General features: G+C 48.2%; 2 protein-coding genes and 1 pseudogene across 6 annotated transcripts; all 3 read left to right on the top strand.

Moving 5' to 3' along the window:
* Positions 1-83,853: 83,853 nt before the first annotated feature.
* GOT2 (glutamic-oxaloacetic transaminase 2) lies at positions 83,854-106,176 on the top strand. Its single transcript, XM_062176517.1, has 10 exons — positions 83,854-84,072; positions 91,969-92,125; positions 93,635-93,763; positions 95,072-95,131; positions 95,422-95,583; positions 95,803-95,907; positions 102,201-102,351; positions 102,713-102,878; positions 104,346-104,496; positions 105,015-106,176. Exons 1-10 carry the CDS (start codon positions 83,984-83,986, stop codon positions 105,135-105,137), a joined length of 1,293 nt encoding a protein of 430 aa, XP_062032501.1. The 5' UTR covers positions 83,854-83,983; the 3' UTR covers positions 105,138-106,176.
* Positions 106,177-112,984: 6,808 nt separating this feature from the next.
* SLC38A7 (solute carrier family 38 member 7) lies at positions 112,985-128,065 on the top strand. Of its 5 annotated transcripts, none has more exons than XM_062176596.1 (12): positions 113,012-113,042; positions 113,699-113,731; positions 117,298-117,673; positions 118,339-118,537; positions 118,755-118,899; positions 119,732-119,830; positions 120,405-120,462; positions 121,001-121,115; positions 122,214-122,361; positions 122,834-123,033; positions 123,690-123,744; positions 127,870-128,065. In XM_062176596.1, the coding sequence occupies exons 3-12, from the start codon at positions 117,404-117,406 to the stop codon at positions 127,970-127,972; spliced, it is 1,392 nt and encodes a 463-aa protein (XP_062032580.1). In that variant the 5' UTR covers positions 113,012-113,042; positions 113,699-113,731; positions 117,298-117,403; the 3' UTR covers positions 127,973-128,065. The 5 variants fall into 5 exon arrangements, with proteins under 5 accessions (XP_062032579.1, XP_062032580.1, XP_062032578.1 ...); XM_062176597.1 differs by lacking the exon at positions 113,012-113,042 and adding an exon at positions 113,609-113,626; XM_062176595.1 differs by lacking the exon at positions 113,699-113,731 and having other exon boundaries at positions 112,985-113,042.
* Positions 124,968-126,056, top strand: LOC133748600 (ATP synthase F(0) complex subunit C2, mitochondrial-like; annotated as a pseudogene).
* Positions 128,066-142,437: the final 14,372 nt, after the last annotated feature.

Raw genomic sequence — 142,437 nt, 5'->3', positions numbered from 1 at the left:
CCGCCTTGCGGCGCTGGCACACCAGGTTCTAGTCCCGGTTGGGGCGCCGGATTCTATCCCGGTTGCCCCTCTTCCAGGCCAGCTCTCTGCTATGGCCCGGGAAGGCAGTGGAGGATGGCCCAAGTGCTTGGGCCCTGCACCCGCATGGGAGACCAGGAGAAGCACCTGGCTCCTGGCTTCGGATCAGCGCGATGCGCTGGCCACAGTGGCCATTGAAGGGTGAACCAACGGCAAAGGAAGACCTTTCTCTCTGTCTATCTCTCTCACTATCCACTCCGCCTGTTGGAAAAAAAAAAAAAGGAAGAAAGAGTGTTTGCTGCTTTAAATAAGTTCTTTTTTTAAAATTCTGGATGCTGTTGATACTAAATGATGTCATTGTCTAGTCTTCTCATTGAATGTTTCCATTCAATGCCTGTCTGTCTAGATAAAGTCATCTATTAATGAGTTTAAAAACTTACGTTTTAGTTCTCTTTTGTGGTTCATTCAAAAATTGCCAGAAATTGGTATCTTGCCAATTTTTTAATGATGAGAGATTGGCACGAATATCAACTTTAAACAAGATACCACTTGACATGGTTGTAATCTCTCAAAACATACAAAGATATCGAAACATATAAAAGAATTACTAGAGTTCAACAAAGTACTTCATTATTTTATCATTATTCCCAAGAAATCCTTTTTGTTATCAGTAGCAGACATTTGTGATGGACTAACTATGCCAGTCCCCCTAATTTCGGCACTGGTATGATGGACAGTTTTGGGCCAGTGCCCCACAGTTCCTCTCTGCACTGCTTTCTGAAAAGCCAGAGAAAGCAGCTTAGCCATAAGCAGGTGCAAATCAGAAATGTGTAGGAGTCTATGCCCCCCAAGGTGGTCCTCATTCCAGGGGGGATAAAAGTCTATGGATAAAGGTCCAGCTTCCTTGTCTTCCAGTAGGACAATTCTAACTTGTAACCAACTCCTTAACAAATACTTTGCATTGTTTATCTTCCTTTCTTGTCTATCTCTTTATTTTCATGCTTCTGTTTTCTGTTGTCATCTCCAAAATAAACTCCCTGTGTCTTAGTCAGCTTGGGCTGCTTTAACAGAATATCTTAGCCTCAATGGCTTAAATAACACTTACCTATGGTAGTTCTGAAGGCTCCAAGTTTGAGATCAAGGTACCACTTTGGCAGGTGCTTCTTGAGAGTCTTATTCCTGGTTCCTAGTTTACAGCCTTCTTGCTGAGTCCTCATGTGGGGCAGAGATAGATGATCGATAAATAGATAGATTATATCACTTCTTCTTTTATAAGAGCTTTAATCTCATCATGAGGGCCCAACTCTCAGGACCTAATCTTTTTTTATTTAAAATAGATTTATTTATTTGAAAGGCAGAGTTACAGAGAGGCAGAGGCAGAGAGAGACAGAGACAGAGAGAAGTGTTCCATCCACATGTTCACTCCCCAAATGGCCGCAATGGCTAGAGTTGGGCCCATCCAAAGCCAGGAGCCAGGGGCTTCTTCCAGGTCTCCCACACAGGCACAGGGTCCCAAGGACTTGGGCCATTTTTTCCTGCTTTCCCAGGCCTTAGCAGAGAGTTGGATCAGAAGTAGAGCAGCTGGGACTTGAACCAGCACCCATATGGGATGCCAGTACTGCAGGCAGTGGCTTAACCCACTATGCCACAGTGACAGCCCCAGGACCTAATTATTTCACAAAGACTCCATGTCCAAATGCTATCATATTGCAGATTAGAGTTTCAACATATGAATTTTTGTGTTAAGTACACATTCAAGAAATAGCACTGGGGCTGGCGCCATGGCTCACTTGGTTAATCCTCCGCCTGCAGCACCAGCATCCCATATGGGTGCTGGGTTCTAGTCCCGGTTGCTCCTCTTCCAGTCTGACTCTCTTCTGTGGTCCGGGAAGGCAGTGGAGGATGGTCCAATTGCTTGGGTGCCTGCACGCGCGTGAGAGACCAGGAAGAAGCACCTGGCTCCTGGCTTCGGATCGGCATAGCTCCAGCCGTGGTGACCATTTGGGAGGTGAACCAACAGAAGAAAGACATTTCTGTCTCTTTCTCTCTGTGTCTAATCCTGTCAAATAAATTTAAAAAAAAAAAAAAAGAATCTGGTGCCCAAATTAGACTGACCATGTAAGCAACCTCCAAATAGCATGAGACCGGAACAAAATCCCCTCCTGTTTGTGCTGTTCGGACACAGACCTGTGACGGACACTGAGACAAAGCAAGTGCTTTCACCAGTCCCTGGGCAAAACTGACTCTTCTCCTAATTCTTGGCCTTGAAGAACCAAGATTCCAGGAATATAATGAGCATGGAAGATTTAATTCACTTAACAATAACTATCTCCTTTCAGCCTAACAACAGGACAGGAATTACGCCAGCTTTCCTGCAGAGCCTGAGCTCTGCCATAGGACCAATGACACAGAATACGTACGTTCCCTTTACTGGCCACAGAGCTGGGACGCATATCAAAGCTTCACAGAGTCACTCTATCTTAGGACAACCCCAGGCAACTTGTTTCCATCTTATTTCTGGGACAAGGATATTCACTGTGTCCTGCTTTCATTGGCTTCTCTGAATATTGTATTAAATGTTAACATTGGTTAGATGCTTTTCCGTTCTCCAAATTATTGTAACATAATAATATAATGAGTGAATCTCAGATTCATAATTAAATATGTGAACTTGCTTAGTCAAACCTCAAAATTTTGTCCTGTAAAAATATAGGTTAACAACAAAACTCACATTGTAGGTTGCTTTGAAAGCTGCAGAAATCCCTGAAATGTGTTTGGTAAAGCTCAAAAGCACTTCTAAATGCTAAATATAATTGTTAAAATCAGATATAATAAAAATAACTTCACAATGCAAAAATACCAAGTCAGCATTGCACTTAGAATCTGATGACATCCTAACTAAAAGATACATAAAGTCGGCCGGCGCCGTGGCTTAACAGGCTAATCCTCCGCCTTGCAGCGCCGGCACACCGGGTTCTAGTTCCGGTTGGGGCATCGGATTCTATCCCGGTTGCCCCTCTTCCAGGCCAGCTCTCTGCTGTAGCCCGGGAGGCAGTGGAGGATGGCCCAAGTGCTTGGGCCCTGCACCCCATGGGAGACCAGGAGAAGCACCTGGCTCCTAGCTTCGGATCAGCGCGGTGCGCCGGCTGCAGCATGCTGGCCGCGGCGGCCATTGGAGGGTGAACCAACGGCAAAGGAAGACCTTTCTCTCCGTCTCTCTCTCTCTCACTATCCACTCTGCCTGTCAAAAAAACAAACAAAAAAGAAAACAAAACAAACAAAAAAAAATACATAAAGTCTTGACAATCTAACCCGTTCGTTTTTTATACAATTTTACCTTCACTAAAATTCAACTATATGTAGAGATGAATTTCTCAAGCAAAAATTATCACGATATCTGTCTAAAAACTCACAATATTGAAGGGAAAGTAAATACATATATAGGTTTAATTATGCACAAAACATGACTGAGCCCCAGTTTTGTGGTGGAACTGAATTAGATGATAGGAATACAATGGTCAAGACTACCTCCTGTGAGGGAAATAACTTTCAAAGGAATCAATAAAAGCCCTATATTAATATGATAATTATCATGCTCAAGAAAATACAAGAAGACCTTAAAATGAATAATGATCTCTAATAAGAGAGGAAGGAGGTGGAGCTGGCTAGGCAAGGCTTCTCAGTTATGACTGACTGTTAAACTGGTATCTAAAGGATGAATAAGGTTTAGCAAGCCAATGGGAGAAGAGGGTTCCAAGACACAGCATATACACAAACAAGGAAGTACAGAAGAGTGCCTTGTCTTCAGCAAACTTCAAATAGATAAGATTGGAACCAGGGCAATGGGAAAGTGAGAGACAGAAATGAAAGGAAACGATTCTTCTAAATGGTAGGGTGTAGATATTTTAAAATGATCATAAGGGAGTCATACACAAACTTGCATGAAATATTGTTGTCACATAATATTAGATCACTTACACATTTTTACGTAACTAGCTTATAGAAAAACTCAAACTATAAGCTGAGTCTCCCAGATCCAAATGTGGTGCTCTATCCTGGAGATCATGAAAGGTCATCCCAGGACCAACAACTTAAACATTACCTGGGAAATTATTAGAAATACACTATCAGGGCTGGCGCCGTGGCTTAACAGGCTAATCCTCCGCCTAGGGGCGCCAGCACACCGGGTTCTAGTCCCGGTTGGGGCGCCGGATTCTATCCCGGTTGCCCCTCTTCCAGGCCAGCTCTCTGCTATGGCCCGGGAAGGCAGTGGAGGATGGCCCAAGGGCCCTGCACCTCATGGGAGACCAGGAGAAGCACCTGGCTCCTGCCCTCGGATCAGCGAGATGCGCCGGCCACAGTGGCCATTGGAGGGTGAACCAGCGGCAAAAAGGAAGACCTTTCTCTCTGTCTCTCTCTCTCTCACTATCCACTCTGCCTGTCCAAAAAAAAAAAGAAATACACTATCAGGCTTCATCCTAAACCTACTAATGTCAGAAACTCTGTGGATGCATCCCAGAAATGTGTGTTTTTAAAAACACTCCAGCTTATTCTAAATCACACTAAAACTTGAGAATCACTGCTCTTGACCATGGTGTGATTTGCACATTTCCAAAGAGTTTTTGTGGAGGAAACTAAAGAAAAATCTAAGAGCATTTATTTTTAGTCACATTCATAAAACTGCCCTATGTTCAAAACAAAGCTTTATCAATCAAGTACTTTGTGAAAATTGCATGACATTTGGTGAAGTATTAAGCCTTTTTACTATAATATAATTTTAAAATGTTATCTGAAAAACTAAAAAAAAAAAGGTGGGGGGGAGAAGGGAACAGGGTGAGAGTGAAAGAGGGAAGGAAGAGAAAGAGGGACAAAAGGAATATCAGTATGTTCTTAGAATTGCATCACACATCACACTGAATCTGCTAAAAACTAATTCAAATTACAACTTAAAATTATAAATAAGAAAAGAGAATTGTATGGAAATGTTTTGTTTTGGCAAGTACTTAGACAACAAATGTCTTAGCAACCACAAAAGGTACAAATGGTTGGAAAAAGTACTTACCTTCATATCTCATTGAGGCACTTTCTACATGGAGATCCAAGAACAGGTGACCACCAGTGTACCTACTGGAAGGAGTAAGGAGGGAAAAAAAACAAATTACAAAGAGTGTAAGAAGATGATCACACTCCTTTCCCTAGAGTTTAGTAAATTTATACTTATCAAACTCAAGTAAGCCCAATCCCAGTATCACAACATTTTAGAATTTAGGGGAATGTAAATAAAAAGTCTGTAGAGCCATTTTTAGTATCATTCATCTGTGTGTTCTCAATGACCAGCTCAGTCTTTTGCATAGAGAGTGCATTCAATAGAAGATAACTGAATGGGCAACCTAATTAATACAAAGAATAAACTAGTGTTTTGAGTGTATATCTGTAGAAGACTAATGTTAAAAATAGGCTGAAAACAAAATTAGAGCCTATCTTATGTGACTAAACATATAATATTTGAAGAAATGCAATCTGAACACTATGGGTATAGCATTGATTTTTCTGAAATTAGAGCCATTCTGCATCCAATCAACCTGCCTCTGTATTGCTGACATCAACCATTGATGAGACAGAAAAAAAAAATCTCATTTATGCCAGTATCTGGCAAACTAACACAAGTTAATTTGTCAATTAAACTATCAGTGTAATAGGGAATGTTACAAACTAACATTAGCAGGTTAAGAGAGGCAAACTGTATAATTCATAAAGAGAAACACAAGTCCACAACAGGAATTCAGATGTAGTTTAAATGAACAATGGCAAAACAAAATTAAAGATAGAATCTGAGTGACCTCTAGTGTTATGAAAGGGAATATGAAGTAAATCAGAGAAATAGAAAATAGTACATGATGCAGAATCCTAGATGGATGGCTGGATAGATAGATAGATAGATAGATAGATAGATAGATAGATAATTTCATTACTATATGATTTTCGTTTCCATATGTTTAGAAGTCACCTAAAAACAGCATGTAGGATTTTATATTTCAGTCTTCAACACTGGAAACTGTTCTGACTTACTGAGTTAGTGTTAAAACATCTTCTTTTATATAATACCCATTTATGCAAAAGTCTGAGATCTTAGCCTAACTATTCAAATGCCTTGAGGAAAAAGAATGCCTTGCATTGAATGTTAAACAACATTAGGTTTCCCAACTGATATTGGGAAAAGGTCAAGGGAATGCAGCGAGGCGATAAAGTCATTCCAATTTTAGTAGTGTTGAGAGAGGGAGTGCTTACATTCAGATGCTTCACCTTCTAATGTATGCATTGATTTTTCTAAAAGCACAAGCTCTGATCACCTTCAATCAAGGTTCTTCAAAACCCTCTGATTGCCTACCAAATTAAGAACAGATTCTTAGCTGGGTCATTCAAGGGCTTCCATGAAATGACCCCTCTGACCTTCATTTCTTCCTTTTGTCACAGTACTTGTTTTACTGCTGCACATGCAGACTTCCAGTCCACCAATGTCTTTTTTAACTGATGAAATTTTGCAAAATCTTGTGAAAAGATGGCCCCAAATCAGAGAACTTTCAGCTTATTTCTAATAATCTCCTGATTTCAAGTCCTATTTCTACCACTTGCTAATTGTGCAATTTTGCAAAAACTACTCAGCCTAACTTAACTCAGTTTGATCACCCCCAGCATAAGGATAGTGCATGACATGAATATATTACCACAGCTCCCTCTGCAAGACAGTTTTTTAAAAGTAGAAAGAAACCAAGGTCAAATACCATCTCTGTCATTGATTAACTTTGGGATCCTGGTTCAGGATGTCAACTGAGATTCAGTTTCCTCATTTGGTACAATAATAACCAACTTCATAATATTAATATGAGAATTAAAATTAGATACCTTTTATGAAAAAGCACCCAGTGTATTATAGGCACCCAATAAATGCTTAACTCTGCATGCTGTCAAAACCACTGCCTCTACCTACCTCTTCCACTTGGGGCAGGGGCATGGATATCAGGTGATGCAATTAAACTCTTGATTTGATTATCCTGTTCCTCCTTTTCCTATTGCCAGGTAGTTGGACAAAGATTCTAAGATGGTAATAGCACATCTAAGGGCTGGCGCTGTGACGTAGTGGGTAAAGCCACTGCCTGAAGTGCCGCATCCCATATAGGTGCCAGTTAGAGCCCCAGCTGCTCCACTTCCAATCCAGCTCTCTGCTATGGCCTGGGAAAGCAGTGAAAGATGTCCCAAGTCCTTGGGCCCTTGCACCCATATGGGAGATCCGGAAGAAGCTCCTGGCTCCTGGCTTCGAATCCGCCCAGCTCTAGCCACTGCAGGCATTTGGGGAGTGAATCAGCGGATAGAACACCTAACACCTCTCTCTCTCTCTCTCTCTCTCTCTCTCTCTGCATCTCTCTGCATCTCTGTTACTCTGCCTTTCAAATAAAAAATAAATAAATCTTTTTTTTAAAAAAGCACATCTAAAGCAAGGTTATTATGGGCCATATGATAATCACATTTAGTTGTACCTATGGTCTTCACTGTTTTTGCTATCTTTATTATTTTTTAAGAGTCAAAAGGAGAGAGCTCCCATTTGCTAGTTCACCCCAGAATGACCACAATGGCCCATAACTGGATCAATACAAGACAGCAGGAAGTCAATCCAAGTCTCCCACATGGATGGCAGGAACCCAATTACTTGATCTGTCAGTGCTACCTCACAGGATCTGCGTTAGCAGAAATCTGAGGTCAGGAGTCAAAGATAAATATCAAACACAAGCACTCTGGCATGGGACACAGGGGTCTTTTTTGTTTTCTTTTGTTTTGTTTTGTTGACAGGCAGAGTTAGTGAGAGAGAGAGACAGAGAGAAAGGTCCTCCCTCCGTTGGTTCACCCCCCAAATGGCCGCTACAGCCTGTGCTGCGCCGATCTGAAGCCAGGAGCCAGGTGCTTCCTCCTGGTCTCCCATGCGGGTGCAGGGCCCAAGCACTTGGGCCATCCTCCACTGCCTTCCCGGGCCACAGCAGAGAGCTGGCCTGGAAGAGGGGCAACCGGGACAGAATCCGGTGCCCGCTGGGATACAGGGATCTTAACTAGTAAGTCAGTCACTCACCCCACCTCTTGTGCTTTCTGCTGTAACTGACAGGATGGCCCAGTCAGCCTTCTAAACTCAACATTATGTGATCAATGAAATTAATTATTTGGGCCATAATCTTGGTCTAAGCCAGGGTCAGAGTAAAAAGTTAAAACAAAGCTTTCTTGTATGATTCCACTTATATATTCACAGAAACAGAAAGTAAAAATGGAGGCTTCCAGAGTTTGCAGGGAGGGAAAATGGAGAGTTGTTTCACGAGTATAGAGTCGCCGTTTTTGCAAAATGAAAAAAGTTCTGGAAGTTCGTTGCACAACAATGTGAATACACTGAACATCAGTGAATTATGCCCTTGTATGTTTTACCACTGTTTTTAAAATTTTAATTAAAAAAGGAAAGCTTTTATGAGATGAAATTCATTGTCTCTTTAAATGCAGCTTCTGGCATCTCCATAGCAGGCCACATAACACAGAGACAAGTGAGCTGGCACATGAGCACACGCATACACACACACACAAGCAGAGTGGAAGGGAGATTTTTGTCTAACAATTGACCTCATACGAATATCACAAATCTTTTATTATTGTTGAGTCTATGTTAAGGATGAGAAAAAGTACATTTTTCATTCCTTTGACTGCTACCTGACATATAAGAAGAGAGGCTGAGTCTAATACATTTTGCTAGAAATAAAAGGATAAACATTCATCTTCTACCTGGAGGAACTTGGGCACAACTTGGAAAAAGGCCCCAATCTAAATAATTTTGAATTTCTTCCAACTATTATCAAGCTTTTATGTGACTACCCAAATTATAAATGATCTCTCAACAACAGCTCACAATTCTTGATATTCCCAGACACTAAGGAAGGAAGGAGTTCCCTGGCCAACTCCAGACGTATGTCCCTTCCTGCTGAATATGCCAGAAGAATGAGCGAAAATTAAGAGTCTGCACAGCCGCTTTCTTGGGTCGGAAATTCCAAATTACTTTTAAAGCCTCCTCATTAATGTGTTCCTGCAACAGCCTAGCCCTTATTATTGGCCTGATATCCAAAATCCTTAGCACTTGATGAAAGAGGATAAAACTCGAGAGTCTCAGGTATAAGTGAGCTAAAATAACCCCAGCCCATTTAGCCTCAGATCCTTGTCCTTCACCAAGTCGGCCGGTCTCCCCTGTGATGCTGTCTCTGCATAGCTCAATGAATTCTGGCAGTCCTGAGTGTTCTCCAACTCAGATCACAATTTATTGTAGATGGCTGTTTTAATTTTTTATTGACGTATGACACACATACAGCAAAGTGCGTACATAGTAACTATACAAATTAATGAATTTTCACAACATGACTGTTACTACACGGCAGTACTCAATCAAAGAAATATGCAGAGACTTCAAAAATGTTTTAGAAAAGTGAATTGAAATATAAGTTTATTTTGGTGCAAAAATTTTTGAAACCCTTTTTTTTCATATAGGTATTTTCTATAAACTCTTTGAAGACCTCTCATGCTGCATTGCCACAGCTCCCAAAGCCCTCTTGTGCCTCTTCCAAAATACCTTACCAAGCGTATCATACCAATGATGCTGACTTCTGACAGTGTATACTAGTTTTGTCTTCTTTTTTTTTAATTTTCATTTAGTTTATTTTCATTTTATTTGAAAGGTAGAGAGACAAAAAGAGAGAGAAGATCTTCCATTCCCTGCTTCCCTCCCAAAATACCCACAATACCAGGGATGGGCCAGGCCAAACCCAGGAGCCTGGAACACCAACCATGTCTCCCACATGGGTGGCAGAGACTGAAGTACTGGAGCCAGCATCTGCTACCTCCCAGGATGCACATTAGCAGGAAGCTGTATCAAATTCAGAGCAGCTGGGACTCAACCAGGCATCCTGGTATGGGATGTGGGCATCCCAAGCACAGACTTAAGCCACTGTGCCAAAGGTTCACCCCTGTGAACCTTGTTCTTTGTGCTTTTTTTTTTTTTGGAACTTCATATAAGTAGAATCACAGAGAAATCTCTGAATTGGTAAGATTGATCTATAGGTTTCTTTGTAACTGTAGTTTGTTTACTCTCATTTCTGTGTGATGTGAAGATACCATGAATTATTTGTCCCTATTTATTTGCAATTAGCCATCCAATTTGGGTCCATGCAAGCACATCAGATCACTACCTTCAGTTTCTAGCAATGCTCTAATGGTGCTCTGGCAGCAACTACGATGCCTTGTCACCCCTTGTCTCTGCCAGTGATTCCCAGATTCCATGCCTTAAGTCCAGCCATCCACTTCCCCATATGAGACTCAGAAAACTCATTCTTTTTTCTGAGAACAGCACAACCTTTCTACATTTGTAGACATTCTGTTATTGCCTTACAAATTGTTTCTGAAAATTCTGTCATGGATCTGGTGCAATCCCAGTGAATTAAGTTTTACTGGACTTTTATCTCTGTGCCAAGTTCTGTGCTGCTTGCAGGGCTACAAAATAAAGGAAGATACAGTCTTTAGGTTAGGGAAGCTTGGAGTCTATTACAGATGAAAACATTACCTCTCTGGCCCCAGAAGTATATGGGTTGCTCAAACATCTCATCAATGCAGCTCTGACTGCAGGGAAAAGCAAATTCATACCCTGAGGACAGGGTGGGTGTCAGAAGTTTTAAGTGCTCACCCCAGTATGAAATGTCCTGCAGGTGTTATGTGCCAGTACAGACACTTGTACTAATGTGACCATGCCTGTTTTAATATTTTTAAAATTTCCCTTCATAATTGTCCGTTAAAATAGGCATTCCAGGACAATGTGCCCTGTTTAACATCTGAATTTTAGCACCCTTATAAACCACTAATATATTAAACTACTGTAGATATCACCACTGAAGTTAGAGCAGGGCAAATATAAACAAGCCATAAAATTTTACCACATAATAAAAGGACACAAGGCCCCTCTATCAATCTCTTGGAGGATCTACCAAACCTGGCCTTTTGTGTTTTGATACACACTGATTGATTTGATCTACTTTTCCCAGGAGATAAATAATTCTCCAAACATTTTATCCATTTTAAACAACCTTGCATTATCATAATCAGTATCTGAGGCTTTAAATCACAAACCTCAGTAAAAACCGGAAATTCCAGTGTCACTCACACATTTAAAAACCAAAAAAGTACTACCCGTGATTTTCCTAGCTGTTTGAAAGTAGAAATTGACTCCTGGGAAGGCAGAGAAGCCAATTTGCAATGAGCAGCTTTCATTTCCTACTCTTAATTCAAATCTTTAGAAAATTGTTTGAAGTCTTGGCACTGGTCGTGGCATTCCGATGTAACCCCTAAGAGGCCTTTGTGGGAGGGACATTTATATGTAAAATGCACTCTGCCTATCAACCAAAACAGTCTGTGGATTTGAGTCCTAAAAAAGGGTATGTTTCTGACCACAAAGAAGAAAAGTGATGCAAGTGGCACAGGCAGTCAGAAACAAAGGTGAAATCCTTCTGCACTCTCACCTGAGCTGGCTGTGTCTTTTCTCTTCACCCAGCACCCTTTCATCTTAGAACTCCAGAGAGATCCAGAGGTTCTCTCAATTGGGAGACCTCCAAATACAGGTGGGAATTAAAGCCTTAGAATCGAATGACAACATCTAAGCTAAAGAAGACGAAAAGATGCATGAGGACTGGGCCTACACTGAGCCAGGAAAGAGGATGAAGGGCTAGAGGAACTCTCTGAGAAACAGTCTGTCGAGTGGAAGGAAGACTGAGAGTGTGCAGTATCTTTAAATTAGGGGTGGGGGGAAATGTTCCAACAAGGAAGGAAGAATCAACCATTCCAAGGCCAAATAAGGTTGGAAAAGCAACCAGCAGAATCAGTTAGATCAAGGCTCAGGAAATCAAAACGAGAGTGATTTCCTTGATGTGAATGGAATGGAAGAGGGAGCAGGAGATGGGAGGGGTGCAAGTGGGAGGGAAGTTATGGGGGGGGGGGAGCCATTGTAATCCATAAACTGTACTTTGGAAATTTATATTTATTAAATAAAAGTTTAAAAAAAGAGAGTGATTTCAGGAAGTAAGGAGGGCAGAAATGGATTAAGGAGAGAGTAAAGATGCAAATACAGAACACAGGTAACACTTTTGAGGAGTTTGCTACACTGAAAAATGCACAAAGTTGATAGTATGAGAAACAGGACTTTTTTTTTTTTTTTTTTTTTTTGGCCAGGCAGAGTTAGTGAGAGAGAGAGACATAGAGAGAGTTATAGACAGTGAGAGAGAGATAGAGAGAAAGGTCTTCCTTCCGTTAGTTCACTCCCCTAATGGCCGCTATCGCCGGCATTGCTCCAATCCAAAACCAGAAGCCCGGTACTTCCGGTCTCCCATGCGGACCCAAGCACTCGGGCCATCCTCAGCTGCCCTCCCGGGCCACAGCAGAGAGCTGGACTAGTACCCGGTGTCCCAACTGGGACTAGAACCCAGGGTGCCAGCGCCACAGGCGGAGGATTAGCCAAGTGAGCCAGCCAAGAAACAAGACTTTTTAAAGAGGAGAGAGCCCAGAGCTGTGGCATAGCAGGTAAAGCCGCCACCTGCAGTGTCGGCATCCCATATGGACGCCTGTTAGAGCCCTGGCTGCTCCACTTCCAATCCAGCTTTCTGCTATGGCCTGGGAAAGCAGTAGAAGATGGCCCAAATCCTTGGGCCCCTGCACCCAGGTGGGAGACCTGGAAGAAGCTCCTGGCTCCTGCCTTCGGATTGGCCCAGCTCCGGCCGTTGCAGCCATCTGGGGAGTGAACCAACAGATGGAAGACCTCTCTCTCTCTCTCTCTCTCTCTCTCTCTCTGTCTCTCTCTCTCTCCCTCTCTGCCTCTGCCTCTCTGTAACTCTGCCTTTCAAATAAATAAATAAATCTTTAAATAAATAAATAGGAAATAGAATAATGTAGCAAGAGGCAAATGAACGTTTTAGAACAGAAAGGGTGCATGGTGGCTTGAGGTTCTTAGCAGCCTACAGGTCCTATGAGATGTCACAGACAAGGTGTTTGGGGAGAGGAAGTTAGATAAGAGCTCAACATTTCCTCTTTGAAAGAGGGATCAGATTCGGCAGATTTGTCGTGGGGAAGCTGGAACAATTTTCTTCTGATTGTTTCAGTTTGTTTCCATGAAACAAAGAGGTAGGTCATAAGCTAAGAAAGTAAGAGGGAGGGTATTGAACATTTGAGGAGAAAAAGGTATAGAATGTATAATTTGGATAACCTGGTTTTCTATCAAAACTCTACTACTCCAAGGTATATCGCCTTCAACAATTAAATTAACCTCTCTGACCCCCAGTTTCTTCGTCCGTAAGTCAGCCATAATGACACTTTCATCACAAGGTTAATCCAGCACCTCAGGGTGATTTTTATTTGGCTTCAGTTTCTTTTCTATAGAAGTAATCGTCCTGGACCTTTCTCAGTGGTATTCTGGAACCAACTATCACATGAGTTTATATTCAATAAGTATACACACGCCAGAAGAGATGATAGGAAAAAGGCTCAAGGGCACACCTTCCAATAGCTGTTCCAGGATTTAGGCTGACGCAAAAGATTCTACAACCAGAAAAAAAGTCAATTATAGTAAAGAGAGCACGCATACTGCAAAGATGCTGGATCTGCTCCTGGGTAAACCACTGGCTTGCTGCCTGCACATGCATAGCATTCAACCTTTCTATGCAGGTATTTCCAATCTGTAAAATGAAATCCTGGGACTTCATCATCAGGTTCTTTCCAGTTCCAAATTTTTGGGTGCATGCAAATTATTCCTTTTATACATAGCTACACCTTGCCTACATAAAGTATGGCTTTAGAATGTTTGTATACATGAAGGTACTCCACAAAGTTATGGGAAAATAGAATTAAAAATAATTTTAGTGTAAAAAATAATTTTAGTGTGAAAAATTTTGAAATCTCTTTTTTATGCATAGTTTTTTTTAATTTATTTATTTAACAGATAGAGTTATAGACAGTGAGAGAGAGAGAGAGAGGGAAAGGTCTTCCTTTGTTGGTTCACTACCCAAATGGCCACTACGGCCAGCGCTGCACTGATCTGAAGCCAGGAGCCAGGTGCTTCTCCTGGTCTCCCATGCAGGTGCAGGGCCCAGGCATTTGGGCCATCCTCCACTGCACTCCCAGGCCACAGCAGAGAGCTGGACTGGAAGAGGAGCAACCGGGACTAGAACCGACGCCTATATGGGATGGCAGTGCCACAGGCAGAGGATTAACCAAGTGAGCCATGGCACCGGCCCAGTTCTTTCTTTAAAAAAAAAAAAATTATTTATTTGAAAGTCAGAGCCACCAGAGAGAGGAGAGGCAGAGAGAGAGACAGAGATAGAGAGAGAGATACAGATACAGATACAGATACAGATACAGATACAGATACAGATACAGATACAGATACAGATAGAGAGAAGTGTTCTATCCGCTGGTTCACTCCCCAATCGACAGCAATGGCTTGAGACACGCCAATCCAAAGCCAAGAGCCAGGAGCTTCTTCCGCATCTTCCCGGGGCCCAAGGACTTGGGCCATCTTCCACTGCTTTCCCAGGCCACAGCAGAGAGCTGGATCAGAAGCAGAGCAGCCAGGGTTCTAACCGGCACCCACATGGGATGCCGGCACCGCAGGCGGCAGCCTCACCCGCTACACCACAGCACCAGTCCCTGCATAGTTTTTTCATAATATATATTTCCCATGAACTTTTTTGAGATATATTTATTTATTTGAAAGAGTTATAGAGTGAGAGCAAGAGAGAGAGAGAGAGAGACCTTCCATCCACTGGTTCACTCTCCAAAGAGCCGCAACAGCAGGGGTTATTCCAGGCTGTAGCCATGAGCCAGAGCTCCATATGGGTCTCCCACATAGGTGACAGCTGCTGCCTCCCAAGGCTCATTAACAGGCAGCTGAATCAGAAGGCAAGTGCCGGGGATTCAAACCAGAGCTCTGATATGGAATGCCAACATTGCAGCTGGCAGCTTAGCTCACAGCACCACCATGCTGGCCTCTCCATTAACTTTTCGAAGATTCCTTTATGCGTGGATTTTTTTGTTGTTGTTGCACCAAAATAAACTTAGCTTTTAATTCTATTTTCCACAAGCTTTTTGAAGTACCCTAACCCAACCCTCTCTTTCTTTAAATACTGATATCACAGTCTCTGCCTGAGTATATTTAATCTTTATGGTAAGTGTTAAACATGCTAATAAGTTAAATTTTTAGTGGGTGTACTCTTTGTATTACTATACATAGAAAATTATATCAAGCTATTATATTCTAAATAAACATTATAAGGTTTTAGCAGAATATTCAAACATACTTTTGGGTGAAAGTCTTAAAATAAATGTATAACCTTTAAGACTCAGTATTCGGGAACCAACGTTGTGGTGTAGCAGGTAAAGCCTCCACTTGTGATGCTGGCATCCCATATGGGTGCCAGTTCATGTCCTGGCTGCTCTACTTCCATCTCCCTGCTAATGGTCTGGGAAAAGCAGCAGAATATGTCCCAAGCATTTGGGCCCCTGCCACCCACAAGGGAGGCCTGGATGAAGCTCCTGGCTCCTGGCTCCTGGGTTTGGCCTAGCCCAGCCCCAGTCTTTGCGGCCATTTGGGGAGTGAACCAGTGGATGGAATCTCTCTCTCTCTCTCTCTCTCTCTTTCTGTATCTCCTTCTCTCTCTCTCTCTGTAACTCTGCCTTTCAAACAAATAAATAAATATTTAAGAAAAAAAAAGAATCAGCATTCAATTTGACTTAATGAAGACAGGTGAAAAATATGACTTTTACCATGTAGGTTAATTTTGTGAAAAATAATCTTCCAATAATAAGTCACAGATCAGGAAACATGAATACTTACACACTTTAATGGAATAGCAATGTTTAGAATCACACATTTTTAGTTATTTGAAATGAGTCTCGGTTCCAGTAAGCCCAGTGGTAAGATGAACATGACTGTGTCACTTAGCAGAGGTTCCAGTGTGGAGACTTGGATGAGCTATTTCCCATTCCCCTTCAATTGCTCCTGTAACCATCAACACAACATTGCTTTCATTTAAGCCATCATCCTAAATCTCTCAGACAATAGATGAGTTAAAAACTGGGTTGACATTATACTTAGTGAAGTAAGCCAGTCCCAAAAAGACAGATACCATATGTTTTCCCTGATCTGTGGTAACTAATAGAGTGCCTACAATGTAATGTACTGAAGTAAAATTGACATTTTGAGATTCGATGACTGCTTTCAGCCCTTGTCCCTACTGGTGAGGAACCGTGGTTTTTCTCTCATACTATTTGTTGCACTCTGTACTTAGTGTAGGGTGAATGTTATGAATGTAAAGTAAACTGAAAATAGATCTTTGTAAAAATTAAGGGTGGGGGCTGGCGCCGTGGCTTAACAGGCTAATCCTCTGCCTTGCGGCACTGGCACACCAGGTTCTAGCCCCGGTTGGGGCGCCGGATTCTATCCCAGTTGCTCCTCTTCCAGGCCAGCTCTCTGCTATGGCCCAGGAAGGCAGTGGAGGATGGCCCAAGTGCTTGGGCCCTGCACCCGCATGGGAGACCAGGAGAAGCACCTGGCTCCTGGCTTCGGATCAGCGAGATGCGCCGACGCAGTGGCCATTGGAGGGTGAACCAGCGGCAAAAAGGAAGACCTTTCTCTCTGTCTCTCTCTCTCTCACTATCCACTCTGCCTGTCAAAAAAAAAAAAAATTTAAGGGTGTGAATAGGAGAGGGAGGAGGAAGAAGGAGAGGAGTGTGGGCAGGAGGGAGGGTAGGGTGGGAAGTATCACTATGTTCCTAAATCTGTATATATTAAATACATGAAACTAGTATACCTTGAATAAATTCTTTAAAAATTAATTAATTTAAAACTGGGTTGATATTCCCATTACAGAGACTTCCCAGGCTCTGTTATCTCCTATCCATCACCCTTTGGTGTGTCTGAAAATTCAACTGGCACTCTTCTTTTTTTATTTTTTTTTAAATTGTTTTGAGACCATTTTCTTTTTTTTTTTTTTAAGATTGATTTGAAAGTTATAGTTATGGGTCGGCACTGTGGCATAGCAGATAAAGCAGCCACCTTCAGTGCCGGCATCCCATATGGGCGCCGGTTTGAGTCCCGGATGCTCCACTTCCGATCCAGCTCTCTGCTATGGCCTGGGAAAGCAGTAGAAGATGGCCCAAGTCCTTAAGCCCCTGCACCTGCATGGGAGACCTGGAAGAAGCTCCTAGCTCCTGGCTTCAGATCGGCGCAGCTCCGGCCATTGCAGCATCTGGGGAGTGAACCAGTGGATGGAAGACCTCTCTCTCTCTGTCTCTCTGTCTCTCCTTCTCTCTGTGTGTAACTCTGACTTTCAAAATAAATAAATCTTAAAAAGAAAAAAAAAAGAGTTACACAGAGAGAGAAGAAGAAGCAGAGAGAGAGAGAGAGAGAGAGAGAGAGAGAGGTCTTCCATCTGCTGGTTCACTCCCCAAATGGCTGCAGTGGTTGGAGCTGTGCCAATCTGAAGCCAGGAACCAGGATCCAGAAGCTTCTTCCGGGTCTCCCATGTAGATGCAGGGGCCCAAGAACTTGGGTCATCTTCCACTGCTTTCCCAGGCTATAGCAGAAAGCTGGATCACAAGTGGAGCATCTGGGACTTGAACCAGCACCTATATGGGATGCCGGCACTGTAGGCAGCAGCTTTACCTCCTTCACCACAGCAACGGCCCCAACTGGCACTCTTCTTATAGTCAAGTTACTAGATGCAGTAAGTAAAAATGCAGGATGCTTATTTAACTTTTAATTTAAAATACATTGCAAAATAGTTATTTCGTCTAAGTATGTTCCCGATTGTGCATGGGACGTAGTTACATTCAAAAATTCCTTATTATTTATCTGAGAATCATCCTGCTTTGTATCGGACAACCCACAATCACAGCCCACCCTACCATTTGCTAGAATCCAGGAAGTGCCCTGAGATTCTAGGGGAGGGGGGATGATGATAGTTTCTGATTTTTAGAAACTGTTTATTAGGGGCCCAAAATAGCAAGGTTTTTTGATCGCTTAATTCAGTATGATTTTTAATTAATCAAAATGAAACGATGAACTATTTTGTGTTTGTTTGACAATTCCTGCATCCATTACGACTTAAGGTCCTTTATTTTGCCAAGCTCTTGCCAAAGCAATGTGGAAATGGTAGTGAACAAAATGGGATGTTTTCCTCGTGGAGGCTCCACTAACACAGAAAAGGCATGCAATATCAGTGTCAGAAATGTACAACAAGGACCAAGAGGTGCAGGAAAGAGAATTAACAGGTTTCGGAAGAGAGTAAACAAAGGGAACCGACTTCAACTAGGAGTGCGGTTGGAGTATAGAGAAGTTAGAGAAGGTCTCTCAGAGTCTGAGCCCTAAAGTTTGAGTAGATGTGTGCCAGAAAAGCACTGAGGGAAGAGTAGAGGAATCTGGCAAGTTAAAAGGGCTGGGAGAAGGCCAGTGCAGGTAGACTATGGGGAAGTCACTGCACAAATGAATCACTAGAAACAAGTGGCGGCTCACACCTTGAATATGTGTATCAAATTATCACACTGTACCCCGTAAATATAACCGATTAAAAAACAACTTAAAGCTTCTTGATAAACAGAAATAGGTGAGGGCCAAACCAAGGAGGGTCTTCTGAGTCATGTTACGGATTTGGGGTTTTAGTGTTAATGGTGTGAAGAAGCCCTTGGAGGCTTTTTAGCAGTGTGGCGACATGATCAAAACTGCCTGCTTACAACAGTGCATCTGCCTGCAGTGTGGAAATGAAAGAGTAACTGCAGAGAGCAGGCTGCTGGAGAAGAGGAAGCACAAAATGAGCGTGTCTGAAACTAAGGGAGTGACAGTGAGATACGGACGGGATCTGTCACTGAATAGAGGCAGGGAGTGAAGACGCGAGATGTCAAAGGTGAGTTGGTAACAGTGTGGTACTGTGGGCAGGGAGAAATGTCACTTCCAAAGAAGGACATTGTTAGAGTAGGTCAGGCTGACCAAGGAGCAGTCTAATTTTGACTTTGTTGAGTTTGAAACCTGTATATCACATTTACCCTTCTACCTGGCCCCTTGTATCGCATCCATGTGAACCTGCAAATGAAAAGACTGGAGTCATTAGCATTAAATTGTGGGACCACAGTGTTCTATATTCAGAGATGTCTTCTTTCACAGCCCAAATACAAATGAAGAGGAAATGTTAATTATCCAGGCCAGAGCCTAAAGAGTTCTGGTCAAGTAATGACCCATAACTGGAACCAATTAAACCCCGAGATTTGGGAGATGGGCTGGTAGTATTGCTCACTAGGTACAAACAGATCCTAGCGCTGATGAAATCTGTCTCCACTAAGTAAAAAAAAAAAAAAAAAAAAAAAATTCAGATAAGAAAAATCTTTTTTTTCTTCATATACCATTTATTGATTTCCTTCTTGACAATTTGACAGACAAGATACAAACAAAAAGATGTTTTTGGAACTGACTTCATTTTAAGAACAGAAAATGACAATCTGGCTGACTGGCTGAAACTACTCGTTAAGAAAGGAAATGAATTTTCCACCCCGTTCTTAGCATTTTCCATTAAGCTAACGTATGAACATTTACATATATTGTTCAATATTATGGAGCTAATTTTATTCTACATAGGAAAGTTTTATTCTACATAGGAAAGTTTTACTGAAAAAGAAAAGGTAGCAAAATTATCTTACATTTCTCCCTTCACATATATCCTGAGATAGAATGATAACCCCATCTAGAGTTTATCATAGGAAAGTGTTCAACAGAAGGGAACTATATGAAAATGATTCCACTGGATAAAAATGCTTGAAAAATGTTCCAAGGATACATTTACATGATTTCTAGACTTGTTTTGATCCAGTGTAGTATGGTATAAATGCATCTTATTAATAAATTAAATATTTATGTATGTGGATATAGTTATAGATATTTGGGCAGAGCCTTGTGAAAAGATGAAATTCACAGTACGTTTCTCACTTCTTAACATACTTACACAGCACATTAATGCATTTTTTAAAGATTTATTTATTTGTTTATATTGAAAGAGTCCCAGAGAGAGAGAGAGAGACAGAGACAGAGACAGAGATCTTCCATCTGCTGTTTCACTCCCCAGATAGCTGCAATGACCAGCACTGCGCCAGGCCAAAGCCAAGAGGCAGCAGCTTCATCCATGTCTCCCATGTGGGTGGGAGGGACCCAAACACTTGGGCCATCTTCTGCTGATATTCCCAGGCCATTGGCAGGGAGCTGGATTGGAAATGGAGCAGCTGGGACACAAACCATTGCTCATATGGGATGTAGCTTTATCCACTACACCACAACACCAGCTCCCATGCACATTTTTTTTTAAAAGATTTTATTTGTATTTATCTGGAAGTCAGTGTGACAAAAAAGAGAGACAGAGAGAGTTTCCATATACTGGCTCACTCTCCCAAATAGCCACAATGGTCAGGGTTGGGCCAGGAGCCAGGACCTCCATACAGGTCTCCCACATAGAGGTCCAAGTGTTTGGGCCATCATCCACTGCTTTCTCAAAGCTCGTTAGCAGGGAAGTAGATTGGAAGTGGATCAGCCAGGTCACAAACTGGCACTCTAATATGGAATGCTGGTGTAGCAAGTGGTGGCTTAACCTGCTACATCACAATGCCACCCCCACCTTAATGACATTAATGTATATTGTGCCATTTTCACATCAACACCTCACACAGAAACATTTAAAATCATTAAAAGGGGGCAGATGTTAGCCTAGCAGTTAAGTTGCCTGCATCCCAAATCAGAATGCCTGGTTCAATACCCAGCTCCACTCTTGACTTCAGTTTCCTGCTAATGCACACTCTGGGATACAGTGCCGATGGCTCGAGTGATTGAGTTCCTGCCACCCACACAGGAAACCTGGATTGAGTTCGTGGCAACTAACTGCCCTCAGCTGGGGTCTACTGGGGGCATTTAAGGGGAGTGAACCAGTGGATGGAGTGCTCCGTCTTCCTCTCTCTTTTTTCCAATCTCTGCCTATAAAATAAGTTTAAAAAAGAAAAAACACATTAAAAGTAAATTTTCTAATATCTTCATTGGGAGTATGTGTTCAACCTGTTCTTTGCAGTAAAGTGTCAACCATCACTACAATTCCGAGAACTAAGCTGTTAAGAGTCTGTGGTGACGAGAATGGGCTCATTGTGGGTTGCTGACAGTATAGACTGCTACAAATGGCTCATTGTACTTCTGAGCCATGCTAATGATCCATGCCTAATGGATCATGAAGAGCATTTTGAAGCCTCCTTTTCCCTGAACATCGTCAACTCCCAAGACCTTGTCAAACAGCACCAGTGGTTGCCATGATGAGATCCCCCAAGCATCCCTCCCCCAAAGCAACCTTTCAAAAACAGGCAGCAAAATTCAAGGAGGATTCAACAGTGCACATCTGAGCTTTAAAAAAAATTAAACTTGAAATTGTTCTTGAGAAATTGGCATTTTGCAGTGGAAAGAGTAGGCTACTACTCTGTGGGAGTTCCATTTTTAGCCAACTAAAATAAAATGGTAGGTAATGGTGACAGAACACTTAGTGACATGCAGCAAAAAGTGCTTTACATGTGTTGCCTCTTTTAAATTTTGTGACTTTCCTATAAGTTGCATTATCATTCTAATTTTATAGATGAAGTCCTTAGAAAAGCCAACAAACCTCCTAAGGAGACACTATTCGTTTAGGAAGGGGCAAACAAGGATTCAAACCTAGGTCTCTCGGGTTGTATACTATGAGCTACAAGTACCCTTAAGGTCACCTTGTGCCATCATACAGAAATCTGTGAACTCCGAAATTTTTCCAGACATCCAGTGGAAATCATTAATCGTTAAGAAATTCCCAAAAGAGAAAACTTAGAGTTGAAAGAATTGGGTGTAGGGATCGGCGCTGTGGCTCACTTGGTTAATCCTCCGCCTGTGATGCCTGCATCCCATATGGGCGCCAGTTCTAGTCCCGGTAGCTCTTCTTACAGTCCAGCTCTTTGCTGTGGCCCAGGAAGGCAGTGGAGGATGGCCCAAGTGCTTGGGCGCCTGCACCCACATGGGAGACCAGGAAGAGGCACCTGGCTCCTGGCTTCGGATCTGTGCAGTTCCCACTGTAGTGGTCATTTGGGGGGTGAACCAACGGAAGGAAGACCTTTCTGTCTGTCTCTCACTGTCTATAACTCTGCCTGTCAAATAAATTTTTTAAAAAGTCACTATAAAAAATGAAAGGAAGGAAGGAAGGAAGAGAGAGAGAGAGAGAGAGAGAGAGAGAGAGAGAGAAAGAAAGAAAGAAAGAAAGAAAGAAAGAAAGAAAGAAAGAAAGAAAGAAAGAAAGAAAGAAAGAAAGAATTGGGTTTACATCCCTGCTCTGTCATCTGTGTGCTGTGTGACTTTGGGAAAATTATGTAGCACTTCAATGTGGCTATGATAAATTCATTGAGATAACTGACATCATCCACACACACACACACACACACACTTTTTTCAGATAAACATACTGGTTAAGAACAACCCTAGGGGCAGGTGTTTGGCCTAGCAGTTAGGCTGCTCCTTAGTATGGCTGCATCCCATATAGAAATACCTGGGTTTAATGTCCACCTCCAGCTCTTATATCCAGCTTCCTGCTAATTCAGACCCTGGGAGGTAGTGGTGGTATCTCAGGTAATTGGGCTCCAATCCAACTGGAGACCTGGATCAAGTTCCAAACTGCAAACTTCAACCTGGTCTAGCTTGCTCTCATTCTTGCTCACTCATTCTCTCTCTCTCTCTCTCTCCCATGAATAAATTTTAAAAGTGGTTTTTAATCATAAAAATCCAACTCTGGGTGTGACTATATCCAAACATCATTAACTCCTTTGTTCAGAGAGTTAAAAAACAAAAAACAAACAAACAAACAAAAAAAACTGCAGTGCTAAATCTCATTCAATCCACTCTAGGTTACAAGATTATATAAGCCAGGTTTTGGGAACTATACTGATAGGAGTTTATTGTGTGGTTGTCTTAGAGGGGTCCTGGGTCCAGACGATGCCCCCACGTATGAAAGCAAACTCTTTCAAGTGAAGTGATCTGTTACCACCAGCCGTCCTGGGAAGAGATATTTCTAGGGCAACAGAAAAGGACTCGGAAGATTCCCCTTTTGACAAGGGAGACCATAGCCCTTTCCTTAGTCTAAGGGTCCAGAGCACTTCATCTAGTGTTGGGTACTCTTAGCCACCTTGACACAGCTCCAAAAAGAAGAAAGGAATCAGTCTAGGGGGAAGATCTATGGTGATACCATATCTGTGAAGTACTGCATGTTTCACTTCTTTTCCTGGTATCAACTTTCAGTAAAATCTCTTCTATGACCTAGAACAAAGTTCAGCAAACATTCTGTGTAAAGGGTCAAATAGTAACTATTTCAGACTTTGTGAACCTTGCTATCTCTGTTGCAACATTGTAGTATTTGTTGGCTGTGCCCCAATAAAACTTTATATACACTAAAATTTTAATTTAATTTTCATACATGATGAAATTTTATTTCAAACATTTAAAAATGTAACATGCATTCTTTACTTATGCTATAAATCACACTGGGCAGTAGGAAGGAAAGGAGCTGGTGTTGTGGCACAGTGGATTTGGCCACCATGTGCAATGCTGGCATCCCCTAGGAGCACCTCTCCCTCTCTCTGAATCTGTAACACTCTGCCTTTCAAACAAATTTTTAAAAATTTTGGGAGCGGATGCTGTGGTATAACAGGTTAAGCCACCACCTACAGTGCCGGCATCCCTTATGGGCACCGATTCAAGTCCCAGCTGTAGCTCCCTGCTATTATACCCAGGAAAGCAATGGACTATGGCCCCAAGAGCTTGTGTACCCATTGTGGGAAACCTGGATGAAGCTCCTGGCTCCTGGCTTTGTCCTGGCCCCGCCCCAGCTGTTTGCAGCCATTTAGGGAGTAAACCAGCTGAAGGAAGATATTTCTTTCTCTTTCTCTCTCTCTCTCTCTCATTCTCTCTCTGTAGAAATAAAATAAATATTTAAAAATAAATAAATAAATATTTTTTAAAAAATCTGGGTGGTAAGGGTGAATGGCCTAGCAAGTAAGATACCCCCATTCCTTATCAAAGTACCTGCTTTGATTCTCAGCTCCAGCTCCTGACTCCAGCTTCCTGCGGTCTGCATTAGCAGTGATGGCCCAAGTCGTTGAGTCCCTGTCACCCATAAGGGAGTTCCAGGCTGCTGGTTTCTGTCTCTCTCCTTCCCTCCCTCCATCCATCCATGCTTCAAATAAACAAATAAAAAAATTAAAACAAGTAACAGACAATACGTGAACCATGAGTTGGATTTTCTCAACTCCTGTTCTAGGAAATTGAAAATAAAATCATGTCCTTCTAGGAAATATGTCCTCCTCTGGGGATGTGAAGATGGAAACTCACTGCAACGGTCACCATCGGAAGACAGCTACATCCCACTGAATTTCAGAATGTCAACAGAATGCAATAATATCCTTCAAATTTCTGGAAATTGATTATTATAGATGTGAAGCACCAGTCATGTGCCTGGTACACAGAACACACTCTGATGACACCTGATTCCTCCCGCCTTCCCTTCCTGCCTACTGTCTACCAGCCTACTTGCCTGCCTGCCTTCATTATTCTTTTCTTCCTTCTGTCTTCCTCCCTTTCTTTCTTCCTTTTTTTCTTTTACTGATTTTAGCTTCATAAACTCATTGTGACTGTATTCAATTCATATCTGAAATTTTGGGATTTTTCCTATGTCTGACTAATAGAAAAATAGAAAAGTCAAATCTTACATTATTTAAAATAAAATACACAGCTATTACAAGTTCAGTAATTGTTACTTTTGAGGGAACAAATTTTTCAAGTTTTATAGTCAAGGGGCAAAAACAAAATAAGAGAATATACAAAAGATTCTCTGATGGTGGTGTTTACCACACCCCCCACCCATGTAAAAATTTTCCCGTGTGTCTTTGCCTCCACATTCTGCACATGTCCATGTGTGCCTTTCTCCAACCTTTACTTTTACACACACTTTGAAATAAAAACTTTCATTAAATTCATTCATCTTTTGGATTAGCCAAAGGAGAGCTTTGTAGACATTAATGTAGCATAAAAAATCAATACATCACAATTAGGAAAAAAGGCTATTGGAAAGCCTCCTGGCTTTTATTTTATTTTATTTTCCCTCAGACACATTCAGTGTGTTTGAACAGAGAATAATGTTGCTGTTCATTCCATCAGCCAGAATTCTTGAACCAACGAAGCCAATGGACACAAATGAAAAGGCATTTTTCATGTCCGTTACATTTGACTCAACACCAAGTTGCTTAATGAATTACATTTGGGTTTCACCTTAGAGTTGATTAAATATTTAACATTTGGAACAAAAATACAGCTGCATTTGGTAGGTTAAGGGTGAGCCACAAAATGGTTTCTTGAAACCAATTCTAAAAGTACAATATAGGTAACGCTTTTTAAAATGATCTAACCCAGTAAACCAGTATTTCAGGTGAGAAAACTGAAGTCCAGGCACTCAGGTGGCATGTTCTGGGTCATCCAGGTAGATTTTGATCTGCCACTGATTTTAGCCACAAACTCCTTTCAGTTGTCACTCCTTTTGAAAAGCAGAAAATGTTGTTTATTTTAGGATGGTGAAATCCTAGTTTTCATAGATTGCCCCTCTTTTTGAACAGGTATAGGCTTTGTACCTGACTTCAGGGTGCACATATTTCTGTCAACTCCATATCAGGTTTCTGCTTTAAAAGAAAGATGTGGATTTTAGTGCCTGCCCATGGGTAGCACAGGAGTAAGTCTCAACATGTCTGAGTGCAGGATTTATTCTTGAAGTTGCCAGCTCCAGTTAGTTGCAAATGTAAAAGACACCAGTTTCAAAAATAACAGCATATTGCAATGAAACCATAAAATATGTTTATTATACTCCTTCTCTGAGGACAATTGACCACACTAGAAAAAGCAGATTGATAAGATGTAATAGCTTTTTTTAACTTAAATGTGATTTGGGAAAATTAATATTTGGTTCTGATTTAGAAGCTGTTTAGGATAATGAAATTGTAAAGCTATTTCCATTATTTTGACCCAATTAATTAACTTTATAGCATTATTGAGGTATAATTGATATGATAACTGCACATATTTAAGGGGCATGGTCTGACTAGTGTTGATACTTGCATATGCTCATAAAACCATCACCACGGTGAAGACAATAAACATTTCCATGCAAATCAGGTAGACAGCAGGGATAGCTTCTGTTGGATAGCACAGTAGGGTGACTAGTTTACAACATTATATAATCTATTTCAAAATTATTAGAAAAGAGGAATACGAAGGTTCCTAACACAAAGAAGTGATAAATGTTTGAGGAGCTAAGAATGCTAATTTCCCTGACTTGATCATAAACATGTAAAATGCATGATTGAATTATCACACTAGTTTCCATAACTATGTATAAATATTATGTGTATTTAAAAATTTTTAAGACAGTAAACATTTTCATGATGTCCAAAAGTTTCCTATTACCTCTTAGTAACCCACCCCCTCTCCAACTCTGTCCCCTGCCAACCACTAATCTGCTTTTTTGTTTGCTCTTAATTTGCTCTGTTCTACTGGTTGCCAAATGAACTTTTATTGAAATATTTTCCTTTGCAGTTCTCACCTAGGTGGGCATTCAATTATACCACAGCTGATTTCATCTGTGAAGCCATGAGGGTGGTAGCCATCAACATTGCAGCCCCAGAATAGGCAGTCCCCAGGCTTTCTTTAACGGTTCCAGAGAGTACTCCCACTAAAGGACAGTGCTACATCTGTCAGACAATGTTGACAACCTCATCAGAAGTGACTACTTCATGAACGACATTTGGCATGGTGATTAAGATGCTACTTTAAATGCCTGCATCCCGTATCAGTGGCCTAGAGTCCTGGTTCTGCCTCCAATTCCAGCTTCTTGCTGATGTGCATCCTCGGAGTCAGCAGATAGTAGCTCAAGTACTTGGGTCCCTGTCATATGCAAGGTCCAGACTGAATGCCGGTTTTCTGATTTCAACCCGGCCAAACCCTGGCTGTGTGGTCATTTGGGGGGTGAGCTAGTAAATAGATATCTCTAGCTCACTCATTCTCTCCCCCTCTCTCTATCTCTATCTCTCTTACTACCTTTAAATAAAAATAAATACTGTTTTTAAAAGATTTTATTTATTTATTTGAAAGGCAGAGTTACAGAGAGGAAGTGGCAGTGAGAGAGCGATCGAGTGAGAGAAGTCTTCCGTCAGCTGGTTCACTCCCCACACCCATATGGGATGCTGGCGTTCCGGGTGGCATCTTTACCTGCTATGCCACAGCACCAACCCCTAAATACATTTTTAAAAGTAGCTCCCTGGAGGCCAGCGCCACAGCTCAATAGGCTAATCCTCCACCTAGCGGCGCCGGCACACCAGGTTCTAGTCCCTGTCAGAGCACCAGATTCTGTCCCGGTTGCCCCTCTTCCAGGCCAGCTCTCTGCTATGGCCCAGGAGTGCAGTGGAGGATGGCCCAAGTGCTTGGGCCCTGCACCCACATGGGAGACCAGGAGAAGCACCTGGTTCCTGCCTTCGGATCAGCGCAGTGCACAAGCCGCAGCGCACTGGCCGCGGCGGCCATTGGAGGGTGAACCAATGGCAAAGGAAGACCTTTCTCTCTGTCTCTCTCTCTCACTGTCCACTCTGCCTGTCAAAAAAAAAAAAAAAAAAAAAAAAAAAAAGTAGTTCCCTGGGAGGCACTATGGTGCAGTAGGTTAATCCTCGACCTGACGTGCCTGCATCCCAGATGGACACCAGTTCTAGTCCCAGCTGTTCCACTTCTGATCCAGCTCTCTGCTATGGCCTGGGGAAGCAGTAGAAGATGTCCCAAGCTCTTTGGGCACCTGCACTCACATGGCAGACCTGGAAGAAGCTCCTGGCTCCTGGCTTCAGATCAGCTCAGCTCCAGCCATTGCAGCCATTTGGGTAGAGAACCAGTGGATGGAAGACCTTTCTCTCTGTCTCTCCCTCTCACTGTCTGTAATTCTACCTCTCAAATAAATAAATAAATAAATAAAATCTTTTAAAATAAAAAAAGCAGTTCCCAAATTACCAACACTGATTTTTCCTTAAGGACTCTAATGACCAGGGCAGCGGTAGAGGGCACCACCTCAGCCTGGGCCTATTCTAAATGGTCAGTTCCATGGTAATCCTTACATATCTTACATACAATCCTTACAATCAATACCTTCGTGATGTCCTCATGAACCTTTCTTTGGAGATAGACCCAAGAGACTCATCTTAGCAACCAGAGCAGGCGTAGTAATACCTCCCCTATCAGCACACCTAAGGTACCCAACTTCGCTGTTGTTGGTATTGAACTAGGGCAACAAGGTGGAGGCAGGTGGTGTCAGACGATCCCAGCTACAAGATGACTGAGGAAAGTTTCACCATGGCTTCCTCTGAGCCACAAACTGAAACCTGCTTTTCATTTGTATTTTCTAGAAATGTATAAAAATGAAGTCATGTAGTATGTACTCTTTTGTGTCCAACTTCTGTCACTCAACATAAATGATTTTTAGATTCAGCCATGCTATTGAACACGTCAATAGTCTATTCTCTTTTTTTTTTTTAATTTGCTGTAAGAATATAGGAAAATTAATTTAAAGTGGACCACAGACCTAAATGCTAACCTATAAAACTTCTGAAAGAAACACAGAAAAGCCAGCAGCTCACTAAGCTACCAATTGTGGCGCTGGCATCCCATGTCAGAAACCTGGTTCAAGTCTCTGCTGCTCTGCCTCCAATCCAGCTTCCTGCTAACATACCTGGGAAAGCAGCAGATGATGGTCCAAGTGCTTGGTTACCTGACACCCTGGCTTCAGTTCAGCCTTGGTTGTTGCAGGCATTTGGGCAGTGAGCCAGTGAACAGAATTTCTCTCTCTCTCTCTCTCTCTCTCTCTCTCTCTCTCTCTCTCTCTCTCCCTCTCTCTCCTTCCCTCCCTCTCTCCTTCCTTCCCTCCCCCTCTCTCCATGTTACTCTGCCTTTCAAACAATAAATATCCTAAAATATATTTATATTTGAAACAGGATAAAATCATAGTGGCCTTAGATTAGGATAAAATATCTCATACAGGACAACAAAACCACAAAGTATTTAAAAAGTCAATAAATTGAATTTCCTCAAACATAAAAACTTTTGCTCTTCGAAAAGCACTGTGAAGAAAATGAGAAGGCAAGCTACTGGCTGTGATAAAATATTCACATATTTCTGACAAAGGATTTATAGCCAGGATGGAAAACGAACTCAACAAGAAATAAGGGACTGACACTAACCAGATGATCCCATGCTGACAGCCTTCCCAGATACCCCTTCCTTATTTCCACCCCCTTCTCCCACTTGTCTGCTCTTAGACTGCCTGCCTGGATCGTACCTAGAACCTGCTCCCGATCTCTTCTGCTACAGGATTTTACTTACTCCTGATATCTGTGAACTGAGCCCATTTATCTCAGGGCTGACATTATCCTAACAGATTTCTCTGGTGTGACTACAGACTACTGTGGACACATGATCTTGGCCCACATAAGATTCCGTAGCAGTGTCCGTGGGCAATTCCCTGTGGGCTCAAGCTAAGCTCCTAGAAAGCATACTGCTTCAAGACGTACTAGGTTCCCTGTCTGCCCTTAGGGTTCTCTGCTCTTGGGTTGCTTCTTGACCTACATAACCATGCAGCCCAGAAGTACAGATGCATTTATGCTCCCATGCCTCAAGACAACCCGCAACCAATGAGAGATGAGATCTGAGATGAAGGCTCCAGCATCCTTCCTTTCAGATAAAAATTCTGGGAGGCCTTCTGTAACATTCTCGGGGATCCCAAGAAGATTCAAACCTCCATCACCTTGTTAACACTTGCATTGGATTTTTCTCCTCACTTTCATTCTAGCTTCCTGATGTCACTTCCCAAAGAAACTACCTGCCCAAGTTCATGTCTGAGCCTCCTTCAGGGGACTCCAAACTACATGGCCCCTGACAAATGTCAGACTCAGTTCTAAGAACCAGTATGTATTTCCAAAAACAAACACAAGGTCATATGTGTCACTCACCTTAATGCAGTTTAACTTCTGGGGAGGACAAAAAGGAGTTTGTGGATCCAGATGATGGCTCTGGAGAAAAAGTTAAAGAGGAGCATGAAAGAGGGGATAAGGATTTTATTTCTTTGTTTTTAATCAACTCTAATAAACACCATTCCATCCCCTTGAAAATCTGGTCCTTGCCAGTTGGTTCAGTGCAGATAAAAAGCTTTGGTTCTTGTCCTAGAAAATGAGACTATTTTGATCCAGTTGTAATCATAATAATGTAAACCATGGGTTTAAACTTGGGCATTCCCTGGGAAAACAGTCTGCCTCCTTGCAAACACTGTAAATCCAATATTACCAGTCTGCTGCTTCATCCAGTATCCAAAATTGGAATGAGCTTTTCACAGATTTTCTTGATTTTTCTGTTTTATGATTTATTTTATTTATTTGAAAGGCAGAGATACGAGGAACAGAGAGAGACAGAGAGAGATCTTCCATCCACTGGTTCACTCACCAAATGGTCACAACTGGCTAGGCCAAGTTGAAGCCAGGAGCCAGGAGTTTCATCCAGTTCTCCCACATGAGTGGAAGGGCCCAAACACTTGGCCATCCTCCCGCTGCTTTCCCCAGGTGCATTAGTAGGGAGATGGATCAAAAGTGGAGCAGCTGGTACTCAAACCAGCACCCATATGGGATGCCGGTGGCAGTTCAACCCACTGCACTAACAGAGCCATCCCCCGTTTTGTTTCATTTTTAGCACATTTATGGCTTTTTTTTTTTTTCAGAATTTGTAGAAGGTAAAGTGCACCATTTCTTGACTCTGCAGCAAGAACTCAAAAGAACATTTCATGAGAGTCTTAAAACTATGGTTTCCAGAAGATGTTTTGTTCTGTTTTCATTCTCTTTTGCAAGAGAAGAGTAGGCCTTTAATGGGCTAGGAAACACAAATCTAGGACAAATCTAATACACTTTCCTGAGCTCCATTCAGACATCACCATCACTGTAAAACCTTCTAGAACCCACCCACCCAGAACTCTTTTCTCACTTTTTTTTTTAGAATTTATTTATTTATTTTTTATTCTTTAATTTATTTGACAGTAGAGTTATAGACAGTGAGAGAGAGAGAGAGACAGAGAGAAAGGTCTTCCTTCCATTGGTTCTCTCCCCAAATGACCACTATGGATGGTGCTGTGCTGATCTGAAGCCAGGAGCCAGGAGTTTCTTCCTGGTCTCCCATGCGGGTGCAGGGGCCCAAGCACTTGGGCCATCCTCCACTGCCTTCCTGGGCCACAGAAGAGAGCTGAACTGGAAGAGGAGCAACTGGGACTAGAATCCAGCGCCCATATGGGATGCCAGCGCCGCAGGCGGAGGATTAACCAAGTGAGCCATGGCACCGGCCCCTCTTTTCTCACTTTTATAACCAATTCTTTTGCTATCCCAACAAAAAAGCAAGGCCATTCCTCGTGGAAGAGAGATTTTATTTCACTGCTTCTTGCAATTCCAGTTTATAAAAACTTTTCCAGGAGATATTTTTAAGCAAAACTCATATTTTCCAAGACTCAATATCTCTGACATTAGGTGTGACTTTGATCAAATTCTTCTTCCTCTTGGTATGGGAAATGAGTTCCCCTCCAGATCTGTCTTCATGGTTCTAGGCATACAAGGGGCTTTCACTGTGCTAATAGACCATAGGTCATATATTCAAATACACGAGTATATTTTCAGATTCATAATCAGTATATTTTAATGACATATTTGCTAAGTGGCACCCTATGCATTCCCTCTGCTACAATGTCTCCCCTTTATAAGACAGGCATAAGAGAACATGATGAGGATGAAATATGCTTAGCTGCTCCCTAAATAAACCAGCTACCCAGTGATATCAAATTATCTTCACTGAGGCACTCATGGCACAGAGGGTTAAGCTGCTGCCTGAAACGCCAGCACCCCGTATCAGAGCACTGGTTCCAGTCCCAGCTCCTCCACTTCAATTCAGCTTCCTGCTGAACACAACAAGTACATAGGCCCCTGCCATCCCCATGGAAACAGTTGGAGGTCCTGGTTCCTAGCTTTTGCCTGGCCCAGCTGAGCCGTTGTAAGCATTTGGGGAGTAAACCAGTGGATGGAAGGTTTCTCTCTGTGTGTTTCTCCATCTGTCTGTGTCGCTCATCTTTGCAAATAAATAAATAAATCTTTAACCAAAAAAAAAAAAAACACCAACAAACATATAGAAGAAATTTCTAAAGAGTCACTTAGAGCAACACTCAGAAACAAATTATAAAAAGGTGGCATTTTCCAAGAAAGGATATCTTTAAACAAAAATGGGGAATGCTTTTGGCACCTGTGAGAGCTGGTGTATATTTTGCACTATTGAATACTTAGGAATTACAGGAATTATTTTCTAGGGCTACTGTGATCCTACACTATTAAAAGAAGTGCAAGTGTGGGGCCGGCGCTGTGGTGTAGTAGGTTAATCCTCTGCCTGTGGCGCCAGCATCCCATATGGGCGCCAGTTCTAGTCCCGGCTGCTCTTCTTCCAATCCAGCTCTCTGCTGTGGCCTGGGAGAGCAGTGGAGGATGGCCCAGGTCCTTGGGCCCCTGCACCCAAGTGGGAGACCAGGAGGAGGCACCTGGCTCCTGGCTTCAGATCAGCGCAGTTCTGGCCATTGTGGCTAATTGGGGAGTGAACCATCAGATGGAGGACCTCTCTTCCCTCTCTCTCTCTCTCTCTGCCTCTCCTCTCTCTAATTCTGACTTTCAAATAAATAAATAAATCTTATTTAAAAAAAAAAAGGTGCAAATGTTAAGCAAGGGTCAACATGACATCAGCACTGTATTTTATGACTCTTGAGGGTTATAATAGCACAGGAGACCTTGAAATGAAACAAGGAAGAGTCATTCATGACTGTCCTCAGACTTATCCTACAGTCCTTCCATTGGCCCTGGACAGAAGATGCTCTCTCAACCGCTACAATAGAAGGAGTCATAGCAAGTACTCGAGAGTCAAAATTCGCATCCCACACGTTCATCACTAAGCAAATGTCTCATCACTCAATTCTGTCTGTTAAATATTGCACCTCTAATTATATTCTGAAGTGTCACAGTTCACTAGGTTTTAAGGGGCAGTGAAAACTGGTATTTGAAGAGAGAATCTGCGCAGGGATGTGGGAGAGGGCTTATATGTGGGTCTTTGGTCTGAATTTTATTCCACTTTGTATTCTCGATGCCTGGAAGCACCAGAGGATATCTGAAATGTTATTATGGCTCCAGGAGAATGCATGATGCCCTGGGGAGTAAAGCAGTTCACATTCCAACACACACTCAGGCACATGCATGCACACACTACCCCCTCAATGGCCCTAAATCAGGGAGGTAAATGGGCAAGAGGAAGGAGCACAGGCCTCCACATGATGCGGATCTGGCTGGGACTCTGGTCTGATATCCGCTTGGTGTGGTTGAGTGTCTTGTTTCCAGCATCCTGCTGCCCAGGTTTAAATCCTGACCTTACCACTTTTTTTGTTTTGTTTTGTTTTTTGTTTTTTGTTTTTTTATTTTTATTTTTTGCCAGGCAGAGTTAGACAGTGAGAGAAAGACAGAGTGAGAGATATAGACAGTGAGAGAGAGACAGAGAGAAAGGTCTTCCTTCCGTTGGTTCACTCCCCTAATGGCCACCACGGCTGGCACTGTGCCGATCCAAAGCCAGGAGCCAGGTACTTCCTCCCAGTCTCCCATGCGGGTGCAGGGACCCAAGCAATGTGCCATCCTCCACTGCCTTCCCGGGCCACAGTAGAAAGCTGGACTGGAAGAGGAGCAACCAGGACAGAATCCAGCGCCCCAACTGGGACTAGAACCTGGGGTGCCGGCGCCGCAGGCGGAGGATTAGCCAAGTGAACCACAGCACCAGCCTGACCTTACCATTTGTAAGCTGTGTGACTTTGAACAAATTACTCCACCTGTCTGACTCCAGTACCTCATTGTAAAGTGGCTTGGGGAGCAGTGGAGGCATTTGACCTAGTGGTTAAGCTGTCACTCGGGACATTCCCATCCCATATTAGTGTGTCTAGGCTCGAGTTTGGCTCCACCAGCTTCCTGCTAATGTGCACCCTGGGAGGCCGTAGGTAAAGGCTCCCGTACTTGGGTCCTTGCCACATACTGGAGACCCAGACTGAGTTCCTAGGTCCTGGCTTTGACATTTGGGGAGTGAATCAGTGGATGAGAATTCTTGACTCTCTGCTTTTAAGACAAGTAAAGTAGGGACCTGTGCTGTGGCACAGCGGGTTAAAGCCCAGGCCTGAAGTACCGGCATCCCATATGGGCACTGGTTCTAGTCCCGGCTGTTCCTCTTCCGAGATGGCTCTCTCCTGTGGCCTGGGAAAGCAATGGAAGATGGCCCAAGTCCTTGGGCCCCTGCACCCATGTTGGAAGACCCAGAGTGGGGCTCCTGGCTCCTAGCTTTGGATCAGCGCAACTCTGGCCATTGTGGCCATCTGGGAAGTGAACCAGCAGAAGGAAGACCTCTCTCTCTGTCTCTACCTCTCTCTGTAACTCTTTCAAATAAATAAAAATAATAAAATAAAAATAAATAAATAAATATTTTTAAAAGACAAGTCAAGTAAATAAATTTAATATTTAAAATATAATATGGAAAAATAGTGCCTATCTCACAAAGCCATTCTGGTATTAAATGAGACAACATATGTGACACCCCCACCTGCCAGCAAAATTTTAAAGGATCTCTTCCTGAACACGTGGCTGTCTTTCTCTCCATCTACTGATCTCTCTTCCTCTGTCTCTGTCTCTGTCTCTCTCTCTCTCGTTCTCTCTCTTGATCTCTCTTATGCTCTCCATCTCCCTCTTTTCCTTCTTTGCTCCTTCCCTCCAGTCTGTCGGGTTTCCCCCAATAAACCCTTTCCCTTAAAAAAAAAAAAAGAACATGGTACAGTGCCTAACGTATAATTAGAAGTCAACCTAACATTGGCTATTACCATCATTATTATTAACTAGTCACATGTCCTTATGCAAGGTACTATTTGCAATATGCCTCACTTTTCCCTTCTATAAAATAGGTATAATGAGATTATTATAAGAATAAAGTGAGAGTGCACGAGGCGTCATCTCCAGGATGGTGCCAGGGTGAGGAGGCCCTCTTACTGGTGTCTTACGGTGGAGTTTCAGGGAGTGTACCAAGTTTAACCATCGATAGTCAACAAACACCACGTACTTTGAAGCAAGAAAGGTGGTAAGGTCTGGAGTGGTAGCCAGCTTTATTTATTGTCAAGGCGAACACATTCATCAACTCTCCTCATTAAAATTTGCCAATTAATGAGCAGTGACATACCCCTTAGCAAAGGTCAGCAGCCACCCAAGCAAACTGATCAAAAATTCAAAGAGGTGCAGAGTTTGGGAAAAGTTCACTCTTCCCTTAATTAACGGATCTAATTACAATCCTGACATAACAAAATGCAAAATGCACTCTTCAAAAGACACCGAGTCAAAGGTTTAACAGCCCAGATAACCTCCTCCTTTGGTGCAGGCTGACCCAAATGTAGGGGAGGGCGAGGAGGGAATCTTAGCCTACAGTCAACAGGGTTGATGAAAGGGCTTTTCAAGAAATTAAAGCTTCCTAGCACTTTAGAATCCCAGAGCAACAAAGGAATTGAGAAGGAATAAAATCGCGCCCACACCCTGGGATCCGGGTGAACACAGAGCCAAGGCTTTCGCTAATCTCCCATCTTAGCAGACGTCAAAGTATTTATTTGGTGACCTTTCCCGGCTGGTTGTGAACAGCACTTTAACATCCTAGAGCGTCGGGCTCTGTAATTGTTGCCTCATTTAGCTGAGACCTAAAAGAACAAGAGGAGAGCGCAGATAGGCACGGCTTCCATTGTTTCTGAAACTGCAGGTCCAGACTGTGGAACCAGGCGCCACCAACCTAAGGCTCGGAGAGACAAAGGCCCGGCCGACTTCCGCCTGCGCCCTCGCGCCAGGGGAGCCGCCATCTTGGGAGGCCGAACTCACGCGAGACTTCAAAAACGCCTGAGGAAGGCAGGGTTTGGACGCGTCGTCGCCTGAAAGCCAGCCAAGACGGCGGTAGGAACCACTGCACCTGCTGCTCCGCAACCGGTTCGCGGGTGTTCAGCAAGAGGCTTCCCCACCCACAAGGCCCCTCCAGGGGCGCGGCCTACTCACGATGCGAATGCCCAGAGAGAACCCGGCAGGCCGCCCTCAGCGGCAGGCCGGGCATCTGCACGCGCTGAAGCCCTGATCTGGTCACTTGTAAAGACTTCTGCCGTCAGGGCTTGCAGAGACTTGAACTGCAGGAGCGTGCTAGGCCCTGGGTGACCACTGCCCTGGGGATGACCCGGGACGCGCCAAAGCTGGGGGGCGAGGTGCAGGGCGGAGGGCAGATCCTGCAGGTCAGCGAGGGGCCGGCTGGCGGGGAGCCGCAGGGCGCCGGTGGCCGGCACGGGACCTGGCAATCTGCGGTGGGGTGTTGGCGTGTTGTTGCAGGTGGAGGAGAAGCCGCCTGGAGCCGGATTCAAGAAGGCCCGAGGGGAAGCGTTGTAGCCCAGCGGCAGGTGGCCCAGGTGAGAGATGGGGGTGGAGGCGTCGGTGACCACAGAGAACGGGACCCACGGGGCTGGCGCAAGAATTCACTAACTGGGGAAGGAGCGAGAGAACGAAGGAAACACCACTGCTGGGCTTTTTTTGGCTTGAGCAGTGGGGCTGGGTGGGCAGAGAAAAATAGGCCTTGGGGGAAAAAAGCAAAGGTGAGGGTTAGGAGGAGTTCTTCTTGGCCAATGGATAGCCGGTTGGATGGCCGCACGAGATGCGGACTGAGCGCTCGTGTACAGAGATGCTTCAATCTGGGATTCTGCGGGGATGTGGGAGGTGAAGGCTGCTAGCAGGCCGGGAGTCACCGCCTCGGAGCTGTTAAAGGGGCCGGGCTTGGGGGAGGTCGCCAGGGGAAAGGGAGGATGTTCCCAGGAGGAGCCGTGGGCGTTTTGCTCTCACGCACGGCAGTGCTTTGACAGCGCTTGACAATCACGGCAGAAGCGAGGCGACTCCCCGCGTCCCTGGACGCCGCGTGTTTGCAGTCGGTGCCTCTTCCCTGTAATCAAAAGGCCCTCAGAGGTGAGGCGCGAGGACTCGCCCTTCCTGTGATGTGCCGCAGAGTGAACCCCGGCCCCTCACTCAAGTCCTTCAGGTAGAAAAAGAAAAACATCAGTCAGCTTCCACGAACTGCGGAGCTCTGCTTACTGGGCGCGCAAGGAAGAAAAAAGAATTCTCGGTGATCAGAGGCGCTCTTCCCTCCGAGCCCGCGACGAGGCTGCCCCCTGGTGTCCACGAACGCTCATGACCTACCCCGCAACCCAAAATCCATTTTTTCAAGTTGCAACCCACAGAGCTGCCTTTATTTCCTTTAAACTTTTTTTCCTGAAATAAGCACCATTTCCCAGAAATCAATCCCACGGGTCCCCATTAAAGGAACATAAAAAAAAACGAGGAAATGAGCTTTTCAGATGACTTTAATCACTACCACATCAAAAGGCAAGCTTTTTTTTTTTCATTTATTTATTTATTTTCATTTTATTTGAAAGGCAGAGAGACCTTTTCAAGTGAAAAGGCTAGCTTTTAAAAAACACATCCTGGGGCGGGCATTTGGTGCACAGTTAAACTGCCACTTGAGATGCCCCACCACATACCAGAATGCCTGGGTTCAGGTCCCCCTGTTCCAACTCCCCATTCCTGCTTCCTGCTAATGTGCACCCTAGGAGGTAGCAGGTGACAGCTCAGGTACTTAGGTTCCTGCCACCTCCGTGGGAGACGCAAGCTGAGTTTCTGACTCCTGGTGGCCTGGGGAGTGAAGCAAGGAACGGGAGAGCTCTGCTTATCTCTTGTCTCTCTGCCTCTCAAGTAAAATAAAGAACTTTTTAATAAATGAAATTTAAAACCCATCTTTCTCCATCACACAAGGACAATTTTAAAGCAGTACTGATGGCTTCACAGAATCAGAAAACTGGTGCTCCTTTAAGATACCCCAGACCAGGTTAGTGTTGTAATGGGAGTTTCCCAAAAACAGAACCCGAGGCAAGGAATGAATTACAGATGACATCAGAAGCAGGAGGAAAGGAGGAAAAGAGGGGGCTGGGCCAGTGAGGTGGAACTCAGTCCCACAGGCGAGCACCTATGTGTTGGTCAGCTGACGGGCAGCAGTCTGGCCCTCGTGTTGGCCAACACTCCTTGCCTGCTGGGGAGGGACCAGTCTCTGACTCATCTGATCAGAGCTTGTCAGCAACTGACTGTCCTTCCATGGCTTTAGAAAAATATCCTAGGCTGGCGCCGCGGCTCAGTAGGCTAATCCTCCGCCTTGCGGCACCGGCACACCAGGTTCTAGTCCCAGTCGGGGCACCGATCCTGTCCCAGTTGCCCCTCTTCCAAGCCAGCTCTCTGCTGTGGCCAGGGAGTGCAGTGGAGGATGGCCCAAGTGGTTGGGCCCTGCACCCCATGGGAGACCAGGAGAAGCACCTGGCTCCTGCCATCGGATCAGCGCGGTGCGCCGGCTGCAGCGCACCTACCGCGGCGGCCATTGGAGGGTGAACCAGCGACAAAAGGAAGACCTTTCTCTCTGTCTCTCTCTCACTGTCCACTCTGCCTGTCAAGAAAAAAAAAGAAAGAAAAGAAAAATATCCTGAGACAGAAAACCAGACAGAAACTATGGACACCTGCTGCAGGTAGGATGGGAGCAGAAGCAGGAACTATCCCCCTCCACATGACTGAAAAAGATGGGTGGAAGGGACACGGCCTGGGTGTGGCGCACCTCTAAGTCTCCCAGGAAGCATCCTATTGCATAATTTAGGGGAGGCTGGCTCTCTACAGTACAGGCACCACATTTGCCATTTGCTGGCTGTGTAACTGTGGCAAACTTCTCTTCCCTCTGAACCTTAATTTCTTCACACATAAAGTAATTATAATGGTTGCTATAATTAAGTGCTCTTCTAAATAATAAATGTGTTAATATATGTGAGGTGCCTGGTGCAAGGAGAGAAACCCATTAAGTTGTTATAGTATTGTTAATAAAATAATAATTATAAGAGTAATATCTCAATTGCCTCACTGGTCTCCAATTTTGGTTCACATCTATTGACTCCATTCTGATCTTGTGCTTCCGTAATAGCTTCTATTTCTTCTTCCATCTTTCTTCCTAACAAATATTTAAATTCACTTGTGTAAAGACTGCCCTCAGGGCTTGTGCTGTGGCACAGTAGGTTAATCCTCTGCCTGCTGCACCAGCATCCCATATGAGCGCGGGTTCAAATCCCAGCTTCTCCTCTTCTGATCCAGCTCTGTGCTTGTGGCCTGAGAAAGCAGCAGAAGATGGCCCAAGCCCGTGGGCCTCTGCACCCTCATGGGAGACCCAAAAGAAGCTCCTGGTTCCTGGCCTCTGATCAGCACAGTACTGGCTATTGTGGCCATCTGAGGAGTAAACCAGTGGATGGAAGACCTCATTCTCTCTGCCTTTGCCTCTCTGTAGCTCTGCCTTTCAAAGAAATAAATAAATCTTTAAAAAAAAAAAAGTCTTGCATTGCCACACTGGAAGTGCAATAAGGTGGACCAGAACTTACATGCAAATCATGTTGTTCTTTCTTACAATAATCCCCTTGCAAAATTTCACACACTCCATCTCTCCACAACCCCATTCTCACCCATGCATGCATTTAGAGAACAATGTAGAGTTGGAATATAATTTTTAACATATATAAATTGTTTTGCTTGCAGATATATGCAACCACACAAATAGACAGCCTGCATAATACTACAGACTGCGTCTCATCTTGCTTTTGCCACTGCCCACGCCATACCTAACCTGGTAACCTTCACTGGGTAAGCATTAGCTACTGTATTCATCCATTTATCAAACATTTTAAGCACCTACCATAAGATAATTGATGTGTTAAGTGCTGAGGAAGGACACAAAGGTGATTAAAAGATGATTTATGATCTCAAGGTCACCGTGGCCTAACAGAGAAGATAACGTTAAATGACTATAGGGATGTGTGTGATGTGTCTGTCTGCCACATGGCACAGAGTAGACTAATAAATATTGGTAGAAGAAGGAAGCAAAGAGAAAACTCGGTTGTTTCAGCAGAAACAGAATCCAAAATACTGTAAGATCTTGAAAGAGTTTTGCTAATCTTTGACTTTAACCTCACCGGTATGCATGTTGAAACTTAGTTGCCACGGGAACAGTGCAGGGAGGTGGGACCTTTAGGAGGTGTTGACTGGAGCCTGCTGGGGGCTTGCAGTAGCTCGGCTCTTTTGCCACATGAGGAATGGTGTCCGTGCCCTCTGGAGGATGCAAGGTTCAGGGCACCGTGGTGGGAGGAGCAGTCGGGCCCTTACCTGACACCAACCCGGCCAGCTCCCGGTCTTGTACTTCCCAGCCTCCGTAACTGAGAAATCGAAACATGAAAGACAGAACAAGCAAAAGTCCAGTTGGAAACATTTACCCACACTCTATGATAAAAATGTATAATATGGGGCCAGCACTGTGGCATGGTGGATAAAGCCACCACCTGCGGTGCCACCATCCCATATTGGCACTGGTTTGAGTCCTGGCTGCTCCACTTCTGATCCAGTTCTCTGCTGTGGCCTGGGAAAGCAGTGGAAGACAGCCCAAGTCCTTAGGACCCTGCACCTGCATGGGAGACCCAGAAGAAGCTCCTGGCTCCTGGCTTCGAATCAGCCCAGCTCTGGCCATTGCAGCATCTGGGGAGTGAACCAGCAGACGGAAAACCTCTCTCTCTCTCTGTCTCTCCCTCTCTCTGAAACTCTACCTTTCAAATAAATCTTTTTAAAAATGTATAGTATGACGAGAAATTGGGGTGTTTCTCAAGGAACAAAAGAAGAATAAATTAGAAAGAAAGTGTCAGGCCAATTACATAATTTAATCTGGTGCATAGATGTCCATTTATCATTACGTGCACTTACCATGGCGCTTTTGGGGGAAAATTTATGCTTTCATACTTGCCCAAGAAAAGGCTGTGTTTTCCTTTTCTTTTCTTTTCTTTTCTTTTCTTTTTTTTTTTTTTTTTTTGACAGGCAGAGTGGACAGTGAGAGAGAGAGAGAGAGACAGAGAGAAAGGTCTTCCTTTACCATTGGTTCACCCTCCAATGGCTGTCGCGGCCAGTGCGCTGTGGCCGGCGCACTGCGCTGATCCGAAGCCAGGAGCCAGTTGCTTCTCCTGGTCTCCCATGGGGTACAGGGCCCAAGCACTTGGGCCATCCTCCACTGCACTCCCGGCCACAGCAGAGAGCTGGCCCAGAAGAGGGGCAACTGGGACAGAATCCCGTGCCCTGTCCGGATCTAGAACCTGGTGTGCCGGCGCCACAAGGCGGAGGATTAGCCTATTGAGCCACGGCACCAGCCTGTGTTTTCCTTTTCATGAAGGGTACATTGTCCAAAACAATGATTTCTGTAATTTAGGTGGCAAGTTCATGAACAGAGCCCTCTATATATTACACACTGTATATGAATCTCTATCCACAAGACATAGTCTATAGATCGAATGAATGTTTCCATATACTTATATATAAGGGTTTTTTAAGTTCATTTTTTTAAGACTTATTTATTTGAAAGGCAGAGTTACAGAGAGGCAGAGGCAGGAAAGAGAGAGATCTTCCATCCACTGGTTCACTCCTCAAATGGGCGCAATGGCCAGAGCTGGGCTGATCCGAAGCCAGGAGCCAAGAACTTCTTCTGGGTCTCCCATGAGGGTGCAGGGGAACAAGGACTTGGTCCATCTTCTACTGCTTTCCCAGGCCGTAGCAGAGAGCTGAATCCAAAGTGGAGCAGCCAGGATTTGAACCAGCAACCTTATGAGATGCTGGTACTGCAGGTGGCAGCTTTACCTGCTATGCCACCGCACCAGCCCCTTTAAGTTCATTTTTAATAAACAAAATAATTCACTTAAAAGTGCCCAACTGGGGCAGGCATTTAACTGCCATGAGTTGGGATGCCTGCATCCCACGTCAGGATGTCTGGGTTCAATCTTCAGCTCTGGCTCCTGACTCCATCTTCTTGCTAATGTTGGACCTCTCAGTTGCAGAGATGCCCACTTGCTCGGGAGGACGCCCAAAGATCCAGACTCCAGACCAGTTGATGCAAAAAGCACGAGGTTTTTATTGAACGTTTGCGCAAACGGGCCCCCACCTCAGGCAGTGAGGAGCCCTGAGCGGCAGTTTCACACAGATTATATAGGCAACGAATTAGCATATTCCTAATGCGCATGCATAGGATTGGTCAGTTCAGAGGGACCATTAGCATATGGAATGCAGTGGCAACACGGGATTGGCTGGTTCGGAGGGACAATTAGCATATGGAATGCAGTGGCAACACGGGATTGGCTGGTTCGGAGGGACAATTAGCATGCTGAGGAGAGTGCTGAGGGAACCAGCTGAGGAGAATGCTGAGGAGAGTGCTGAGGAGAGTGCTGAGGGAACCAGCTGAGGAGAGTGCTGAGGAGAGTGCTGAGGAGAGTGCTGAGGGAACCAGCTGAGGAGAATGCTGAGGAGAGTGCTGAGGAGAGTGCTGAGGGAACCAGCTGAGGAGAATGCTGAGGAGAGTGCTGAGGGAACCAGCTGAGGAGAATGCTGAGGAGAGTGCTGAGGGAACCAGCTGAGGAGAATGCTGAGGAGAGTGCTGAGGGAACCAGCTGAGGAGAGTGCTGAGGAGAGTGCTGAGGGAACCAGCTGAGGAGAGTGCTGAGGAGAGTGCTGAGGAGAGTGCTGAGGGAACCAGCTGAGGAGAATGCTGAGGAGAGTGCTGAGGAGAGTGCTGAGGGAACCAGCTGAGGAGAATGCTGAGGAGAGTGCTGAGGGAACCAGCTGAGGAGAATGCTGAGGAGAGTGCTGAGGGAACCAGCTGAGGAGAATGCTGAGGAGAGTGCTGAGGGAACCAGCTGAGGAGAGTGCTGAGGGGAGTGCTGAGGAGAGTGCTGAGGGGAGTGCTGAGGAGAGTGGCAGCTCTGCTCTGGGCATGCCTAGAGGTCCTCTGAAGGGGATTGACTTTTCCTTCCCAGAGAACGTCCTGCCCGCTGGACTCTGGGGAACATCTAACCTCTTAAGAAGCCCCTGATATCTGCCCAGGCCTAGTTTCTTGTCCCTCTCCCCCATAAGGGTCCTTCACTAATGCAGACCCCGGAAGGAAGTATTGATGGCTCAAGTACTTGGGTCCCTGCCACCTGCATCAGAGACCTGGACTGAGTTCCTAGTTCCCAGTTTGGGCCTGACTCAGAGCCAGCCATTGCAGGAATTCAGGGAGTGAATCTCTCTCCGTCCCTCCTTCCTAAATTTAAAAAACTAAAATAAAATAAAGACCTCATTTGCCTTCATGCAGAGGAGGAAAAAAAAGTTTTTTTAAGCTTCAACAATTTTTTCTGATCAATGAAGAATATCAACACTACCACCATTTTACCATTAAAAAAAAAAAATCTGGAAATGGCCAAATGGAAAATGAACCAGAGTCTGAGTCTTCTGGAAATCAAAATCAAGGTAATTTGAGAGACCAGCATTTGGCACAGCAGTTAAGTTGCCTCTTGGGATGCCTGTATCCCATATCAGAGTGCCCGAGTCTGAGTCCTGGCTCAGCTTCTGATTCAGGCTTCCTGCTAATGCAGACCCTCGGAAGCAGTAGCTGATGGCTTCAGTACTTGGGTCCCTGCCATCCATGTGGGAGACCCAGATGGAGTACTGGGCTCCTGGCTTCAGTCTGGCCTTGCCCTGACTGTTGTAGGCATTTGGAGAGTGAACCAGTAAATGGAAGATTTTTCTCTCACTTCCTCGCTCTCTCTTTGCCTTTCAAGTAGATAAAAATAATAAATAAACAGATGTTTAAAAATAGTAGGTGATAGCTCCTACACATGTTCCATGCCCACTTCGTTTCCCATATATAATCTTAAACAGGAGATTAGCACATGTTTTGAGGAGAGATAAGGGGAAGAAAGGAAAAAGGGAAGGAAGGGGGAAAAAAAGAATAGAGAAGTTGCCATGGCTCCCATTGGCTTTCCACGTGCTGGCTCCAGGCACTGGGGAAGCCAGGTTCTGTACTGATGCTCTTCCGTGCTTCTCTGTGGTAGAGTCACCAAGCTTGGAGTCGAGTCACTCCTTGAAACCAAATGTATTTTTATTATTATTATTATTATTATTTTTTGACAGGCAGAGTGGACAGTGAGAGAGAGAGACAGAGAGAAAGGTCTTCCTTTGCCGTTGGTTCACCCTCCAATGGCCGCCACGGTTGGCGTGCTGCAGCCAGCGCACCGCGCTGATCCGATGGCAGGAGCCAGGTGGCTATCCTGGTCTCCCATGGGGTGCAGGGCCCAAGCACTTGAGCCATCCTCCACTGCACTCCCTGGCCACAGCAGAGAGCTGGCCTGGAAGAGAGGCAACCGGGACAGGATCGGTGCCCCAACCGGGACTAGAACCCGGTGTGCCGGCGCCGCAAGGCGGAGGATTAGCCTAGTGAGCCACAGCGCCGGCCAAAACCAAATGTATTAAACTTAGCACACAGTGGATCAGACTGGCTTTCATCTATGGGACTTTTTTTTTTTTTTTTTTTTTTTACAGGCAGAGTGGATAGTGAGAGAGAGAGACAGAGAGAAAGGTCTTCCTTTTTGCCGTTGGTTCACCCTCCAATGGCCGCTGCGGCTAGCATATCTCACTGATCCGAAGCCAGGAGCCAGGTGCCTCTCCCGGTCTCCCGTGCGGGTGCAGGGCCCAAGCACTTGGGCCATCCTCCACTGCCTTCGCGGGCCACAGCAAAGAGCTGGCCTGGAAGAGGGGCAACCAGGACAGAATCCGGCGCCCCGACCGGGACTAGAACCCGGTGTACTGGCGCCGCAAGGCGGAGGATTAGCCTGTTAAGCCACGGCGCCGGCCCATCTATGGGACTTCTTAAGCCCACTGAATATCAGTTTTTTTTCCAAACACGCAAATGTTCCATAGAGAAGGTCACTTATTTCCAATCCTGAAGACCACCACCAACATTTGGAAAACTAGAGAAGGTCCAAATGTGGGGTCAGTAACACATCTCTTCCCAAACTGTGACCCAGCCAACTAGAGGTTAAATCTGATATGGAAAAAGGTGAAGCACCTGGGCTGGCTAGTCCATCCTTGACTGAGGGCTATAATGTTTGAGGGAAATATAAAGACAGTACAGTAGAGGGGGGAAATGAATGCTGAGATAGGCCAAGAAGAAATTGAAATGGGCCTGAAGAATGAGAAAATTCATAGAATCCTTGGAATAGGTCATGTGGGCTATCTAAGATATTGGTATAACCACAGAGGTAGCTAAATGTTGGTGTTGGGATTTACTTACCTTTTTTAGAAACAGGGCAGCTGGAAATTTTGAAAAATATTCATCCCTAAAGAATTCTCTGGAGAAGCTAGAGAATCACCTGCTCCAGCTGGAGCCCTGCTCTGTTAATGATTTGTATCCATGTGAACAAAAGGTTCAGTGCTCCGCTCCTATCAATCACCTAAAAATCATTAATCTCCTTTTCCAGGAGGGAATTAGGGAATCAAGTGGTAGATCACCAAATAATTCTCTGTATCACAGGGATGAAAAGTAAGTGCCCTCTCGTATACATACTGTACTCTTCCCAGGTTTTCTTTCTGCCCCCATTCTGTAGATGAAGAATTAAAATCCAGGTTTGTCTTCGTTTTTGCTCAAATTCTGGAGGTAGAAATGCAGTAGCACATGGTGGCCAACCACTCCTTCACTTTGCCATCCAAATGTCCTATTCCCCCTACATTTCCCCATCTCACCCTGCATATGCATTTCACCTCCATTTAGTGTCCACAACCATTACCTTTCTATGTTGCTTATGGTTGGAGACTCATATCCAATAACCTCCAGGCTTGTGAATGACTTGCCCACTTATGACCTCTACTCTAAACTGCAGTTTGGATTTTCTCCCTCTCCATTGCCCTATGCAAGAAAATCCCACCAAATAGAACCTTGGTCTTGGGGTCCTCTACCTTATTCCAATTACCAACACGAAGAACTTTCCAGAAAGCTCACCCCAAATTATGTCATGTTGAATAGAACTTAAGCCAAATAGGATATTCAATAAGGTCATTTTTGTTTTCTTAAAATTGTTTATGAGTGTGATTATATTCAGGACTTATCACAATTAGCACAAATTATGATTTAATTAGAGACACAAAAGGTGGGAGCTCAGCTTTTCTTCTTTTTTTTTTTTAACTTTTATTTAATGAATATAAATTTCCAAAGTACAGCTTATGGATTACAATGGCTCCCCCCCCCCATAACTTCCCTCCCACCCGCAACCCTCCCCTTTCCCGCTCCCTCTCCCCTTCCATTCACATCAAGATTCATTTTCAATTCTTTTTATATACAGAAGATCAGTTTAGCATATATTAAGTAAAGATTTCAACAGTTTGCACCCACACAGAAACACAAAGTGAAACATACTGTTTGAGTACTAGTTATAGCATTAAATCACAATGTATAGCACATTAAGGATAGAGATCCCACATGAGGAGCAAGTGCACAGTGACTCCTGTTGTTGACCCAACAAATTGACACTCTATTTTATGGCGCCAGTAACCACCCTAGGCTCCCGTCCTTAGTTGCCAAGGCTATGGAAGCCTTCTGAGTTCACCAACTCTGATCATATTTAGACAAGGTCATAGTCAAAGTGGAAGTTCTCTCCTCCCTTCAGAGAAAGGCACCTCCCTCTTTTTTTTTTTTCTTTTTTTTTTTCTTTTTTTTTTTTTTTCTTTAAGGGAAAGGGAACACCCAACAGACCAGAAAGCTGATTCCAGCCAAGACTGGGAGAAAAGTCACTCATCTTTTGTAGGTAGAGGGGTTTGTCTGTAGAGAAATTTTGAACAATTATACAGCATTAAGTGGGGAAGAGGACCATCAGTACACACAGGTTGGGAGTAGAGCCATTGGTGGTAGAGTAGAGGTTATGATTACAAAGAAATGAGGCCCAAGTGCACTAGACAGGGTCTAGAACAAAGGAGGGAGCTCAGCTTTTCAAATGACCTGAAAATCTGGAGAAAAAAGAAAACAATTGGCTAAAGAGCAATAAACATCTGCCGTGGCTTGAATGGGATATGGCTCCCAAACTCATACAGACATTTAATTAAAGCTTAAACCCAAATTCCTATATTAATGGTAAAAAGGGGAGAAACTTAACCCAAGTATGGTATTTTGGAGGTGGGCCTTGGACCACTAACAGCGTGCCCTTGGAAGACAGTTCTTATGAGAGGGTTGGTTATAAACGCCAAGCTGAGCCTCGCCACTTGCCCTGCTTCCTGGCTCACCCTATGATTCTTCCTTCACACAAGCTCTACCATTGCCACCCACCACCCTCGCCAGGCAGCTGAGCCCATGGGGCATGCTCTAGCTTGGGCTGTGAATCTCCAAAACCATACGTTAAAAGAAACTCCTTCTTTCATAACTAGTTTATCCAAGGTACTTTACTGTAGTAACAAAAACCTGACTAGTTCAGCAGCGGCGTACTAATTATTGATAAGGTGTTTTATATTTCATTATACCATCTTACCATGAAACATCCCTGTAGAACTGCTATTAGTACTACATCTATCTCACAGAAAAGTACAGGTAAAAATCTACTGCAGCTGAGGAAAGGGAACCAGAAAAACTCTGACTCCTGCGGAAAGGGAGGACGCACACTGGGCACAGGCTATTGGAGATCGCCCCTAGCTGAAGGGAAGGGGAGCAGGACCCTAGAAGTCACCATCCTTAAGAGTCAGGACAAAGAGCCGTCTAAGGGAGAGGCTCAGTCTGAACAGGGGAAATGGGACCCTGTTCGGATGGGATCCCATTTGCAATGCCCTGCTCCCACCACCAGGCTAACCATCACAAAGTAATAAATCACGGCTGTCATTTCTGCAGCGTGGCCACCAAGAACCCTCAAGGTGATGGCAGGGCACTCAGTGACAAAAACTCTCCAGAAACCAGCCCCCAACCCAACCTTAAGTCTATGGCAGATTGGCCGTGTGACAGGTTGAATTGTGCCTCCCCCGCCCAAAAAAAAAAAAAAAAAAAATCAGGTATCTTGGGGTCCTGACTCCCAGCACCTCAGAATATGACCTTCTTTGGTGGAGTCTTCACACAGTCAAGTGAAAAAGAGGTCCATAGAGGGAGCCCTAACTCAGCATGACTGGTGTCCTTACAAAGAGAGAAAATCTGGGCCCAGAGGTGGCTATGTAGAGAGAGAAGGTGATGTGAAGAGAATCAGGAAGTCAAGAAAGGAAATCTAGAAGAGATCCTTCCCTCGAGTCCTCAGAAGAAACCAGACCCTGCTGACGCCATTACATGGGACTTCTGGCCTCCAAAACTGTGAGACCGCTGGTTCATGTTGGTTAAGCCACTCTGTTTAGGGTACTTTGTTACAGCAACCTTAGAAAAGAGACCTGGCTGGCGCTGTGGCATTGCAGGCAAAGCAGCCGCCTGCAGTGCTGGCATCCCATATGGGCACCAGTTTGAGTCCTGGCTGCTCCACTTCTGAACCAGCTCTCTGCTATGTCCTGGGAAAGCAGTAGAAGATGGCCCAAGTGCTTGGGCTCCTGCACCCATGTGGGAGACCTGGAAGAAGCTTCTGGCTCCTGGCTTCAGATCAACACAGCTCCCACCATTGTGGCCATCTGAGGAGTGAACCAGTGGATGGAAGACCACTCTCTTTCTGCCTCTGCCTCTCTGTAACTCTGCCATTCAAATAAATAGATAAATCTTAAGAAAGAGAGAGAGTGAGAGAGAGAGAAAAAGAAAGACTGAGGATAACCACCAAAAGTGAAATCCCAAGTCCAATTCAGCTTCTGGTTGGATTGACTTACCACTGTAGTAAAGGCCCTGCAGAAAGAAAGGTGTGTCCATTCCTATATATAAAAGCTCCTTAGGGGCAGGTATTTGGTGCAGTGGTTAATATGCCATTTGAAACATCTGCATCCCATTTTGCAATGCCTGAGTTACAGTCCCTGCTCTGTAGCCTCCTGCTAATGCACACTCTGGGAGGCAGCACATGATGGCTCAAGTGCTTAAGTCCCTGCCACCCATACGGTAGACCCAGATGGCGTTCCAGGCTCTTGGCTTTGACCTGGTCCAGCCCTGGCTACTACAAAAGTGAGAAGTCTTCCATCCGATGGTTCACTCCCCAATTGGCCAAAATGGCTGGAGCTGCACCGATCCAAAGCCAAGAGCCAGGAGCTTCTTCCCAGTCTCCCATGTGGGTGCAGGGGCCCAAGGACTTGGGCCATCTTCTACTGCTTTCCCAGGCCATAACAGAGAGCTGGATTGGAAGTGAAGCAGCTGGGTCTCAAACCAGCGCCCATATGGGATACTGGTGCTTCAGGCCAGGGCTTTAACCCACTGCACCACAGTGCCGGCCTCTCTCTCTCTCTCTCTCTCTCTCTCTCTCTCATAAATAAAAATCGTGTTAAAATACTATTTACTGCAGTCTCCACGGTTTAAAGCTGTCTGGCTTTCAATAAAAAACTACTAGACAAAATACACAATAAAAATCATGATCAAGAGACAAAGTAATCAATAGAATCAGACTTACATAATACAGACACTGGAATTGATAGGGAATTCTAAATAATGTAAAAGGATACAGTGGGAAAGGTGCACAGTGTGCAAGATCAGATGAGTGATGTCAGCAGAAAGATGAAATTTGATTTAAATGGAGATGCTGGACAGGAAAAACACAGTAACAGATGAAGAAGGACTTCAACACACCTGGGGAGAAAAATCAGTGAACTTGAATATAGGTCAACAAGAACTACCCAAACTGAAATATGAAGGGAAGAAAATGATAGGGAAGCATCCAAGGGCTGCAGCCCAATATTAAAAGACCTAATATGCATGTAGCTGGAATCCCAGGAAAAGAGATCATTTCTTTTCCAAGAGAAGAGAGAATGAAGCAGAGAAATAGTCAAAGAAATAATTGTGAGGATCGGGATTGTGGCATAGCAGGTAGACCTGCCGCCTGCAACACCAGCATCCCATATGGGCTCATATTTGAGATCTAGCTGCTCCACTTCCAATCCAGCTTCCTGCTAATGTGTCTGAAAAAGCAATAGAAGATAGCCCAAGTGCTTGGACCCCTGCACCCATATGGAAGACCTAGAAGAAGCTCTGGGCTCCTGGTTCCGGTCTGGTCCAGCTCTGACTGTTGCAGCTCTTTGGGGAGTGAACCAGCAGATGGAAGATCTGTGTGTGTGTCTGTGTGTGTGTGTGTCTTCCACTCTCCCTGTAACACTTTCATTTTTTATAAAGATTTATTTATTTATTTGAAAGTCAGAGTTACACAGAGAGAGAAGAGGGAGGAGAGAGAGAGGTCTTCCGTCCATTGGTTCACTCCCCAAATGGCCACAACGGCCGGAGCTGCGCCAATCTGCAGCCAGGAGTCAAGAGCTTCTTCCGGGTCTCCCACACGGGTGCAGGAGCCCAAGGACTTGGGCCATCTTCTGCTTTCCCAGGCCATAGCAGAGAGCTGCATAGGAAGTGGAGCAGCTGGGTCTCAAAATGGCGCCCATATGGGATGCCGGCACTTCAGGCCAGGGTGTTAATCCACTGTGCCACAGCACCAGCCCCTGTAACACTTTCAAATAAATAAATCTTTAAGAAAGAAAAATTGTGAAGAATATTCCAAAATTAATGACGACATCTGTAGTTTGGCATGATAGCCAAAGCACCCCATGCACATCATATTCAAACTGCTGAAAAGGAAAGACAAAGAAAATATCTAAGAAAGTAGCTAGAGAGGCTGATGTTGAGGTGCAGTGGGTTAAGTCTTTACTTGAGAAGCCTATATCCCATATCAGAGTGCTAATTTGAAACCTGATTACTCCATTTCCTGTCCAGCTTCCTGCTAATGCATGCTGAGCGACAGCAGATCATGGCCCAGTAATTAGGTTCCTGCCACCACACAGGAGACCCTGATGGAGACCCTAGCTCCTCGCTTCAGCCTGGCCCAGCCTTGGCTGCTGTGCACATTTGGGGAGTGAGCACAGTGGACGAAAGAGTCTCTCTCTCTCTCTTTCTCTCTCTCTCTCCTTCTCTCCCTCTCTCCCTTTCTCCTCTCTCTCTCCCCTCCATCCCCATAGATGAAAATAAACTTTTTTAAGAAAATAAAGCAGATATAGGAAAAAGCCACATTACATAGAAAGGGAAAAGAAATGCAAGCTATAGCAAACTTCCTATAAGAAACAACACCGGCCGGCGCCGCGGCTCACTTGGCTAATCCTCCGCCTGCGGCGCCAGCACCCCGGGGTTCTAGTCCCGGTTGGGGCATCAGATTCTGTCCCGGTTGCTCCTCTTCCAGGCCAGCTCTCTGCTGTGGCCCAGGAGGGCAGTGGAGGATGGCCCAAGTGCTTGGGCCCTGCACCCGCATGGGAGACCAGGAGGAAGCACCTGGCTCCTGGCTTCGCATCGGCACCGCGCCAGCTGCAGCAGCCATTTGGGGGGGTGAACCAATGGAAGGAAGACCTTTCTCTCTGTCTCTCTCTCTCTCACTGTCTAACTCTGCCTGTCCAAAAAGAAAAGAAACAATGCCAACAAGAAGACATGGAGTAGTATTTTTAAAGGGTTAGTGGAGAAATGCTCAGTCCAGACTTCTATATCCAGTTAAAACATCTATCAAAGATAGTGGGGCTGGTGCTGTGGTACAGTGGGTTAAGCCACTACTTACAGTGCTGGCTTCCTGTATGGGCGCTGATTCAAGTCCCAGCTGCCCTACTTCCTATCCAGCTCCCTGCTGATGCACCTGGGTAAGTAGCAGATGACCCAAGTATTTGGACCCCGCACCCATATGAGAGACCTAGATGACCCAGCTGCTCCACTTCCTATCCAGCTCTCTGCTATGGCCTGTGAAAGCAGTAGAAGATGGCCCAAGTCCTCGGGCCCCTGCACTCACATGGGAGACCTGGAAGAAACTCCTGACTTCTGCTTCTGGCTTTTGGATCGGCACAGCTCCAGCCATTGCAGCCAATTGGGGAGTGAACCAGAGGATGGAAGACCTATCTCTCTCTGCCTCTCCTTCTCTCTGTGTAACTCTGACTTTCAAATAAATAAATATTTTTTTAAAAAAATACTCAAGTAGTTCCAAAGAAGCCAGAAAAAGATAAAAAGAAAAATAAATAGAAAACTACCAAAAGATTTTAATTCAGTCATATTAATAAGTCTACTAAAGCAAACGCTTAACAATCCTAAAACAGAGATGACAATATAGATTAAAGGGCAGGAACCAATTATATGCTGCCCATAAGAAATTCACTTCACATATAAAGACATAGATTAAACATAAAAGAAGGGACATGGACCAGCATTCTGGCACAGTGGGTTGGTCAAACCACCACTTGGTGACACCAGCATCCCATATTAGAGCATTGATTCTGCTTCCAATCCAACTCCCTGCTGAGGCACCTGGGAAAGCAGCAGAAGATGCCCTAAGGGCTTGGGCCCCTGCACCCACATGGGAAAACTAGATGAAGCTCCTGGCTGCTAGCTTCAGCCTAGCCCAACCCCAGATGTTGTGGCCATTTTGGGAGTGAACCAGTAGATAGAAGATTCCCTCTCTCCCTCTCCTCTCCTCCTCCCTCTCTCTTCTGTCCTTCTGTCACAATGCCTATCAAGTAAATAAAATCTGTTTTTTAAAAAATGGACAAAAGATATATAATAAAAATAACAGACAAAAGAAAGCTTGAGTTGCTATATACATATTACATAAGATAGATTCAGAACAGGGATATTTCCAAGATAAAGAGGTCACAGTGTAGAGTGTTGTGGCACAGACCGAACTGGATTGTCATTCTGAGTCTCAGCTACTCCTCTTCTGATCCACCTTCCTGTTAATGCACCTGGAAGGTAAGAAATATAAGATGATGCCCCAGGTACATTGGTTCCTGTCACTCCTGTGGAAGACTTAGATGAAGTTCCAGTTCTAGGCTTTTGGTTTCTGTCTCAGGTATGCTGGGGAGTGAACCAGCAGATGGAAGAGATAGCTCTTTCTCTCTCTTTTTAATATGTATTTTATTTATTTGAAAGGCAGAGTTAGAGACAGAGAGAGAGAGAGAGAGAGAGGAAAAGAGAGATCTTCCATCTACTGGTTCACTCATCAGCCAGGGCTGGGTCAGGCTGAAGCCAAGACCCAAGAGCTTCATCCAGGTCTCCCATATAGGTTCAGGGGCCCAAGCACTTAAGCTGTCTTCCATTGCTTTCCCAGGCACATGAACAGAGAGCTGGATTGGAAGTGGAGCAGCCAGGACTTGAATCAGCACCAATATGAGATGCGAGCTCTGCAGGCAGTGGTTTAACCAACTGCACCACAATGCCAGCCCCTCTCTCTTCATTTTCATTTCAAAAATCAGCTCAGGTTAACTACAATTAAGACGTAGGAGTTTTAGCTGACTACAGATCACCTTGAGTCAATCCTGTACTCTCCTGGACTCATACAATAAATTGAATAGCAGGCTAGATTAATGGAGACGATCAGACTTTTCAGACATCTGGAATATGATATCCACATCTGGGCTAGTGAAGCCCATCCAAGAATGCTATGTACTATGGGAAAGGGTTGAAGGAGGATTTAGGTTGTTGAAAAGAAGTCTGCCACAGATGGTGGTGTCTTGAGTCTTAGTATTGTTTATGTCGTTTCACAAACCATAATAAGGACAGATGGGTGGTGGTTTCATGGAAGCATATTTTGTTCTCACATTGCACTTGCAGTGTTTTCTCACAAGCATTCAATATAGAATGGAAGCAAATGTTTGGCATAGCTGTCAAGATGCTGCTTAGAGGGCCGGCACTGTGGCATAGTGGCCTAAGCCTCTACCTGCAGTGCCAGCATCCCATATGGGCGCTGGTTTGAATACCGGCTGCTCCACTTCCGATCAAGCTCTCTGCTATGGCCTGGGAAAGCAGTAGAAGATGGCCCAACTTCTTGGGCCCCTGCACCCATGTGGGAGACCCAGAAGAAGATTCTACCTCCTGGCTTCAGATCAGCTCAGCTTCAGCCATTGCAGCCATTTGGGGGGGTGAACCAGCAGTTGGAAGACTTTCTCTCTCTCTCTCTCTGTCTCTCTCTCTCTCTCTCTCTCTCTATCTGCCTCTCTGTAACTCTACCTTTCAAATAAATAAAAATAAATAAATATCTTTTTTTAAAAAATGATGCTGCTCAGGATGCCCACATCCCATATTGATTTGCCTTGGGTTTGAGTCCTGGCTTTGCTCCCAACATCCTGCTAATGCACACTCTGGGAGACAGCAGATGAGGCTCAAGTAGTTGAACTGCTGTCCCCCACACAAGAGAATTGGATTAAGTTCCCGGCTCCTGGCTTCACCAGCCCTGGCTGCTGTGAGCATTTGGATGTGAATCAGCAGATGGAAGATCTCTGTCTCTCTTTCCCTCTCCCTCTGTGTGTGTGTGTGTATGTGTCTTTTTCACTCTCTCTCTTTCCTCCTCTCTCTGCCATTCAAATAAAATAGGGACATAAAACCCATTTTAAAAGATGAACTGTCTGAGAACATGGTGATCCCCGTCTTTCACGGACTCAAGAAGAGATGGAATGGCCACAAAGCAGGAGTGCCGCAGAGAAGCTGGGTGGCTGTGCTTACAGCAGATGAAGCCATGGCCTCCGATTTGTCTTTCGGTTCTGATCTCGCTGTTTGTTTAGTGAGCTTTCTGTCACGAGAACAAACACCTGAGAGAAGTGCTCAGGAAGGAAGAAGGTTTATTTCAGCTCAAGGTTTTGGAGCTTCACAAGCCGACACCGAGCAGCCCATTGGTGCAGCATCTGACAAGGGCAGGGGATGGCAAAACATGTGCAGAGGGAAAATCACACGGCAAGCCAGGAAGCAAAGTAGCTGGGCCAACTCAGGCTTTATAACCAACCTCTCTGTGCTGGACCCACCCCCTTAAACACCCTGACTGGATCAAGACTCCACCCTCTCCCCCGTAACATCAAGCTGGAGCCAAGCCTTTAACACACAGGCCTCTGTGAGATACCAAAACTGACATCCAGGCTGGCGCCGTGGCTTAACAGGCTAATCCTCCGCCTTGCGGCGCTGGCACACCGGATTCTAGTCCCAGTCGGGGCGCCGGAATCTATCCCGGTTGCCCCTCTTCCAGGCCAGCTCTCTGCTATGGCCTGGGAAGGCAGTGGAGAGTGGCCCAAGTCTTTCGGCCCTGCACCCGCATGGGAGACCAGGAGAAGCACCTGGCTCCTGGCTTCGGATCAGCATGATGCGCCGGCCGCAACGGCCATTGGAGGGTGAACCAATGGCAAAAAGGAAGACCTTTCCCTCTGTCTCTCTCTCTCACTATCCACTCTGCCTGTGGGGGGGGGGGGGAAACTGACATCCAAACAATAGCCTTGTGCGAGTCCCTGTACCAGGTTCTAACATAATTGACTCTGTGATGAAATGCATTACATGTTAGAATTCACTCTTAGACATACAGTGGAGAGGACACCAGCCACAATGAAGAATTGTCCAGCACAAGGGGAAGGCAGTTGGCACAGCAGTTAAGATGCCACTTGGAATGTCGGCGTCCCTATCGGAGTGCCTGGGTTCAAGTCCAGGTTTCACTTCTGATTCCAACTTCCTGCTAATGCATATCCTGAGAGGCAGCAAGTGATGGCTCAAGTTCTTGGGTCCCTGCCACCCATGTGGGAGACCTGAATGGAGTTCTGGGCCTCTGGTTTCAAACCACCCAGCCCCAGGCATCTGAGAAGTGAACCATCTGAAGATGATCTGTCTATTTTTCTTTCCTTCTCTTTCTCAAAATGAAAATAAATAAATAAATAAATTTTTTTAAAAAGTAACTGTTCACTATGCCATGCATGGGAGGTATGGAAGAAAAGCTTCTAGCTTAGGGTCTATTTAGCCTCAATGTGCCCTCCTCCCATAGTCCATCATCTAGGTCACGGTGGCATGTCTTTCTCAGTATTAAAGACATAAGCCTGGAATCACTGTGTCTGACTTCTGCCCTCTAGGAATGGGGTGTCTGGGGTGACACCAGATAACTTTTTAAGATACACCACAGGATGATTGCATTGAATCAAAAAGAGATTTTGCAATGGCTGACCCCCAGCTCAAAAAGACAAAGCTCCTGTAACTCAGGCAGCAGGCAGCAGGAGGCACTGAGCCCCGGGGCAGGGCAGGTTTGAGGATGGGAATTATGTCCCCATTATCCACAAAGTGAACATTTTCCTAACAATAACACGGTGATTTCAGAAGCAATTTTAAAAACAAGACTCTTTTCTCCTAAACTCTAGAGCTTTTCTGATTTTTGTCAGCAACAAAAGAATTCTGCTTCCAAAGCAGGCTGCATCTCTGAATATTAAAACTCCCACCTTGGGAAATTTTTTAAGCCTTCAGACAACCTCTTTTAAAGTTATAAATGAAAGTCACTCAACAGACTACAGTGCTCCTGGGCCCCTTTTATCTCCTGAAGAAAGACAACAGAGTGATAACTTAGGAGTAGGGGACCAAATTACTGACCTTGAGTCACCTTCCACACCATGTCTGGCCCAACCAAGATAGGGAGTCAAAGCTTTAACTAGTAGCAACAGCAAATGATATAATTTGATGATATAAAGAAACCCATCAAGGGGGAATAAAAAAGCTAGGTCGTAGTATTCATAGAGTTTAAAAAGAGCCTAAATGTGCCTTCAGCGAGGCCTTTTCATGCTAAAATCAACCATTCCACACTCCCCTCCTGTCCAAAGAACAAACAGTTCCAGAACCAATTGGACTGTCCGAATGGGTTTATTTTTTCATCTGTATGTAAAACTGAGTGGGTTTTATTAGATGCCAGGCTTTGAAAGCAAAGTTTACCAAGATGGAGAGCTGTCAGATGAGAACTAATTGAGGGAATTTAAGATATTCATGAAAAAGACTCAGAGGGATATGGAAGTTTACTTTTGATTTCTGAATTTCTTTAAAGAGATATTGTCGGGGAGAGATGAGGAACATGTTCTGTGTGGCTCCGGGAGGAAAATCGGGTCCGATGGCTGGAATTCCAAGAAGACAAGTGCCGGTGGTCCAGCTAACCACAGTGGAATGCTGTGTGTACATCCGCAGGTGTGTGTGTGCACGTGTACCTGTAGACAGTTATTTGGGCAATAACATACCAGCTATGTTGAAGAAAACGGACAGGCACAGGGGGATAATATCAAACAAATACAGCTTCTAAAGCTCCTTAAGGCAACACCACCCTTGTATATTCTTTGAGGAATAAAGTGAGAGGTGAGAGTGACCAGGTTGACAAGTGAGCTGAACACTCATGATCAAAAAAGATTTTTGTACATAAAAAATTTTTTAAATGAAGGGAGGAGTAATTGGGCATTTGGCCTAGCAGTTAAGACATCGCTTGGGATGCCCACATTCCACGTCAGAATCCCTGGGTTTAAGTACCAGCTCTACTCCCAATTCCAGCTTCTTGCTACTGCAGACTCTGGGGGCAATAAGTGATGGCTCGAAGAGGTGGGTTCCTACTGCCCACATGGGAGACATGGATTGAGTTTCAGGCTCCTGCCTTCAGTCTGGCCCAGCCCTGGCTGTTGCAAGCATTTGGAAAGTGAACCGGCAGATAGGAGCTTTTCCTCTGTCTTTGTGCCTATGAAATCAATTAAATAAACAATATTTTGAGAAATATTTTACTGGAAGAGTGTGCTTCCTGTCCCTCTGCTTCCAGATTCGCCCTGAGATCGACCCTCTGCTGTCCCCCAGCCTCAGCAGGTGCCTGAACCAATGGACCACTCGACCTTGAATCATGAACCTCCACACAGCCACCTGCTTTTCAAGAGCTTATCTCTTGGTCTTTGGATTTCATGACCAGTGGCCTGTCAGTAGGACAAGAGGAGGTACTGACATATGCACGCTCTGAGACCAAGCCAGGAGATTCCGGGTTATTCAAGGTCACTGAAACCAGGAACAAGCAAGAAGCAAAAGCTAGAACGTCATGCCTGAAGGACGGAACATACCTGGTGAGAGTGCACTGAGGTGGATGGGGACAGCACTTCCTGTGTCATTTGCCTGGAGCTCCAACTTTTATTGGACTTCAAATGAGATCAAAAGTTATGTAACGATCCAGGGGTGATCAATTAGAATCTCTGCTATTAGAGCGAGTAGATTTGGAGTGACTGTCTAATTTGCTATTGTATAAACTGAGCGAATACTCATACCCATAAGACTGGCACCTAGTCTTTAAAAACACACTTTCTAGCCACTGTTGGCAAGGGTGGGCTATTCCGTTTAAATTTACATTATATATTTTGGAGAATAATCAATCAATATATATATATATCTTCCACAGCTAAAATAAATGTAAATAAAACTTTAAAAAGAAAGAAATATTTTACCTCATTTACTAATTAATTTACCCATGAAATGGCAAATTTGTGAAGAACATATGAGAATTAACCATATAATGTCTTTGAACCTTGGGAAAGTAACATCTTCTAAATCTCAGGTTCATCAAGGGTAAAGAGGAAACTCTTAACAGATTTCTCCGCTCTTCAGACTCATATATTCAGCTATGAGGGGGTCTTCAAAAAGTTTATAGAAGATGCATATTAAAAAAAACTATGCAAGGGCTGGCCTGAAGTGCCAGCATCCCGTATGGGTGCCAGTTCAAGACCCGGCTGCTCCACTTCCAATCCAGCTCTCTGCTATGGCCTGGGAAAGCAGTAGAAGATGGCCCAAGTCCTTGGGCCCCTGCACTCACATGGGAGACCCGGAGGAGGCTCCTGGCTCCTGGCTTCGGATTGGTGCAGCTCCGGCCATTGCGGCCAATTGGGGAGTGAACCATCGGACGGAAGACCTCTCTCTCTCTCTCTCTCTCTCTCTCTCTCCCTCTCCCTCTCTCTCTCTCTGCTTCTTCTCTCTCTGTGTAACTCTTAAATCTTTAAAAAAAAAAAAAAAAAAAAACTATGCAACAGGGCTAGCGTTGTGGCATAGCCAGTTAAGCTGCCACCTGAAATGCTAGCATCCCATATGGGTGCCAGTTGGAGTCCTAGCTGCTCCACTTCTGAACCAGCTTCCTGCTAATGGGCCTGGGAAGACAGCAGAAGAAGGCCCAAGTGCTTGGGCCCTTGCATCCCTGTGGGAGACCCAGAAGAAGCTCCTGGCTCCTGGCTTCAGCCCAGCCCAGCTCCAGCTGTTGTGGCCATTTGGGGCGTGAACCAATAGATGGAAGATGTGTGTGTATGTGTGTGTGCCTTTCTCTGTAACTCTGCCTTTCAAATTAAATAAAAAAATAAATCTGTAACAAAAATAACATTGAATTGCCATTCCTTACAATTATACCTTAAAATGAAAAAAATAATAATTACACCTGAATCCATCAGGCCTTGCTCTGTCTCTTTAAGCCTGCTGTCCCATCCCCACGTCATGAAACCAGAACAGATGGTATCACTAGCATCTGTTTCTCATCCACAATCTTCGTCCTTGCTACAATTTCCCAACTCCCTCCTGCGTTGTTTGCATCTCCTTTCTGTTTGGAACCTTATATGCATCCTCAGATTCTTAAAATGATTCTGTACCCAAACTCCCAAACTCTCTTCACCAACCATAATGTCTCCTTTTTTTTTCCATGAATATTTCTACTTTTGATTTCTGTAGACAAAATGAAAGCCTTATTCATAATAACCTGAACACAATACCCAGTGCAGGCTCTTGTAATCTCTGCAATCCCGGGATATACACAGGAGCTCTCAAATGAGGCCCATCTTTTGGTCAACATTTTACATGGATCCTTTGGAAATGGGGTAGAAATATAAACAAAAAGAATCAAGAATATGACCATCCTACTTTGAGTAGATGCTAATGAATCCCCAAATCAGACATGCTCATCAGCTTTCACTCTTCATTTTCCATAGTGTGAAAAGCCATGCCCTCCCCAGTACTTTTTGTTAATTCCCAAGTTCCTTATATTCTTACTGCCATTCGTGCTGCAATGCCCTGACCCCACTGAATTCTTGTTTCTGATTTTACTTACACTACATATTTCCTGAGTCTTTAATATTTCTCTTTAAAAAAAGATTTATGTATTTGAAAGGCAGAGTGACAGAGAGAGAGGGATTGTCCATCTGCTGGTTCACTTCTTAAATGGCTACAACATCTACAGCTGGGCCAGGCTGAAGCCAGGAGCCTGGGACTCCATCCATGTCACCCACAAGGGTGGAAAGGGCCCAAGTACTTGAGTTATTCTCTGTTGCTTTCCTAGGTGTAGTAGCAGGGAGCTTGATCAGAAGTGGAGCACCTAGGACTTGAATCAGCACTCATATAGGATGCCAGGCATCGCAGGCAGTGGCTTAACCAGCTGAGCCACAATGCCAACCCCTTTAATCTCTTTCTTACATCAAATATTTCTTGAGTCTTTCATATGTGAATATAACAAAACCCATTACCTGTTATTTAGGACATAATGATCCAGTGAGGGGACAGAAAACATAACATGCAATTAAACACTCCAGTAAAGGCTCTAATGGGAAAAGTAGAATGTATTCATTCTAGGCTGAACTGGGAGGTGAGAAAAAGCTTCCCAATAGAAGTAAGAAGCAGAAATATCTAAATACTTGTTACTCAAGATGTGGTCCATGAAAATAGACAAATTCACAATTGTAGGAAGAAAAGTTCTCTGTCTCTCAATAACAGTCAGAACAAGTGGACAGGAAATTAGCAAGGATGTAATAGTCTTGAACAGGGGCTGGCTCTGTGGCACAGTGGGTAAAGCTGCTGCCTATAGCACCGGCAACCCATATGGGCACCAATCCGAATCCCACCTGCTCCACTTCGGATCCAGCTCCCTATTAAAGTCCCTGGGAAAGCAGCGGATGATGGCCTGGGTACTTGAGCCCCTGAACCCACATGGGAGACCCAGAAGAAGCTCCTGGCTCCTGGCTTCAAATCAGCTCCAGCCATTGCAGCCATTTGGGGAGTGAACCATCAGATGAAAGACCTTTCTCTGTCTCTCCCTCTCACTGTCTATAACTCTACCTCTCAAAATAAATAAATAAAATCTTAAAAAAAAAAAAAAAAAGAAGTCACTGTGATAAGAGAACAAAGCATTCGGATGAAACAAAATGGAAAACCACTGTTCAGGGATAAAACCTTTGGACCGTCTTGGGATACAGGAAACAAGACCTTGTTAGAATGTGATTGAGAAGGTTCAATTCTCTAAAATTACAAGAAGAATACAGAGAAGGGGAAGGGGACTTTTAAAGTTGTGGTTAAGGCCTTATGTAAGGGGTGGGCATTTGACCTAGCAGTTAAGAACACCCACATCGGGGCCAACGCGGTAGCGCATTAGGTTTATCCCCAACCTGTGGCGCCAGCATCCCATATGGGTGCCAGGTTCTAGTCCCGGTTGCTCCTCTTCCAGTCCAGCTCTCTGCTGTGGCCCAGGAAGGCAGTGGGGGATGGCCCAGGTGTTTGGGCCCTGCACCCTCATATGAGACCAGGAAGAGGCACCTGGCTCCTGGCTTCGGATTGGCGTAGCTCCGACCGTTGCGGCCATTTGGGAGTGAACCAATGGAAGGAAAACCTCTCTCTCTCTCTCTCTCTCTCTCTCTCTCTCTCTCACTGTCTGTAATTCTACCTGTTAACTAAATAAATAAAATCTTAAAAAAAAAAAAACACCCACATCCAGTGCCAGCATTATGGGGTATTGGGTTAGGCCCGCACCTGCAATGCTGGCACTTCTCGACTGCTCCACTTCTAATCCAGACCCCTGCCAATGGCCTAAATGTGTGGGCCCCTGTACCCACATGGGAGATCCAGGAGAAGCTCCTGGCTTCTGGTTTCAGCCTGGCCCAGCCCTGGCTGTTGCAGCCATTTGGGAAGTGAACCTGTGCATAGATCTTTCTCTCTCTTTGTAACTTTTTCAAATAAATAAATTTTTTTTATAAAAAGGAATACCCTGGGGCCAGTGCCATGGCTCAATAGGCTAATCCTCCGCCTTGCAGCGTCAGCACACCGGGTTCTAGTTCCGGTCGGGGCACCAGATTCTATCCCGGTTGCCCCTCTTCCAGGCCAGCTCTCTGCTGTGGCCAGGGAGTGCAGTGGAGGATGGCCCAAGTGCTTGGGCCCTGCACCCCATGGGAGACCAGGAGGAAGCACCTGGCTCCTGGCTTCAGATCAGCGCAGTGCGCCGGCCGCAGCATGCCAGCAGTAGCGCACCAGCAGTGGCGGCCATTGGAGGGTGAACCAATGGCAAAGGAAGATCTTTCTCTCTCTCTCTCTCTCTCTCTCTCTCTCACTGTCTACTCTGCCTGTCAAAAATAAAAAAAAAATTAAATTAAATTAAAATTTAAAAAAATAAAAAAGAATACCCACATCCCATATGGGAGTGCCTGACTCCAGCTTTCTATTAATGGGCACACTCAGAGGCAGCAGGTGATTGGACCCACGTGGGAGACTTGGATTGAGTTCCCAGCTCCCAGCTCCCAGCTCTGACCTCAGCCCAGCCCTGGCCTGCCATTGCGGACATTTGGGAAGTTAACCAGAGGTAGGGCCCTCTCTCTCTCTCTCTCTCTACTTCTCTGCCTATCTAATTCTTAGATTTTTTTTTTCAAAGGAACTGAACCTCTTCTTGTAAGAGTGAGGGTGAAAGGTGACCCCAGCAGGCAATGGCAGCTGAACCCCACAGGTCAATAACCTTGACTGTCACTGCACAGCCTTTTTGGAAAGCAAGGGGAAGAGTGAGTATTTCCTCTCACAGTCAGCAGCCAAGGCAAAAAACCTCACTTCTAGGGTTCTCTGCATGAGCCCCAACTCTCCCATGATCAGAGAGGAGCCAAACTGTGTGCCTACTGTCTCCACCTAATTATGACAGAACCCAGCTGCCCTGCCGCTGTACACACACACACACACACAGCTGCATTTTCCAATGCTCTCCTGCTTTTCTGGTGCAGCTCCCAGGAGAAGCAATGGTAGTTGTTTTGGGGATTTGGATCAGATGTTCACACAGCCCTCCGTGCAGGCCATCACTGCCACAGCGACATCCCAGGAAAACTGCCACAGGAGAAGAAACAGAGGCCCCTCTGATGACCTCTGGGGCATGCCTTTCCGGGTCCTCCTCCAGGGAGATAAGTGACTGCTCCGAGCACCATCATCTCCGGAGAAAAAACAATGCAAGGCAGAATCAGAGATGCTGCAAATTCTCCTGATGTGGATCTAAATTTTAAGCCCCAGAAAAAAGAGGATTAAGGGGTATGGACGCACTGGGGCTACTTGGCTAGAAGCAGATCAGAAGAAAAGAAAGCATCCACCTAAACTAGAAAGAATGTCCTCTGGGCTGGAGGGCTGAGGGAAAAGGGGAAAGGAGGTGGCCTGGGAGGCTAGAGTTGCAGCCAGAGGTAGAGGAGGAGGAGGGGCTCTGTGTTCCGGAAGTGATGCCCAAGAGGTTGCAGGATCTGAAGAGACCAGGCCCAGGGCACATCTACGCAAATGGGTGGGTGGACAAGGTTGGCAGAGTCCCATGCCCTGAGCATTCCATAGAGGTGCTGGAGGACCACATAAGGATAAGGAGATGCGCACATCTCAAAGATCCGCTGGAGGATAGCCACCTGGCCTAGCAGTGAAGACTCCAGATGGGACACCCACAACCCATACGGGAGTGCTCAAGTCCCAGCTCCACACTCCAATTCCAGCTTCCTGCTGATGTCTACTCTGGGAGGCAGCAGGTGATGGCTCAAGTAGCTTCATCCCTGCCACCCACGTGGAAGACCTGGGTTGAGTTTCCTCTTCTTTGTGGGCATTTGAGGAATGACAAGAGTGTGCTTTCTCTCTCTTCTCTCTCTCTCTTCTCTTCTCTCTCTCTCTCTCTAATTCTCAATTACCTAAATATCCCCCAGGAGAATGAACAGCCAAGGGCCAAATGTTCCTCCAGCAAACCCCAGAAGTGTGACACCCAGCATGACTTTGTGGGGAGGAAAGTGCACGCTCAGCACATCTGAAGGTGCAGGCTCAGAATAGAAAACAGGCTTGTTCTAAAAATAAAAGCGTGTTTGGCTCACACCTCTGTGGACAGAGTCCTACATCCTACATAAATGCGTGGGGTTTGCGATTGCTTATCCAGAAGGAACAATTCACAGTCACATACCACGTTATATTTTCATCAACACTGGGTCACGTACACAACAGTGGCCCCATAAACCTGTGTTGCTTAGCAACATCCCAGCAGTATCTCTTTGTGGAGGTACCGTCTGTGATGTTCACACAACAGTGAACCCCCTAACGACATCTTTTTCATTATTTGTCCCTGCCATTAAATGATGCATGATTTTTGGTCTCCTTTGGGGAGAGAGACAGGACATGAAGAGGGAAATGCTGCCCTTTTTTCCATCTTATCTTTCCAATGAACCTAGGCCCATGGTAGAAGTTGCTGGTTAAAAAAAAATATGTACCCAGGAGCCTGGCATTTGGCCTGGTAGCTAAGCCACGGTTGGGGTGCTGGCACCCCGTATGTGAGCACCTGGATTTGAGTCCAGCTCTGCTCCTGATTCCAGCTTCCTAAGAATGCTCACCCGTGGAGGCAGCAAGTGATGGCCCAGAGAGCTGGGTCCCTGCCACCCACGTGGGAGACCTGGGTGGGGTTTCTGGCTCACTCCAAGCTTTGATCTGGGCCAGCTGCAGCTGTCGCAGACTGGGACATGAGCCAGTCGACAGAAGCTCTCAATCTTCTCTGCCGCTCAAATACATAAAATAATTTTTTTAATTTAACATCAACAAGAGAAAGGGTTCTGGATACTTTGGGTTTGGAGTGTAGACAAATCGGTATTATGAAGACTAGCTTTTTTTCTCCTTAACAAACACAGCACAAGTCAGAGTGACCAGGTGTGTGAGGGGTTTGTGTAGACAGCTTCAAGTGGCCTGGTATTTTGTAACGTTTCCAAGAGTTCTAAATAAATATGGAACTCCTCTCACTCTGTTCCCCATCCCCGCTGGTGCCAACTTGCTGCTTTCTGGTAAGACTGCTTGGTTCTCTTCCAAAAGCAGAAGCGCATCTGCCACAGCACCTGGAAAATTCTTTGTTCAATTCGGCCCCTTGCAAATGGTACTGAATTCTTTTCAGAGAACTGGAGATTCTTGTTTTTCTAGTGTTGTAGGAAATCCTGGGACAACACAAAGAAGTGAGTTTGGAATTAGACCAATGTGGTTTGAGTCTCTCTCCTACCACTAGGGGGCTGTCTGACAATGGAGAAGCGACCAAACCGCAGAGAAAATCAGTTGCCTGAACACGGAGAGGAGGAGGTTGCCCATAGCGCCTGGTCGCGCCAGGTGCTCCATCAACAGCTCTCGCACAGGTGTTTGTCCTGCTGGCCGCCCCCACCGCCACTCACGCTCCCTGACCCTCTGCCTCTCCAATACAGGCACCCACACAAGTAAACCCCCAAACACCACTCTTCGCTTGCTGGATGCGCAGAATCCACCTCCCGGCGCTCTGACAGTGGGCGCCCGTGAGTCCTGGCACCGAAGTGTCATTGGACGCGCTACCTCCGCAGGGGTCCTGCGGTTGAAACAGAAGCAGGGGCCGGAGCCCTCTGCGGCGCCGGCGCTGGGGGTAGTGGGTTAAGCCCCAGGTACAAAGCGCTCGATCCTTTCCGCGGGCCTCCTGCACGGCGCGTTCTGGGTCGCCCACCACCAGAGGGCAGCGTAGGCCCACGGGTGCCGCCCGCAGCCCCGCCGCCTGGGCGACCCCGAGGGTCCTGGGAGCCCCCGCCGCGGGCAGCGCCTCGCCCGGCAGGTGCCTGGCCCCTCGGCCTCCACTGGAGCACACGCCCCGCACGCCGGTGCGCGCCGCCAACAAGGGACTTCCCCAGCCGCCGGAGGGGGAGGTGAGCAGGTAGATTTATTGGAATAAGCTGCAGGGGAGCGGCGGGCGGGCGGGCGGGGCCGAAAGGTGACAGCTGCTGCCACGTGGATCGTACCGGGTGGCCGCCGCGCTTTGAGAGCCCTGTTACCCTCTCTGCAGGTGTCGCTTGTTTGTTTTTTTTAATAACATCTTTGATTTGTTTTTCTTATTTTCATTTTATTTGAAAGGCAGAGACAGAGATCTCTCATCCACTAGTTCACTCCTCAAATGTGCAACAGCCAGGGCTGGACCCGGCTGAAGCCAGGAGCCCAGAATTCCACCCAAACGTCCCTGTGGGTGACAGGGCCCACGTACTTGAGCCATCACCTGCTGTCTCCCGAGATGACATTAGCAGAAGCTGGAATTGGAAGCAGAGCTAGAACTCGAACCAGACACTTCCGTGTGGGGTGTGGGTGTTCCAAGCAGCAGTGTGAGGGCTAGGCCACATGTCCATCCCTGGTGGGGCTGTTTAAAACACACACACATACACCCTCATCCTGCATAAAGCTATGCAAGCTGAGAAGAGGCCCCTGCAAATCCCGTGGCTGGGAGGGCTCTTTCAAAAAAAAAAAAAAATTACTTTTCATTTATTTGAAAGGCAGAGCTACAGAGAGAGGAGGAGAGGAGAGAGAGAGCACGGGCTTCCATCCACTGGTTCATTCCCCAAATGGCCACAACGGCCAGGACTGGGCAAGGCCGAAACCAGGAGCCCAGGAGCCAGGAGCTTCTTCCAGGTCTCCCATGTGGGTGCAGGGGCCCAAGGACTTGGGCCATCCTCTGCTGCTTGCCCAGGCGCACTAGCAGGGAGCTGGATTGGAAGCGGAGCAGCCACGTCTCCTACTGGCACCCATATGGGATGCCAGCGCCTCAGGCAAAGGCTTAGCCCGCTACACCACAGCGCCGGCGCCGCAGAGGGCTCCGGCCCCTGCTTCTGTTTCAACCGCAGGACCCCTGCGGAGGTAGCGCGTCCAATGACACTTCGGTGCCAGGACTCACGGGCGCCCACTGTCAGAGCGCCGGGAGGTGGATTCTGCACATCCAGCAAGCGAAGAGTGGCGTTTGGGGGTTTACTTGTGTGGGTGCCTGTATTGGAGAGGCAGAGGGTCAGGGAGCGTGAGTGGCGGTGGGGGCGGCCAGCAGGACAAACACTTGTGCGAGAGCTGTTGATGGAGCACCTGGCGCGACCAGGCGCTGTGGGCAACCTCCTCCTCCTCTCCGTGTTCAGGCAACTGATTTTCTCTGCGGTTTGGTCGCTTCTCCATTGTCAGACAGCCCCCTAGTGGCAGGAGAGAGACTCAAGCCACATTGGTCTAATTCCAAACCCACTTCTTTGTATTGTCCCAGGATTTCCTACAACACTAGAAAACAAGAATCTCCAGTTCTCCGAAAAGAATTTAGTAGCACTTGCCATTATTCTCCTTTAACAAGGGGCCAAATTAAACAAAGAATTTTTCCAAGTGCTAAACAGAAAGTTTCCTACCAGAGACAGGCCCTGGTTAAATAGAATGGAAAGTAGAACTCTAGCTGATGCAAATTCTCACAGGTACCCCATAAAATGCAACTGGCTGACATCACAACATCACCTAAAAATGCCTTGCAACACAGTTTTTTAATGATATGAAAATTGCCACAATTCTTGTGAAAGTTAAGAAATGAAACAAACTGTTCATTTTCAGTTTGAAGGTAAATGTTAAGGAACTCTGGATTTTTTTTAATTATGTGCTGATACTGTCCTTAGGACCTGTGTTGCAGTTGCACTAATAAGAGAGTAGGAGTGCAAAATATAAACAAAGGACATTTTAGAAAATAAAAGAATAGGGAGCCGGCGCTGTGGCAAAGCAGCACCAAATGGACACCAGTTTGAGTCCTGGCTGCTCCACTTCTGATCCTGCTCCCTGCTAATATGCCTGGGAGAGCAGTAGAAGATAGCCCAAGTGCCTAGGCCCCTGCACTCATGTGGGAGACCTGAAAGAAGCTCCTGGTTCCTGACTTCAGATCGGCACAGCTCTAGCTGTTGCAGCTATCTCGGGAGAGCTAGAGAGAGCTGCCACCCACAGAGGGCTCCGCTCAGGGCAGTATCCCAGGAGGGCACTGGGGGGACGTTTCCAGGGACATGGGAGCGCAGCTCTAGAGCTCTCGTGGTATCATTTCTGCCACACTGCATGGGCTGAAGCAAGGCCAATGTAAACTCAAGAGATAGGGAAACAGGGGCCAGCGCTGTGCTGTAGCAGATAAAGCTACCACCTGTGGCACTGGCATCCAGTATGGGCACCAGATTGAGTCCTGGCTGCTCCAATTCTGATCCAGCTTCCTATTAATGCACCTGGGAGAGCAGCAGAAGATGGCCGAAGTGCTTGGGCCCCTAAAGCCCCAAGAGAGACCAAGATGAAACGCCTGGCTCCTGGCTTTGACCTGACCCAGCCCTAGCCATTGTGGTCATTTGGGGAGTAAACCAGCAAATGGAAGATGTGTGTGTGTGTCTGTCTGTCTGTCTGTCTGTGTCTGCTTCTCTCTTTCCATCTGTAACTTTGTCTTTCAAATAAATAAAAATAAATCTTAAAAAAAAAATTAGTTGAAGCTGGCACTATGGCAAAGTGAGTAAAGCCATCACCTAAAGTGCCAGCATCCTATATGGGCACCAGTTCAAGACCCAGCTGCTCCACTTCCAATCCAGCCCTCTGCTATGGCCTGGAGAAAGCAGTGAAAGATAGCCCAAGTATTGGGAACACTTCCACCCACGTGGGAGACCCAGATGAAATTCCTGGCTCCTGGCTTCAGCCTGGCCCACCACTGGCCATTGTGGCCATGTAGGGGTGAACCAGTAGATGGAAGATCTCGCTCTTTGACTGCCTCTCTCTCTAACTCTGACATTAAAAAAAAATCAATAAGTAAATTTTTCTCTTTAAAATATTTATTTATTTATTTTAAAGAGTTACAGAGAGGCAGTGTGTGTTTGTGTGTGTGTGTGAGAGAGAGAGAGAGATCTTCCTTCTGTGTTGCCCACATGGGTGGGAGGGGCCCTAGTTCTTGGGCATCTTCCACTGCTTTCCCAGATGCATTAGCAGGAGTTGGGTTGCAAGTGAAGCAGCCAGGACTCAAGCCAGTGCCCATGTGGGATGCTGGCATTGCAGGTTGAAGCTTAACCTACTGTACTACAGTGGCAGCCCTGACTCTTACATTCTTTAGCAGTTACTCTCTATTCATTGTTTCTTTCTCCAGGTCCTAGACAACCACTAATCTACTTTCTGATGCTATAGGCTTGCCTGTTTCAGATCTTTCATAGAGATGGGGTCATATAATAAGTGGTCTTTTGCATGAGTCATGTTCCTTCCTGCTCACAGAGCAACCACAAGTGTGGAAAAATGTTTATTTCTGTTCTTAGTGGCCTAAATCTTTTGGCCAATGTGACCATGGATGGTCACCTCCATCCTGCTGTGTCGAAGTTGATTTGCTAGAGAATTGTTGTCTCAGTTCTTTCTTTCTCCAGCCTCTCAGCAATGAAACATCTTTCTGTTGATTGAAGACAAATAGAAAAAGAAAATCCTTTGTAAACCAAGCTTGGGCAGGGGATGACGTGTGTTGGCTTAGATGTTAGCTATTCGAGGGACCGGCTCTGTGGCACAGTAGGTTAATCCTCCGCCTGCGGCGCTGGCACCCCATATGGGCACCAGTTCTAGTCCCAACTGTCCCTCTTCCAATCCAGCTCTCTGCTATGGCCTGGTAAAGTAGTGGAAGATGGCCCAAGTGCTTGGGCCCCTGCACCTGCATGGGAGACTTGGAGGAAGCACCTGGCTCCTGGCTTCAGATCGGCGCAGCTCTGGCTGTTGCGGCCATCTGGGGAGTGAACCAGATGAACCAATGGAAGGAAGACCTTTCTCTCTGTCTCTTCCTCTCACTGTCTGTAACTCTACCTCTCAAATAAATAAATAAAATCTTTTAAAAAAAATATATGTTAGCGGCTGGCACCGAGGCTTACTAAGCTAAGCCTCCGCCTGTGGCACTGGCACCCCGGGTTTTAGTCCCAGTTGGGGCACCAGATTCTGTCCCAGTTGCTCCTCTTCCAGGCCAGCTCTCTGCTGTGGCCCGGGAAGGCAGTGGAGGATGGCCCAAGTCTTTGGGCCCTGCACCCATATGGTAGACCAGGAGGAAGCACCTGGCTCCTGGCTTTGGATCGGTGCAGCGCGCCAGCTGTAGCAGCCATTTGGAGGGTGAACCAACGGAAGGAAGACCTTTCTCTCTTTCTCTCCCTCTCACTGTCTAACTCTGCCTGTAAAAAAAAAAAAAAAAAAAAAAAAAAAAGATGTTAGCTATTCACCTTCATATCTGCTCTAATAGTTTTCAAAATTTCTGGTTTCAGTGTCCGCTATAAAGTCAGGTGGAGTCTTTTTTTAAAAAATACATATTTATATGAATAAATATTTTAAAGGGAGGGGCATTGCTGTGGCGTAGTGGGTAAAGCTGCCACCTGTGGTGCTGGCATCTTATATGGGTGCTGGTTCGAGACATGGCTGCCCCACTTCCAATCCAGCTCTCTGCTATGGCCTGGGAAAGCAGTAGATGGCCCAAGAGCTGGGGCCCCTGCACCCATGTGGGAGACTCGGAAGAAGCTCCTCGCTTCTGGCTTCAGATCGGCCCAGCTCTGGCCGTTTGCAGTCATTTGGGGAGTGAACCAGTGGATGGAAGATCTCATTTTCTCTATGTTTTTCTCTCGTCATCACTCTGCTTTTCAAATAAATAAATAAATCTTTTTTTAAAAAAAATTATAAGATTGGGCTAAAATGTTCAACAATTGATTATAGTGATGGTGGCACAACTCTGAATAAACTGAAAACTTTTGAACTAGGAGAATTGTGTTATGCTAATTACAGCTCAATAAAGCCATTCCCAAAAATTAAAGTGAAAACTTTCTTTTCATGCAAATCCTGACCTTTGGAGGCTGAGTGGTAATCATCCTCTAATCTAACCTCTGCGCTCAGAAAATCTTCAAAATCAAGGGTGACACAAGTATAATGAATGTCTTCTGCTCCCTAATTGGGCCTTCGTTTGTTTAACCCAGAGGGAGCATCTACAGAAATGCAGGTCAAGAAGCCAATAACTTCTGATAACTCTCAGCTGGGGTTTGCATTACTGGGCCCCTGTGTCTCGTGCTGTGGAGCCTCCTGGAGGTGACAGGGGAAGAGCCCTGCTGGGTCAATGCATTTTTCTTACATTAGTGAGTTGGAGACAGAATGTCCTCGGGCCTCTGAGGGCCTACACTTTGCCAACACAGGGAGGAATCCCTCTGGGACACATGAGTGCGAACTCATCACTCAACTGTTTTTGTAACAAACATGAAGTACAGCCAATGTTGTACAAGCCCCTAAAAAGATGAGACAGTGAGTCAATCAGCCGGCTGATGCCAGCACTCAGAGTCGGCAAGGTGTCTCCACTGGAGGAGGCTGCTCCTTATCGGTGGGCATGGACAAAGGTGAGCACAGGTGGTCATGACCAAGCTCACCGTTACGATGCTGCGTGGTACTCCCCTCAGTCGTTGCTAGGGAAGTGTGATTGTTAGAAACATCAGACTCAAATGGTGGGTAGAGCTTGGCTTCCTGCTGCATGATAATGTACGTTCTGACAGCATAGGTATGAAACTGTGACAAGCTAACTGGTAAGCTTGCGAGCAAAGTAGAATCTCTAGCCTTTCACAATTTTTAGCTTAACTTTTTTTCTTTATTTATTTATTTGAAAGGCAGAGTTAGAGAGAGAGAGGGAGAGAGACAGAAAGATCTTCTATCCACTGGTTCACTCCCCAAATATCCACAATGTCTGGAGCTGGGTCAGTCCAAAGCCAGGAGCCAGGAGCTTCTTCTGATCTTCCATGTGGGTGCAGGGGCCCAAGGATTTGGGCCATCTTCACGTTAGCAGCGACATTAGCAGACACATTAGCAGGGAGCAGGATCGGAAGTGGAGCAGCCAGGACTCAAAACAGCAACCACAGGGGACGCCAGTGCTTCAGCGGGCAGTTTTACCCACTATGCCACAGTGCGGCCCGCTAGCTTAACTTCTTAAAATCTATTTGTTTATTGGGCCACCACTGTAGTGTAGCACTTAGAGCTGCCACCTGCAGTGCCAGCATCCCTTATGGGCGCCAGTTCCAGTCCTGGCTGCTCCACTTCCAATCTAGCTTTCTGCTGTGGCCTGGGAAAGCAGTAGAAGATGGCCCAGGTCCTTGGGCCCCTGCACCTGCATGGGAGACCCGGAAGAAGCTCCTGGCTCCTGGCTTCAGATTAGTTCAACTCTACTCTGGCTGTTGCAGTCATTTGGGGTGTGAACCTCTTGCTCTCTGGCTCTGCCTCTCTGCAATTCTGTCTTTTAAATAAATAAAATAATTCTTAAAAAAAAAATTAGGGGCCGGCGCCGTGGCACATTAGGTTAATCCTCCACCTGCGGTGCCGGCATCCCAAATGGGCACCTGTTCAAGTCCCGGTTGCTCCTCGTCCAGTCCAGCTCTCTGCTGTGGGCTGGGATAGCAGTGGAGGATGGCCAAGGTGCTTGAGCCCCTGCACCCACACGGTTGACCAGGAAGAAGCACCTGGCTCGTGGCTTCAGATTGGCGCAGCTCCGGCCATTGTGGCCATTTGGGGAATGAACCAACAGAAGATCTTTATCTCTCTCTCTCTCACACTGTCTGTAATTCTACCTGTCAAATAAATAAATAAAGATCTTTTAAAAATTTTTAAAAATTAGAAAACTGAAAGAGCTTTATCAGAATAAAAAAAGTTCATTGCAAGCAATGTTAGACCCTTGAGGTTATTCCTGGAAAATAAAAGAGTTCCATGGACAGAAAGTCCTGGGAAATTGCATCTTAAACATCTCCCATAGAAACCTGTAATGTGGTGGGGGGAGTGGCATTGCAGTACAGCGTATTTAGCCACTGCTTGTGACACTGGCATCCCATGTCAGAGCGCTGGTTTGTGTCCCAACTGCTCTGCTTCCAACCCAGCTTCCTGCTAATGTGTCTGGGAAAGCAGCAGAAGATGGCCCAAGTACTTCTTGGGCCCAGATCTGTTTGTTGTGGCCATTTGAGGAGTGAACTAGTGGATTTAAGATTTCTCTCTCTCTCTCTCTCTCTCTCTCTCACTCTGCCTTTCAAACAAAGAAAGAAAGAAATCTCTAATGTAGGGTGGGCATGTGGAACAGTAGTAATGATGCTGTTTGGGACACTGTGTCCCATATTAGAATGCGTGGTTTCAAATGCAAACCCTGGCGGCAGCAGGGGACGACCTAAATGCTTAGGAACTGTCACCCATGTGGGAGACCCAGGCGGAGTTCCCACCTTCTGGCCTTAGTTTGGCCGAGCCCTGGCTGTTGAGAACATTTGGGGAGTGAACCAGCAGATGGGGGATCTTTCTGTGTCTGTCTTTGTCTCTCTGTCTTTGCTTTTCAAATAAACTAAGTAAGTAAATAAATATTTTTAAAGATTTTTATTTATTTGAAAGGCAGAATTGGAGAGAGAGAGAAAGAGAGAGCGCGACCTTCTATCCATTGGTTCACTCCCCGGATGGCCACAGCAGCCAAAGCTGGGCCAGTCCACAGCCAAGAGCCAGGAGCCAGGAGATTCTTCTGGGTCTCCCTCATGGGTGCAGGGGTCTCCCTCATATAGTACAGTGGATTTAGCCACTGCTTGTGACACTGGCATCCCATGTCAGAGCGCTGGTTTGTGTCCCAACTGCTCTGCTTCCAAGCCATGCCTCACTGCTTTCCCAGGCACATCAGCAGGAAGCTGGATCAGAAGTGGAGCAGCCAGGACTCAAACTAGCACCATGTCAAGAGGCAGCCTAGCCTGCTGCACCATATCACCAGCCCTAGGTATGGGCTTCTTATTCACAGGAGCCACACATGTTGCTCCGAAGTTATGTGGTACAGGTAACTGATAGGTCTGTATTTAGGCAGAACCATGCCAGTAAAATACACACTCTTCCTTGAGTGCACACAGCAGGCAGTGATGCAAAAGTTTTTAGGTGTGGGTGCTGCTGCGCAGCAGGTTAAGCCACTGTTTAAGATGCCAATATCCCATATTGGAGAGTCAATCTGAGTCCCAGCCTCTCCGCTTCCTATCCACCATCCCCCTATTGCATTCTGGGAGAGCAGTGATGGCTCAAGTGCTTAGGCCTCTGCCACCCACATGGGAGTCCCGGGTAGAATTCCAGGCTCCTGGATTCCATCTGGCCCAGCCCTAGCTATTGCAAGCATTTGCAGAGTGAACCAGAGCAAGGAAGATCTCCTCTCTGTCTCTGTGCCTGTCACTCTGCTTTTCAAGCAGATGAAAAGAAAATTTTAAAAAATTTTCAAGCAGAAATCCTTTAAACAGGCTTCCTAATGTTTGTATTGCCACCAACATCACTGTATTGTTTGTTGTTTGTTTGTTTTTCACTGCTCCCAGGAAACCTTTCCTTTGGGAAACATACCCCATTTTTTCTTATCCAGATGGAGAGCAATACTTGGAGCCTCTTACTGCCTCCCGGCCGCCACGCCCAGCGAGATGGATGGTCTGGAAGCCACGTGATGTGGATTCTAAGTCTGCTTGTGCCGTGAACACACTCTGGACTTGAAGCAAGTCCCCTTCCTCGGGAAGTCCTGCGTTTTTCCGTCTGGAAGGTGGGGCAGTCGGGCGAGACGCCTCTGTTCTCACCCAGCTTAAGAACACTGCTTCATTCCACATCAGGGCCATCACAGGGCAGCTCAGGTCCAGCACTCCCTTGGGTGTCAGCACAGCCTCCTGCACCCCACGCATTCGCCTGCCTCGCCCCCAGCAGGCAATGGCTGAGCTTGGGAACAGCTCCAGCCCATCTGGGTCATGTTAATGAGGCTGGCCCTCACCCCTCCTGGTCAGTGCCCACTCTGATGTCACTCTTACCCTTCGGAAAGTGCCCTCTCCAGTTTCAAGCAGACCATGTCCCTGAAGTCAGTGTCTGGGATGCTGTGATTTCGATATTGTCTTTCTTTTTTAATTATTAAGACATCAACAAGAGCCCTCTTCGGATATCGTGAAGGGGTTCGCTTTCTCACACAGAAGCAAGGAAAGCTGGACCAGGGCCTGGAAAGCTGGCCAGACTCCTTGGCTTCAACCGAGGCAGGAGAATAGCTTCAAAGGTGGACTAAAAGCTTGTTCCTACTCTCATGGCCCCGTCAAGTGCTTACGGCGGTCCAAATGCAACTTATTCCAGGAAACTAGATGTTGTGAACGTGTGTGCTGACCCAGCAGTCCTTAGGAGGGAGGCGCTCAAATCTCCACCACTGAGCACAGACGCCTCTCCCCGGGGAAGCCTCCAGCCTTGCCCCTTTCTCCCTGCACCCCCAGACAGTGACTCGGGCCCCCTGCTTGTCTGCATCACTCAGTCACCGCCCCAGGGCCACATACTTGCAGAGTGGGACTTCGTTGTGTTTCTGATTGACTTGTGACATTAGGAACCTGTGACCTTGAGCCAATCAAGTGGCTTCTCTAGGGCTCAGTTTTCCTCTGTACAATGGGGCTGAATACGTTGCCTGAGAACTCCCTTGGGTTGCTAGTCTTTCACCCCTGTCTAATGTGTGCAGGTGCATCTGGGGACCTCCTGACGTTAACTGTGCCTGGTTTTCTGATGCCCTCTATCTAAGCTTTGACCAGTAACATTCCTCCTTATTCTGCTGAATAGACTTGTACTCGCTCTGCCAGACTTGGCCATCCCGGGCTGGGTGCCTGCTGTGGCACCGGCACCTGTGTTTACATTTGTCACTGTACGTACAGTACGCAGAATCGCACCTCCCACCTTCAAGATCTCACAGGCTTGTGGCAGCTGCAGGACTTTCTTTCATCTTCGCCCTGTTTCTCCAGGTCCCCTAGGTGGCTACCACTGCTCCAGCCACACGACAGTTGTCTGTTGAGGGTAAAGGCTCAGAGAGTGGAGGGGGCACCAAGGAGCACAAAGGCAGCAAAAGGGCCGCAATGGATGTGGGCCAGGAGGGACCAGCGCCTGCTTCTGTCTGCAGTGGGCAGATCCTGCAAGGAGCCTGGGCTCCATGCTCAAGGCACCTGGGAGCCTTGGAAGGGTTTGCAGCCAGGGTAAGACGTGAGTATATATTTTACAAGGATCCTGCTGGCTGCTCTGGGAGGGGGAAGGGACAGGACTGGAATCACACAGCCCAGCAAGGGGCTTCTGGGGCTGCGGGAGAGAGTGTGGTGGAAGCTGGTCACAGGGCTGGAGAAAGGCAGCTGGCCTCCACTTCCTGCGGCAGAGAGGGGGCCGCTGGGCTGAATCCCTGCCCTGCCCCTCCCCAGCGCCGGTCCCTGGGCGGCAGCATCTCAGCCTCACCGTGAGGACTGATGAGTGAATAGTGTTTATTACTGTGCTGCTCCACACACCCTCTGCAGGTCAGCTGGGGAGTGTGGGAGGTGGGGCAGAAGCAGATGAGCAAAGACTCTGGGATTTCTGGCTTAAGGAAATGGGTTTAGTCGGAAATGATTCAGCAGTGAGCAGTCAGGTCCTGGAAGAGGTGGGAGGAGGGCCTATTTAGGAATACGTTTGTGTCCTCATATCCCAGACCTGGCTGACTCGGGGGCCTGGTCCTCATCCCCACGGGCAGGGTAGGGGGGTCCAGCACAGGCAGCCAGAGGGACAGAACTGGTTGGCAAAACAGCAGCCCAACTATGTAAAGGGTGAGGCCAACACCAGTGCCCTGGGTGTCTCCGGCTAAGTCACTGCATCTGGGGCCCGCACCCCACATGTGAGTGGGCAAGATGGCCCCATCTCCCAGACCCTAGGGCAGTGACGTAGGTGACGCTGCTGAAACACCCTCTCAGCCTCTGATGCACCGCTCCAGTACTGCAGTTCCTGGTTCTCCAAGCAGAAGCAAGCTGTCCCCACTCTGGGCTCCCAGAGCCTGCACACCGAGTGCTGCAGGCCTGTGTCTGGCCTCCGCCCACCCCACTTGCACCACGTGGGCACACACAGGTGCTCACTGGCTTGCCTGCTGCTCTGCTCCCTGTGCTTGCAAGTGGCCAACATGAGCCCAGGGTCCGTCCGGCACCTAAGCCCCTGTGGTTGTGGTCCCAGCCAGCAGGCAGCTAGGGTACTTGGGGTGCACAGTCTGACTGCGAGGCACAGCAAAGGGGACCTAGGATATACCCAGAGGCTGCACAACAGGGACTTGGGCCATCTTCTCTCTCTGTGTAACTCTGACTTTCAAATAAATAAATAAATAAATCTTTAAAAAAAGATTTTTAAAAAATCTACACAGTTTGAGAGATTTTACATTACTGTGTTCTGGGGCTGGTGCTGTGGTGTATGTAGTAGGCTAAGCCTCCATCTGCAGCACCAGCATCCCATACGGGCACCGAGTCATGTCCTGGTTGCTCCTCTTCCAATCCAGCTCTCTGCTATGGCCTGGGAAAGCAGTAGAAGATGGCCCAAAACCTTGGGCTCCTGCACCCATGTGGGACCCAGAGGAAGCTCCTGGCTCCTGATCGGCACAGCTCCAGCCATTGCAGCCATTTGGGAAGTGAACCAGCACATGGAAGACCTCTCTCTGAGTCTCTCCCTCTATCTGTAACCCTACCTCTCAAATAAATAAATAAATAAATAATCTTTTTAAAAAAAAAAACTAAGCTCTTGTGTTTTTTTTTTCCAAAAGAATCCCATGTTCTGACCCTGTCATTCTTAGAAGGAACATAATGAATAACTTATGCATAACTTAGAACTTCCAACCTTTCCAGCTAGTTTTAAAATTAATAGTTCTGTTTACCAAATTTCTGAATTCACTAGTTTCTAAAACTGGCATTAAACAAAGATCGGAAACCTACGCAACTACCAGGAACCATGTAACCCAGCCCAAGAAAGTGGATGTACATTTTAGAAAATGCTATTTACTTAATTCTTCATTTTATTCAAAAGGCAGAGAGACACAGAAAAAGACAAATATCTTCTCTCTGTCTACTGGTTCACTTCCCCAATGCCAAAGCCCAGAACATGGAACTCAGCACCACTGGCAGGGATCCAGGCAGCTGAGCCATCCCTGCTGCTTCCCAGGGTGCACATGAGCAGAGAGCTGGATCAGAAGTGAAGAAGGGGCCGGTGCTGTGGCACAGGGTTTAAGCCCTGGCCCACAGAGCCGGCATCCCTTATGGGCACCAGTTCAAGTCCTGGCTGCTCCGCTTCCTATCCAGCTCCCTGCTAATAAACCTGGGAAAGCAGAGGAAGATGGCACACCTCCAGATGGCCGCCACGGTAGGCGCGCTGCGGCCGGCACACCGCGCTGATCCGATGGCAGGAGCCAGGTGCTTCTCCTGGTCTCCCATGGGGTGCAGGGCCCAAGCACTTGAGCCATCCTCCTCTGCACTCCCTGACCACAGCAGAGAGCTGGCCTGGAAGAGGGGCAGCCGGGACAGGATCAGTGCTCCGACCGGGACTAGAACCCGGTGTGCCAGCGCCGCAAGGTGGAGGATTAGCCTAGTGAGCCGCGGCACCGGCCCTTCTCCTGATTTATTTCACACACAGAGAGGTGTTTGGAGATGCACTGAGGACAAGTGGGAGAGGCCTCTGGGGCTGCTTCTCCCAACCCAGGAGGGACAGAGTCCACAGAAACCTGCCCCTCCTGCTCCCCCAGAGGCGAGGCTGGCCGTACCCAACCCCAGCTCTCCTCTGAGGCCTTGCAGTTTTGGGCGCAGGCTGGGCATGCATGAGAGGAGTTGTGGTGTCTTAGTCCATTTGCTGCTGCTGGAATAAAAGGCCACACCCAGGGTAGTTCATAAACAGTCGTTTATTCCACCGGTTGCTCTAGAGGCTGTGTCAGAAAGGGGTGAAAGGGAGCAAGCAAAGACGGTAAGACAGGGAGGACGGGGGCCCAAACTGCCCCCCAGAACTCACCCACTCCCTCAGCCTATATGAGTGGTGTCTCCATGACCATTTAATCAATCCTTATTGAAATGGTTCCGTAAGGTTTTTTTTCAAAGGCAAGTCAGAGAGAAACAGACTGGTTCATTCCTCAAATGCCTGCAATGAATGGGGCTGGGCTGGGGCCGGGAGCCTGGAACTCCATCTGAGTTTCCACGTGGATGTCAGGGACCTAAGTACTTGATCTGCTGCCTCAAAGGGTATACATCAACAGGAAGGTGGAAATGCGACAGAGCCAGCTCACAAATCAGGCCCTCTAATACCAGACGTGAGCTTCCCAAAAGGTATCTTAACTGTAACTGTAACATCTGCCCCTGATTACTGCTTGAAGGTTCTCTCTCTCTCTCTCTCTTTTTTTTTTTTTTTCACAAGCAGAGTTAGTGAGACAGAGAGACAGAGAGAAAAGTCTTTTTTTTTTTTTTTTTTTTTTTTTTTTATTTTGACAGGCAGAGTGGATAGTGAGAGAGACAGAGAGAAAGGTCTTCCTTTGCCGTTGGTTCACCCTCCAATGGCTGCTGCGGCCAGCGCATCGCGCTGATCCGAAGCCAGGAGCCAGGTGCTTCCCCCGGTCTCCCATGCGGGTGCAGGGCCCAAACACTTGGGCCATCCTCCACTGCCTTCCCGGGCCATAGCAGAGAGCTGGCCTGGAAGAGGGGCAACCGGGATAGAATCCGGTGCCCAAACCGGGACTAGAACCCAGTGTGCCGGCACCACAAGGCGGAGGATTAGCCTGTTAAGCCACGGCGCCGGCCAGAGAGAAAAGTCTTATTTTACCATTGGTTCACCCCCCAAATGGCCGCTATGGACAGCACACTGCACCAATCCGAAGCCAGGAGCCAGGTGCTTCCTCCTGGTCTCCCATGCGGGTGCATGGCCCAAGCACTTGGGCCATCCTCCACTGCCTTCCTGGGCCATAGCAGAGAGCTGAACTGGAAGAGGAGCAACCAGGACAGAACCGGCACCCCAATCGGGACTAAAACCTGGGGTGCCGGCGCCACAGGCAGAGGATTAGCCAAGTGAGCCGGTTCTATCTCTTAATACTGTTCCAATGGCAATTAACTTTCTTTTTTTATGTAAAAAAAGGATCTATTTACTGGAAAGTGTTACAGAGACAGAGGGAGAGACTGAGATCTTCCATCTTCTGGTTCACTCCCCAAATGGTCTCAAATGGTCAAGACTGGGCCAGGCCAAAGCCAGGAGTCTGGAACTCCAACTGGGTCTCCCATGTAGGTGCAGGGCCCCAGACACTTGGGCCATCTTCTTCTGCTTTCTCAGGCACATTAGCAAGGAGCTGGATCAGAAGTGGAGCAGCTGGGACTCGAACCAGCACTCATATGGGATGCTGGTGTCAGCATCAAGGGTGGTGGCTTAACCCACTATGCCACAACAGTGGCCCCCAGCAATTAACTTTCCACATGCATTTTGGAGAGGGTTTTCAAACCATAGCACAGGGGTAGGAAAGGCTCTAGTCCAAAAAAAGAGCTACTGTTCCTGATGACAGTGGTCCTTGCAGCCAGCACCCCCAAGGGCCACCGTTACAGTCTGAATATGAGAATATGAGTGTCCCCCAAAAACCCATGTGTCAAAGGTCCCTATAGTCTTTTGTTGATGGATTAATGTTAAAGATTAATGCATCAGGGTGGAAACTTAATCCAATTATGCTGTCTGCAGGTGGGGCATTTGGGAAGTGATTGGATTAGATTAGGTTTGCTAGGGAGGGATCCCCAAGATCAAATCACACAGACACAAACGAGAGTGCCCCCTGTCCCTCTGCTTCCTGGCCCACTCTATCACCCTTACCCTGCACATACTCCACCATCCACTGCCCTCACCAGCTACTAAGATTCCCAATCTCGGACTGTGAGCCTCCAAAAGCGTAAGCCAGAATAACGCTCCTTCCTTCATGAGTAGCAGCCCTCGGGTATTTGTTGAGCTAATGAAAAGTTGACCAGCGCAGCCAGCTGAGGCAATGAGGATCCCCCTCCCTGGCACAGCTCAGTCTCTTCTGGGCTTCTCTCTCAAAAGGTTTGGAAGCTGCACACAGCCATTGCCCACGCCTGCCACACACAGAGAACATGCATGCAAATATGCACACACATGACATCTGCACAGAGACTCACACCACTTTCACAAATGCACACAAATGGAAAACAATGACAAGGTTCATGTAAACACAATCACCCCAAGTGAGCACACAAGCCCTCCACAGACTCCATTTACAGCTACTCATACACACATGCACACCCCACATTGGCATGGGCACCTCACACAGACTCTCTGCTTACACAGTCTACACAGACTTAAGCAGTGGGTGCTGGGGGTGCTGCCCAGGGCCCTGTACTTTTCTACTGAAGCACCTTGTCACTCAGTCACTCTGCACGAGGGGTGCGAGGTGTAAAAATCGGGTCCCTGTGCCGCAATTCAGGAAGGCTCTGCAGGACCACTCCGGCTCAGAGCCCTGGGTGTCGATGCAGCTCAGCTCCTCCCCCAGCCCAGTCTTGCTTCTTCACTCCCTGCAGGTGCCCATCAGGAGAGCACTCCCCCATAGCGTGGGTCTGTGCAGGACACTCCCTTTCGGTCTTCTGGCCCTAGGGGAGACTTGCACCTTTTCTTCCTACAGCCCGAAAGTTGACCGGCAGAACCGATCCTACTGCCTGGCCTGGAGCAGAAGCCCCCAGAGGATTCCTGTAAAGGCCACAGAAGCGGCTTGGGGACGAGCACAGACCCCTGGGTTCTCTAAGATGTCTTTGGTTTGGTGTTGAAACTGATCAAAGGAGTCCACCCATCATCTGCACTTTTGTTTCTGATCTCAAACCCCACTGCCCTCTCGCGTGTGTACAGTGCAAGGTCTGGAGAGTAGCACGTGGCTTCCCACCTCTGGGCCTCATTAGAGCAGGGCTACATCACTGCTACTCACAGTGTGTTCTGGGGTCAGCAGCAATGGCCTCAGATGGGAGCTTGTTGGAAATGCAGAATCACGGCCACACCCCTCCCCAACACACACACACACACACACACCAGTCAGAATCTGCATTTTAATAAGGTCTGAGTTCCATTGCATCTTGCAGTGTGAAAAGCATTGATCTAAATGAGTTCTAAAATCCTTATCAGCTTCTAGGATTCTATACAACTTCACCAGGATTGAGATGAGGGTGTGGGGCTTTTGGTTTCGAAGAGTTAATGAGCAGTCGCACTGTCCTCTCTTGAGTCTGTCCCTGTCAGTAGCTAACACTCCATCGCTTGACTGGAACAGCTAGCAGAGACGTTGCTCCCTGAGTTTCCCATCTATAAACGATGCCTCACTGACATCTTTTTTTTTTTTTTTTTTTGACAGGCAGAGTGGATAGTGAGAGAGAGAGAGAGACAGAGAGAAAGGTCTTCCTTTGCCATTGGTTCACCCTCCAATGGCCGCCGCAGCCGGCGCACCACACTGATCCGAAGCCAGGAGCCAGGTTCTTCTCCTGGTCTCCCATGGGGTGCAGGGCCCAAGCACTTGGGCCATCCTCCACTGCACTCCCAGGCCACAGCAGAGAGCTGGACTGGAAGAGGGGCAACCAGGATAGAACCCGGTGTGCCGGCGCAGCAGGCGGAGGATTAGCCTAGTGAGCCACGGCGCCGGCTCTCACTGACATCTTATAAGGTGTGGGAAGGTCTCTAGGTTTTACACTGAGAAGCGGTGATGGTTGGGTTTTGAGGATAACGGTTGTGTCTCCCAAAAAGATTATGTTCACACTCTGACCCGAGGTACCTGTTCATGTGACTCGCTTGTGAACAGGTCTTTGCAGATGTAGTCTAGTTGAGACCCTTATCATACACCCTAATTGAGTATCACCGGAATCCTTAAAAGAAGCCAAGAGACACGAGGCTGCGGGGGGGGGGGGGGGGGTGTGTGTGACCGCACAGGCAGAGATTCAGTGCTGTGACTACAAAGGAATGCCAGAAACTGCAGGCAATTGCCAGAAACTGGGAGAGAGGCACGGAAAATATTCCCTGTCGGAGACTCCGAAGGGTGTGAATCTTGTTAGCACCTGGATTTGGGGCTTCTGGTCTCCAGGACATTTGCCCACTTCTGGTGTTTTAAACCACCCAGTGTGTGATCATGTTACAGCAGTGCAAGCCAACTAATACACCTGTGGAACCTCGGGTAGTAGCCTGTGAGGGACCTAGACTCGCGGCCCCGGACTTCACCGTTTGGTGGGGCAGTGTGGGGTCACAGAGGATAAATTAAACCGGCGAGGGACACAGCTCTAGCTGGGCTTTTAGCAAAGAAGATCAGAGAAATAGGCCACTCTTGGACTTGTTTGACTTGTGAACTCGTCTCAAATTTATTCTTTTTTTTTTTTTTTCTTTACAACTGATTTATTCCCTTCTGCACACAATTTTAAGGATCTGACATACACAATTTTGGTCATTAATAACCATGGGCGGTTTTGTGTTTGCTAAATCAGGCCCTGTATTTAGACGTAATCTGTTAATCACACTTAATCCCTACAACTGCTCACAAAATACACAAGCTCTCCTCTCTGTCATGGGAACAAGGAAACATTCATGAAGAAACTGAGAGGACTTGCATTTAGGCAAACAGTCCCAAGTAAAGCAAGATCTGGGGTCTTACAGGCTGCACCTACACTTCCCCATCTTTCAAACGGGCGTAACATCAAGCCTCTTGGGTCCGGCACAATTAAATGAATGACGCGCCCGGGTCCGTGGACGGTAGCAAACTGCATCGTCATCGTTTTCCGGGACCTCCACGGAGACCTCGCCGCCCCCGGCCGCCAGGGGACGCTGTGACGCGGCTCGAGCCCGGCGCTGGCGTGGCCGCTCTAGCCTCGCCGGGGGAAGTGGCTGTCCTCACCTTGTGCAGCAGTCCGCGCCTCGTTGTCTGCAGCAGCCAGTCAGTCGTCTGCTCCGGCCGGCCTGCAGCTGCTCACTGCCCTCTTGCCGCCCACCATGGCCCTGCTGCACTCCGCCCGCGTCCTCTCCGGGGTCTCCTCCGCCTTCCACCCAGGCCTCGCCGCCGCAGCCTCTGCCAGAGCCAGGTAAGCCGAGAGATACAGAGATGGAGTCAGGACGCAGGCCGAGCCGCGGGCGCCCCAGGACAGCTACCCTTGCTGTCCACACTCACACACACTTCCGCCGCCATCCCCCAGCTTCCCGTCGCTGGCGGCTGAGGGTTGAGCGCCCGCGCCTCACAGTGACCCTCCGAGTGCCACATCCCTCCCTGCCCCGGGAAACCGCAGGAGAGCGTGCCCGCGCAATCTCCTGGGGGAGGAGGTGTGTCCCTCGGCGGCACCCGGACTCCCATTCAGGGGTCGGGGAGGGGGAGGGGCCGAGGAGGGTGTGGGGCGAGGCGGAGAGCGCGCGGGCGGCGGCCCAGGCGCCGGGCTCGCTGCTGATTGGCTGCAGCCCCGGGGCTTCCTCTCGCCGATTGGCTGACGCGCTGGGGGGCGCGTGTGCCCTTGACCGGCGGCCCTGGGGCGGGGGCGGTGTGCGCACCTGTCGTGGGCTCCTCGGGTCCTGGCAGCCTTAGCCAGGCCGCGGCTGGCTGCCGGTTCCGCGCTGGGGAAGGAAGGTTTCCGGCGCGCCGGCGTTCAGGCCCCGCCTTCCTCACTGCATCCCTTGACCTTGGCGGGCGGCATCCTCCGTCCCTGTCACAGCCTGAGTGTCCGGGGGCGGCCCGGTTGAGGGGAAGTCGTCAGCCTTCCTCCGTGCATCCCTGTCTCGCTGGGTTTCTTTGGTTCGCAGCCTCGGTTCCTCGGCGGCTGGCGACAGAGCCTTGACTAGGACTGGGGGGCGGACTGGTGGACTTCCTAAGCGTGATGATGAGTGATGCGGAGGGAAACTTGACACACACGAACGGGGCAAGAAGCAGACGTGGGGCGGCCCCTTTTGACCTGCTGAGACCTGCTGAGAAGCCAGGTGTGAAGCCAGCTCCCCTAGCGGGACGGCTTGTCCTCTCCTGCCTTGGCTGGGCCAGACGGGCTCTCACACCTTCTCCTCCTTGTCTGCTCCTTGCTGGCGCACCGTCTGCACGCTGTCTTTAATGCCTGCCCACCTGGTGGGCCAGACGAGGGAGGAGTTCTTCATGCAGCGGATTTGGAGAGCAGAAAGGAGTACCCAAAACTATAGTTACGAGAAAAGATGTTTCACCATTGCAGTGATCTTCAAAGAACTCCTTGTTTTCTGGATTTGGCTGGGCAGTCTCAATCTCTAAAGTGCTTAGCGAAAATCCCTGTGGGTGTGACCTTTCAGGCGATCCTGCAGTCTGACTCATTTATTTTTTCTTGTCTTCCCCACTAGAATATAAGTTGCCTGAGAGCAGAGGCCTTGTTGTGTTCACTGTTGGGTCGCAGCCCTTACACCAGTGCCTGGCATGTGGGTCAGATTGGCTGTTGTTATTTTAAGCCCTGGCTTTTTAACTTAGCAACAGAAACAGATATGACATTTTAATGTTGCATTTTAGATAAAAACCCAAACAGTGTTGCAGAGTATGTACCCCTCAGATTTTAAATCATTAAAATACTTGAGCACTTGCCATTGAGGAGGTGCAGTTCCAGCTTTTTTTATTATTATTTTCAGGTTTAAACAAAGGATGCATGATTGGGTGACAGCACCAGGTGCCAGATCCAGCCATGAGTGTTACCTATTCAGACAGGGAAATGAGAACTTCCGCTCTCACTGTGGAGGTGATCTTTACTGAGAGTCATCTGGTAAAAGTGAAAAACTGGGTTGGCGCCGCAGCTCAATAGGCTAATCCTCCGCCTTGCGGCGCCGGCACACCGGGTTCTAGTCCCGGTCGGGGCACCGATTCTGTCCCGGTTGCCCCTCTTCCAGGCCAGCTCTCTGCTGTGGCCCGGGAGTGCAGAGGAGGATGGCCCAAGTGCTTGGGCCCTGCATCTGCATGGGAGACCAGGAGAAGCACCTGGCTCCTGGCTTCGGATCAGCGCGGTGTGCCGGCCACAGCGGCCATTGGAGGGTGAACCAACGGCAAAAAGGAAGACCTTTCTCTCTGTCTCTCTCTCTCACTGTCCACTCTGCCTGTCAAAAATTTAAAAAAAATAATAAAAATAAAATTTTAAAAAAGTTAAAAACTGAAACTCAACTCGTTGAAGTTTCTTTTTTTAAAAAAAAATTTTTCATTTTAATACAATAAGACTTTGGCAGTTGGTATCTAAAGAACTGAGGTTTATCCAACAAAATGCCTAATGTTCATACTTAGAACATGTAAATAGAACTCTTGCTAAATTCAAATGCTTCAGTTAGCTGCAATTTTAAAACAAGCATAAACTTTATTGACCTGTGTATAAACACACATCAACATGAGATTAAACATAATCACAGGTCAACAAAGAAAGATACACTGATGTATTTTGATTTATATTGATTGATTGTTCCTGCTTATTAGTGAAATGAGGAATATCATGAGATCCCCTTACAAAGCCAGAGTGCACCAGTGGTAAAATAACCAGTAGTTAGGAGATCAGAATTGTGGGATTGTCCCTGCCATCTTTAGCTCTAAGATCGTGGACAAAGTGATTGACTTCTTTTTCCCATTTTAACATGAGAAGAATGTTAGGAAAAAGCATTTTTAAAACCATACAGCACTGAATACACTTAAGCCCCTGGAAATTGCAAGGCATTTGACCTGAAAATGCCTATCTGAATCCTTTGTCCCTAACATCTTTTGGTTGGCCAATATTGCTCAATGTTGAGGTTTTGTGCTTACGTTCAAAGTGCACTGATAGGAGTCCCTTTGTAGGTCTCAGGTTATCGGTGTTGATTATGTCCCTGGAGCACTCTTGTTTTCATCTACTGCAATTCCGTGTTTTGGGGGGTTTTTTTGTTTGTTCTGTTTTTTTGTTTTGTTTTGTTTGCAATTCCTTTTAAAAACATCAGAGTTGTTAAGATTTATTTTATTTATTTGAAAGAGTTACACAGAGAGAGAAGGAGAGGCGGGGGGGGGGGGTGTCTTCCGTCTGCTGGTTCACTCCCCAGATGGCTGAAACAGCTGGAACTGTGCCGATCAGGAGCCAGGAGCCAGGAGTGCAGGGGCCCAAGGACCCGGGCCATCTTCTACTGCTATCCCAGGCCATAGCAGAGAGCTGGATCGGAAGAGGAGCAGCTAGGACTAGAACCAGTGCCCATATGGGATGCCGGCACTTCAGGCCAGGGCTTTAACCTGCTGCACCACAGTGCTGGCCCTAACATCAGAGTTCTTAAAGTGTGTTTCTTTGCCATTTTAAGGAATAGAATAATGAAAGGCATTGAGGACCTGAAACAGTTGCTAATGTAGGGCTAATCAAATTGAGCATCCCTGCTCCTATACTTAGAGTGTTTAAAATTCATTTTGAAATTGCTTTTAGAATTGTTCTTCAGAGGGGCTGACGTGATATAACAGCTTAATCCACCACCTGCAGTGTTGGCATCCTATGTAGGCACCGGTTCAAATCCCAACTATTCCACTTCCAGTCTAGCTCTCTGCTAATGTGCTTGGGAAAGCAACAGAGGATGACCCAACTGCTTGGACCTCTGCACCCATGTGGGAGACCTGGCCCAACCCCAGCTGTTGTGGACATTTGGAGGGTGAGCCAGCAGATCGGATCTCTGTCACTCTGCCCTTCAAGTAGATGAAAATAAATAAGCATTTGGAAAGAAAGAATGAAAGCTTTTCTCAGGCCCAGTTCAAAAGTTTCAAAATATCCCTTTCTTACTGTTAGATACTAGGAACAAACAAGTAACCTAGAGTAACAAAAAGAGGGCAGGGCGGTTTCTGAGTCCTGGCCTAGAGCTACGGAAGGGTAACGGTGATAATGACAGCCTCCCAAAGTTCTAGAAAATAATGAGTAATAATGTTTTGTAAGGTTTACTTATTTGGAATCCAAAAGAGATCTTCCAACAACTGATGCACTCAGCAGCTGGGGCTGAGCCAAGCCAAAGCCAGGAGCTTGAAACTCCGTCTGGGTGTCCAGATGCTGCTTTCCTAAGTAGGTTAGCAGGGAGCCAGATTGGAAGCGGAGCAGTCAGGGCTTGCACTGGCACTCCAATATGGGTTGCAGGTGTCACAAGAGGTAGTTGTACCCCCTGTGCCACAACATGCCCTGCCCCTTAGTAGTAACCGACTAGCTGAAATCATAAGGTTATCTGGCCACATGCTCTTTGAATACTTTGCGTGCTGACCTCAGCAAGCTCCATACTAGCGGCAGAGTAGTTACAAGTCAAAGTGTGGCAGTTGTAATTTATCCACAATAATACCAGCTAACCTCAAGCACTCACCTTGCCTAGCTAGATTCTCAGTGTTATTTCATCCTTATACCACCCTGTGAGGTAGGTCCCGTTGTGCCCCCATTTTACAGATAAGAAAAGTTGACATTTAGAGAAATCAGTCCACTTGCCTGTGTTCACCAGCTGGCAGGTGGCTGAGCTTCATTTGCCCAGAATTGAAATTGCCCAGGGAAAGTTATTGGAGACAATTAAAATAAATAAGAAATTTTTAAAAAAGAAAGAAAACAAAAACTGCCCATAAATAACAGAGAATTAAGTGTGCACAGTAATTATAGCTGTTGAAACTGAGGTATTGTTGAGAAAGAAATTCTAGGGAAGTAATATACAAGCTTGTCAGTTGGTGAGCACGGAGATGTTGGCCTGTGCATGCCAAAGCGTTTGATTGGTTGAGATTAGATAAATGATTGTTGAGAGAACTTAGCTACCTGCTTCTTGAGCTTTCTTCTACTTCCTACTGCAGCAGCACCTAACTCTTTCTCACCCTAGCCCTTTTTTGTTTGTTTTTGCCTTTATTCTTTTTCTTTTTTTTTTAAGATTTTATTTATTTGAAAGAGTAACACAGAGGAGAGAGAGGGGTCTTCCATCCGCTGGTTCACTCCCCAATTGGCCTCAATGGCCAGAGCTGTGCCGATCCAGAGCCAGGAGCTTCTTCTGGGTCTCCCACACTGGTGCAGGGGCCCAAGGACTTGGGCCATCTCCTACTGCTTTCCCAAGCCATAGCAGAGAGCTGGATTGGAAGAGGAGCAGCCGGGACACGAACCCGTGCCCATATGGGTTGCCTGCACTGCAGGTGGTGGCTTTACCCGCTACACCGCGGTGCTGGCCCCTGCCTTTATTCTTAAAGCTCTACTCCGAATGTCCTTTTTCTCCTCCCTTCACCCTTGGTATTCAGTTTGTAGGTATGTCCTCCTGGAAGCTTTCCTAACCCTGTACTTTCATCCTGTTCGCCATGCTATTTATTCAAGGCTCCCATAAATATTCCTCTGTGCCCTGGGCCTGTCTTTATCCTGTAGGTCATCTCCTCCCCTCCCCTGCACCTGCATGGTTGGCAGTTCCCTGCTAGTCCCTCCCGCACTAATCTGATAGTGAGGAATCATTCTACCCTTCCTTATACTCCCAGCTGTCACTATCAAGCAGGTTCTTAGTAACTGATTTAGGAACTCATAGACTCTTGTATTACGTAAACTCGCAGGCAGATGTTTCACCTAACTTTTAAAACACTCATGCCATGTAAGAACTAATACCTGCCTCAGGCTCCTGACTCCCTGGGAGGCGGCAGCGATGGCTCAAGTACAGTTCCTACACCCAGGAGGGAAGACCCGGATTGAGTTCCTGGCTTTGGGTTGTGGGCATTTGGAGAGTGAAGCAATGGATGGAAGCGTGTTCTCTCTCCCCTCTCACCCTCTCACCCTCTTTCTCCCCCATCTCTCTTATTTAGGAAGAGAAGAAAAAGCTTCTTGCTTACTTTCCCTGAAGAAAAAGAATAGAATAGTATTTTTTTCTTCAGAAAAATAGTTTACTATTGAGTTTATAAATAAAAGAAAAAGAATTTCAGTTTGATGTATTAATGCCTCTATTCTTTTTTTTTTTTTTTTTTTTTTAAACAGGCAGAGTTAGACAGTGAGAGAGAGAGAGAGACAGAGAGAAAGGTCTTCCTTCCATTGGTTCATCCCCCAAATGGCCGCCACGGCCGGTGCACTGTGCCAATCCAAAGCCAGGAACCAGGTGCTTCCTCCTGGTCTCCCGTGCGGGTGCAAGGGCCCAAGCACTTGGGCCATCCTCCACTGCCTTCCCGGGCCACAGCAGAGAGCTAGAATGGAAGAGGAGCAACCGGGACAGAATCCGGCACCCCGACTGGGACTAGAACCCGGGGTGCCGGCACCACAGGCAGAGGATCAACCAAGTAAGCTGTGGTGTGGCCTAATGCCTCTATTCTACCAGGAGAATGTTTACTCAAAGAAAAGAGTGATTTCCAGGGGGCCTCTAGGAAGTTTTAAAGATAAATTTGGTAAAAAAAAAAAAACCTTCACACTTTGTTTTCTGTGTTTCAGATCCAATTTTAGGAAGCCCAAATGTAAAAAGTTAAGTGATATTTGGTCACTTGATGAAGATATGAATGGGAGTACCTCAGAGAAGTCATCATTGATGACCTATTTAGTCAAAATGGCAATGAAAATTAAACATATAAGTGTAAAGAACCTTGGCTCTTTCATGTGTGAGAAGCCATTTTTGTTGTTTTTTAAATAATTAGGGAGGGGGTAGGTATTGTGATATAGCTGGCTAAGCTGCTGCTCTGGAGACCCACATCCCATATCAGAATGCTGGTTGGAGTCCCCGCTACTCCACTTCTGATATGGCTCCTTGCTAATGCACCTGGGAAGCAGTGGATATTGGCCCACGTATTTGAGTCCCTACCACCCACATGGAAAAACAAGATGGAATTCCTAACTCCTGGCTCCAGCCTGGCCCAGCCTTGGCTGCTGTGATCATATAGGGAGTGAACCGGACCTCACTGTATCTCCTTCCCTGGTCGTCACTCTGCCTTTCAAATAAATAAATCTACCTATAATCAAGTCAACAGAAAACCGAAAAATATTCTAATATGGAGCCGGCATTGTGGCCTAGCAGGTAAAGCTGCTGCCTGCGACACCAGCATCCCATATGGGCGTTGGTTCAAGTGCCAGCTGCTCCATTTCCAATCCAGCTCTCTATTATGGCCTGGGAAAGCATGGGAGACCCAGAAGAAGCTCCTGGCTCTTGGCTTCTGCCCAGGTCCAGCCATTGCAGCCATATGGGGAGTGTACCAGTGGATGGAAGACCTCTCTCTCTCTCTCCCTCTCTGTTTCTTTCTCTTTTTCTCTCTGCCTCTGCCTCTCTATAACTGTGCCTTTCAAATAAATAAACAAACCTTTTTAAAAAATAGTATTCTAAGAAATCACAGAATCTCTAATATCTACACTGATTTCCCAGAAAGCTAAAAAAAAAAAAAAAAAAAAATTTGTGTTGCAAGTTATGTCACTAATGACTAAACCAAGGAAACTAGCCCATCAAGGTTGAACAGACTTTGTTGAAATGTTGGCACATCATAGCTTCTTTTCAGATTCAGTTACTGTAAACCAAGACACAGTAGCTTTCCGTGTTTTGTCCTCCTATGTTCTTTTACATTTGGAACAAACAAACTTTGTATAGTAGTTGTCTCTCAAGAAGTCTGTGAGGTTGCAAGGTCAAAAGGATTTTCATGATAATATTAAGATGTTAATTGTGGTAGCATTCCATGTGTTTCCACCATGGATGCTTTCAAACTAATAATGCATTTCTGTTTCAGTTTCTAATGCAGTAAATAGTAATAATTATACCCCAGAAATAAAAGCTCTTTGAGGTCCTCGATACGGCTTAAGAATTGTGAATGGACCTAAAGACCAAGAACTTTCAGAACTGCTGCTTTAGAACAATGCTGTGTGTTTTTTCCTTGAAAAGCCAAAAACACACAATTGCTTCTCTGTCATTATTGATTCTAGCATCATTAATTGTCATAACCAGAGTAACTTCTTTTGCTATGCCCTGTGCCTAGTAAACATGCAAATATTTGTATCTTGGGCAGATCAGAAACGTCTCTGGCCATGGGGCTCTAGCAAATGTCTTTCTCATTTCAGCTCCTGGTGGGCCCATGTGGAGATGGGACCCCCAGATCCTATCCTGGGAGTTACAGAAGCCTACAAGAGAGACACAAACAGCAAAAAGATGAATCTGGGAGTTGGCGCCTACCGGGATGATAACGGGAAGCCTTACGTACTCCCTAGCGTCCGGAAGGTGAGCTTGCTGAGTCAAGGATGGAGAGACTGAGGGGAGTTCCTGGAGAGGGACAGAAAAAATGACTCGGGTTTTGTGGGCTGTAAAAGTGAGAGGTTGGGGGATGGGCATTTGGCACAGCAGTTCAGATCTCACTCCTTGGAACACCTCCATCCCATATTGGAATACCAAGTTTGAGTCCCAGCTGTTCCACTTCAAATCCAGCTTCCTACTGATGCATACCCTGAGAGGCAAGATGATGGCTCAGACACTTGGATCCCTGTCACCCACATGGGAGACCCAGAGTTCCAGGCTCCTGGCTTCCACTGGTCCAGCACTGGCTGCTGCAGGAATTTGGGGAATGAATCAGCTAATAGAAGAGCTCTCTCTGTCTCTCACTTTTACATAAAATGAAAATAAATCACTTAAAAAAAATTTAAAAGGTTGGGACCACATTCTCTTTTCCAAGACTGAACTTTCTGTGGGTCTGTGACAATCTATAAAACAGGGGTAGTGTCATGTTTAATTCTGCGGCTACAAAAGAGGACCAGAAGATTTAAAGTGTTTCTCGTGAGAGGAATAGCCTTGGTGGAGGAGGATTACTGTTATCTTCCATTTCTCTCACGTTGATTTCCTTAGTAAAGCCCTCCTACCTAGGCGTGTTCTGTACTTGTCTCTGTTGAACTATGGGGTAAAACTACTCAGGAAGGGTTAGCTGTTGTTGCAGGCTGGAACCCAACCAGGCACGGTTTGTACGTACCTCAGTAACACTCAGAAGCAGTTGTTCTCCATCTAAAGGTGAGGAAACACTCAGGAAGATTAAAGAAGTTGGCTTGCCCAGGGTCACACAATTATAAAGGGTAGCCAGGCCTCTGACTCCAAAACATGAAGATATGTGGCCATTACTGTTAACCTTTGAATCTCTTAGACTGCTGTATGCCTTGAAATGCCTCTCTTTTGTGTATTTGATCTTATCATCATGAATCTAGGTATTGCTCTTAAACCTTGTTTGTGCATTGCACAAATGCCTTTTTATGTTAACTGGTAACCAAGAGACACTGTAAAACCTAACTTTAATTTTTTTTTTTTAAGACATAGAATGAGCTCCATTGGCTAGTTCACTCCCCCAAATGCCCACCATGACCAGAGCTGGGCTGGGATTGAAACTCTGAGCTGGGAACTTGGTCCAGGTCCCTGTGAGGTTGCAGGAACCCACTTGCTGCCTCCCAGAACCTGAATTAGCTGAAATTTGGAATTAGGAACCAGAGCTGGAAATCAAATTCAGGTACTCCAGTGTGGGACGTGGGTGTCTTCACTGCCAGGCTCAACACCCACCCCTAAAACCTAACTTTAAGTAGAAAAAATGGAGCATTTCTGTTCTGTGATATAAAATCAAAGTGTTCTGCTTATCCTTCCTGAACAGTTACGTCAAATAAGAAAGAAGGCCTTCTAAAATGTAGCTTAGAAAACTATAAACAGTGATTTCTGGAAAGGAGAAGAAAGTGAAAGGCTGTATTTTCCCTTGCCTAGGCAGAGGCTCAGATCGCTGCAAAAGGTCTCGACAAGGAATACCTGCCCATCGCGGGACTGGCTGAGTTCTGTAGGGCGTCAGCAGAACTAGCCCTGGGCGAGAACAGCGAAGTGGTGAAAAGCGGCCGGGTAAGCTGAGCAGGCCCTGGCATCAAACAGGGACCAGTTTTAAAATAACTATTTAAACACATTTGTAATGCTTGAAGCAAATAGGAAAATGGAACGCCATCGGTAAGTATATAGTGATTAATTTGAAGTGACCATGCCTTTAAATAGTAAACTGGCAATGATTAAGTTTAAAAGATTTCAAAATTTCAGAACTGCACTAGTATTCCTGGAAGTGTGGTAGTAATTTGACTAATGGATTGGCACAACTTGTGCTGTTTTTCTCTGTGTGCTTGTGTTCATTTAACTGAATATGCTCTAAAAACGCCGAACTTGCCTAGTTTTAGGGCCGTAATTTGCCCCCTCGCTTGTATGCTAAATCTGTAGCTTCGCACCAAAGAAGCAGGCAGGAAACAAGCCGCGGGGCACAGTGGGGCTGGGGCTAGTTGACTGGCCCTGCTCTGCTGCCCCTTGGCAGCCATTGGACACCAAAAGAGGGGGAACCATGTTTTCCATGTGTGAGCTTAACGTGTTGTGGCTGGCTTGCTGGGGGGAGAGGGGAGGGGGCATGGTTTTTAGTGAATGCGTTTTATACTTTTCTGGAAAAATCTAGAAGGAAGAAAACGTACAAATTAGCAGAATTAAGTCAACATTCTCTCTCCCCCTCCCCCTCTGAAAACCCAAATCCACCTTATTGGCAAGACTGATATACAAGTTCACAGGTTAGTTTGTTAACTCAGAAAAACAGAGAGCCTTGACCCCAGGGTAGTCATTACCTGAAGTCACGCACACAATGTGTTCTGGATGCTGTGCATACAACCACCTATTAACACACTTGAAAATATCTGTATTGTTCGTTCACACTGTGATCTTGGGTATAGACAATTACAACCTAAGAATGAGACCAGCCTATCTTAGAATAACATCAGCTTGTCTTTTAGAAATTGCTGTGCCTTTGTGAATCATTAATATCATCAGACCTGCACTCGGGTTTTTATTTCCTGGGGTGGTCGTTTGCAGAGACAAACAATTTAGAAGGAAATATTTAGCTGGACTCCCTCTATTTACTCCTCTCCCACTCCTATTCAGAAAATGAGTTTATGTTCAGTAGAGCCTTACTCGTCTCAGTGCCTTTTCAAACAAACAAAAGATTTCTGAAACCTGCTATGGTTTACTTGTTCTTTAAAGTTGGCCGGTTTAAAGACATATGCTTATCAGGCATTTCCATCATGGGATGCTCCTCGTGAGCCATAAGGGGTTTCCCAGGCTTCTCTGGGCCGGGGCCTGTGCAGGGAGAGCTGCACATCACTGACCACGGTGTCTCTCTTCCAGTTTGTCACCGTGCAGACCATCTCTGGAACGGGGGCCCTAAGGATCGGAGCCAGTTTTCTGGTGAGTCTGGAAACTTCCCAGGGAAAGTGCTGGTTGTGGAGGATGACAGGGATGTCTGTGGTGTGCGTCTCTGACTGCTGACCCAGAAGTAAACTTCTTTCCACAAAGTTGGCAGATTTCTTGTTCTCTGATTTAAAAAATGAACTTACTTTGGAGAGATTACAAGGAAGATATAATAACTTCCCTTTACTGAGTACTTGGTGTTATGAAGGAGTTCTCATATGTAAATAAAACAGCTCTTTCTGCCTCTCCTTCCTTCGTTTTCCTATCCCTTGTCATCCCATCTTTAGCAAAGGTTTTTCAAGTTCAGCCGAGATGTCTTTCTGCCCAAACCAACCTGGGGAAATCACACACCCATCTTCAGGGATGCTGGCATGCAGCTACAAAGCTATCGGTACTATGACCCTAAGACTTGCGGTTTTGACTTCACAGGCGCCCTGGAGGACATCGCAGTAAGTATGGATTTCCGGGTGGGAGGGGAGAGGAACTCCTGCAGACACCTGATGTCTCCCAGCTCCCAGTATCTAAGTTCAGATACTAGGGATGAGCTAATTCCCATGGCTCGGGTTATTGTTGTTACTTGTCAAATGACAGTGACTTGTGGCATTTCAGGTAAATTGTCTCCTTTAAAGCTACAAAGGAAAGTCATCCCATGGTTGTCTTCTCTTTAGAAAATTCCAGAGCAAAGTGTTCTTCTGTTGCATGCCTGTGCCCACAATCCCACAGGAGTGGATCCTCGGCCTGAGCAGTGGAAGGAAATAGCAACAGTGGTGAAGGTGAGCAGGAGGAGCTGATCGGTGGCAATTCTGTGTTTAGTAATTAGCCTTGGATGCTTATCAGACTATTTATTTACTTACTTATTTGAAAGGCAGAGTGGCATAGAAGCAGGGAGAGAAGGAGAGAGAGGTCTTCCATCCGCTGTTTCACTCCCCAAGTGGCTGCAATGGCCAGAGCTAAACCAATCCGAAGTCAGAAGCCAAGAGCTTCTGGATCTCCCATGCAGGTGCAGGGGCCCAAGGAATTGGGCCATCTTCTACTATTTTCCCAGGCCGTGGCCAAGAGCTAGATTGGAAGTAGAGCAACCAGGACTCGAACCTGTACCTGTATGGGATGCCAGCACCATATGCAGTGGCTTTACCCACTACACCACAGTGCTGACCCTACTTATCAGGCTCTTGACAGTGCAAATTAACCTTGAGTCTATATAAAATTTCTACATTGGATAAGCTGACAGTAAAGAGCTCGTCTGTATAATTAGCAGTTCTGTAGTTAATGATATATGAAAGGTTCAACAATAATTTTTTTTTTCAGCCTAGATGTTCAAAATTCTGGTCAGATTTGTTGCTGAGCCTGTACAATAAGCTATGGGCCCTATGGTATCTACTATTATATCTGCCCTGGTCACTGGCTACTTGTTCCTCCTTTTATGTACTGTTTTTTGGTTGGTTGGTTGGTTTTAAGATTAGTTTGTTCATTTGAAAGGCAGAGTTAGAGAGAGAGGAAAAAGAAAGAGCTTCCATCCCTTGGTTTACTGCCCATATGACCGTCCTGGCTCAGGCCAGGCCAGGCCAAAGCCAGGATCCAGGAGCTCAATCGGGATTTCCCACATGGGTGGCAGGAGTCCAAGCACTTGGGCCATCTTCAGCTGCTTTCCCAGGCGCATTAACAGGGAGCTGGAGCAGACTGGAATGGCCAGAACTGAAACCATTGCTCGTATGGGATGCCAGCATCTCAGGCAGCAGCTTAACCTGCTGCGCCACAATGCTGGCCCCACTTTCTATCTTTGATAATAGTCATTCTGACAGGGCTGAGGGGCTGTCTTCCTGTGGTTTTGATGACTAGTTAAACCAGCTTTTTAAAATGTATTTGTTGGCCATTTGTATTTCTTTTTTGAGACCTATCTATTCAGTCCTTTGCCCATTTCTTAACTGGATAAGTTGTTTTTGCTGCTGTTGAGTTTTTTGAGTTCCTGATACCTTCTAGATATTAATCTTGTTTCAGATAAGCAGCTTTTTAATATTTTTCCCATTCTGTCTGATGGTTCTTCACTCTTGATTGTTTCCTGTTCTGTGCAGAAGCTTCTGAGTTTGATATAACCCTGCTTGTCTGCTTTTGCTTTGTTGCCTGTGCTTTTGGGGTCTTATCCAAGAAGTCATCACCTACGTCAGTGTCTTAAAGTATTTCTCCTGTTTTCTTCCAGCAGTTTCACAGTTTCAGGTCCTACATTTAGATATTTTGAAACATTTTGAGTTGATTTTTTTAAATGGTGAGAAATAGGGCTCTACTTTCATTGTTTGTATACCCAGTTTTTGGGGTTTTTTTAAAGAATTATTTTATTTATGGGGCCAGCACTGTGGTGCAGCGGGTTAAAGCCCTGGCCTAAAGCGCCAGCATCCCACATAGGCGCCGGTTCGAGACACGGCTGCTCCACTTCTGATCCAGCTCTCTGCTGTGGCCTGGGAAAGCAGTAGAAGATGGCCCAAGTGCTTGGTCCCCTGCACACACATGGGAGACCCGGAAAAAGCTCCTGGCTCCTGGCTTCAGATCCATGCACCTCCGGCCGTTGCGGCCAGTTAGAGAGTGAAAGATGGAAGACATCGGATGGAAGACGGTGCGCTAGCGCACGCGTGCTCTCTGTCTCTCTGTCTCTCTCTCACTCTCTCTCTCTCTGCCTCTCCTCTCTCTGTGTAACTCTGAATTTCAAATAAACAAAATAAATCTTTAAAAAAAAAAAAGAATTATTTTATTTATTTGAAAGACAGTTACAGAGAGAGAGAGAGGTCTTCCATCCTGGTTCCCTGCCCAAATGACAGCAATGGCCAGAGCTGAGCTGATCCAAAGCCAGGGACCAGGAGCTTCTTCCAGGTCTCCCACGCAGGTGCAGGGGCCCAAGGACTTGAGCCATATCCCACTGTTTTCCCAGGCCCTAGCAGAGAGCTGGATCGGAAGTGGAGCAGCCGAGTCTCGAACCTGCGCCCATATGGGATGCTGGTGCTTCAGGCCAGGGCGTTAACCCACTGCGCCAAAGCGCTGGCCCCTGTAGTAAACTTTGAAATCAAGTATTGTGATGCCTCCAGCTTGGTTTTTGTTTTTTGTTGTTGTTGTTGTTATTTTGTCTTGTTTTTTGTTTTTGGCCAGGATTGCTGTGGATATTCTAGTCTTTTGTGGTTCCATATGGATTCTAGTATTGCTTTTTCTAATTCTGTGAAGAATGTCATTGGCATTTTGATAGGGATGGCATTGAATCTGAGGATTGCTTTATGTAGTATGGACGCATTAACAATATTCTTACCATCCATGAATAAGGAATATCTACATGTTTTTGGGTATCCTTGATGATTTCTTTTCATCTGTGTCTTATAATTTTCATTGTAGAGCTCTTTCCCTTTTTTACAGATTTATTTATTTATTTGAAAGTCAAATTACACAGAGAGGGAGAGACAGAGTTCTGTCTACTGGTTCACTCCCAAGTGGCTGCAGTGGCCACAGATGAGCCAGGTTGAAGCCAGGAACTTTATCCAGGTCTCCCACACGGGTGGCAGGGACCCAAGCAGTTGGTCCCAAATGATATGATTTTGTACTTAGAAAAATCTAAACACTATACCAAAAACTGTTAGAACTGATAAACCAATTCAGTAAAGTCACAGGATACAAAATAAAGTAGCATTTTTATACGCCAATAAAGATCTTGCTGAAAGAGAAATCAAGAAAGGAATCCCATTCATAATAACTACAAAAAAACCAAAGAAGTTGAAAGATCTTTACAATGAGGGGCCAGCATTGTGGCATAGTGTACTAAGCCATATGGACGCCAGTTTGTGTCCCAGTGCTTCACTTCTGATCCAGCTCCCTGCTAATGGCCTGGGAAGGCAGTGGATGATGGCTCAAGCACTTGGGTTCCTGCCACCCACATGGAAGACCTAGATATTTGGCTCCTGACTTCAGTCTGGCACAGCCCCAACTGTTACGGGTATTTGGGGAGTGAACCAAAGGATGGGAGATCCTTGTCTCTCCTCTCTCTATCACTCTGCCTTTCAAATAAAAAAAATTTTTTAAGATTCATGTCAGGGGCCAGCGCCATGGCACAGTAGGTTAATCTTCAGCTTGCAACGCTGGCATCCCATATGAGCACCAATTCTAGTCCCGGCTGCTCCTCTTCCAGTCCAGCTCTCTGCTATGACCTGGGAAAGCAGTGGAAGATGGCCCAAGTCCTTGGGCCCCTGCACCTGCATGGGAGACCCGGAAGAAAATCCTGGCTTCTAGCTTCAGATTAGATCAGCTCTGGCCGTTGTGGCCATTTGAGGAGTAAACCAGCGGATGGAAGACCTTTCTCTCTGTCTCTCCCTCTCACTGTCTGTAACTCTGCCTCTCAAATAAATACATAAAATCTTTAAAAAAAAAAAAGAAAGAAAGAAAGAAAGAAAGAAAGAAAGAAAGAAAGAACCATGTCATCTGCATCCATAAATATGCATTTTTTTAAAGATTTATTGATTTATTTATTTATTTGCAAAGCAAAGTTACAGAGAGGCAGAGAGATACATCTTCCATTCTCTGGTTCACTCCCTAAATGGCTGCAATGGCTGGAGCTGAGCCGATCCAAAGCAGGAGCCTGGATCTTCTTCCAGATCTCCCATGCGAGTGCAGGGACCCAAGGACTTGGGCCATCTTCTACTACTTTCCCAGGCCATAGCAGAGAGCTGGATTGGAAGTGGAGCAGCTGAGATTGAACCGGCACCCATATGGGATGCTGGCCCGGACATGGATATTTTGATTCTCTTTTTCTTTTCTTTTCTTTTTTTTTTAACAGGCAGAGTGGACAGTGAGAGAGAGAGACAGAGAGAAAGGTGGCTGGCACGCTGCGGCCGGCGCACCGCGCTGATCCGAGGCCAGGAGCCAGGTGCTTCTCCTGGTCTCCCATGGGGCCATCCCCATGGGATGACTTGGGCCATCCTCCACTGCCTTCCCGGGCCACAGCAGAGAGCTGGCCTGGAAGAGGGGCAACCGGGACAGAATCCAGTGCCCTGACCAGGACTAGAACCCGGTGTGCCGGCGCTGCAAGGCGGAGGATTAGGCTGTTGGGCCATGGCGCCAGCCTGATTCTCTTTTTTTAATTAATGATGCTATTTATTTTTTTCTCTTCCCTAATTGCTCTTGCTAGTACTTTCAGTATTATATTGACTAAGAGGGATAAAACTGGACATCTTTGTTTTGTTCCAGATCTGAGCTTTTTATTTTATTTTTTTAAAGATTTATTTATTTGTTTGGAAGGTGGAGTTACAGAGGGAGAAAGAGAATCTTCTATTCACTGGTTCACTCCCCAAGTGGCCGCAATGACCAGTGCTGGGCCAGGCTGAATGCAGGAGTCAGGAGTTTCTTCTAAGACTCCCATGTGGGTGAGAGGCCCAAGAACTTGGGTCATCTTCCACTGCCCTCCCAGATATATTAGCAGGGTGTTGGATTAGAAGTGGAATAGCTAGGACATGAATTGGCACCCATATGGGATGCTGAAAAGCAGTGGAAGATGGCCCAACTACTTAAGCCCCTGCCACCCACACAGTAGACCCAGATGGATTTCAAGGCTCCTGCTTTCAGCCTGGCCCATCCCTGGCCATTGCTGCCATTTGGGGAGTGAACCAGCAGATGGAAGAGCTCTCTCTCTCTGTAACTCTCTGTCAAATAAATTAATCTTTTTTCAAAAAGAAGGGATGGTTTTAGGACACCTGCGCCCTGTATTGGAGTGCCTGGGTTCAAGTCATAGTTCCACTTCTGATCCCGGCTTCCTGCTAATGGACACCCTCGCAGCACCGATGGCTCAAGTACTTGGGTCCCAGCCTCCCCCATGGGAGACTTGGGTTGAGTTTCAGGCTCCTGGCTGTTGCAGGCATTTGGGGAGTCAATCAGTGATTGAAAGATCTGTTTGTCTTTCTGTGTGTGTCTGCCTTTCAAATAAAATGAAAATAAATTTTAAAAAAACAAAAGATAAGGGTGCCAGTGTTATGGTGTAGTGAGTTAAACTGCCGCTTACAACACCCACATCTCATATCAGAGTGCTGCTTTGAGTCCTGGCTTCTCTGCTGCTGTTCCAGTTCCTGTTAATGTACCTAGGGAGGCAGCAGATGATGTCCCAAGTGCTTTGGCCCCTGCCACCCATGTAGGAAACCCAGGTGGAGTTCCTGACTCTAGGCTTCTGCTTGGCCCAACCCCAGTCCTGGGTGTTGCAGCCTTTGGGAAGTGAACTAGCATATAGAAGGTCTCTCTCCCTCTCTCTCTCTCTCTCTCTACCTTTCAAAGAAGTAAATAAATCTCTTTTTTTTAAAGAAGTGAGATGGGCCGGCGCTGCGGCTCACTAGGCTAAAACTCCACCTGCGGCACCGGCACTCCAGGTTCTAGTCCCGGTTGGGGCGCTGGTCCTGTCCCGGTTGCCCCTCTTCCAGTCCAGCTCTCTGCTGTGGCCCGGGAGGGCAGTGGAGGATGGCCCAAGGGGTTGGGTCCCTGCACTCGCATGGGAGACCGGGAGGAAGCACCTGGCTCCTGGCAGCGCGCCAGCCATAGCGGCCGTTTGGGGGGTGAACCAACAGAAGGAAGACCTTTCTCTCTGTCTCTCTCTCTTACTGTCTAACTCTGCCTGTCAAAAAAAAAAAAAAAAAAAAAAAAAAGTGAGATGGTTCTATTTAGGCCTTCTCATGAGCCCTGGATGTGAGTATGACAGGGTCATATTAACCCCACAATAGGCTGGTGCTGTTCTTGGGTTGACTGAGCCAGAAATAATTACCCAGGCCACTGTGGGCCTTAGAAGAACTTTCTGTTGACTAAGCAACATTCTAGGCAAACTGAGATTAAGATTCTCTTCTCTCAGTGTCTTCTTGAGGGACTATATCCACCAAAAGTTAAAAACAAACAAAAAAGCATGTTGCTATCTTAACTCTAAGAAAATAATTAATAGTATTTTGATATATAAATTATCTCCCAAACTACAGCTAGGTTAGAATGCTGCTGTCTGTATGTAAGCAGCCATCCCGGGCATCTTCTGGCAGACTGCCTAAAGCTGTGGTCTCCTCTTCCTTCCCAGAAAAGGAATCTGTTCGCGTTCTTTGACATGGCCTACCAAGGCTTTGCCAGTGGTGACGGTGACAAGGACGCCTGGGCTGTGCGCCACTTCATTGAACAGGGCATCAATGTGTGTCTCTGCCAGTCATACGCCAAGAACATGGGCTTATATGGTAAGCTGAGGGCCCCAGTGTGTCCTGTGTGCTAGTGAGTTTAAAGAAGAGCTGGGATACAGGGGGTGGCTTGTGACTGCGTGTGCCTCCCTACTCAGAGAGGAAAGACTGGTGTAGTGCATTTAACTGATTTTCTCAGCCATGTCTTCTTCAGTGTCCTTGAATTCCCCCACCAAAGAAAAGATCACTGCTTCTCTACACAAAAAGAAACTGACCATGAACTAAGAAGATGATACAGTAAAAAGAGACTGGATTCTCTTGAGTCCTCAGATCGTCCCCTGTGCCTACACAGACTTGATTGTGATTTGCTTCAGCGTGTTAAATGGGGAACTGGAAGGCAAGATCCACTTTGTCTTTTCAGGTGAACGTGTTGGAGCCTTCACTGTGATCTGCAAAGATGCAGATGAAGCCAAAAGGGTGGAGTCGCAGTTGAAGATCTTGATCCGTCCGATGTATTCCAACCCTCCTATCAATGGGGCCCGGATTGCCTCCACGATTCTGACTTCCCCGGATTTGCGAAAGCAATGGTAAAGGCTTGTTGCTGCTCCGCAGACCTCCAGCCCTTCACATCGCTGCTCCTTCAGAGCTGATGTGGAACCGGCCCTTAGAAACACACAGCACCTCACAGATCCCAGCATGCGTGGGTGTGCACTGTGTCTGCACTTTCAGATGCACAAGTTGGTCTCTCCCTGGAAACGGCAGACCTGATTCAGCCTTCAAGAGAGGAGAGGGCTTTTTTTCCCAAAGGAAATGAAGGGTACAGGCATGAGACCAACAACTTGCGTAGAAATCCCTAAGTGGTTCCTGTAGCAAAAATACAGAGTATGAGGAGGAGTGTACAAGGCAGCCAAGCAGAAGGGTGAGCAGGCCACAAAGCACCTAGATTGTTTGAGAAGTCAGACCTTTGTTCTCTCGATAACAAGGAGGCTTGCAGGGTGTTGCTATGGTAGCAGGGATGGATCTGTGGTCATACTCAGTGCCTTTAGGACCCAGGCCTCATAGTGAGTAGAAATGGATGGGTGGGTGGGTGGGTAAATGAATAGAAACTGCAGGACATTTAAAATCAGATGCCACCTCTAGAGACCAGGGCCACCTCAGCTCCAGCCAGCAATCACACGATAATACAGTGCTGCCAGCTTCTCATTTATCAAGAGAAACCACAGATGCAGATTCTTATGTGCAAGTTCCCAGTTAGATAAAGTATCACTGAGTCAGATAAAATATTACTACGACCCTTACTTGGTCTCTAATTGGCAGCTTGTAAGCATGTTTCTCTCCATTTTGGAAAGATGGTTCAGCAATGAACACATAAGAATAGGGGATATAAGCTATCAGTGTCTGGTTGTTGAGGAAGCCAACAGGAATTTCCCACAGAGCAGTGGGAATGGAGTGGAAAGGGCAGAACCTCAGGAAGGGGAAGGTTGTGTTATGAACCAAGCGAGCTGTGTGCAGTCAGAGAAGTGCCTCCTGCAGGCCTCGAGACAGAATCAACCCCCTCTCCTTGCAGCTCTCAGCACAGCTCTGTTCCACGAGTCTAACCTAGTGCTGCCCTGTCTCGTAGTTGCTTGTGTACAGGTCTGGCTCCCAACCTCCACAGAAAGCTCGCAAAGGCAAAGACGACGTCTCAGTCCTCAACACTGAGCACCGAGCACAGGGCTTGGCTCCCTGCAGGTTGCCAGTGCGCTGTATTAAATGCGAAGGCAGGCACATTTATTCCATCCATGTTAAAAAATAAGGTCATTCTTTATTGTTTACTTTTATTAATATTTAAGTGTGTTAATTATTTTGCTGCCTAACCAAAATAGTATTTTGATATAAAACAGAATGCTATAAAATAGCTTTCTTGTCTGTCCAGTGACAGCATGGGACTTAGTCAGGGACTGAAGAATTTAGGCAGACCAGGGAGTCCTCTTGGGAGGTAAAAAAGGCAGTGGCTTCTGGTGCATCTCTAAGTGCTCGGCCAGAGGGAGCTGCATCTCGGGCTTTCCCCGCAGGTTACAGGAAGTGAAAGGCATGGCAGACCGCATCATTGGCATGCGGACCCAGCTGGTCTCCAACCTCAAGAAGGAAGGCTCCACCCACAACTGGCAGCACATCACCGACCAGATTGGCATGTTTTGTTTCACAGGACTAAAGCCTGAACAGGTGAGTGCAGTCCAGTTTCTCCATGGTTGACCCACTGATCCATCCTTGCAGACCGGAAGACTGTCTCCTAGGCCACCTGTCTATCCAGGGTTCACCTCCAGACGGTTCTGTGGGAGTCCTAGGTGAAGGTGTTGTGCGGCAGTCATTCCATTTTGTTTACCTCCCTGTGTACCACGCCATGAGCTTGCGGAGCGTGTTGACTGTGCTATGACCACTGCTCACTCTCCAAAAAGACATAGAGCTAGAGGTGTGCCATAGCTGCATCTGGTTCTCTGCTCAATGGACGGTTTGGGTTTTCTCTTGTTCACATCCTAGAATTCATCATCCTCCCCTAAAATAGCTTTTTTACTCATCTTTCACTCTAAACTAGCAAACCAAATTCTGGGAATAGAGCTTAAGTGAGAAAATAGACCTTCTGTGATTCTCCTACTTTAGCAAGTTGGTCATTGTGCCATCATGGCGGGGCTGGGAAAATCCCCTTGACCAACAGGAAATACGAGGCTCTTTTCCCTCTGCAGGTGGAGCGGCTGACCAAGGAGTTCTCCATCTACATGACAAAGGACGGTCGCATCTCTGTGGCTGGCGTCACTTCTGGCAATGTGGGCTACCTTGCCCATGCTATTCACCAGGTCACCAAGTAATTTCTCTGGTGCCAGGAAACAGAGACAACCTTTCCGTCTTCAGGCTCTGCTGAAGAAGGGAGGGTGGATGGTGGTACATGGATCATTTCAACCACAGAGCATAGCACTCAGCGATTAATTGTGTTTCTCAGAAAAGAACATGTAGTGAAATAGGGCAGAGGCATCCGTGGCTGCTGTCTGGAACTTTGTGGCTCTAAACCAAACTTTCCATCCATCCTTTTACCTCCAGCATTTCCAAAAGAGTTTACATGCGCAGGAAAGTCATCACACCAAAAAGACCTGTCCGTCATGCCATTGCAGCGTTTCAGAAGCTTTAACTGAAGCATCTGACAGTGCTAGGGGCTCCTCTGCGGATCCAGCATCAGAATGGCACATGTTAGAGGCTCTGAGAGGAGACCTAGCTTTGTCCTTAACAGTCAGGTGGCCTCAAGATTGTCCTCCCGTGGGAGCCAACCATCAACAGGCCATACTGCAAAAATGGTGTTTTGTGAAAACCAGTGAGTCTGTTGCCACTGCAGCAAGAAAAATAAAATGTGTTTCTTATCTTTTTAAGAAAAGATACTCTTTTCCCTTATCACTGCTATTCTTTTCTTTAAGCACAAAGACCTATAACTAGTCTAGACTTTCATCCCATTCTACTGACTGACTGACCGACCATCAATCCCATCCTATAGGGATTTATTTAAGAATGAAGAACATTTTCTGCTCATGCGTAGCCTCACTTTTCTCCGCAAAGAATGATGGAGAGTTGGGTAACTGCACTTGATTTCTGCATCCTCGTCAATGATTGTTAAATAGCCTCCTGTCGGGATACTGCCTCTGCAAATTGGACCTCCTGCCTTCATTCGTTGTGGCTGCGCCGGCACTCACATCACGAGTCAGGCAGTGCACGGTAGTACCTGGAAAGATGTTCGGGCCCTTGTGTGCTGCCAGATGGACATGGGCCTCACGCTTCAGAAAGATAACCACCATCTGCTCTTATCATGTAGACGTACTGCAGCCTGGTTTCTCTGTTACAATAAAATTACTGTAGATCCAACCACTGTCTGCTCTTTTCTTTCATGGGAGGCAGGGGGAGGAGTGAGTATATATTCCAGAAGTCTCCAGTCTGGTCCGCTGACCGCGAGCCAATAAATGTGTGAGCCATTACAGATGCTGGCTGAAGATACATCTTTTTCTTCTTCATCTTGCCATTCAGCTTGTCCAACCCAAAGATGCTGAGAATGTGGCTATAATCCCTTAGAACTTGGTGACAGGTGGAGTTCTACAAGTGATCCTGTGCATATGGAAAGGGGTGGAAGGGATGGAAGGGAAGTGGTAGCTTTATATTTCTACAGGAGCCAAGTAAATGATAAATAAAAAGTGAATGTGCAGTAGGCATTTGACCTAGCGATTACGATGTCCTGCATCAGGGTACCTGTGTTCAAGTCCCAGCTCCAGCTCCTGACTCCAGCTTCCTGCTAATGGGTATCTTGTGAGGCAGTGGTGGTGGCTGAAGTAACTGGGCTCATGCCACCCAGGTGGGAGGTCTGAATTGATTTCCTAGGTCCCAGCCTCAGTCCCAGCCAGGAAGCTGTCAGGGCATTCAGGGAGTGGACCAGTAGATAGAAAGTCTCTGTTTCTGTCTCTCAAATTTTAAAAATCTTCAACAAAAAGAAGTGAACATAAAGTAACAAACAGAAAAGTATGAACTGGAGTTAAGATGATCATTGGCTGGCGCCACGGCTCACTAGGCTAATCCTCCACCTGCGGTGCCAGCACTCCAGGTTCTAGTCCCGGTTGGGGCACTGGTTCTGTCCTGGCTGCTCCTCTTCCAGTCCAGCTCTCTGTTGTGGCCCAGGAAGGCAGTGGAGGATGGCCCAAGTGCTTGGGCCCTGCACCCGCATGGGAGACCAGGAGAAGCTCCTGGCTCCTGACTTCGGATCAGCACAGCTCCGGCCATTGCGGCCATTTGGGGAGTGAACCAACGGAAGGAAGACCTCTCTGTGTCTCACTAACTCTGCCTGTCAAAAAAAAAAAAAAGACGATCATTGGTGATAAACTCTCAGAAATGACCAAGTGGGGAAGTGGAAGGAACTGAGACTGCAAGCCTAGATTGTAAGTCTTAAATTTTTCAAAAAGGAAGTCCCAGTTATTTTGGGGGGGTCCTTTATGCTTAAAAGCTGATGGCTAGGCCGGCACCGTGGCTTAACAGGCTAATCCTCTGCCTTGCGGCGCGAGCACACCGGGTTCTAGTCCTGGTCGGGGCGCCGGATTCTATCCCGGTTGCCCCTCTTCCAGGCCAGCTCTCTGCCATGGCCCAGGAAGGCAGTGGAGGATGGCCCAAGTCCTTGGGCCCTGCACCCGCATGGGAGACCAGGAGAAGCACCTGGCTCCTGGCTTCAGATCAGCGCGGTGCGCTGGCCACAGTGCGCCGGCCGCAGCGGCCATTGGAGAGTGAACCAACGGCAAAAAGGAAGACCTTTCTCTCTGTCTCTCTCAGTATCCACTCTGCCTGTCAAAGAAAAAAAAAAAAAAAGCTGATGGCTGTGCCTGTGGGGTCATCCACATGGGAAAAAAAAGTTGATGGCTAATTCAGGTTTGTTTTTTTTGTTTGTTTTTTTTTTTTTTTTTGTTTGTTTGTTTTTTAAGATTTATTAATTTGAAAGGCAGAGTTACACAGAGACAGGGAAAGGCAGAGATCTTCCATCTGCTGGTTCACCCCCCAGATGGCTGCAACGACCAGTGCTGGGCCAGGCCAAAGCCAGGAAATTCTTTCAGGTCTCCCACGTGGGTGGCAGGGTCCCAAGCACTTGGGCCATCTTCCATTCTGCCCAGGCCATTAACAGGGAGCTGGATCAGAAGTGGAGCAGCTGGGATACAAACCAGCGCCCATATGGGATGTTGGCACCACAGGCAGTGACTACACCCACTATGTCACAACGCTGGCCCCTAATTCAGTTTTTTAGAAATGATTTGCAAACTGCATTGCCAGTCTGTGACCTTTACCAAGGACACGTGCCTCTGGCAGCAGACCTTAAGCAATAGCATCTGCCTGGCATCAATGTTGTGTGCTTATTGCAGCCCCTTATGCTGTGTGCTAGGGGCCATCCAGGATGGGACCACGACTGAGCAGACCCAGAGACCACCCACAGGAGGGGAACGCAGGCCCAGCTGCTTTTCCTCTTCTCTCCTCACTCCTAAGGGACACTGATTCTGCTCTCCTCTGTGTCACTGACGGATTTGCCACGGTGGCAAAGGGTAAGCGAATGGACCGCTTCACTGGGCGTCTTTAGGAAAGCACCTTAAAAAGAAACAAGCTTGAGGGTCAGCGTTCTGGCGTACCAGGTAAAGCCACCACCTGCAACGCCAGCAGCCCATAGGTGCTCCAGTTCCCATCCTAGTTGCTTCATTTCTGATCCAGCTCTCTGCTAATGCACCTGGAAAACAACAAAGGATGGCCCAAGTGCTTGGGCCCCTGCACTCACATGGGACACTGAGAAGAAGCTCCTGGCTCCTGGCTTTGATCTGGCCCAGTCCTGGCTGTTGCAGCCATTTGGAGTGTGAACAAGTAGGTGGGAGATCTCCTCTCTAACTCCCTTTTTTTTTCCCCCAATCTATCGTGGTGATTTATTAATTCGATAAGTGCTCACTGGAGCACCACGGCTTACTCTCCCTTTCAAGTAAGTTAAAAAAAAATTTTTTTTTTTAATAAGGTGGTAAAGCTTACAGAAAAACAAACTTATCAGCCACTCTGGAAAAGGACTGACTGGCTCGAGTAGGAGCACTTGCTTTAAGTTCTCCCTGAGTGGAGCAAAAATGGTTAATGGTTGACTGCCAGACCCTCAGCTGACTGGAAAAGGCATTTGACCACCCTGCTGGCTTGGTTACTCTTTTTTTTTTTTTTTTTTTTTTTTGAAAGGCAGAGTTACTGAGAGGCAGAGGCTGAGAGAGGTATCTTCCATCTGCTGGTTCACTCCCCAGATAGCCACAATGACCAGAGCTGCACCAATCTGAAGCCAGGAGCCAGGTGTTTCTTCCAGGTCTCCCACGTGGGTGCAGGGACCCAAGGAGTTGGGCCATCTTCTACTGCTTTCTCAGGCCATGGCAGAGAGCTGGATCAGAAGTGGAGCAGCCAGGACTCAAACAGATGCCCATGTGGGATGCTGGCACTCCAGGCGGCGGTTTTACCCACTATGTCACAGCACCAGCTCCTGGTTATTCTTAAACACATGATGCCAGCCCACCCTGGATAAAGTCCCGCTCCTCATGTGTGCAAACCCCAATGTTTTTCTGCAGAAGTTCAAACCATTCATCTACGACTGTTCCCTAGTTGCAGTCTAATATCCACATTCCCCAGCCTGTTGGAGGCCACTTGCCGGCTGGGAGAGAACAGACGCACCTTTGTTTCAGGGTATGATAGAACAGTTCCTAAGTCTAGGGGGCTTATTAAAAATACTGGCTCTCTGGCCTTACCTCTGGACATTCTGACTCGGCACGTCTGGAATACAACTTGAGAATCTAGTTTGAAAAGGAAAGAAAACCTTCTCAATCATTCAAGCTTATTCATAGCCCCATCATTGGGAACTGTTAAACTGTCTCAGACTTGCATCAACACCACAGTCCAGCTCACTCAACCAGCTTGAGAACTTTATTTTAAACCCTTTTCCTGAATTCTGGGCTATGGAATTTTTTAATAGAAAATAGAATTTAGGGGCTGATATTGTGGCGCAACAAATTAAGCTGCTGCCTGCAGCACTGGCATCACATATGAGCCCAGGTTTGAAAGCCAGCTGCTCCACTTCCAATCCAGCTGCCTGCTCATGTGCTTGGGGAAAGCAGCTGAAGATAGGCCAAGCACTTGGGCCCCTGCCACCCACATGGGAGACCCAGACGAAGTTTGTGGTTCCTGGCTTCAGCCTGGCCCAGCCTGTTGGAAGATCTCTTTCTCCTTCAGTATTTCTGTCACTCCTTTTCTCTGTAACTCTGTCTTTCAAATAAGTAAAATATTTTTTTAATTATTAATTTAGAACTAATAATTGAAAGACTGTCTACTTCAAAATTATATTAAAAATTGAGAATAGTATTTTTTTTCAATAATAGTATGTATGCTCAGTTTAGAAAATGCCTATTGGGGCCAGTGCTGTGGTATAGTGTGATCTTGAAAAAGACAAATTTCAGGCTGGCGCCGTGGCTCAGTAGGCTAATCCTCCGCCTTGCGGCGCCGGCACACCGGGTTCTAGTCCCGGTCAGGGCACCGATCCTGTCCTGGTTGCCCCTCTTCCAGGCCAGGGAGTGCAGTGGAGGATGGCCCAAGTTCTTGGGCCCTGCACCCCATGGGAGACCAGGAGAAGCACCTGGCTCCTGCCATCAGAACAGTGCGGTGCGCTGGCTACAGTGCGCCTACCGCGGCGGCCATTGGAGGGTGAACCAACGGCAAAAAGGAAGACCTTTCTCTCTGTCTCCCTCTACTATCCACTCTGCCTGTCCAAAAAAAAAAAAAAAAAAAGAAAAAGAAAAAGACAAATTGCTCTTTCAATTCTCATTAGGATTAACCTACTGCACCACAGCACTGGCCCCATCCAGGCATTTTTTTTTTTAAAGACTTACTTATTTATTTGAAAGGCAGAGTTACAGAGAGAGAGGGGCAGAAGCAGAGAGAGAGATCTAGCCACTGGTTCACTCCCCAATGGCTGCAATGGCCAGGGCTGGACCAGACCAAAGCCAGTAACAAGGAGCCTCCTCCAGGTCTCCCACGTGGGTGCACGGTCCCAAGCACTCGGGCCATCCTCTGCTGCTTTCCCGGGCACATTAGCAGGGATGGGAAGCAGAGCAGCCAGCACTCGAACTCACACTCCAATATGAGATGCTGGCATTGCGGGTGGCAACTTAGCTCACTGTGCCACCACGCTTGAAAGTTTTAGTTCTGTGAATCTCCCTGAACCCCTGGGAGGCCATGTCCTGGAGTGGCGAGCGGCTCACACTGGAGTCGGGCCCTTTGTCTCCTGGTGTGCGGCACTGCAGCTGACTCCCCGTGCTCACAGAAGGGCAAACTGAGGCTTAATTCGCCCGCAGTCACCCAGGCGGCTCACAGGGCTGGGCCTCTTTCACTCTGCAAAAGGCCGGGCTCCGGTTTTACGGCACCTCCGCAAATACAGCTTCCCCCTTTCTGCCTAAGATCCAAGACCATTTACAGGTTGGCAGCTGTCTGGTTCCTAGACTCAGCCTTGTTTCATGTTCTTTCCAAGCAATGAGGAATGGGATTTTAGGATGCACACCAAGGCCGTGTGCAAAAGGACAGCCCTGAAGGCTGGGTCCTAAGGTCAGGTTTGTCTGAAACAGGACTGGAGACCAAACAAGCCCTTGACACTACTGTACACCCCTGTGGTTGGATAAAGGTTAATCACTGCAACTCTGCAGGCTCAAACTCCTGGTGTCTTAGAAATTGTATTCAACCTAGTTCCACTCTTCAACATGACTGCTTCTAGCAGAGAGAAGGAAACTTGAGCAACCACCCTTGGCTCAGAGTTTCCGTCTGGAAGTAACACATGGCACCTGAACTCCGCTTGCCAGAGCAATTCACGAGGTCAAGTCTGGCAGCCACAGGGCAGAGAAACACGGTCCTCCCCCAGGGAAGGACAGCAAGTATTCTAGAACAGCAGTCCTGCCTACCACAAGCCAATTTCCGGGAAGAGGAGAACTGAGCGTGGTGCAGACTGGACCAGGAAGCCCCGCTACCACAGAGCACAGGCCCAGCTGGCAAAGCACCACGTTTCCCAGAAGGAACCAACAATCCCTTCTGGAAATAAGCTTCAAAAACTACTAGAAGGGGGGGAAAATGGGAGAAAAGACAAATGAGCACACCAAAAGTAAATATTAGCACAAAAGTTTGGACACAGGTTGCCACATAGATTGAAATCACTAACATCAATAACTCAAAACAAAGATCAAGGAAGAAAAAGACAAAAGAGAGTAAGTGAGCTGGCAGAGCTTAGGAAATAAATGAACAACTCTCTTGCTGACATGGAGGCCAACACAGACTGCCTTACAAAAGCCTCACAAACTATGTAGTGTGAACATGAGTCTACTTTTCCTGAGAGCTAGCATCTGGTCTTACTTGAAAGCAGGAGTTCCGGAGCAAGCACTTCAGTGCACCAGTTAAGACACAGCTTTGGGACACCCATACCCCGTATCAGACAGCCTGGATTCTAGTCCCAGCTAAAAAGCACCGTGGGGGCCGGCGCTGTGGCATAGTGGGTAAAGCCACTGCCTGCAGTGTTGACATCCCATAGGGGTGCCAGTTTGAGTCCCAGCTGCTCCACTTCTAATCCAGCTCTCTGCTATGGCCTAGGAGAGCAGTAGAAGATGTCCCAAGTCCTTGGGCCCCTGTGGGAGACCTGGAAGAAGCTCCTGGCTTTGGATCAGCCTAGCAGCATCAGTTGCAGCCATTTGGAGAGTGAACCAATGAATGGAAGACCTCTCTCTCTCTCTTTGTAACTCTGCCTTTCAAATAAATAGATAAATCTTTTAAAAAGGAAGGAAGGAAGGAAGGAAGGAAGGTAGGTAGGTCTTGGGATCTAGAGTCCTCAATAAAAGAAACTCCAGGGTCATTGGTCATAGACCTGAAGACACGCACAATACAGGTGAGGACAATGAGGCCAAATCACTTTGGCCTGCTGTCCTGGGACTCGTAAAGATCCCTAGGAGAAAGGAGCCGTGTTTGCCCTGGCAAAGATGCCAGGCCTAAGAAGAACACACATGGGCTGGTTGGGCGCGAGGCTGGCTCAGGATCCGGGAGCTGGGATCCAAGATGTTCACCTGCGGAAAACTACAACTCCCAGGGTAACCCGCGGCCGCCCAAGCCGGGAGGTCATGTGATCCAAGCTCACGTGTCTCGGCAGCCAGCTCGGGAATGAAGCGCTGTAGGTAGGTGATAGAAGGTAGATACGGTGGTGGGAACCTTAGGTCCTCGGGTCCTTGGAGTACCCACCGCGGCAGAGTCCGCCCAGTTCCTTGCAGGGTTCCGGGCCGGTCCTTGGCCCACGCCTGCCTCCGCTGCGCCGGCTGCGCCGCCCCTTGGCTCGCGGTCTCCACCTAGTCTTAGGCCGGGATTGAGTCCCGGGGCTCCTCCCTACTCTGTGTCCCATGGAAGCCCACCCGCCTCGCGTCAGGCCTGGGGATTGGCCCCCTCCACCCTGCTCCGTGTGCACGCTAGCCCACCTCCCCATGCAGCCCATCCCTCGTATTTCGTGGCTCCAGCCCCTGGCTGGACAGGGAACCCCCTCCGCTGGGGATCTGCGGGGCCCACAGCAACGGTTGCATATCTGGCCTGAGCCTGTGGGCATCGGGCTTCCAGCACTGGCGCTGCCACTGCCCGCTACGACCCTAGTCTGACATCCCCTCTCCACCATCTGTTTCCTTGTCTGATCCGGCCTCCCAGCTCCCCCAACCCTACCGAAGCCCGCAGGGAGACAGCCCAAACTCTTCTCTCTGCTGACAGCAGATTTCAGGTAAAGTCTTGGGGAAGAAGCAGTTGGGGCTAGAGAGGGACGTGGGGAGAATCAGATCCCCGACTTTTTCAGAAGGAGCAACCCTCCTGCACCGCGGTGCAGCAGGTAAGCTGGGAGCAGTGCAGCTAGTATTGGTGGGGTGGGGGCTGGGAGATCTTGGGCCACCCAGCCTGAGCTCCTGGGTGGTGGCAGATGATGGCACAGGAGGGGGGCAGGGGGAAGATGCTGCACCAAGCCTCGCCCTAGAGACCTCTGTGTAAGGTGAGCAGGGTGGAGCTGACACTGTGCGGGAAACCTGGCAGTCCCAGGACTCTGCCTTGACTGCTCACTGCTTTGATTTTCTGCTGAGTTGCTGGCTGAGGGGCAAGTTGTGTAAGAGGAAGAAGTTCTGCAGCGTTTGATATTTTTGGATTTGGAGGCAACAGAGGGAAGTCTCCCCTGGAGCAGGGTCCCTTGGTTATACGCCTGACGACGGGTGTCTCAGAACACCCAGACGTCCCCCTTTCACACGTGCACGGTTCGCAGCTTTGTTTGTCCGTGGGCAGCAGGAGCAACAAAAAGCATCCCAAGAGGCCTCATTAGCCCTTCTAAACCCCCAGTGGGCTGAGAACCTCAGAGGGCTGGCCCCTTAATAGACAGTGGAGGGCTCAGTCACTATGCTTTAGTCAGTTCCCTTCTCTTCCCCACAGGTTATTTTTTAAAGATATATTTATTTATTTGAAGCTTGATCTACAGAGAGGCAGAGAGAGAGAGAGGTTTTCCATCTGCTGGCTCACTCCCCAGATGGTCGCAACAGCCAGAGCTGGGCCAATCTACAGCCAGGAGCTTCTTCCACATCTCCCACGTGGGTGCAGGGGCCCAAGGACTTGAGCCATCTTCTACTGTTTTCCCAGGCCATAGCAGAGAGCTGGATCAGAAGTGGAGCAGCCGGGACTCAAACTGGCATCCATATAGGATGCCAACGCTGCAGGCAGTGGCTTTACCCACAATGCCACAGCACCGGCCTGGCCACAGATTGTTAAAAGTAAACCATGGGCCAGTGTTGTGGTATAGTAGGCTAAGCCTCCACCTGCAGTGCCGGCTTCCCATGTGGGCACCAGTTTGTGTCCTGGCTACTCTTTGAATCCAGTTCTCTGCTAATGACCTGGAAAAACAGTGGAAGAGGCCTCTGAAACCCATGTGAGAGACCCAGAAGAAGCTCCTGGCTCCTGGCCTCAGATCATCCCAGCTTCGGCCATTGCAGCCATTTGCGGAGTGAGCCAGCAGATGGAAGACCTCTCTCTATGTGACTCTGCCTTTCAAATAACTAAATAAATAAATCCTTTTTCAAAAAAAATAAAAAAGAGCACACCAGGGAGGGGTCAGTAGAGAATAAAATGCAGAATTCTGTATGAACACCCTGGGCTTGGGACTCAGGAATGAGGAGACTCTGGGAGAGGAGTCTTTGGCCGATATCCCCAGCCTGTGTGTGGTTAGCAGCCAACGGCAGCCTCCAAGGAGGCGGCTTCTGACTCCTCTACCCACTTTGCCTCTGCTTCCTTTTTTTTTTTTTTTTTTTTTTTTTTTAAGATTTATTTATTTTGAAAGTCAGAGTTACAGAAAGAGGAAGAAACAGAGATCGATCTTGCATCCAATAGTTCATTCCCCACAACAACCAGCGCTGGGTCAGGCCAAAGCCAGGAGCTTCATCCAGTCTCCCACTGGGTGCAGGGGCCCAAACACTTGCCTATCTTCTGCTGCTTTCCCAGGCTCATTAGCAGGGAGCTGGATCAGAAGTAGAACAGCCAGGACAAGAACCAGCACCCATTTGGGAAGCTGGTGTCACAGGCCCTAGGCCCCGGTTTTGAGCAGTTTTCTGCTCTCTGCTTGGTGGGGATAGGCATTATGGGAAGGGGCATTTGCAAATGACCATTTATCGAGTACTACCTTTGCTAATGTTAACACAGTCCTCACGGGAACTTAAGATGTGAAGACTTAGAGAGGTGGTGTGGTTTGCCCAAGGCTGTACAGCTAGGAAGTAGAGGAGCCAGCCCTCTGGCTTGGAGTCCACATCACAGCCCCTCCGCGCTCACCGCTCCGGTGGGTCTGGGGGTGGACTTGGTTCTTTCAGCCAACCATCTGTCTTGGAGATCCCGGGCTGTGAGCCAAGCCTTCAGGACACTGAGAGTCATTTTCAGGGCTGGGCTCCTCCAAGCTCCTCAAGATTCTGGAACGCTTCTTCCTCCTAGTCTTCAAGAAAGAGGACAGAGGCCCAAGAGAATCCACAACTCACCTGTGTTTATGCAGAGAGTAGAGAGAGTGGATCGGGTGACAAGGCTGTTATCTCAGTTCAGTTATGCCCACAGTACCTCCTTGGGCCCAGGGGAGAGGCAAATACAAGCAGCTAGATACTCTTGGGTCAGTCAGGCCTGGGTTTGGAGGCTGGCACTGTGGTATGGTAGATAAAACCAAAGCTGTTGCCTGCAACACCAGCATCCCAGATGGATGCCACATCAGGTCCTGGCTGCTCTACCTCCTAGCCAACTCCCTGCTAATGGCATTGAGGCCATCTGGAGGAGTGAATGAACGGGTGGAAGATACCTCTCCCCTCCTACCTCATAACTTTGACTTTCAAATGAACAAATAAGTCTTAAAAAAAAAAAATCATTGTGTCTGGCCTGGGTTTGATCCCAGCCCACCACTGACAGCCATATGACCCAGGGTAGAGCGCTTAATGCTTGTGTGATTCAGTCTCCTCACTGGGGACACTCATGTGTACCTTTTACAGCCGTACTGAAGATTGCATGAGATAAAGCATTCCGTAGCTGAGGCGATAGCGGGTGACAGTAACCATAAACACCACGTGTTGGGTCCCAGAGCCTCGTAGTCCGGCACCGCAGAGCGACCCTACTAACACATGAGACTGAGAGGGGCCAGCCTGTGTGGTACCGGGCCCCTGGCTGGCTCCAAGAAGAGCTCAGATGGGTCCAAGGAAGTGAGGAAGAAATGGGACATCAGAGGGTGGCTGGCAGAGGGGCCAGGGGATGCCACGCCCAGGATTAATCATTGTCTTCCTGAGGACACAGCTGTGACTGGTACGGGGCCCTGGTCTCATGGGACAAGAGCAGGAGCTGGCCTGAGTTTTGATAGACCTGGAGAGCCACACAGGATTTATGCTCCGGACTGGAGGGAGGCGTGCAGTGCCGTATTGTGTTGAGACACCACAGTTCTTAGTGAGGGCTCCTCTCAGGACCCTATGGTGTGGAAACAGGCTGGGAAGCCAGACAGATCTGGATCCAGAACCTGCGCTACAGCTTGCTGATCTGTGATCCCGGGTCAGTGATGTGAGCCCTCTGGACCTTTAGACCAAGAGGCCATTGAGTGAGCTAAGAAGCACCCTTGACGCACCTGCCCAACGCGTGACCTCTGTCCAGCTCAGACGACTTAGTGCTCCTCATTTATGTTTAACGTTTTATTTGCCCTGTGAGTCCATAAACCTAAAGCAAGCAGCCTTTGCAACTGACATGTGTCTGTCTCTGCCACCCCTGACCATGGCCCCCAGTGCAGTGTTCTGCCCAGAGGTGCTTCTGAGTTTGGATCCAAACCGTGTGCTCTTCCGAAAGTTAGTTGACCCCTCTGTGCCCCATCTTCCCCATCTCAGGATAAGTCACGCCTGCCTTTGTCCCATCCAGGCTGAGAAGAGTCCTCCCGGGACAATAGCTGCGAACAGGCTGCCCAGGGGATGTGGTCGTGAGGCAGAACCCCCACGTCCCCTGCAAGAAGAGGGCTCCTGGGGCCATGGCCCAGGTCAGCATCAACAGTGACTACAGCGAGTGGGGAGTGAGCGCAGATGCCGGGGAGCGGGCCCGCCTGCTGCAGAGTCCCTGTGTGGAGACGGCTCCCAAGAATGAGGGGGACACCTCTCCTGGGGGCCCAGGCACAGGCACCACTTCTACGCTTGGGGCCGTCTTCATCGTTGTCAACGCCTGCTTGGGCGCGGGGCTGCTCAACTTCCCAGCAGCCTTCAGCACGGCCGGGGGCGTGGCGGCTGGCATCACACTTCAGATGGTGAGTATGCTGGCCCGGAGAGCAGAGGTGCATGGCCGGTGGGCTTTATGCCTCCAACGGGAGGCTTCGGACTGGGGTCTCACCGGGTGACACACACTAGTGCTCTTCCATCCCTCGTACCCGGCACACATTACTAATCTATTCCAGCTTTTCCCTCCTCCGGACTTCAGTGAGGCTTCAGAAGCCTTCCCAGTAATCAGAGGAACTTGAATGTCAATTGCATATTCAATTTTTTAGGTGTTAAAATGACTTTGAAATTATGTTGGAAAAGACTACCTTTATCACTTGGAACTACATAGTAAAGTTTTTACTGATGAAATGACATGATTGCTTGTATAGCCTTTAAAATAACCCAGAGTGGGAAGGGGAGTAAGATGAAACAAGAATGAACACAAATTAATCACTTTTAAAGCTGAATAAGAGGTACTTGGGACCCATTGTGCTATTCTCTCTACTTTTGTATGTTTTAAGCTATTTTATAAAATTTGTTCTTAAAGAATATCTTGGCTTGGCACCCTCTAGCAGTCTAATAAAACTGCCCTGTGAGATGAGAGCCATTTGCCAAGCCCCCTTTGGGCCCTGGCCCAGTGGGTGCTAGGTGAACCCAGTGGGGCCCTTGGCTGCCAGGCCTTTGCTACACACCCTTGTTCTTGCCCCTGCTGCAGGGCATGCTGGTCTTCATCATCAGCGGGCTCGTCGTCCTGGCCTACTGCTCCCAGGCCAGCAATGAGAGGACATACCAGGAGGTGGTGTGGGCTGTGTGTGGCAAGCTGACGGGCGTGCTGTGCGAGGTGGCCATCGCCGTCTACACCTTCGGCACCTGCATCGCCTTCCTCATCATCATTGGGGACCAGCAGGACAAGAGTGAGGACCCCCCCTCGGTTCCTACCTCATCTCTCCCCCTCAGCCCTGGGGATCCTGGGTGGAGGGAAAATGTACTGAACAGCTACCCAGGACTTTTCCTGGGACCAGCGTCCACCTGGGATTCCTGCCTGCAGGCTGCTGGGCCCACTAGAGAGAGGGAGGTCCTGGGGTCCAGCAGAGCAGGAGAGCCTGACAGTCCCTCCTCTTCCCTGTGCAGTTATAGCCGTGATGGCAAAGGAGCCTGACGGAGCCGGCGGCGGCCCCTGGTACACGGACCGCAAGTTCACCATCAGCCTCACTGCCTTCCTCTTCATCCTCCCCCTCTCCATCCCCAGGGAGATCGGCTTCCAGAAATACGCCAGGTTCGGAGGCCCTGCCCCAGTTGGCCCAGACAGAATTTCTGATCTCAGACAGCTAGAGACCCAAGGGTTGCTGGGGACCCCTCTCCTCCACACCACCTCAAACTCCTGGTCGGCAGGAGTGGGCAAGGCAGGGCAGACCAGGGCTTGCAGGGTCTCAGGCTTAAGACCCTCCTTTTCTGCCGTATCAAGGGGGACGGCGGCCCTTTGCATCACTGACAGATTCATTTCTAAGTGCCCTGGCCAGAAGGGATGAGTGACTATGGGGGGTGAAGCCAGCTCCGGCTGGCCTGGACCTGGGCTTTCCCTGGGAGGATGGGCTTTGTGATCATTTGAGATGGTCAGCGTACCAGCACCTTCCACGCAGCTCGGTGTGAAGGAAGGAGACTGGCTTCCTGGCTCAGCGTCTGGAGAGCAGTGGGATTCTGTGTTTCCAGTCTGTAAATGGAGGGGTCACGCCCAGCTGTCTCCAAGGTCCCTATTAAGTGTTAATATTATAGTATTTGTACTCTGAATGCTTCCCCTGCACCACGTCCTGGCTCTCCAGGGCCAGGCTGAGGGTGGCCTGAGAGCAGCCCTCGCTCCTCCGATTGAAGTCACAGATGTGCTTGGGATCCCAGCTCTCCATCATGGACTCTGAGCCAAAAGTGCCGATAAAGTCCCTGTTCGCTGTCCAGCTCCCTCCTCGCTGTCCAGTCCCTCAGCTGTTTCCTGAGTCTCTGCTTGGCATAGTTGCCCCAGTGTTCAGTGGACACCTGTGGTCCCTGGAACTGAGGGCGGGCACCCCTACAGCTGAGGCTGGGGAGGACACAGCTCAGTCTCTCCCTCCCCACAGCTTCCTGAGCGTTGTGGGTACCTGGTACGTCACCGCCATCATTATCATCAAATACATCTGGCCAGATAAGGAGATGACTCCCGGGGACATCCTAACCAGGTGAGTGTGGGTTTCCAGGAGACATCTGGGGTAGAAGCCACCACTTGGGGCCCAGGAGGTGCTGGGTCAGCCATGCAGAGGCCACACAAGTGTCCTTCCTGAGGCCTCTTGGCTCATCAGGGCTGACTCTGGCCACGGGAGGAAGAAAGCAGGAGGTCCATGAGGACCACGTGACAGTCAGCAGGTGAACCAGCGTGAGACCGCCAAGGTGGAAATGCACATCATTCCAGCCTGGGCTTATCTGTCATTTCTGCATCTTCCAAAGGAGGATGACTTTGTCATTTAAAGAAAACCCCCCACCCCCACCTTTTTTTTGAGAGGAACAAACCAGAAACATAAAGGAATTCAGGAGCCAAGAATTCTGCATTTTGGTGCCCCGAGGGCCTTTCAGAACCTCAGTGTGCTGAATTGTGAAATGGAAATGGCTCCTGTCCCCATTCCCGGACCGGGGAGGGTACCTGGGTAGACCACGGGTGGCTGGAGGGGTTGGTGCGGGGAGTGAAGAGTGAGGGGTGGGGACAGTGGATGGCCCGAGGGCTTCCTCAGCAGCAGCACCTCCCGTGTTTGTCCGCAGGCCGGCTTCCTGGATGGCCGTCTTCAATGCCATGCCCACCATCTGCTTTGGATTTCAGGTGCCATTGCAAGGTCCCTTCCATCCCCTCAGCTTACCCTCAACCATGGGATGAAACCCACATTAAATGGGATAGGAGAGTCCTAGGGCGAAGGATGAATCAGGGACCCCCAAGATAAGATCCCTTGTCCCTAGGGTCTTTAAAAAAATTTACTTATTTGAATGGAAGAATGACAAGGAGAAAGATCTTCCGCCTATTTGTTCACTTCCCAATTGCCCATAGCAGCTGGGATTGAGCCAGGACAAAGTGGACCCAAAAACTCTATCTAGGTCTGCCATCTGGGTAGCAGGAGCCCAAGTACTTGGGCCGTCGCCTGCTGCCTTTCCAGGCGCATTAGCAGGAAGCATGATTGGAAGCTGAGGAGCCAGGCTCAAACCGCAGCCCTCCCATATGGGTTTCTAGCATCCCAGATGGCAGCTTGCCCCGCTGCACCACAACACCCGCCCCGGTCCCCGTCATCTTGGTCCTCAGGGTAGCTCCCTTTAGAAACTGGGGCGAGTTCCCTCCCCCACCATGACCCTGTCCTTCACACGAACAGTGCCACGTGAGCAGTGTGCCCGTCTTCAACAGCATGCGGAGGCCCGAGGTGAAGACCTGGGGCGGCGTGGTGACAGCCGCCATGGTCATTGCCCTCGCTGTGTACATGGGCACAGGTGAGTGTTCCCACCGCGAGTTCCCAGGTCCTCTGGCCTCACTTTCCTGGGGACAGCCCTGCACTTCCAACATGGCAAAACACTTCTGTGGGCCCTGACTTGAACTTGGGCTGTCTTAGGCTGCCTCTTGCCTAGGAATTCATTCCTTAGCTTAAATTGATGCCCACTAAGTGCGGGGACCTGTTCCCAGAAGGGCCATGGAGACAGCCAGACCCGGTCCTGCCCTGTGGAATTGGTAGTTTCTTGTCACAGAGACATTGGAGCGCGAGCAAACAAGAAGTCAGGCGCGTGGGACAATGGCGAGTGCCTTGGTGACAGTGAAGCCAGGAGGATGCGAATGGGAGCGGGAGGGGCTCGCTTTGGGGGTGGTTCTAAGGTAGCTCCTCTCTGAGCTATCTGAGGAGGTGGCGTTTGGAGGAGCCCAAATGATGAGAAGGAGATAGAATACGAAAAAGTTGGGAGAAGAATGTTCTAGACAGGATGCACATAGTGCCAACGGGGTCTTGTGTGGCTGGAGTGCAGTGAGGCCAGGCAGGTGACAGCGGCCTTGAGAGCTGTCAGGAGCCAGAGAGGAGGTGTTTTACTCTGGGGGGCGTGGCTCAGTGAAAGCCAGCTTTGACATGTAGGATGATATGGGTGACAGGCAGACTGGGAGACCAGGAAGAATTGCGTGTAATTCCTGCTGTGGATGAGCTGGGCCAGCCCCTCCTGCCTCTGAAGACAGCCAGGAACAAGGGAGGCAGAGTCCGTCTTCCCCAGGGCTCTTGTGGGGAAAGCAGACAGTGCTCCAGTAACAACTAGAGTCAGAGCTGAGTGCTAGGAAGCAAATGGAACAAGGGGTGAGCAGGTGCCTCTGCCGGGCCAATGGGGCTGGGCTGGGCTGAGGAGGGGACGCGCACGCTGAGACCTCAGTGACGGGACGGCAGCTCGAGGACTCGGGCGGGTGAACGGTCACGCAGAGGCTCCAAGACAGGAATGCGCTGGGCACGCCCAGGATCAGCGTCCGCCCCAGCTGGCCTTGCACTAGCAGGAAGGGACAGTCCGTTCCCTCTGCCTGCCAGGGCCGCCCTGACCCAGCCCCTCCTCCCCTGCCCACAGGCGTCTGTGGCTTCCTGACCTTCGGGGCTGCCGTGGACCCCGACGTGCTCCTGTCCTACCCCTCGGAGGACATGGCGGTGGCTGTTGCCCGAGCCTTCATCATCCTGAGCGTGCTTACCTCCTACCCCATCCTGCACTTCTGTGGGCGGTGAGCCCCCTCCCCACGCCGCTGGGGCCCTGTGAGCGCATGCAGCGTGGTCCTTTGTCCCTGTGTGGGCCCCATTCTGTAGGAGAGACCAAGCCCGCAGAAAAGAGTCCCTGCCTGAGACAGCCCCGCCTTGGGGCTCAGGGCCCTTTTGTCCCTGAGTCACCCGCATGCTCTCAGTCCTCTAGGGAGCCCTAGTCCCTCGCCTTCCCTAAGCTTCCCCGTGGACGCACAGCCCTCTGGGTGCCCCAGACAAGACCTAAGGAGAATAACTGGCGCTTTCCACACGGGGAGACAAAGCATCAAGCCCTGAATTCACAGCATTGCATCCATTGCCCTCGGTGACCAAGGCCCATTTCCCAGAAGAAGAAATGGCTCTCACCCAAGGCTACCCCGGGAGGGCTCTGACTCCTGTGAGCCTGCAGAGGGCGGCAGTTAGCAGGGCCGCCCCTGAGCGCCTCCCTCTCTGTGGCAGGGCGGTGGTGGAAGGCCTGTGGCTGCGTTACCAGGGGATGCCCGTGGAGGAGGACGTGGGGCGGGAGCGGCGGCGGCGAGTGCTGCAGACGCTGCTGTGGTTCCTGCTCACGCTGCTGCTGGCGCTGTTCATCCCAGACATCGGCAAGGTCATCTCGGTCATTGGAGGCCTGGCTGCCTGCTTCATTTTCGTCTTCCCAGGTTGGAACCCTGCTCTCGGGCCTCAGCTTCCCACTTCCCAAACCACAGCTCTCGGCCCTGGGGACCCGGGTGTTGTCGCCATCTGCCCTGCACCCGTCAGAGGGGAGGTTGCCAGAGTTACCTAGTGAGACACACTGCACCGTAAACCCAGGCCTGCCTGTGTCCGGAACCTGTCCTCTGTCTGCCAGCATCCCCACCTCCTTGACTGTTGAGTGTCTGGCCGGCTCAGCCTGTGGCAGCCCAGAGGGCAGGGGGTCCGTGGTGCCACCCTGACAACAGAAGTCACCAGGCCTGCGTTCCAGACACAGGTCTGCTGCTGGATCCCAGGAAGCCATCCTGTCCGCCAGCCACGACTTCCACCTGTCCCCAGCTTGTTCCCAGCTGTGAGGCCACTCTGCTTGGAACAGGGGCACCCCGTGTGCTCAGAGCCCTGAGGGTACCTGAGCTTTGGGCTGCACGGAGTCACCATGCAGCGCTATCCCTTCAGTTCTGACGAGGGGTGCTGGTCAGACATGGGCCTCCCCTGGGAGGGTAGAGGCCAGGCCGGCGACTGGGCCTTTGTCCGTCCAAGGCCACCGCCTCTGGGTGAGGGGGAAGCTGGACCTGAGGGAGGAAGTCCCCTCCCGCCCAGACTCTCAGGGCCACCTCTTTTCCAGGGCTGTGCCTCATTCAAGCCAAGCTTTCTGAGATGGAGGAAGTCAAACCGGCCAGGTAAAGCAGACCCCAGCCCCTGGTGCTCATGGGTACGTGGGGGTGGCAGGATAAGGGAATGGGCATCGGGGAAGCCGTAACATAGGTGCAGAGCTAGGAGACGTGTGTACTTCAGAAATGATGGGACTTTTAAAATATTTTTTAAGAGATTAGGTGTTTGGTTTTTTTTTGTTTGTTTTTCTAAGACCTTTTTGTTTGAAAGGCTGAGTTAGGGACAGAGAGAGATCATCCATCCACTGGTTCACTCCCCAAATGGCAGGGACATTCAGGGCCGGGCCAGGACAAAGCCAGGAGCTAGGAAATCCATCCTGGTCTCCCCTGTGGATGCTTGGGGCCCAAGCACTTGGGCCATCTTCCACTGCTTTCCTTGGCTTATTGGCAGGAAGCTGGATCACAGGTGGAGCAGCCAGGACTCCAACGAGTGCTGATACGGAATGCTAACGTTGCAAGCAGCGGCTTAACCTGCTGCACTACAGCGCCCACCCCTAAAGTATTTTTTTTTTATTTAAAGATTTATTTATTTATCTGGTTTTTTTTTTTTAAGATTTATTTTGTTTATTTAAAAGAGTTACAGAGAGAGGCAGAGCCAGAGAAAGAGAGATCTATCCACTGATTCACTCCCCAAATGGCCACAATGGCCAGAGCTGAGCTGACCCAAAGCCAAGAGCCAGAAGACTCCTCCAGGTCTCCCATGCAGGTACAGGGGCCCAAGGACTTAGACCATCTTCCGCTGCTTTCCCAGGCCATAGCAGAGAGCTGGATCAGAAGTGAAGTAGCCGGGACTCCAACTGGCACCCACATGGGATGCCGGTGCTCCAGGCTGGGGCTTTAACCCGCTGCGCCACATCACCAGCCCCCATTTATTTATTTGAAAAGCAGCGTTACAGAGAGGGAGAGGCAGAGAGAGAGATCTTCCATCCCCTGGTTCACTCCCAAATGGCAGCAGTGGCTGGAGCTGGACCTATCTGAAGCCAGGAGCCAGGAGCCTCTGCCAGGTCTCCCATGCCGGTGCAGGGGCCCAAGCACTTGGGCCATCCTCCTCTGCCCTCCCAGGCATATTAGCAGGGAGCTGGATCTGAATTGGAGCAGCCAGGATTCAAACCAGTGCCTGCATTGCAGGCAGCAGTTAACCTGTTATGCCACAGTGCCAGCCCTCAGAATTGGTTCTTAAAAAAGGAAGTTGTGCTCCGTAGCTCTCATGCTACAGCCCTCACACCCTGACAATGTATGCCTCTTCCAAGTTGGTCGCCACTCCCTCCTTGGTCAGCAGTACTCACAGCTGCCGAACCGGCCACTGTCTACCAGAGACACTGAGGGATGAGCATCCGAGCAGCCTGGCAGTACGGTGTCCCCTGACCTCACTTCTCCAGAGCCATGGCTTCCAAGCCAGCGCCATCTCAAGGGACACTGACACAGCAGCCTAGTTTGTTGGGGCTGAGCTGCCACGGTTGGGGTGGCTGGCTCTGGGGCTGGGATTGGGACTGTATTTGGGAGCCTCATCATTGGTTATGCCAGGAACCCCTCCCTGAAGCAGCAGCTCTTCTGCGCAGTTCTGGGCTCTGCACTCTCAGAGGCCCCGGGGCTCTTCTGCCTGATGCTGGCCTTTCTCATCCTCTTCACCACCTCCCATGATTCTTTGTCCCTTGCCTCGTCTGCCCTTTTCTATACCTTCCCAGGCAACCTGAGGAAAGTGGTTGGCTCAGGGTTTGACAGAAGGAAGACAGACAAATACTGTATTATGAGATGGGGGGGTGGGGGGAGGAAGTGGCTGGGTCGGCACTGTGGTATAGCAAGTAAAGCTGCCGCCTGCGGTGCTGGTGTCCCGTATGAGTGCTGGTTTGTGTCCTGGCCGCTCCACTTCCCATCCAGCTCCCTGCTAATGTGCCTAGGAAAACAACAGAAGATGGTCCAAGTATTTGGGCCCCTGCACCTGTGTGGGAGACCCAGAAGAAGCTCCTGGCTCCTGGTTTCAGATCAGCTCACCTCCAGCCCTTGCAGCCATTTGGGGAGTGAACCAGCAGATGAAAAAGCGCTCTCTCTCTGTGATTCTGCCTTTCAAATAAAATAGATCTTAAAAAATAATAATAAAATAAAAAGAGGTTGCTGGGTCACAGGAGAGATTCTTTGTTCTTTGGCACATGGGTTGAATTCCCTCCAAAAAGACAGTGTCAGCTAACAGTCCCAGCAGCAGGGGGTGAGAATATCCTTTCCACTACTGCCAGCCCTATATGTGGTAGCCTTTTTAAAATTTGTTGGTCTTTCGGGTGAAAAACATTACATTGTTTTCATAGGTACTTTTGCCTGAACAGTAGAGAGGTTGAAAGGAAGTTAAAGTTTTGCTTTAAAAAGAAAAAAAAAGTCAGGATGGGCATTTGGCCTGGCAGGTAAGACCCCAGCTGGGATGCCTGCATCCCATATCAGAGTGCCCGGGGTGGCTCCCTGGCTTCCCTCCAGCTCCTCCTGATGGACACCCTGGAGGCAGCAAGTGCTGGCTCAGATAGATGGGGTCCTTACACCCCTGTGGGAGGCCTGCACTGAGTTCTCATCTCCTGGTTTCAGGCCTGGCTCAGTCAAGGCTGTTGCAGGCACTTAGGGAGTAAACCCGTAGATGGGCACTCTCTGCCCCCTGCCCACCCCACTCAAGTGTTTAAATTCAAAAAAAGAAAACAAGCAGACATCTGCAATCATACTTATTCGAAATAGCAGCAGGATTATGACTGGGTACTGAGATTACAGGTGACTTATTTTTACTTTTTTTTTAAAATGTGATTTTTCTTTTAAAAATTTATTGGGGCAGGGGCTAGCACTGTGGCGTAGCGGGTAAAGCCATCACCTGCAGTGCCAGCAACCCATGTAGGTGCTGGTTCAAGACCCAGCTATTCTACTTCTGATCCAGCTCTCTGCCATGGCCTGGGAGAGCAGTAGAGGATGGCTCGAGTTCTTGGGCCCTGCATCTGCATGAGAGACCTGAGGAAGCTCCTGGCTTCTGGCTTCAGATCGGTCCAGCTTCGGCCACTGCAGCCATTTGGGGAGCAAACCAGCAGATGGAAGACCTCTCTCTCTGTCACTACCTCTACCTCTGCCTCTGCCTCTGCCTCTGCCTCTCTGTAACTCCACCTTTCAAATAAATACATAAATATTTTAAAAGAAATTATTGGAGCAGGCTTTGTGGTACAGCAGGTTAAGCTGCCACTTAATTAAATAACATCAATTTTTTTAAATTTCTGTGAAAGGCACAGAGACAAAGAGCTAGACATCTCCTATCCACTAGTTCACTTCCTGAATGCCCACAATACCTGAGGCTGGGCCAGACCAAAGCCAGGAGCTAGGACTCAATCTGGTCTCACACATGGGTGGCAGAGAAGAGACCCAACTACTTGAGCCTCCCAGAAAGATGAAACAGGTAACACATCTGGGACTCAATCCTGGGCGCTCTGATGTGGGATGGAGACATCCTAAGCAACTTCTTAACCTCTGGACCAAATGCCCGCCCCTGCTTGCTTTTTTTTTTTTTTTTTTTTTTTTTTTAGAGATTCATTTATTTATTTGAAAGGCAGAGCAACAGAGAAAAAAGGTGAGAGAGAGACCACACGCTTCCATATGCTGATTGACTCTCCAAATGGTCACCATGGCCAGAGCTGGTCCAGGCCCAAGCCAGGAGTCTGGAACTCCATCCTGATCTCCCATGTGGGTGGCAGGGCTCCAAGCACTTGGGCCATCTTCCGCTGCTTTCCCATGTGCATTAGCAGGGAGCTAGATTGGAAGTGGGGCAGCCGGGACTCAAACTGGCGCTCTCAGATGGGATGCCAGCGTCGCCAGCACTGACTGACGCCGTGGCACCACAGCACCAGCTCCTTGTCCTTTTTTTGTTTAATGGTCACGTTCCATTTGACCTGCTTTTTCCTGAACATCTTCCATTGAGAGCACCGCACTCTGATCCGCTGTGCTGTGAACAGTCAGTTAATCGTGGCCTCCTTGCCCAAGAGCTAGGGATAATACACCTGGCCCCACAGATCTCTGTACAGAGAAGCCCGGGGAAGTCAGGAGCGCTCTGGTGGTAGAATTGTAGTAACTGCTACAGATATCTGCGGAGTCACACAGTGGCTGTCACCCTCTGCCCTACAGCTGGTGGGCGCTGGTCAGTTACGGAGTCCTCTTGGTCACCCTGGGAGCCTTCATCTTCGGCCAGACCACAGCCAACGCCATCTTTGTGGATCTCTTGGCATAGCCACTGCTTCCCAGGAAACCCATGGCCTTTCCCACTGGACCCAGGAACCTATCTCTTAGAGCAGTGGGACCACCCCAAGTCCAATGGCATTCCATCCAGGGGGACGACATCCGGACATCCTCTGGAGGAGCAGTTCTGGGCAGAATCAGGCCCCACACCTCTGGACAGCTCAAACCCAGCTTCCTCCCTGCTCCCCAGTCCTGGCAGTGCCGTGGGTGCTGCAGGAGGTCTCATATCCCAGAGGAGCCTTCTTCCTCTTCAGCTTCTCCATGCCTGGAACCCATCAGTGCCGGAGGAAAGAAGCCCATCTCGCTTGCCTCTGGAGAAGGCTCTGGGTAAGGGGGCGCCCCCACAGAGCAGCCTGTCCAGCGTAAGGGCTGCACTCATTACCACAGGGCTCAGCGCCTGCTCCAACTCGTCAGCAGCTGTGGCCAGCAGGGGCTTCCTCTGGGATCTGGCCACTTACAAAGGTAGCACTGAAATCATACAACCGTACAGCCGCAGGTGGATTCTGGCCTTGCTTACCCACTCCTGGGCCCGCTGGGAGCCTGGGAGCCTCTTCCCTATGGACAGTTGACACTTCCTAAGCCTCTAGGGTCCCCACCCTTTTTCCTTCTCTAAACCCGATGGTCGAGGCTCACCTCCTTCCTCCTCAGACATCTCCAAGTCTAATGTTTACAAGCGGTGCCAGCCCGGCTCCGAAGCCAGGGCCCGCCCCGGGCCACGGTGCTGTGAGTATTCCTCCATCAGCTTTCCCACGGGTGGGGAAGGGCTGCTGGCTTTCTGCCAGATTCCAGGTGGCCTCTCCTAGAGGCTGCAGGCTGTGTGATGGCGAGGCCTGGGATCCTTGAAGGCTGGGCTGGCCTGGAGCCGGGAGACGCTCCAGGACATCTTTCAGTGACCACTTCTCTTCGCCCCCAGCCAACCCTAGAAGGGAAAAAGCAGCTGGGTTGACACCGATGGGGCGACACTGGGGCTTCCCTGCCAGTCTGGATCCTGCTCACTTCTTCCCGCCCCCACCCCAACACTGCTGCACCTCCCGCCCATTTTCTCTGTGTAACTGTCTCTCTCTTTCATTCGGGGGATGCCAGACCCTCTCGTCAGCTTCGTCAGCTCCTTGTGTCTCTCCCAGCAGCCTGTCAATCATGTTGAGTCACATCTGAATTGTCCCTGGCGGGGTGAGCAAGGACACTCTTCCCCCACTCCATACTCCTGCTTGGCCCCTCTCTCACCTGTCCCCACTCACTCCAGCCAATCCCAGGTCCCCAGTCAAGCTTCCCTCTCCTGGAACCCCAGCATTTCCTCGGTCTCCCCTGCCCCAAACCTCTAGATTGGGCATAAGAGGGACCCCTACCGCGCAGCGCCCCGCTCAGGGCTGTCTGATCCGAGGCACAGACATGAGCGAGGCCGGCTGGGCTCCTGCTGAGTCTCCAGCCCGGAGGATGCCTTCTCCCACACTGCCTCTCGGTGCCTGTCCTTCCCGGCCCAGGGCCAGCCTGCTCTGCTGTTTCCTCTCCGCCTCCTGTGCACACCAGACCTCCTGCCACGGCCGGGGGACAGCTGGCCACAGCCTCCAGTGCACTGTGTTTCACACTGAGGGGCACAGGGGGGCACCCTCTGCGCAGGGGTGGGGCAGAGAGGAGAAAGCTGGCACCCGGCCTCTCCATCTAACCTCAGGGGCCCCGCCCATGTTCTCCCCCTCCCCGCCAGCATCTGGTTCACTGTTTCTTTTCTACTTATGCACACTGGGAGAAGGGAGGATGGGTAATAAAAGGCATTTGTGCGGCTGAGCTCGCACCCCATGCCTGGTGCTGGGGACAGGGGTGGGGCAGCTGGTAGGAGGAAGGAGGCCTGGGGTGGGAGCTATAGAAGGCGCCTCGTCCGTGACTGCTGTCTCAGAATGCACCCCTTTGCTCCCTTCACCAAGCGGAACCCTTTTCTGCCCCATCCCGTCAGCCCTTGCCAGCTGCCTGGGAATGTCTGTGCCAGGCCTGCTACCTCTGCCTTGAGTCACGCCCTCTCTCTGTCTTTCCCGCACGCCTGTGACCTCAGACTGGTCCTGAGCACCCATGCCCTGGCTTTTCAGAGGCACGGGTTGAGCAGGCCTCGCTGTCCTTGTTACAGACCCAATCACCACACTCAGTGCTGGCAAGAAAATCACTGGCAAAGACTCTGGCACTGCTCTCAGTCTGCTGGGAAGACTGATGCTAAGCAAATAATCACACTAAGAATGTACTTGCGAATTGTGATCATCTGTATCCCTTCCTGGGGAAATACAGAATGTTCTATTTGGGCCTTGGCATTTGGGGAATCCAGAAAGACTTCCTGGAGAAAGTGTTGTTTGGCCCCTGAGTAATGACTGAGAATTAACTAAATAAACAAAGGTGGGGAGAACTGCCCAAGCAGTGGGAGTTGCATGTGCAAAGGCCCTGAGGTAGGAGGAACATGGCTTGAAGAACAGGTGGAGTTTTGCCTGGGTCCGAGGAGCAGCAGAGGTGAGGCTAAACAGTTCTGGGCCAAAGAGTCTGCAGTGGCTCCCTTTTGCCCTCTGGTTCAAGTGGAGCCAGCCCACCTCTTCCCACAGTTGCCCTCCTAGCTGGGGAGGGAACTTGTCCTCTCCAAAGGAAACACGTTGGAAGGGCGAGGGGGCAGGAGCGCTTTGGGCATGGCCCATGCCTAACTAGGGGGGCACAAGCTGGGAGTCGGGTCTCCATGTGTCCACAGAGAAGAAAAGGCCTCATCCGTGCCAAAGGCAGAGCCACCTGTGTGTGCATCTTAACGCCCCCACGCTAGTAGACGTTGGGTCTGTGTCCGCCTCCCCCATTGGGCCCTAAGCTCCGCAGGGGCAGGGCCCTGTGCTCCTCATCTAGCCGCCGTCTTCCCGGGGTCTGGCACGTGCTCAGCAGCCCTTGCCCTGCCTCGTCCTCCCTGGAATTCACACGGTGCAGAAGCCGGGGCCCAGGGTCACGCGGGTCATCAGGTGGGAGCCAGGCCGCACTCTGACCATGCATGGATAACCTGGTGATTGGGGGGCTCCCTCGCAGCCAACTCGTGGTTTCTGACCCCAGTCACCTTCAAGCCTCTTGCTGGCACCAACACCAGATCCCAGAGCCCTTTTCGGCCACTGCTGGCATGTGGCTCTGGGCGAGTAGCTTCACTTCTCGAGGACTTTGTTTCTGTAGCTCTAAAATGGGGGTGACAACCACTGACCTTATTTGCTTCACAGGATAGAAGAGACAGTGTAAAGAAAGCACTTGGAAAAGCAACAGGGCTTGGGGCCAGCGTCGTTGCGCAGCAGGTTAAACTGCCTCCTGCGATGCCAGTTTCCCATGTGAGTGCTGATTCCAGCCCCAGCTGCTCCACTTTCAATCCAGACCCCTACTAATACACTGGGAAAGCAGCAGAAGATGGCCCAAGTGCTTAGGTCCCTGCACCCACATCGGGGACAGCCAGATGGCATTCCCGGCTCCTGACTTCAGCCTGGCCTTGCCCAGGCCATTGCAGCCATTTGGAGAATAAACCAGTGAACAGAAGATCTTTCAAATAAATCTTCTTTAGAGAAAAGTAACAGGCCATGGTTACAAAACAAATGTGAAAACCCAGTTTTCTCCAGAGAACATATAATGGCATCATTAAGTGTGGGCGGGGCCCTGAGGTCTGCATTGCTCCCAGTGATGCCAGTGGGCCAGGGCTGGATCCAGCGGCAGGGGCCAGGGCTGGATCCAGCGGCAGGGGCCAGGGCTGGGTTCAATCCCAGTGGTGCCTCTTGCACTGTGAGAACGCAGAGAGTGGGTTCACTTCTTGAGCATCCTTTTCCTCACACATAAAGTAAGGGTGATGATGCCCACCTTGACGATGTAGTTGTTAAAACCTTGAGGATAAATAGCGTAGTAATACATGTAGCAGGCTGGCACAGGGAGTGTGCAACTGCAGTTTGCTCCTGTGGTCGATAGAGGTCGCCCTTACATAATTTATTTTGACATCAGTAGGGAGTCTGTGGACTAGGGAGAGTCCCAGCTTCTGAATCACTGGGCTCCTGGCAACTGCTGCTCTGGACGTATGAATGTTGCCCCTGCACGAGGGCAAGGCCACCTCTAAGTTGTGGTGTGCAATCTGGTGGGGAAATCAGACCAGTCAATCAATCACGGAAACTAATCATGTAGGTATATGTGTTAGAGGTAGATACATACAAACCCCAACTTGGTAATAATTCCTGGGTATGGTGCAATGAAAAATCTTCAGAAGATGTGGAAGAGGACTGGAGACTGGGCTGCCAGGAAGAAGGCAGACCCCTACCCTCCAAACATGTGATTTCCTCGGGGAGGGGCCTGGAAGCTAAGCTGCCAGTTTGTGCATCTGCATGGCGGCTCAGAGTGCCTGGTTTCCAGACCCAGCTCTAGCTCTCGATTCCAACCTCCTGCTAACACACCCCAGGAGGCAGCAGGTGATGGCACAAGTAGTTGGGTCTCTGCCACTCGCGAAGGAGACCTGCCTTGCGTTCCTGGCTCATTAGGGAGTGAATCAGTAGATGGGAACCCTCTGTCTTATCTGTCTCCTCTCTGTCTGTCTGTCTGTCTCTCTCTCTCTGTCTCTCTCCCTCCCTCTAAAATAATTAAATAAAAAGTTAACAGTGAAAACAAACTTGATGTATTAGTTAGGGGAATGCTATCTATAACAAGGAAACCCTAAAACCCCAGTGACTTGACACATGAATGTCTCTATTCCACATCACAGCTTAATGCAGGCTGTCCCAGCCAGGCACATGGAGGGTGGGGTGAGATGGGAACTTGGCAGAGTGCGGTCGACCCCTGGGGCAGATACTGAAGACGACTCACCCACACCCTCTTTGACTTTGTCTCTGGGCTGCCCTCTACTGAGCAGGCCCTCTGCCTCAGCCATATCCCGGTCAGTGAGTGACAGGTGACACCCAGGGCCACTAGCACCCACTGCCCTGAGGCTACCAACCTGGCCTCTGAGCAAGGTTTACTTCAGGGTGTACAGAGCACCTCTGAGATATGACTGAAGCCAGTATCTATGAAGACCATATATATATATATTTTTTAAAGATTTATTTATTTGAATTGCAGAGTTACAGAAAAAAACAGAAACCTTCCATTTGCTGGTTCGCTCCCCAAATGGTCACAAAGGCCAGGCCTGGGCCGGGCTGAAGCCAGGAGCTTCTTCCAGGTCTCCCATGTGGGTGCAGGGGCCCAAGGATTTGGGCCATCTTCCACTGCTCTCCCAGGTGCATTAGCAGGGAGGCAGGTTGGAAATGGAGCAGTTAGGACTTGAACCAGCACCCATATGGGATAATGCCAGCCCTAGGGACCACATTTTTTTTTTTTAAAGATTTATTTTTTTTTACTTATTTGAAAGACAGAGTTAGAGAGAGGGGGAGAAAGAGGTCTTCCTTCACTGGTTCACTCCCCAATTGGCCGCAACGGCCGGAGCTGCACCAATCTGAAGCCAGGAGCCAGGAGCTTCCTCCAGGTTTCCCACACAGGTGCAGGGGCCTGAGGACTTGGGCCATTTCCCACTGCTTTCCCAGACCATAGCAGAGAACTGGATTGGAAGAGAAGCAGCTGAGACTAGAACCTGGCGCCCATATGGTATGCAGGCGCCTCAGGCCAGGGCTTTAACCGGTTGGGCCACAGCCTGGCCCCCAGAGACCACATTCTTACTGAACTTCCTAGCCTGCCCTATCTTCTTACCCCACGGCATCAATCTGGATTTTACAAGAATTCCTATCTTATCTCAAGCCTAGTTTCTCCAGAATCCATTCATTCCCCGCCCTCTCCTTCCTCCAGCCACCCTCCAGGAAACAAGTCTATTCCCCGGAGCAGGACAGGGAGGCTCCTGACTCAGGATGTAGTCAGCAGAGGGCAAGCCAGCAGCAGGGCCCAGGAAAGGGAGTTGGGGGGGGAGCCCACACCCTGCCCTGAGGGGCCTCAGTTTCCTCTGCCTGCAACAAAAGGTTGACAACCCGGTCTGCTGTAGTGTGGATAGTTAAGCCGCGGCCTGTGATGCCGGTTTGTTTTGTTTTTTTAGAAAATTTTTATTTAACAAATATAAATGCCGAAAATACAATTTTTGGATTATAGTGGTTTTCCCCCCATAACCACCCTCCCACCTGCAAACCATCCCATCTTCTACTCCCTTTCCCATTCTTCATTAAGATTCATTTTTAAATTATCTTTATATACAGAAGATCAACTTAATATATACTAAGCAAAGATTTCAACAGATTGCACCCACATAGACACACAAAGTATAAAGTACTGTTTGAAATAAAAAGAAAGGAAGGAAGGAAGGAAGGAAGGAAGGAAGGAAGAGGCTAACAGCCAGGTTTACACCTGAAAGGACAGAGGATGGCTCTCAGGGCAAGGTGCTGACTTCAGCAGAAAGACCGGGGGTGGGGGTGGGGGGGCTGGTGTTTGGCCTAGAAGACCCCCAACTGCCATATCAAGGCACCTGGCTTCAAGACCCCGCTCTGACTCCTGACTCCAGGCTTCCTGACCCGGGGAGGCGGCAGTGATGGCTCCAGTATTGGGTTCCTGCCACCCCTGTGGGAGACCTGGACTGAGTTCCTGGCTCTGACCCTAGCCCAGTCGCCAGCCATTGTGCGCACTGGGAAGTGAACCAGTGGGAGTATTCTATATTTCGGTGTCTATCTGCCTCTCAAATTAAGTTTAAAAAATAATAAAAGGGCAAGAGCATCCAAAGCAAAAACCTGGCACGTAGCACACATCCCCTGGGAACAGGTAGGCGTCCTAACGAGCAGGGAGGGAAGGTAGCAAACCAAGCAAGTGACCATCTTCAAGCTGGGGCAGCCCAGGGCCCAGGCGGTGAACAAGTCTCGGCAAAAGGAAGCACTGGGGGCTGACAGCAAGCCGTTCCCCTCCCCGAGGCCAGCACATTCTTCGCAACTGATTCCATGCTATGGGCAGCAAACCGATTCAGCCTCGGGGACTGAAATCCTCACCCTGGATTGAACCTGAGCCCTGGCATCCCTGCTAACTCCAGCCCTGACCCCCCACCCCCACCCCCCGTGACCTTGGGCAGGTCTCTCTGCCTTTGGGTCCCTCCCTTGACCCTCAGTGGATGATGGCGTTCTGTGGTTCCCACCAGCGCTGGTGGGTTACATAGTCCTCAGCCTTCACCCCAGAGCCTTATCCCAGCGATTGTACATGGAAGCCCTCAGGTGCTTGTGCTTGGGTGAGGGGCGTGGTGAGAAAGGGCAAAAGGAAGACTAAGAAGGAAGGAGAGGAGTATGGCAGTAGGTGGGGAAGAAGAAGCATTTAAGACCTGGGACAGGCATGGTGCAGAGTGGTTAAGGCACAGCTTATGCCTGGGTTTGAATCCCAGCTACATTTCTGGCTCCAGCTTCCTGCTAATGTGTACCATGGGAGGCAGCAGATGATGGCTCAAATCAGTTGTATTTTCTCTGGGAAATCTGAGTATTTGGTAACATTAGTGTTCATTCCTGCTCGGAAACTGCTCGCTGGGGCCTGCGCTGTGGCACAGCAGGTTAACGCCCTGGCCTGAAGCGCCAGCATTCCCATATGGGTGCCGGTTCGAGACCCGGCTGCCCCACTTCCAATCAGGCTCTCTGCTATGTCCTGGGAAAGCAGTGGAAGATGGCCCAAGTCCTTGGGCCCTGAACCCATGTGGGAGACCCAGAAGAAGCTCCTGGCTCCTGGCTTCAGATCAGAGCAGCTCTGCCCATTGTGGCCAAGTGGGGAGTGAACCATTGAACAGAAGACCCCTCTCTCTCTCTCTGCCTCTCCTCTCTCTGTGTAACTCTGACTTTCAAATAAATAAATAAAATCTTTAAAAAGAAAAGAAAAGAAACCGCTCACTAGCATTGATGGGCTCCTGCTCTCCGGGTCACGACAGTTCCAGCCCGGCAGCCTTTCTCAGGGATGTGCCCTGGCCCCTGGTGCCACCTGAGATTGATTCTTTTTTTAAGACAGAAATGACACAGAGACACACAGAGAGAGAGAGGGATAGAGAGAAGGAGTGAGAGAGAGATCTTCTATTCTTCTGATTCACTCCTCACGTGGCCACAACTGCCAGGTCTGAGCCAGTGTGAGGCCAGGAACCAAACTCCATCCATGTCTCCCATGCGGGTGGCAGGAACTCCAGTACTGCAGTCATCCTCTGCCTCCTCCCAGGCACATTCGTAGGGAGCTGGATAGGAAGCAGAGTAGCCAGAACCAAATGGGCACTCACATGGGATGACGGCATCACAAGCAGCTCAACCGGCTACACAACACTGGCCCAGCCCAGGGTTTTAGTTTTTTAAGGTTTTTTTTTTTTTTTTTTTTTTTTATCACTGAACTGTCAACTTCAAACTTCATCATTTATTTTCCTTTGAAAGCTAGAGAGACAGAGATAGAGATCGACCATCCGCTGTTTCACCCCCCAAATTCCCACAGCAGCCAAGCTGAGGCAAGCTGAAGCCAGGAGTCTGGAGCTTAATCCGGGTCTTCTATGTGGGTCCTGAGCCATCCCCTGTGCCCCCAGGAGTACAAGCAGAGGAAAGGAATGGGATGGGCCAGGGTCAGCTTCCCCACCAGCATCCTCCCCGCTTTCCTGGCTGCTCCCGCCCACAGAGAAGCTGACTCCGCCCTCCCCTGGGGCACCATGGGAACAGACATTAGCATAAGAGAGGCTTCTGGGTGCTGTGGACCTCAGATAACCAGAGCCAAGCGATTCTTCTGCTTACTGAATTCCTGATTAACAAGAGCTAATCTCCTATCTCCGTCCTGCCTTCCCTCCACAAGTTTTTAAGCACCTGGGATGTGTCACCCTCAGTCTAGGGTTGAGGACAGAGAAGGACTGGCAGTGGGCTGCAGCGTATACAGAACATCCTGAGATATTGCCCTTGTGGACTAAATCCTGAGTCCTAGTCTGCTTTTGAAGATGTGTGTATGTGTGCTTCAGAGATTTATGTATTTTTATTTGGAAGTCAGAGTTACAGAGACAGAGGGGTAGACAGAGAGTAAGAGAGATCTCCCATCTTGGTTCACTCCCCAAGTGGCTGCAACCACCAGGCCTGGGCCAGGCAAAAGCTAGCTGTTGGTTCACTCCCTAAATGGCTACAACCACCAGGGCTGGGCCAGGCTGAAACAGGAGCCAGCAACCATATTGGGGTTTCCTCTGGGGGGGCCCAAGCACTTGCCCCATCATCCTCTGCTTTCTCAGGTGCATTAGTAGGGAACTGGATCAGAAAGTGGAACAGCAGGGACTCAAACCAGCACGCATATGGGATGCCGGCAGAGGCTTAACCCACTGTGCCACAATGCCAGCCCTGGGTGTGTTTTCCTGTAAAGGTCGAAAGCTCAGAGAAAAATAAAAATCAACCTAGCTGTGAGCTCTAGGTAACTGAGTTCAAACTAACCACAGTTTAGCTGAACACGCTCAGGCGCCAGGACAGTCTGGATAACTGGGATGGAGCACAGGGTTCTAAGTGTGTGGGACTGAATTGGAGTCCTTATTTCGCCATTTCCAGCTGGTGGGTCTTACCTAACTCACTCCTCTGGAGAGCTTACAATGCACTTGGCACTGTGTGTGATACTTCTGCGTGCATTATCTCCGCTCATCCAGAAGCTCTGAAAACAATGCATCAGAAATCAGAATTTCTACATCTGTGATGTGGAAACAAAAATAAGCATCTGACAGGTTGGTGCGGTGGATTAAGTGAGCTCAGGGTTGGAAAGCTCTCAGCGCTGGGTCTGGCCCAATGTGTGTGCACAGCAGGTGTGGCTGCCAGTATACGGCACTCTACAAGCGTTTTGCCAAGAGCTCTGCTGGGTAATTGGGTTTTGTTTTCTTCTTTATTTTTAAACCTCTCTCTCTCTCTCTTCCTTCATTTAAAAGAAAATTTAGGCTCTGATTCAGCTGGGCATTGCTGACTTCTGCTCAGTTTTAGGCAGGGCTGCTCCCAACAGGCAATGACCCTGGCTGGCAGGGGCTAAGCCTAAGGCCACACAGTTAAGATGATAAAAATCTTCCAAGGTCCGGCCTGTGCTAAATGGGCTCTCCTGCCTTTCACTGCTTGGCTGCCCTCATCAACTAGGTGCAGGTGGTAAGCAAATAACCACTCTGTTAGCCCAAACACCTACTTGGGGCAGGCATGTGGTCCAGCAGCAAAGTTCCCGGGCGTTTCACTTCAGAGTCCCTGGGTTCAAGTTCCTGGCTCCTGGCTTTGGCTTGGGAAGTAAACCACCAGATGGGAGCTCTTTCTGTCTGTCTCTCTATTGCCTCTCAAATGAAAAAACAGTGGCCTGCGTTGGGCAACAGTTTGTGTCCCAGCTTCTCCAGTTGAGATCCAGCTCCCTGCTAACACACCTGGGAAAAGCAGCAGAGGATGGCCCAAGTGCTTGGACCCCGCACCCATGTGGGAGACCAGGAAGAAACTCCTGGCCCCCGGTTTTGGCCCATCCCTGGCTGTTGCAGCCATTTGGGGAGTGAACCAGTGGGTGGAAGATGTGGAAGATATTCTCTCTCTCTCTCTCTCTCTCTGTCTCTTCCTCACTCTCTCTAGCTCTGGCTTTCAATTAAACAAATAAATTTTTTTTTTTTTTGACAGAGTGGATAGTGAGAGAGAGAGAGACAGAGAGAAAGGTCTTCCTTTTTGCCGTTGGTTCACCCTCCAATGGCCGCTGCGGCCGGCGCATCTCGCTGATCCGAAGCCAGGAGCCAGGTGCTTCTCCTGGTCTCCCATGCGGGTGCAGGGCCCAAGGACTTGGGCCATCCTCCACTGCCTTCCCGGGCCACAGCAGAGAACTGGCCTGGGAGAGGGGCAACCGGGATAGAATCTGGCACCCCAACCGGGACTAGAACACGGTGTGCCGGTGCCGCAAGGCAGAGGATTAGCCTGTTAAGCCACGGCGCCGGCCTAAATAAATAAACCTTTAAAAAACAAAAATTTAAACTGTAGACTCAGTTCATATACTTGGGTGACGCAGAGACCGTGTAAGTTCCGCCTCCGAGCCTCTCCGCTGTGGGCACTTGGGCTGCTCACTTAACCTCTGCAGGGCTCTCTTTCCTCATTGGCAAAACGAGCAGTAACAGCGTTAGCATTGTAAAGATTTTATTATGTGAGAGAAGTTTAGCACAAGGTGCGCCCTGGAGACGGGCTGATCAGTTCAGATTTGGACTGTCATATGCCAACACACACAGGAGTCTCAGTTTTCTCATCTGAGATTGGGTTCCTGGGAAAAGCAAGGAGCTGGGGTGAGCACTTGACCCGTTGGTTCGCGCCTAGAGTTGATTCCCGGCTGTGGCTTCTGACTCCAACTTCCTGTCAAGTCAGGTAGTAAGAGGCAGCAGGTGATGAACTGTGTGACTGGATTCCTTCCATTCGTGTAGGAGACCAAGATTGGGTTTCCAGTTCCTGGCTTGGGCTCCTGGGCTTTGACATTGTGGGCATTTGGAGAGTGAGCCAGTGGGTGGGAGCTCTCTGTCTCTCTCTGCCTCTTAAAAAAAAAAAAAAAAAGGCAAGGAGCAACCCCCATTGAATGTTTGGCAGACAAAAGATCTCTCCACAAGGCCCCTCTCCTGCGGGCCTAGGAAGGAATGGGACTGGGAGGAGCAGTTTGGGCACAGGGTTCTGGAGGAAACCCCTTTGGCAAACTGGACTTCGTTTGGGGAAACCTTCTGTTCTCGGGCTGTGGAAGGGTTTTCTTTAGAGAAGGCTTAAAGAGTATGGAAGAAAGAGGCCCCTAGGGGCTGATGTTGTGGCACCACGGGTTACGTAGCTGCTTGTGACACTGGACTCCCATAGCAGAGGGCAGATTCAGGTCCACACTGCTCGGCTTCTGATCCAGCTCACTGCTAATGCACCTGGGAAGGATGGCGCAAGGATCTAGGACCGTACTTCCCACGTGGGAGACGTGACTGGGACTCCTGGCTTCAGCCTGGCCCGGCCCTGACTGGCAGCCATTTAGGGAGTGAGCAGGCGATAGAAGATCTCTCTCTTTCTCTCTCTCTGTCTCTCTCTTTCTCTGTTGCTCAGCATTTCAAAAACGTGAATAGATCTGAAAGGAAAGAAGAAAGGAAGAAGGAAGAGGTCCCGCTTAGCCACCTGCTCCCTGACCCCAGCACTCACGTCTCATGTCTGCTCTGCTCTCCTGGCCATCGTTCCGTTAGGAGGAACTGGCAAGAGCCCCCACAAACACTGCCTGCAGCCCCCTGAGTGCCTGTGGCGCTTGCAGTCCAGGGAACGCCGCGTCTCTCCCTCCTTCCTGCAGAGGAACGTCCAGGGACCCTCTACATGAACCCACACAGCTGGCAAATGCTGGAGTCCTGGCTCGTGGGGGTTACTCCTACCCTGTCAGGCAGAACTTCCAGACGCCAGACCAGCAGGCAAGTGGTTGGGGATGAGCGGAGGGTAGGGAAGGAAGGGAACGGGAAAACAGCAGCCGGGGGTAGGGGAGGATGAGAGAGAGGGGAGGGCAGGCACTGTGCACAGCGGGCCAAGCTGCCGCTTGGGACTACCCTCATTACCTAACAGAGTGCCAGTTCGAATCCCAGCTATTCTGCTTCCCATCCAGATCTCTGCCAACGTGCCTGGGAAGCAGAAGTGATGGCTCAAGTACTTGGGTTCCTGCTACCCAGGGAGGCCCAAAAGGAGGCCCAGGCTCCTGACTTTGGCCTAACTTAGCCCAGTCTGTCGCAGACTTTGGGGAAGTGAACTTGTCGATGTTAAGATCTCTCCCTCTCTCTTCGTCACTCTGCCTTTCTAATAAATAAACCTTTAAAACAAACAAACATTCTCCCTCTGCTTGCCGTGAGGAGAATGAGCCAGACAGGGGACAAAGGGGACTGGGGGAAACCTGCAAGCCAAATGTGGCACTGAGCAGAGACAGTCTGTGCCCCCTTGCCTGGGGTCGGGGAGGCTGTCTGGAATTCTCTCCAGCTTGACCAGCTCCTGGGCTCCGCTCCCCTGATCAGTTGGGGGAAGTTCACATTTCTCCAAAAAGCTCCCCACCCCTGCCAGCCATGACTTCTGTGACTTCGCAGAAACTTAAAGCACACAAATTTTCAAAAATGTCTCTTTCCCCAGATTTCAAGGTAAGTCTCGGGGCCGGCCAACTGAGCAGGAGCCAAAACCAGCAGTGCACAGAGACACTTACCCTTTCCTCCAAGGCTCCGTCTGTTCTACTGATTTCCCCTTTGTTCCTTCCCTCCTCCCTTCCTTCTTTCCTTCCTCCTTTCACTTTATTTGGGAGACAGAGAGAGATCTTGCACCTGCTGGTTCAGTATCCCTAATGCCCACAACATCCAGGGCTGGGGCAGACCGAAGCCAGCAGCCTGGAACTCAACGCAGTACCCAAGTATTTGAGCCACCATCTGCTGCCTGGGAAGGTGTGCTTTAGCAGGGAGCTGGACCAGAGCAGAGGAGTGAGAACTCAAACCAGGCACTGTAATATGGGAGGGAGGCATTTTAACCACGACTCCACATCGGCCGCCCTCTAAGGCTTCCTCTGTTCATCCAGGCCTCCCAAATGGGTGGCAAGAACCCAAGCACATTGGGGGCCGGCACTGTGGCTTAGTGGTAAAGCTGCTGCCTACAGTGCCAGCATCCCATATGGCTGCCAGTTCAAAACCTGGCTGCTCCACTTCCAATCCAGCTCTCTGCTGTGGCCTGGGAAAGCAGGAGAAGATGGCCTAAGCTCTTGGGCCCCTGTACCCATGTGGGAGACCCGGAGGAAGCTCCTGGCTCCTGGCTTTGGATCAGCACAGCTCCGGCCATTGCAGCCATCTGGGGAGTGAACCAGCGGATGGAACACCTCTCTCCCTCTCTGCCTCTCCTTCTCTCTGTGTAACTCTGACTTCCATGTAAATAAACAAATCTTAAAAAAAAAAAAAAGAACCCAAGCACTTAGGCCAACATCTCCCAGGTGCATTGATAGGAAGGTGAATTGGAAACAGAATTAGGACTGGATCCCCGGCCCTCTGATATGGGATGGGGGCATTTTTTTTTTTTAATTACAAGGTAAATTTATCTTTGTGCAAAAAAAAATTTGAGATCTATGCATAGAATCTTTTCTTTTTCTTTCTTTCTTTCTTTTTTTTTTTTGAGAAGCATTCTTAACTTTTTTTTTTTTTTCCAGAGAAACCTTTTATTTAAGGAATACAAGCTTCATGCTTTTCACAAGTACAACTTTAGGAATATAGTGATTCTCTCCACCATGCCCACCCTCCCACCTGCACTACCAGCCCTCTTCTTCTTCCCTCTCCTATTCCCATTCTTTTTTTATACTAAGATCTATTTTCAATTAACTTTATATACAGAAGATTAAGTCTAGAGTAAGTAAAGAGTATACCAATTTGTATGAAAAAAGAAGAGAAAAAGGCCAGCGCCGTGGCTCAACAGGCTAATCCTCCGCCTTGCGGCGCCGGCACACCGGGTTCTAGTCCCGGTCGGGGCACCGATCCTGTCCCGGTTGTCCCTC

This window comes from Lepus europaeus, chromosome 19 (genome assembly GCF_033115175.1).
Source record: "Lepus europaeus isolate LE1 chromosome 19, mLepTim1.pri, whole genome shotgun sequence".
NCBI classification, from domain to species: Eukaryota; Metazoa; Chordata; class Mammalia; order Lagomorpha; family Leporidae; genus Lepus; species Lepus europaeus.
This window is presented reverse-complemented; position numbering and strand designations above follow the sequence as displayed.

Bases quoted from the DNA above. Each gene is read 5' to 3' on its own strand.
- SLC38A7 (XM_062176595.1), top strand. From the start codon at position 117,404: ATGGCCCAGGTCAGCATCAACAGTGACTACAGCGAGTGGGGAGTGAGC. The intron at 118,900-119,731 runs GTTCGGAGGCCC...CCCTCCCCACAG, and splicing joins GGCTTCCAGAAATACGCCAG to CTTCCTGAGCGTTGTGGGTA. The intron at 123,034-123,689 runs GTTGGAACCCTG...CCTCTTTTCCAG, and splicing joins CTTCATTTTCGTCTTCCCAG to GGCTGTGCCTCATTCAAGCC.
- GOT2 (XM_062176517.1), top strand. From the start codon at position 83,984: ATGGCCCTGCTGCACTCCGCCCGCGTCCTCTCCGGGGTCTCCTCCGCC. The intron at 95,584-95,802 runs GTAAGTATGGAT...TCTTCTCTTTAG, and splicing joins GCGCCCTGGAGGACATCGCA to AAAATTCCAGAGCAAAGTGT. The intron at 95,908-102,200 runs GTGAGCAGGAGG...CTTCCTTCCCAG, and splicing joins AAATAGCAACAGTGGTGAAG to AAAAGGAATCTGTTCGCGTT.